Consider the following 111,487-nt stretch of genomic DNA (forward strand, 5'->3'; position numbering starts at 1 on the left):
TCCATCTGCAGGATCAGGCCCTAATAGCCCCTCCTGTTTGCTCTCAGTGGTAATCAAAGTAAGGAGGGAACTCACAAAATGAATCAATTTTTCTTCAGTTGTTTTGCTTGGGTTTTTTTTTTCCTCCTTAGGAAATTAACACTGTGCTTTCAAAGGGAAAAAACACCACCACCACACCACCCTGGGAATGCCCCTGAGTGGGGATATAAATGTGAATTCTGCAGCTTCTCTGCTGCCGATGACAATGACACTTGTATGTATGTGGATGTCTATCTATTTATCTAGTGCATGTATTTTTTCCAAGGGAGTCTATGTCTCTGGCCCTTGAGTGACGAGTGCCTAATTTTTCCAGGCTGAATCTTGACTGTCTCCAAACTTAACTATTTTGACACTAGAGAAAACTGGTTGTTTCCCCTTAGAAGGTAGAACTGCATTATTGCCAGAAGTACATCTCACCCACATGACTGGCCTTCAATGCTAATCCCAGTTGATGGTAGGGAGGGGCTGTCCTGGGAGGCAGCCATGTGGTTAACATTGTGCACAGTGTATTTTTTTCTCCTCTTCTCTCCTTTTCTTTTCAGACATGCAAAATTGTTCCATACAGCCATAGATGTGTCTCCCTGCTGCACTGCCTCTGTCTTTTCTCTTCCAGAAACTCAAGGGCCTGAATTAGCAGGCAGAGATATCTAAAATCTGCTATCAAATCTGGATGGAAACTGGAAAGGGGATGAATAGCAGAAGGCAAAAAAGAGCAAAGTTGGTTATTTTTCTGGCACATGGATGCAATTACGCTCAGTGCATTCCAGAGGCGTTCCTTTGAATTCTGTGCAGGTCTGCCTACCATTCCTGGGAGAAAGGAAGAAAAAGGGAGGAAAAGTCTCTCTCTCTCCTGGAGACGGAATGTCTGCACTTTCCATCCTCTTTTTAGGTGAGTGGGGCTTTTTTTATGGAAATTAAACTTACATATGCTTTCTCTGGGCAACAGAAAATGCCACAGGGACCAGCAAAGGAGAAGCTCTTGCAAAGAAAAAAACTTGTAGCAAAGTCTGTTGAGTTCAGAGACTGACTGATTTAATTTTGTTGTTGGAGTTTTTGTTGTTCTTGTTTTAATTATTACCAGGTTTGGAAACGGGAGAATTTTTAAACCTGATTTTGCTTTCATATGTATCGATCAAACCTAGTCATTATAGTGTGAGTTATTTTTATTTTTAAAAGGTGCAGCGGTTTTAAGCCGTGAACTATTTAGCGGTTTGACTGTACTTTACAAAACAAAGGTTAAGAAAGTGTCTTTGTTCCAGGAATGGTGTCAAATTTGTTTAATTTTATTTTGTTTCATCCAGGAATTTTAATTTCAGGTTAAAAAAATAAAAAGAGCTTATTGTTTCCAGTAGACGCTGCAGACAGCTCAGATTAGAAACAGATGTGTTAAAGTGCAAGTGGAAGGGAGGTGGGGGAGAGAGATGGGGAAAGGGAGGAGGAGAGGAAGGTAGAGAAAGGGAGAGAGAAGGCGACAAAGAGGAGAGAGAAGGGGGGGGAGTGAGACAAAGTAATATGGGATGGAGAAAGGAGAGAGGGAGAAGAGAAAGGGGGTGACTGAAGGATGGAAAGGGAGGAGGGATAAAAGAGAAACTGGGGAGAGCAAGGAGTGGATGAGAGGAATTAAAGTATGAGAAGGAGTGAAAAGAAAGAGGGAGGCAGAGGACAGGAAGGGAAGATGAGTGAAAGAATGAATGGAGGAGGAAGGGGTAAGAAAGGCAGACTGGAAGGAGGGATGTTTATTAAAGAGGAGACCTCTGGAGGAAGGGATTTGCAGCCCTGTGGTATTTGAGGGACCTCGCCTGAGTGACAGGCTCCGAAGCAGCTCCTGGTCTCCAGAGGCTCCACAGTGCAATGAGTGAGCCTCTGTCCCCATTCCCCTGCCAGATTTCACTGCAGGCAGATAGCTCTGCGAGAAATCTCGTGTCAGGGCCGGACGTGGGCTGTGATGGCTGGATCCCCGCCAGCAGACTGAGGTTGGGTGTGAGGGCAAGGTCTCCTCCTCTCTGGGGAGCGCGGGGTGCCACAGACTCTGAGGGGCAGGTCAGAGAGCCACCAGAATGGCTTGAGATGGGAAGATGGAGATGCTGGAATGGAAGGTCTTGTCTGCTGAGGCTCATAGGTCTGAAAAACAGAGACTAGGCAGCATTCTAAATAGGGCTCCAAGAGACGCGAGACCGTCAGTAGAGCTGGCTGAGTAATAATCACGACTCGTGCTCCATTCATTTTTCCCTGCTCCATCAGTTGTTACATACATTAATTGCGAACAAAGGTTTTCGTCACTCGAGTGTAAGGTTTCCTCTGCAGGGACGTGGGCTGGAGTGCCAGAGACTGCTGGAGGCAGTTCAGAGACGCTGCAAAGTCTGCAACAGAAGTGCGAGTAGGAGCTTGTCCCCTCTGTGCGTTAGCCTCTGCCCTTCTGTCTCCACCCGCTGAGGGTGTTTGAGAGACTCTGATAGCATGTGGCCTTCCAAAGGCACTGGGGTAAAGACTAACAGCCAGGCTCCTCTTAAAAGGGTCAGTACTGGGTCTGCCACAGAACCACCACCATGTTGGCACTACCTAGCCTAGTTTTATCAGTGGTTAAGGGAGGTAGCGGGGAGGTCAGTGCAGTAGCTGAGAAGGAGGGGGAATTGTGGAGAGCACTGCTTGCCCCAGCCAGTGAGAGTAATTTCCCCCCACTTTAACCACTGAGTCTTATTAAGGTTGCTACACATGTTGGACAGACAGGAAGTCAGAATAAAGCCTTAGCTGCATTTATACTTTGCATTGCTGTAGAAACCCTTATCCAAGAGTCCCAAATAACTCATGATTATTTGCATTCTAATAGTCTCTAGAGGTCCCATGGTGCTAGGTGCTGTATGTATCTATAGTTAGAGCCCTGCATGGATACATTTGCATCTGCATCCGATCCACAAACATGGGCCGTGGATATCCGCAGATTTGCAGGGCTCTACCTATAGAGAAAGATGGTCCTTGCCCTAAAGAGCTTATAGTTTAAATAATCATGAATGAGTTAAGCCTTACCATCCCTTTGTGAATCTTGGAAGTATTGTTACCCCCATTCTGGCAGAGGGGTAAGTTAAGAGACTTCCTCATGATCATAGCAGAGGTGGGAATAGAACCCAGTTCTCCTAGTCCTCTCATCTCAGACACAAAATTGTCTTGCACCTCTTTTGTCCTTTGTCTCTTCTGCCCCTACTGTACCTGCTCTGTAGCTAAATAGAGGAATCCAGCCCCATTCACTAATAATATGCTTCAGAGAAAAATAAGAAGGGACCATGGCTCCTCTTCTTGGGATCCAGACATCAGGGTGAGATATAGGAAGGCTGGAGAGTCTCATTCACTAGCTGAAAGCAATCCACTTGCAACTATGTTTTTGAAGCTCCAACAACCCACTTCTCTTCTCGCTGTTAAAGCAAAGGGAATAGCCTTGGGATAGCATTTGAAAGACACAAGCAAGGTCTGGGAGGAGGGTAGTAGAGGGGAAGTGAAGCACAGTTTGGTTTTCGTTGTTATTAAACATGTCTATGGCACTGCCAAAACATGCTGTGCTTTACGGACAGGATGAGGGATGGTCCCTGCCCCAAAACAGTCTAACGGAGATAAGTTTGGGTAAAGATGGGAGGGGAGTCAATGGTGAGAAACAGGAGCAAATGACTCTTGGAAGAAGGGAGATTTAAAGAAGGGAGGTTGTGCTCTTAAAGTATGAGCAAAAGGCATGAATCAGAGAGTAGGTGGAGGGAACAGAAAAAAGAGAAGTAGAAGGAAAATGTGAAGTGTTTCTAGCTCTGGAGGCATCGGATTCCAATCTCAATCACACTAGAGCTGGTTGAAAGTTTGCTTTCAAATTGTGTTGTCAACAAAAATGGCTTTTGGGTCGTCAAAATGCAAAAGTTTGTGGGAAATGTCCATTTTTGATGACTTTTCTTAAAAACCTGAACACTCATTTTTTTCACCTTTTTGGCAACTAAAAGCTGAAAACAGTCATCCAGTTGAGCAAATATTTTCAATAAAACGAAAATGTTTTGCTTAAATGACTGAATTTTTTGTGCCAAAAGTGAAAAAATTCAGTTTTGAGATTTTTTTTTTCAGTAAAAAGCCTCCTCCCCCCAATTGTAGAAAATTTGAGGCAGACAAAAAATGTTTTTTTGCTAATTTTTCACATGAAAAAATATCATACCAGTTTCACATTGGTATAATTATATTGACTTCAGAAGACTTTGGATTTACAATAGAGTGAATCAAAACAGAATGAGGCCCCTGAATGTACCCATCTGAAGGGAACCTGGTAGAAACATTTCACTAGAGCTGAATGGAAAAATTCTGCCAAAATGAAATTTTAGTAAAAAAAAGACTTTTTGCAAAAATTGTCTTCCATTTTCCAATCAGTTCCGGAACTGTCATCCCATTGAAAAATATCCCCATTCAAAAAAAATTGCTTGTAAAAATATGCATCAGCACATGCAATTTTTAGACTTAACTTATACTAGAGCTAAATTTGACCCCTTTATCTTGGGAAAGGTTTCGTGAATCACAAAGCTAGAAAATATTCCCAGGTACTCCATACTAGAGACATAAGAGATGTTCGCAATCACACTGGCTGTGTCTAGCTTCAGAGATAGATGGGTTCTAGACCCAAAAGAGCATACGCTTTGCTTGACCAGCATATCATTCATCCATCTAGTCTAGCATTCTGCCTCTTGCAGTGACTGAGACATGATGCTTCAGAGAGATGTGAAACCCACCCTAATGTCCTAAGTGCTGCTGCAATGTTGTATGACTTGGCAAGAGTACTTACAAATCAGTAGATAAACTGCCTCATAGATCTGCACAGTGGAGATAACCTCCCTGTCAGAACTACAGCAAATTTATTACATGGAAAATTAATCTGGGGGAAGTATTCATAGCTTCTTTTAATGTGACTGACCAGCTGGAGGCAAAGAAGAGCCAGAGGCGCGCCATGTGACCAGTCTGCTCTCTGCTTGGGTCACAGCCTGAGAGCAACTGCTGTATGTACTATCTTTTGGGGGGACGTTGGGGGTAAGAGAGACAGGATTAAGTTGTAATGAATATAAAGGGAATTCTTTATTTGGCTGCTGGACACCAACAGACCCTGTAGTTCTCTCTAGCTCCCTGATCAACTGATACAGTTAGTGTTGCCTAAAGTTGCCGCACAGGTTCTCCCCAAGACCTGGGGAGCAGTCATGGAAGGCACTACAGGGTGATTACACTACATTAAACATTCTCCATAAACACCCTAAAGCATGAAATGTGATTCATCTTTATCATAATCTTGACTCTGACTTCCCAATATTCACTATCACTTAGCATCTTCAAAGCTCTTTATGAGTGCTAATTAATCCCCACAACGCTCTCAGTAAGTATTGTTATCCCTATTGTACAGCTAGGGAAGCAGCCAGTGGGTAAGTAACTCAACCAAGGTTATGCAGAGAATCCTTGACAAAGAAAAGTTAAAACTAAAGCTGGTCAAGAATTCCCTGCCCTCCCCCACCCCGCTCCCTCCCATGAAAAATAACAGTGAAAATAAAGAGTTTTGTGAAAAAAAACTTATTTTATTTTTTTGTGTTTTTGTTGAAAACCCCTAAACCGTAATGGGTGTTTGGTTTGTTTTCTGCAACCAATCCCCCAAATATCTCCATTTAATATCAGTTTTTGATGAAAATTTGAAAAAAAAATGGACAAAACCTCCTAGAAATATTTTGGGGAAGAAAAAAATCTAGTTAACACTCAGGAACTCCTGGCAGGAGCACAGGGCTGGGACATATTAGATCACACTTCAGTCTCTAGAGGCAACGTATGCCACAAACTGACTGTGTGTAATAAAGAGGAGTTTTTCTTGCGTCTGGTCTAATTTCATTGCACTGTGTTGAGCTCTGTCCACTGAATCTCTGATATCAAGGAGGTATTTCAGTGTTGTCCCAAGGGTCCACGGTTAGTGAATCAAACTCCAAGACTCCTATAGTCTCACTGTATGGGAAAAGGTTATGGTGAAAATCCCTCTAGTGCCAGCTGGCATGAGCACAGCTGTCCCAGAATGGAGTGATCAGGTCTGACAGAGGATGTGCAGTTTCTTATATACTCACCAGAGTTCCAGGATGCATCTTCTGGCATAAAATGGAGGCTTTTCTGATGCATTTAGGAACTGCAAGCCTGATAACACTAAAGCAGATCAGGGGTCTGTCATAAAGGCTATTCATCCTGCTCCTAGTGGGGGAAGTTGTTGGTTTTAATTGGCACAGGAAAGAGTTGTACATTAATTAACAGAGAGGGAAGGGGAGTGGGTATTAAGAAACCCCCAAACTCTGAGCTGGCTCTGTCATCTCCTTTTCTCAGCTACATACTGTGCCAGATGCTCAGATGGTGTAGCATAGCTCCTTTGACTTCAGCGAAACGATGCTAGCATACACCAGCTCTGAATCTGGCTCATTACCTCCAAACTAAACTTAATCAGGATGGGGAATAGTTTTGGTCTGTGCTTTAGATCTCTCCGTCCCACGCATTGCTAATGCTCCCATCATTGTAATATATGTGCGCTACATGGCAGGGTCACCAGTTCTTCTTAACAAATAAACTTTCCGGTTTCTCTTATTTGCTGACATATTTTTCTTTCTTTAGAATCAAAGTCAGTGATCTTTGCATGTTTGATAAATTAGGATTTGTTCGATATTCAACAGCACAGGCCTGAACCTACACCAGTTAGAAGATCTCATAAACTAGGCTAGGTCAGAATTTGGACGGGAGATCTGCGAAGGAAAGCCGAGTGCTAGAGAAAGTGGTGTCGGAGATAGTACTGAACCAGCAGGGTGGTCTGGCATGCTGTGGTCCTGGGGACACCATCTTTCAGAGAGAACATAAAACTACAGTTGTCATATGTATTGTTAAAGATGCCATAGAACTTCTCACAAGGCTATAGTGTTGTTATTGTCAAATTCCAGTTGATACTTGCATTTTTCCTACCTACAATTTTTCCCAGAAATTTCAACAGGATAAAATATTCTATATGTCTCCTATATTGTTATGCTGATGTGTTTCACTCCAGCCTGCTCCTGCATTATGTGGTGGGGAAGTTATGCATCTTATATCTGTATACGTATTGTAAAATGCTTTGGGACCCTTCTGGATGAAAGGTGCTATAGAAATGTAAGATCAACAAAGAAAATCATGTGATCTTAAATAGACCTTACTGCTGGACCCTCATTAAAAAGTTTTTTGTTTGTTTGTTTTACTATTCATCTCCCAGTTCATAAGTTAACTGACTAAAATCTTTTGGTAATGTCTTGGTGCCATGAATATTCCATTTATTGAGTTCCTTTGAAAAGTTATAATTGGTAAGCATTAGCATTATTGACTCACTCTTTCCTCGTGCATCCCCATCTGTCGTCTTTATCTACCTGTTGTCTCTTGTCTTGTACTTAGATGGTAATCTCTTTGAAGCAGGGGCTATCCTTTTATTCTGTGTTCAATGCCTAGTGCAATGGGATGCTGGTCCATGATGGGAGCTGCTAAGCACTAGTACAATATAATAGTAAGAATGAATCTGAAGTAGCCACAGATATACATTTATGTCACGGGAAAGAACCTAAAGGAAACAAGCAAACATATACCAACTCATAGAATTGTTCCATCCACCAATGACGTGCATTTACATCTAGGGTGAGGCATGGAAGCTATTTAACAGTACACAGCGGTGCGTGTGAACATTAGGAAAGTAAGTGAAGAAAAGCATCCTATCCATTTGAAACTGCTGGGGCAATTCAAAGTGGCTGATGTAATTAAAAACAACGAGGAGTCCTTGTGGCACTTTAGAGACTAACACATTTATTTGGGCATAAGCTTTCGTGGGCTAAAACCCACTTCATCAGATGCATGGAGTGGAAAATACAATAGCAGGTATAAATACACAGCACGTGAAAGGATGGGAGTTGCCTTACCAAGTGGGAGGTCAGTCTAACGAGACAATTCAATTAACAGTAGGATACCAAGGGAGGAAAAATCACTTTTGTAATGGTAATAAGAGTGGCCCATTACAAACAGTTGACAAGAAGGTGTGAGTAACAGTGGGGGGAAATTAGGTTTAAGTTTTGTAATGACCAACCACTCCCAGTTTTTATTCAGGTCTAATCTGATGGTGTCCAGTTTACAATCAATTCCAATTCTGCAGTTTCACGTTGGAGTCTGTTTTTGAAGTTTTTTTGTTGAAGAATTGCCACTTTTAGTTCTGTGTCAAAATCTGGTTAGACATCCGTGTTAACACTCCTTGTGAAAGGCACCACAGGACCTTTTATAACTGGTCAGAAATAGAGTAGAACTGGTCCAAAAGTCTCCATTTATATATATTTTACAGAAAATGGCCTTTGTATTCTAAATGAAAATTTTTGTTTCACATGAAATTTTTCAGATTTTCAACAAAAAGAAATATTTAAAAAAATTCTTTCACCCTTTCTCTCGCTCTCTCTCTCCCCCCTTCCCCCATTTTGCCACTGGAAAAGGAGGAAAAACTGAAATGCCAAATTATTTTTACTAGAGGTAAAAAATCACAGGAAACTAAAAGGAAAAGAAAACTTTTCTAAATTGTCCATGGGAAAATAGCTGGCATTTTTCCATCACCCCCTCACAGACCCTTGCTTTTATGTCTCCTTCGTGTAATCTGTCATCTGTTTGTGGGGTGTTGGCGCTGTTTAGAAAGAAGCCTTGTGAAATTGCAGCACCGCTTCCCAGAAATGTCCAATCTTGCACAACTGACTCCTAAGAAGGAGAGCTCTTTCTGTTTATCATCATGATTGCAACAAATACCTCTGCTTCCCACATGGCAAATACAGGGGTTTTACAAGGAGGACAGATAAACTGGGAATTGGGGGATTATTTGAATCTTCAGGAATTGTCTGGGGAAGAAAGAATGTAAACAAGCACGCTGATAAAACTTTCAGTGTGTGTGGAAGGGACAAGATGTTAAAGTTAACTGGGATTATGCATGAGTAAGGACTGCAGGATTGGCCCCAATGTATTTATTGCATGATGGTGCACGTTTTGTGTGTGTGTGTGTGTGTGTGTGTGTGTGTGTGCTCATGTCATGCTCAGGTTCTGTCTCTGTGGTTGATCCCCAGAGGAAAAGTGCCTGTTACAGCACTGGCAGGGACGTTGTAGTTCAAGCTGCAGCAGTTAATGCTTTTAGTTCTGGAGGTCTGTGATTCAATCCATAGTGTGTCAGCCAAGATGCTGGCCAGGGCTATATCCTGTGCACGCAAGCAGGAATGACTGATGATGCGTGTGTGAACTTATGCACATGTGACTGCGTGTGTATTATGTGTGCGACTCCCTGTGTGTTTCGAGTGTGCTGGCACGTGTGTTACGAAGCACAGGCGTTCCGGCTGCAGTGTAAACTTGGCGCCCGTCCTGTCTCAAAGATGAATGGGTCTTTTTCAGACAGGTTCTTCGTCTGTTTTTAGAAAATGGTTAGTTTCCAAAAGTGTCTCAGCAAAGAGGCTTGGGTGAAGTCAGGTCATTAAGAGTATGTCTGCACTGCAGTTAAACACCCGCGGCTGGCCCGTGCCAGCTGACTCTGGCTTGCGGGACTCGGGCTGCAAAACTGCGGTTTAATTGTTCAGGCTCAGTCGGGCTTACAGGGTTAGGGCTCTGGGACCCTCCCCGCACACGGTTATGAATAGATACTCGGAAGACTCAAAGGGAGAGGAATCAGGAAAGGTAACATCATGAATAATGGCAAAGTGTATAAAGTGAATAAATTGAAAGTGTCCCCTAAGGGCTTCTTGCCAGCAATGGGAACGGGAATTAGTAGAAAAAAGTTGAACACAGTGTATTATTCCTCTCATTTACCCTGGCTATCATCTTCTCCCTTTTATACCTCCCCTCCCCAACAGTACAGGCTGGAATGGTAGCTGTGTCAGAGCAGAGCTCTAGTGGTAAGAGCACAAGACTCCAAGACAGGAGTTTTAATGCTGGTTTGGATGCTGACTCTTCCTGGGAAAGCCACCTATTATTTGTATTATTGTAACACCTAAGAGCCCCAGTCATGGACCAGGATCCCATTGTGCCAGGTGCTGTACAAACACTGAACAAAAAAATGGTTCCTGCCCCCAATAGCTTACAATTTAAGTATAAAACAAGAAATAACAGATGGATTCAGACAGACAGATGGAGGGGAAGACAAGTAAACAATGAGACAGTATTGGTGAGCATAACAGGAAGTGGTCTCAGAATGCTAGCAGCCTAACCCTTCTCAAGGTTTTGTAGGCACTTAGCCTCACTGTGTCTCAGTTTCCAATATGTAAAAAGGGGTCAGTTCTCCCTTACATATGGGTTAATGTTTGGAAAATATATTGCAGATGGTAAATATGATGACTGGACAGGGGTATGAAACAAGTTATCTTCTGAAAGCCTCATCTGCACCTTCCTCCTTTCCAGGAAAGGGCTGGGTTGTTTCTGGAAGGCAAATGTTCTTCTAGCTCATCACCTCTCTTAAAGGGCAAGGGCTTCACTTGTTTATGCCAGAATCCCTCTCCTGCAAGGATCATTGCACATTAATGGGTGCATTTCCAGCCTGACTTCCTTTCTCTCAGATGTAGATTGTCCCCCCTTTTTTGTGTGTGTGTGCCTACAAAATTAATTTGGGGCACAAATCACAGTGTGTGTGGTTACAGCTGATTTGTCCCCGCAACTGACTAGGAAGAGAGGCAGGAACTCAGATCTGTGCTTGCAGCTTAATTGTCTGTGGAAAAAGGTCACTGCAAATTTTGTGGGCAGGCAAGCTGCATCTGCAGAGGGAGGCTGCCCTCCTGAAAATGAAAGGTGTGCACAGTTAAAAGAGAATAATGAGGAGGAGGAGGAGAGGACGGATTTTGTTCGAACAGCAGTGCCACGCGACTGCTACTTTCCACTCCTATAGATCTTTCATAATAAGGAACTAAGAGACCTTTTACAAGCGTACAAGCTAATTAATGTCGCCTCACAATTCTCTGGGGGATGAAGAAGTGTTATTAGCCCTATTTTAGAGAGGGCTAAGGTGAGGCACAAACCATTGCCCAAGACCACACAGTGACTGAGCAGCACAGCTGAGAATGTAGAACCCAAGAGTCCTGACTCCCAATTTTCTGCTTCAACCACTGCTGTGTTCTGTTCTAATACTTCCTGGAATATACCCAGCTGCACATAGCTGAATCAGTAAAGGCCACCAAATAAATGCATGGGGATCATTACAATAGGCAGAAAAGCTTTTCATACTGATGTGAATTAACTCTTATCTGGAGGGATGACTTCAAAGGGGAAGAGGAGAAGTCTGATTTGGCCCTTGCTTCCTGCTAAAATTGCTCAACAATTAGTATAAAAGATGACGGTGGGGTTTATAACATGGACACGTTGCCACTAGATACTGTTCTGACTACATGAATGACACAATATAGTTTTATTAAGAGAATCCCCCCAAGAAAATTAATTTGGGGCTCCATATGTTTGTTCCCTTTATTGTTTTGCTCCACATTTGGGCAGGGACTGTCTAAACAATCCATGTAGAGTACTTATAATACTCCCTTTACTGTTGTATCTGAGCACCTCACAGTCTTCCTGTATTTACCCTCACAACCCTCCTGTGAGGTAGGGGTGTGCTATTATTCCCATTTTATAGTTGGGGAACTGAGGCACAGAGAGATTGTGGCTACACTGTGAGCCAGGGATGTGATTCCCATATGTGGACATACTTTTGCTGAGCTGGTGTGCTAAAAATAGTAGTGTAACTATAACCGTAGCACTGTACTAGCTACCTCAAGTACAAACCCACCTGAACCCTGTGGGTATATACTGGGAGCTGTTAGCCTGCATCACTACAGTGACAATACTATTTTAGCATGTTAGCTTGATGACAGCTCGCACAAATATGTCCACAGGAGTTGGGAATCACACCTGTGGGTATGTTTCTGTAGCAGCTGGGAGGGTGTTCCCCAGCATAGATCGACAGACATGCTAGTGGACTATAGGAAGTCTGTGGTCAAACAGGGACTTGAAGCGGATGCTTTAACCACTGAAACATCCTTCTTCTTTGTGTCAATCTGTAGTAAGGGGGAAAGACTGAGGCCCTTATTTTAAAAAAAAAATGTACACCAGGAGAGATGGGTTCAGTTCCCAGCCCTCCTACAGACCTTGACCAATTCACATAGTGTCTCTGTTCCTCATCCGCTTGTGCACTGTACTCTTTTCTTGACTATTAAGGCTGTGCCTTCGTTGGGGCCGGAACACTCTTTTTTACAATGTGTCTGTACAACATGCAGTACAATCGGGCCCCAATCTTGGTTGGGTCCTTCAGTACTCAGAATATTTATGAGATATGTGCTGGCTGGATCTCACAGCTCAGCCTGTTGAGGGCGCGCGCACACACACACACACACACACACACACACACACACACAGCTTTTTTTATTTTCTTTTTCCATTTCAGAAAAAAAAAATCACAGGGTTTTCAACCTTGAAGGCAAATCACTTTGTGACTTCATTGTTTAAATTTAGGTTTTGTTTTGCGGGGGGGATCATTAGACTTCAAGCAAAAGCCTCATAGCCCAGGGACTGTCACTTCTGATTACTTCCAGTGACACTTCCAATTATTTCCAATCACAATTCCAGCGACAAGGGGGAAACAGAGCCAGATTCTCCAACATCAGGCTTTCTGAACAAAGGACCATTTATCAGACCACTGCAGAAAGGGAAGTACCGGGCCAGATTCTGAGTTCAGTTACATCAGAGTATATCCAGTGGGATTGGAGTCAAAGCCATTGCATCTTTGAATAACAGAAGAACACTGGGAACCAAGAGTTCTGTTCCTGATTCTGGCTCTGATATGCTTGGGTAACACGAGGCAAGTCATTTTCCCTGTCTGTGCCTCAGTTTCCCCAGATGTAAAAGGGGGATAGAATGCACTCCAGAGAGGCTGCACAAAGCTTAATGGACATTGAAGTGCTTTAAAGACCTTATATGAAAGGGGCTGTGGAAATGCATAAATATTATTTAGAAGAGAGTGAAGGGAGGGAGACTGTGCTGGGAACAGGAGACCAATGTCTCTGCTGGGGAAACGCCATCGAGCTTAATGGAAATATGCCAGCAGAAAATTTGGCCCAATTGTAATTCAGGAGACACTTGCCATTGTATCATTTAATAAGCCTCCCCAATAACGGACGGCTAGAGAAAGAAAGGGGAATGACTGGTGCATGTGTAAGTGATTATAATTCCTTGCGCCTTGCAGCCTTGAAACAGAAGGCAGACTCTGCTCTCCCCAGTGGCAGTGGCAGGCAACGATGCACCCCAAATGTGTCCCAGTTCAACTCATTAAATTGTGGATAGCACAAGTAACGGGTTCAGTGGCCAAAGACCATGTGGTCAGAGTGGAAGGAGCCACTACTAATCGGGGCCTGCCTAGGGGAGATTAGAAGGATGTTTTACTTCAGCTTCGTAATGCAACTGTCTTATCATTTTCTGACCTGTAATGTCAGATGATGACAATGCAGCATTGGGTCAATGATGCGTTTAGGCACCTCTGGATTTAAAGGGCCAGATTATCCACTTCCCTCCTGTGATTCCACTGCTATTCCCAACATACACCAGTTCAAGTGAGAGCAGAATCAAAGTCCAAATGATAAAACCCCTTCTTCAACTTCAGTGCATTAGATCTTTGCATAACATAAAACTGTTTTCACTTTCCTGACTTGACGGACATGTTAATTAATTGTGACTTCAGAGTACCACAGGCCAAATCCCAGCAGAACTTCGTCTCCAAGGTGGGGGATCAACAATGAAGCAGGCTGTATTCCTGCTGCCTAGGTGTTTGGACCAGCTCTGTGTCAAGATGAGACCTGCCACTAGAGCTGGTAAAAAGTTCCTGTTTGTTTTAGAATGTTAGTAATAGCACCAGTGCCTTGGCCAAAGTCCAGTTCTGCTTATTACTTGCCACTAACTTAAATTCCTATCACAGATGGATGTGGCACGCCTCACTTTGTTTTCCGTCCTAGACTGCTGTGCGCTGTGAAGCAGCCATTGTTTTCCACCCCAGAAGAAGGTGAAGTGATTTCAGTATCTGTGTCTATCTGATCAAATCTATTCTTCTGTAAAGTACCCTGGAATGGAAGGTGCTATATATAAATGTAAGATATAATTATTTGGCACATTGAGCACAAGCAGTGGAGTGCATAGATATTTTTGTCATCAAAGTTCAGAAATTCACTTTCAGATCAGTGGCTTTGGCATTATTATTGGTCCAAGGCCCTCAAAATCTAGCCAGACATCAGCACTGAAGTCTTGGCGTTTTTTTTTCCCCCCTCGGCTTTCTCAGCTTCTGTGCCTGCTGGAACAAGTCTAGCTTTCATTACAGGTGCACATCACTGGTGTTGCTTTGAGGCACTGCTCTCCTGAGAGCCCAGCATTAATAGCCTATAACTTTCAGCATTTCATATGAAGAATTAACAGCTTTACTGAACACATCCTTTCTGGCTGGACATCTATACGGAACCGACTACTCCTGTTCCAGTATGGACTGAGCCTTGTGCAAAACCCATCCCTACTTTGGTTGTTCGAAACTCTTGTTTGGAAACACAACGTGGATTTTCCCAAGACATTGTGGTGAGCAATTTCACATAATTCTGCATTCGGTGCAGCCCGCAATTTTCCATATTTCTTTCCCAAAGTGGAATTTTAGGGAAGTGGGTGGATTTTCTGATGGTTAAAGCAGTAGGGCTGGGAGTTGGGGTGTCTGGATTCTGTTTCTGGTTCTGCTACTTACTGTGTGACAAGAAATTTAGGCCTCAATTTTTAAAAGTGCCCACTAATTTTGAGTGCCTCTATTTTCAGGTGGCCATCGTGAGTCATCTAGGGCCAGCACCTCTGAAAATGAAGACCGAGGGGCTGATCCAAAGCCCACTGAACTCAACGGAGAGATTTCCACTGACTTCAGTGGGCTTTAGATCAGGCCCTAGCTGTCTCAGTTAGTGGACATTATTGAAAGTGTTGGCTTCAGCCTCTGTATGCCTCAGGTTCCCACCTGTGAAATGAGAATAATATGCATTTATCCGGGTGAAGCTTAAATCATGGTTTTAAAAATGCTTTGAGATCACCATAGAAAAGGTGCTGCAGAAATGCAGGGTATTATTGTGTCAAAGTAAATGAACGGAAAGCCACAGAAGAAGTGATAATACTGCAGCTGTTAGTTATTTCAGATTCACAATGACCTCGTGCGAGAAAGGTTGAGGACTCTGAGGTCACTTGCTTTGGAACTAATGATCCTGTAATGCACAGTAGTACTTCCTCTAATTACTTATTTTTTTCCTATTTAGTAACGCCCTGGGCATGTTGCTTCCATTGCAGGATTGCGGTGAATGCACACCCATTAGTAAGCAAAGCCATCTAAAGGGAGTGGAGGCTTCGCTTTCTTTCTCTAGTGACTTCAAGTTCTTCCCAGCATCATCGTTGGATTTCCCCGCTCCCCATTTTGTGAGTGACAAGGGGGGGAAAAAGCAGCAAGCAAAATCTCAATAGAAAAAACTGGTGGATTGTGGCACCAGATGGAAATACATGGAAGTATTATTTAGACTGCAAGCTCTTTCGGACAGGGGCCATCTTTTTGTTCTGTGTTTGGACAACGCCTAGAACAATGGGATCCTGCTCCGTGACTGGGCTCCTAGGTGCTACAGTAACACAAATAATAATAATACTCTAATAGTAATTAATATCAAGTACAGAGTATGGGGGCTGCATGCGTTGTGCACTTATAAGTTAGGAACAGGAGAAGGTCTCAAGCCTAGCCTTGTGAGTACTCACCTCTCATCACCTTGACAGATAAAATGGGAACTAAAAGATGTGCGGAGCCCACATATGATGGCGTTAATGGCACAAGGACATGTTCGGATACCCTGCTGATGGTCATTGTAACAGGGTGGCTTACTCAGGGGCTGGAGAGCCTGGAGTTAATCCGGACCTGAATACAGGATGAGCCATGAATCGAATCAGAGGACCCCAAGATAAAAAGAGCAGAAAGCTGCAGAGATGGGGGAAGCCTAGGAGACTGTGGCTATATTTGCAGAGGGTCTAGGGAGCCAGAAGGCTCTTGCAGGGTCAGCAGGAGGAAAGCTGAAGAAGAAGAGAGTGGGGGAGAGTTCTTCAGGCAGCCAGGCATGGCAGAGACCCCTGCCCAAACCGGGGAGGGGTTGTAAAGGCCTGTTGGGATGAGGAATATGTGACATTTTGGGTTAATTAAACCAGAGTCACTGAATTGGGCTTGGGGCCTAGATGGTCTCTATGCACAGGAGCACTCAATAAATTGGAACCCAAGAGGGGACTGTTTGAACTATTGTTGAACTGAGTGAGTTCTTAAAAGGGCCCTCAAGGGGGGAGGGAACAGAGGCAAAGTACTGCTGAGGCATGTTTGGACACAAGGGAGTGCTTGAGGGACAGTCAGTGGCCGCGCTGCTACAGTCACCGTTGTAAATGACTGGACAGACAGACAGAAGGCTGTAAGGGCCTTATAGGAAAATCAGTAAGGCCTTAAGGCTATAGGTCAAAGTTCTGATTTTTGAAGGTGCTGAGGACACTCAGCTCCCATGAACGTCAATGAAAGAGGTTTGTTCTGGTTGGAACAAAAAAGATATCCCTAATGGTAAACTAATTTTTAAGTGTACTTTTTTGCTAAAGCTCCTAATTTCTGGCCAGTTCCAGACCCTGCAAAGAGCTCTTTCACACTGCTGGCTCTCAGCAGATAAAGCCATCTCAAGAAACCTAATTGTAACCCACTTTGATGTGCGTCCGTCTCTGCGGAGCCCCCCGGTACTTCCTGGGTACCCCCTGGGTACCCACAGTCATAGGAGTTCCGAAACTGGCTTGCAGCCAGAATTCAGCAGGTCTCCATGGGGTAGCACAAAGACATTGAGGGGACAGGGAGATGGATTTTCAGGCTGGCAGTGATCACTGGATCTGATGGCCTGTATATCAGAGGCCACAGAATTTCACTCAGCTACCCCATATTGTGCCTAATAACTGGTGTCAGATTAAAGCATATATTCCAGAACACAGAAAATCCACCATTTGGTAGTTTAGTCTTAGAGCTTGGCTACACTGGTGCTTTACAGCGCTGCAGCTTTCTCGCTCAGGAGTGTGAAAAAACACATCCCTGAGCACAGCAAGTTACAGCGCTGTAAAGCACCAGTGTAAACAGTGCTCCCAGCGCTGTAAACTAATCCCCTCGTGGAGGTGGAGTACTTTGAAGTTTCGAGTGTAGCCATGGCCTTAGTGATTGATCACTCTCATTGTTAAAAAAAAAAAAGTGCCTTATTTCTAATTTGAGTTTGTCTGGGTTCCACTTTCCACTTCCAGCTGATTGGGTCTTGTTCTCACTTTCTCTACTAGGCTGAAGATCCCTTGAGTACCTGGAATTTTCTTCCTGTGAAGGTACTTATACACCCTAATCAAGTTACCTCTCAGTCTTTCTGATAATAAACTAATCAGATCTCTTTAAGCTTTCCCCCTTCCTTCCTTTGTTTGCAGGGGTGGTTTTGCTAAAGCAGAGGGATTGCTGGAGCATGGAGCTCTGCTGAATTTCTGCTGCCAAGCCTCATACAATAAGGTGAACTTCACAATTGGCCAAGATTTTCAGAAGCAGCTAGTGATTCCGGGTACACAACTTGATATAATTTAAATGGGTTTGATTTCTGGAAGGCTGGTGCTCAGTGCTTTTGGAAAATCAGGCCCTTTAACATGTCTTAAGTTGAGGCCCTGAAGATCGAGCCCCCGCCCCCAAAAAGCTTGTCACGTTTTTGAAAACGTTCTCCTTCAAATGCATGCTCACTCTGATCTCCGCAACCCCACAGAGCAAAAACAGTACAGCTTTTTCAATGGAATTCAAGTAAATTTCAGCTGGATTCTTATTCTTCTCTCTCTCTCTCTGCTTGGATATACTTCTCTCTCTAAAGGCTCCGATAGGAGGGAAACATGAGTGGGGAGAGGAGCTGATAACATTCGTGCATGTGGAAGGATTTATTTAACTGGCCTGTTAAATAAATTACTCAAGATGCCAATATCATCTGTCTCCCCTATTAGAGCTCCTTCCTAGAGCAACTAAAGGCAATGGACTGTTCCCAGCCCTTTTTGACTTTTCCATAGCTGAAGCAACCACAGAACAGTTGCCCTGAGATGGACCCTCTGTAAGGGTCTGGCTGTGCTGCAGTGACCCAGGACATGCATTGCAGCATGTATAAGCATACCCAAGTTACATTGTGATCAAACTAGCTGACTAGCAATAGCAGCCTTGGCAGGATGTCTGCACGGGCTAGCCACCCCAGAACAATCCCACCTGGGACCTTGGTATGTACCCGGGTGGCTAGCCCATGCCACTGTGACTATCCTGCTATTTTTAGCAAGCTAGCTTGATCCAAGCTAGCTCAAGTTTGCCTATCCATGTTGTCCTGATTTCTGTCTCTGGAAACAGGTTGAATGATAAAAATCCACACACCCACCTTATCACAAAGTACCTAGTGAGGTGTACGGTGAAGACTATCTTAAGCGAGCAGCAGAAATTAGTGGGTCATCACAGTGGGTTGTACTGGACACCCAAAAGGAAGCTTTAACATAGACCCTTAGGAGCAGAGGATGCCGGTGCGGGGTGGTTTTTATTTTTTAGTGACAGTCTCGCTGCGTTTCCCAGGCAGGGGGATCCTTTGAATTCAAACTTGTTTAGCACTGTCCAATGGCAGTCACCTGTGTGAGCTCCCTGCCTGTTTCTGACAAAGAGAAGCTCTTATTGGGCTACGTTTTCCCTTCGGTTGAACTACTGCAACTCCACTGAAGTTAACCAGGTTTTGCTGACATAACAGAGAGGTGACCTGCTGTCTGTGGAAGATGAAAATGGGTGCTTACGAAAGGGCTGTGAATCACTGCGCTTCTGCCTCCAGTCCTTCCTTAGCTGCACCATGTGATGAGGTTCATCACCATCATGGCATGATATGCCCCCTCTAATAGCCTGCTGCTGCTTAAAAAAAGGTTGGGGCTTATGGTCTTGGGAACAGATGCTCAAAGGTATTTAGGTGCCTACAGGTGCAGAGAGATGCCTAGTGGGGTTTTCAAAAGCATCTAAGCAGGTTAGATGCTTAACTCCTGTTGATTTGCTTCTAGTCGTTTGTGTTTAAGGCCCTGTGACTAATCCCTGCTCTTGCTAGTGTATAGTACCTTGCTTGAGCCTTCAATGGAAGACTGGAGAGCTGAGAACAGAAAACTCATTCAGCTAGTGTGAGATTCCCATTGGGTTTCCCCACATCGAGTGCTGGAGAAAACAGAACACTGTCTGCTCCTCTCTTCCTAAGAGCCCATGTCTAATGCCTAGGGCTGGGGGTGATATGGGTCCCACTATGAACACTGATAGATGAAACTTTGCACCGAACACAAGACTGTAAAAGCTACGCTTACTTTAAACCTTGTTTTCATTAAGAGGCCCCACTTGCCAAGAGTAGCCTCTTTGGGGTAAGGACTGTTCTTTTGTTTGGTGTCTGTACAGAGCCTAATGGGGTCCTGGTCCTTGACTAGAGCTCCTAGGTGCTGCCACATGACAAATAAATAATAATAACAACCTCCATCATCTTTTCAGCCATACACCTTATGCATTACAAAACCTTTGCATGCCCACTCCCTCTCCCACCCAGCCCAATCAATCCTCTGTCACTTCCTATTCTCCAGCCATATGTACCGTAAAACTTGGTCTACATGGACAAGCAGTGGCTTATTGAATAGCTGCTGGCTTCCTTCATTGTGATAAGACATGCTTCGGGCATGCCAAGGCTCTCTTCACTCAGCATGCATGTCTCCTCTTGCGGTTTTGGCTGCATTAGGCCTCCTGGTTGAGTCCAGAATATTCATTGCAGATGTTTGCCTCTCTGGACTCCAGCAGTATCATGTCAGTGGGATGGAAAATCTCTCCCCAACTGAAAGCACCTGGTGTGTTGAGCCTCTGGAGTATTAACATCCAGCTTTTGGGAACATAAGGAATTAATGTACTTCTTTTGCTGAGAGTGGAGTTTGGCTGTTGTAAAAGAGCCACCAGTTTCCCTTGCTAGTTGCTGGCGTACAGATGTCTTTTGGTTTAATGGATGATCTGGCAAAGAGGAAGAACCACTGTCAGGGATCTTTATAAAATGGCAAATACGTCCTTTCAGGGTCTCTGCATGGGACAGATATGGAATTGAGCCCACCCCAGATCAGTTCCTGAGTGGAGGGGTTGGGCATGAGGTGTAGACAGAAAATTATGCCTCACTGCAGTTCCCTGAATGGAGGGTTTGTGTTGTCATTGCATGTGACACAGGTATGTTCCTGTCAGTGTTCTCTGAAAGGCATGACTTCAGGGTCACTTCTGGTCACCCCTGGGTGCTACTGTAATGTAAACATGAATTAAATCATAAGTATCTTTGCTTTCCCAGTGCCTGAGAGAGACGGGGATGTGGAATCTAACTTGCTTAGGCTCAGCCAGGATAAGGTGGAAAGAGGTTAATTGTGTTGGTTTATTGTAAAGATTTATTTTACATGTTGCTTGTTGAGCACTAGCTGTGGGCTCAGTGCTGTACAGATAACAGACAAAGTCCTTGTGTCCCACAAGGGGCTCACAATCTAAGTTAGACAGATATTTATAGTCCAGACAATCTCCTACATGAATCAAATGCACTGGAACACTGAGAATAACTGACACAGACTCATAGACTTTAAGGTCAGAAGGAACCATTATGATCTTCTAGTCTTACTCCCTGCACAACGCAGGCCACAGAATCTCACCCACCTACTCCTGTAACAAACCCCTCACCTATGTCTGAGCTATTGAAGTCCTCAACTTGTGGTTTAAAGACTTCAAAGTGCAGAGAATCCTCCAGCAAGTGACCTGTGCCCCACGCTGCAGAGGAAGGCGAAAAACCCACAGGGCCTCTGCCAATCTGCCCTGGAGGAAAATTCCTTCCCGACCCCAAATATGGCGATCAGTTAAACCCTGAGCATGTGGGCAAGACTCACCAGCCAGACACCCAGGAAAGAATTCTCTGTAGTAACTCAGATCCCATCCTAGCTAGTGTCCCATCACAGGCCATATTTACCGCTAATAGTCAAAGATCAATTAATTGCCCAAATTAGGCTATCCCATCATACCATCCTTCCATAAACTTATCAAGCTCAGTCTTGAAGCCAGATATGTCTTTTGCCTCCACTGCTCCCCTTGGAAGGCTGTTCCAGAACTTCACTCCCTGGAAATGATGCTAAGAAACTGGGGTTAATGTCTCATAGAATGGTACAGGCCTGCAACTGTAACGTCTCTTGGAGCTGTACATGAGTGTTTTACCCATATGGTTTACACTCTGCAGGTCATGTTGGATCCATTACTGCCCCTGGACCTGATTTTTCAGAGATGCTGAGTGCTGGCAGCTCCCATTGACTTCAACTGGAGTGGCTGGTGCTGAGCACGTCTGAAAACCAGGCCCCTTGGATCTTAGGAGATTTTGGTGGCACGCACAGACTCATTTCACCTGCCACTGGCCCTGAGGCTCTGCTTGTTCCTCTTTCATGTGAACCTCTTCGTAATGATCTGTGCTTTTGCAACCTCCCAACAATGCGCTCTACTTGAAAAGCGCTGAACTAGTACAGTATGCAATGACTCACCTCTTGACAATAGCGTTCCACATTCTACGCTGGCTTCCAGTTTGCTTCTGAGAGAAGCTGAAGATGTTGATTATTATGATGTAATATTTATATTGCATTAATAATAATGCCTAGCTTTTATATAGAGCTTTAGATCTCAAAGGGGATGTCTATGCTGCAATAAAACACCTGCAGCAGGGCTATAGAACTGCATTGTCACCATCCAGGCTCGGGGACCCTATGAGGAGGGACTGGCTCAAAGTCCAGGCTCCAATCTGAACCCAGACATCCAGACTGCAATTTTATAGCCCTGTAGCCTAACTGACCCAGGTCAGCTGCAGATGTTTTTATTGCAGTGTAGACATACCCAAAGTGCTTTACGAAGGAGGTCACTATCATTATGTCCATTTTACAAATGAGGAAACTGAGGCAGAGGGCAAGAAGTGATTTGCCCTAGGTCACCCAACATGCCGGTAGCAGGAATTGAGCCCAGGTTTCCTGCAGTCTGGTCTGTTCCTCCATCCACTAGGCCACACTGCATTTAATATAGCCCCTCTCTAAGGAAGGCAGAATGACCCAGTGGGTAGCACCCTGGACTGAAGGGCAGGAGGCTTGGGTTGCATTCCCAGCTGTATTCTCGCTGACCTTGGTCAAGACACTTCACCTCCCTGTGCCCCAGCCCCATTTGTAAAATCTTCATGATGATCCTGAATCTCCTTTACAAAGCATGTTGAGCTCCAAGCGGGAGACATGCTACATAAGATCTAATTGCTGCTGTTATTATTTATGGCTATAACAAGTTTTTAGATAAATAATTTAAAAGTGCAGACTCAATAAATGAAACAATCAATCGGAGCATGAATTACTCCCACTTGCTGGAAGCCCCTGCGAGGGCAGGCCCAGAACGGATCAGTGCCATAAGAGGAAAGGAATCTATTAGCTGCACATTCCTGATCTTGAGGGACGAGCCCTCCTCATTGCTTTAAATCACTCTGGGTTTTATTCTTCTGTGTCAGCACTGTCAGTGCCTATAATCCTCAAGCAAAAGAGGCCATCCTAACCGACCAAGAGGGGGCTTAAAGTGAGGAATCCCTTTAAGCAAGGATGTGGCAAGCAGACTGATAACATAAAGGAAAGAGAAAATACCCTGAGCTGAGATGCATAATAGTAGGGCCTGATCCTGGGGGCAAATGCTATGAGGTCTCAGCTCCAAATGAAGACAACGCCTCTCCGGATCGGGCCTTAATTTCTCTCCCTGTCTAAACTACCTTCACTATTATAATTAGAAACTAAAAACAAACCCATGCATGATTCCTCTGCTGCAGGAGGCTCATGTGGTCCTGAAATGGGCCATGCTTACTGACCATCCATGTGTTATACCCACTGTAATTGAGCAGGTAATTATTATACATGCCTGGTAAACACACACCATTGGTAATGTTCATGTTGTGCACACAGGAAGGATCCATGCAGCAGATAAATGTTACTTCTGCATTCATTATAAATAGCTGCCATGGTTCATGTTCCTCTCTATGTGCATTATAAATCGACAAAGCAGGTAAAATGTATTATGCAAGCAAAGTTTGTTAGGTATGCATTAGAAATTGAGGCATTTGAGAAACAGTGCAGGTTTCAGAACTCCATGCTGTTTGCAGTCACAATACACACCCAAAGGTGTTAACTGCCTGCTTCATTGTAAGTGGCTTATGCTTAACAGTCTGTCCCACCTTGCATTTAGTTGTGTCAGTGACACTCTGGCTACCTTTTTCAGCTCTGAAGAACAGGTCTGTGTAGCTCGAAAGCTTGTCTCTTCCACCAAGAGAAGTTGGTCCAATAAAAGTTATTACGCTACCCTTCACCCACCTTGTCTCTCTAGGCTGCATGGTGGCAGGCAGTGTGGTTTAGACGATAGGGCACTGCCCTGGGATTTAGGAGACTTGTATTCAAGTCCTGACTCTGCCACTGGTTTGCTGGATGACCCTGGGCAAGTCATTTTCTCTCTACCTCAGTTTCCCATGCTGTAAAACAGTTATAATGATACTGACCTCCTTTCTAAAGCACTGGTAGCTCCATGGATGAAAAGAGCTAGATATTGTTATTATAATATATTAGAGAAGGCAGAATTGTCTAGCTATTAGAACGAGAGGTGGAGTGTGTGTCAGAAACCAAGGGCTCCACTCTTAGCTCCTTTTGTGGTTATGTGACCTTGGGCAAATCATTCATTCTCTCTATGCCTCAATTTCTCCATCTGTCAAATGGGAATAATTTACTCAACTTTGTCAAGTACTTTGAGGCCCTCAGATGAAAAGTGCTGTATAAATGCAAAGTACTGCATTCGTTGCTACTGTTTAATGTCCTTTCCAAAGAACTTGCAGTTCTTGCCTATCATTCTAATGTATAATACACCCATCAGCCTAGTAACTAGGCACATAATGTGTTCTGTTGATGGAGCCTGAGTATTGCTTCATTATTTAATAGGAAAAAAATTAATTCTCCAGGAGTTGCAAAGCTGTTTACTTCACTCTTCTGCAAATTTTGCAAGAAACGTACACTCAGCTGTCCTTCCTAAAGGAAAAAAAAAACCCTCCAAATCCCAGAATCTTGTCTTCTTGGTGCAAAATAAACAGAATCCAGATGTTTTATTCTGGGAGGAAAATGTTGTTTTGAATGTAACAGCCTAAATAGAACAACCCTGAAAAAAACCCATCAACAACCCACCCACCAACCCACACAAAAACTGGCAGTTTCTAGCTTAGAGAAAAATAGAAGTGTCCTGGTGTCATGTCAGGTTAAGAGAACGGATGGGAGAAGGGGAATTGGTTTCATCACTAACTAAACAGGGCATCTCAAGCAAGATTTATAATCATGCCAACTCCTATAATTGTCCCAAGTGAGTCTTATGAAACAATCAGCTTTTCCACAATTGTGCCCTGTATGTGGAGTTTCACAATCCATCGTATATTTGTTAACAGAAAATGACAAATATGCTTTTTTAGCCTCCCTGCCTTTCTGGCACATAGACCAATACCACCCACATTCACCCATGCTCTAGACTCATCTCTACAAGTGCTGTCACGACTGCCTCATGCCCTGTCTGACCAATGGCTTGGAATGCCAAGAGCAGCCCATAATTAACAAGCATTTCACCCCCTCTCTTAGAATAAATTTAGTCAGTGAGTCAGTGTTTGTTTCATGGAAACAAGTGTTTGTTTCATGGAAATAGGAAGTTAGGAATTGGCAGACCAGATCAGATTGATAGTCCACTATTCTGCCTCTGACAGTAGCCAGCACCCGATGAAGATGTGATAAACCCCATCAGAGGAAAGAACGGGGAACCCCATCATGACTTTCCCATTGGGAATATCTCCTCCCAGCCCCAGGGGGTCATGGTTGCGTTATGACCTAAAGCAGGAGGCTTGTGCCTTCTTTTTAAAAAAAAATTTCTATCCGGTGTAATTTTGGAATTTGAGCTCTATAAATGTGTAATCCCTTTCTGAATCCTGCTAAGCTCAAAATCTTTGATCTGCCATCCTGGAGCCAAACAGTCCATTTCCTTTGCATGTTCCTGAGTTGGTGGGGGTCTTTTGTCTTGCCTTGCCCATGCTGCTAAAATTCCAGTGGCCTACCATCAGCAACCCTTTTCCCATGAGTGAAGAGCTGTTAACGCAGGGCCTATTACAGACACGGAACTCTCTCTGCATCTGGTTAGGAATCAGTCTTGCAAGAAGGGATTGTTGGGAGTTCCTCAGCTCAAAGAATTATGGACCTATTTCTAAGGGTACCTCCACAGGCGATTAACAAACCCGCAGCTTTGGGTCTCGGAGCCAGGGTCAGCTGATGCAGGCTTGGGCTGTGGAGCTATAAAATTGCAGTGTAGGCTTTCGGGCTTGGGTTGGAGCCCGAGCTCTGCGACTCTGTGTGACAGGAAGATCTCAGAGTCCAGGTTGAGTCTGAGCCTGAACGTGAGCAGTACAATACCCACAAGCCCCCAGTCAGCTGACTTAGGCCAGCCCTAGCCACGCTGCGGGTCTTTTATCACAGTGTAGCCATAACCTAAGGGACCTCTTTCAGGTGTACAGTGGAAGAGCTTTGGGTATGCTGTGTGGAGAGATGTCACAGAGTGGGGGACTCAATACCCCAATGTACACTAGAGAGGTGATTTCAAACTCACCATGGAAGGGAAAAATGTGGCACATATCAGTGTCAACGTATGAATCTGTATAACAATATGTAACGTGCCAATTTTGCATGATTTCAATGAAAGACAAGTTTTGTAACCAGCACCTGAATACTATGTGATGGGCACACAAGAAAGGTGTCACTAGATGGCTGGGTATGTAAGTCAGTTGAACCTTGGCAAGCCTTCCGGATTTTTGGATGGATGGATATATGTGCTAGAGAAGACGGATGCAGGAGTTAGGCAGAAAGCCTGATGAACCTGTGGAGGAACTTAGTCTGGGTTTCGACTTTGTGTTGAGTTTCATATGGCCTCAGGTTTCACTGGGATGGTTTGGTCTCCTGAATCTCTCTGAAGCCCAGTGATCATCTTGTTCTGCCTGACTCATGATGGCAAAACACACATAAACAAGCCGAGTGTGGTAAATGGTGTTTTGTTTTGGAGCTTGTGCCTGAAGAGAGTCTGGGTCAGAGTAAAGGTCCCTCCATTAAACCACTGGCGCAGGCTGCTTTTCGGCTTGTTTAAACAATGCAGCTGAGCGGAGTTTAGCTTGGGGAAGGAATGCAAACTGTTTGGGATTGGGAGGCGACTCTGGGCTATGCTAGCTGTCAGATGTATACAGAAGCTTCATCAGAATGTGCTGTCTCACGTCTCTTGGCAGCTCTCTATAGTTTACCTGATTACCATTTATAGTAAATGTTTTTTAATAAGCACAGATGTGTCCAGGCCTGCACAGATGCAAGGAAGACATGACAGAGACTTTCCCAGATTGCAAGGTGCTGTGCAACGACTTGATTTATTAAAAGGAGGGTGAGAATTAAAAATAACTCACCCAGTTATATAAACTCCCCTCAGTTTTGAATGAGTCTCAGATCTTGATATCGACTGACAGCTAGTCTTAGTCCAGGGTAAAGCTCTCCCCTTGTGTGTGGAGTGCAAGTTCAGGACAATCCCTGCCACCAGCGTAGGAAGCAACAGGCGTTTAGTAGGGTATAATGTGCAAAGACATGAATTGTCCTTGATTTGGGTCATTGTGAGAAAAATAAGTTCAAATACTACAGTAAAAGTTTTTAAATCATCTGGGGTAATTAGATGTCTGATGTCAGAGTCTCTAACGGGCCACAAGTACTCCTGTTCTTTTTGATGTCAGAGAGTTTTTAATCTAGCAGACAAAGTCACAACAACATCCCATGGCTAGAAGTTCAACACTGACAAATTCAAACTGGAAATCAAGTTTCTAACATTTAACAGTGAGGGTAATTAACCATTGAAACATTTCATCGGGGTGGTGGTGGATTCTCCATCACTTGAAATCCCTACATCAAAAATGGATGAATTACTAAAAGTGACACTTTCGTTCAACCACAAGTTATTGGACTTGCTGCAAGAATCACTGGTGATATTCTATGGCCTGTGTGATGTGGTGATCAGACTATAATCAAAATGGTCCATTCCGGCCTTAAAATCTATGAATTTTATTACCTTTCATTTGTTGTCTTTATTTTATTGATTGGGGCCCAGATTCAGCAAGACACTTACGCACATATGTAATATTAAGTGTGAGTACTCACACTGATGTTGGTACTATTCACAGGTTTAACTGATTTTAAGCTCATTACTGAATCAGAAACATAGTTCTATGGAGGTACATAGTGCTTTACAGTAACTAATCAATGCTCAAATGGAGATAGATGTTCTTTACAAACCTAAGAAAAACATAGATTGTTATTCAGTGTTTTAACTCAACTCATCTCTAATGGCTTCTCTGAGTGGGTGTTTGTGTGTGGAGTCCAGACTCACCCTTTTCCAGGGGTTTGGATATATTTAAAAAAGAAAAGAAACAAAGTTCCTCCTTCAAGACCACTCAGCCCACACCCTAGATCTTCTCTCGATAGACCCACTCCCATCTCCATTATATCCAGGTGGGGTAATGTACTACAGGCCTCAATGGGTCAGCAGAACCTACTTACCCCTTTCCCAGCATGACCACCAGCACCTGCTAACGGAGTGTTCTAGGAAAACACTGCCAGCCTATTACAGTATCTTTTGTCCTTTCCTCATTCCCCTTAAGAAGGGTCTGACCTTAACTGTTTGATTTTTAAAAAGCAACAAAGAGTCCTGTGGCACCTTATAGACTAACAGACGTATTGGAGCATAAGCTTTCGTGGGTGGCTTTTTACAGATCCAGACTAACACGGCTACGCCTCTGATGTTTGATTTTTGTTACTGTGTAGCTTTACTTTTGTACAGTAAAATTTGCAAATATTTCATATCTCTTTTCCTGTGTGCATGCTTGTTTTCTATGGGCCATATCCAAAGTCCTTACTCAGGACCATATGCCGAGAGGTGCTGAACTCTCTTAAATCCCACTGACCTCCCCTAGAGTTGTAGATGCTCAGCACTTCCTAAGGATTTGGTCTAAATTTAGCTGCCCATGCTTCATGATGGCTCCTCCAATGAATAAATATTCAATAATAAAACAGCACAAGTCCATTTGAAATGTAAAAGGGGCAGGAATACAGAATTAGCATTGCCAGGAAGAGAACTGAATTTCACATGGGACAATCCTTGTTTCACTTATCACCAACAAACAAAACAAAGCAAGCAGCAAAGAAAACATAACGCAACAAAAGCCACAGTCTCTCCATAGTTTGCAGTCAGCAAACTGCTCTGTTTATTTACATAGTGATGTATCCTTTGTGACTTTTTCTACCACTAGACTAATCTTGCCCTTCCAGACTGTTGATTCATCAGGTCTGGTGCCCTGCAACCGGCAGTGGCTAATTCCTGATGCCGCTCTCTCTCTCTCTTCTTTCTATCTCTCTTTCTATTTTTTCTCATTTTCTGTCTGTTTTTTTTCCTTTTTTTCTTTCTCTCAAATTTTTCTTTCTTTCTTTCTTCCTTTCTTTCCACCACAGTGCACCTAGTCATCTAAGCAATGTTCTACATTGGTGCAGAGGGAGTAAATGGTTCCTTCCTAATCCCTGTAGTGATCTGCTTAAGCCTTAGCCTGCATAATTATGAATGTTGCTCATAAAATTATCCAGGCCTTTTAAAATTCCACCTACACTGGCCCTGACCCCCTCTGGCAGTCTATTCCACAGGCCACAGCCACACTGCAAGCTAAGTAGTTCCCTTTGTTTGTTCTAAATTTAAGGGCCATTTAATTTTCAGTGTCTCCTTGTTCTCCTGTTTTGATCCATTATGTCCCTGTCATATTCCTGTCTATTTCTTGCTTTCTTTTCCACATGATAGTTGATAGTGCAACATAGTTAAAGTTCAGGGCACTATAGTTCAGAGGAAATAAGAAAGGACACAACTCGTGTCAAACCTTTCCTGAGGGTTGGAAAAATTTGAATGATTATTTTTTATTCTTTATTTTTAGGGATCTCATGGGGTTTGAGGTTTTGTGAGCCTCTCACACTATTTTTAAAATTTGCAAAATAGGCTGGACTAGTTCCTGAATCGCTTTTTCCTAACCTTTAAACCCATTATTTTTATTTTTCTAGGCTCAGTCAATTGCTTTAAAATAGTCACGATTTTCTGGCTGTAGAGTGACCAGTCTAAAGCCATAGGGATAGAAGAGCCTGGTTTTCCCCCACTCCCAATTTAGACTGGCATAAGCAAGTGCCATACACACATACATGTAATAGGCTCTAACAAACCTGTGGCTGCCTAAAAGTTCACGGTTGTTGCTATGCTGCACATCAAATGCAACTAGAAAGCTCATTGCAACAGCAGAGTTAAAAGTCAAGTCCTCCTGCTCCAAAGGCCACAGGCCTCTACTTGAGCTAAAGGACACTCTCAATTAACCATTAGCCCTATAGGGTCTAAGACAGGCAGGAGAGCATATTCTGTTCTGTACAGGGAAGTGATGCACATACACACTAATTAGTCCATTAAAATACTGCATTTATATTTTCATTAGATTTTTTTCCCCTCTCTCTCCATCTCTGGTCCTTTCCCTCCCTCTCTGTGTATTTGTTTTGCAGTCTATGCATTCTTTGCTCCATTTCTCCCTTTTTATTTTATTGTCTTTTTCAGTCTGCTCCTTTCCAGTCTCTGCCAAGTGGAATGAAAACCCAATAACATTTGAGTTCAAGTCTAGTTTGCAAACCCACAATATTCAGGTGGATTCAAAATGATGTGAAATGATTTTGCACCTCCCTGATTACTTTATATTTTTGCAATAACCTTTCACTGGTCAGCTCCTTAACAGCTCCCTCTACCATGTGCCCCACCCGTTTTTTCTACTGCATCTGTCTCCTAATACTCCAATATCCAGTGGACACTAAATCACGTGCCCAGTACCTGATAATTCCCCCAATTTGAGAATCATCTCACCACTACTAGTTAGTATTGCTCAGCTAGCTACTAAAGGAGGGATAGCTCAGTGGTTTGAGTATTGGCCTGCTAAACCCAGCATTGTGAGTTCAATCCTTAAGAGGGCCATTTAGGGATCTGGGGCAAAATCAGTACTTGGTCTTGCTAGTGAAGGCAGGGGGCTGGACTTGATGACCTTTCAGGGTCCCTTCCAGTTCTAGGAGATAGGATATCTCCATTAATTTTTTTATTTTTTATATTCTGCTTCACTACCAACACTGAAGCTTCCAATTGGGTTATACCTTCTTAACTGTATTGATTAACAGTTATCTAATATTTTGCCATGTTGTCTAGCCACATTTATTTCAAATTTCTAATAAAAAGAATGAGAGGGATGAAGAAGCCATTGGGATGTAAGCATTTGCTTAAAGTTAGGCATGGACTCTAATGCTCTGCTAAGGAACCTGATTTTTAGTGATGCGTCAATTTTGTGTCCAGTATTGGGAATGCAAAATATTGCGCATAATTGCATTAATTGAAAAGTCTAACTCCCCACTCTGTGAGTATAGTTACATAGAGTTCTCTAATGGTACATCTCCACTACAAAAAAAAATTCAGGGCACCGAACCTTAGGGTACGTCCGGATCGGCGGGTAGCAATCGATCTATCGGGGATCGATATATCGCGTCTCGTCTAGATGCGATATATCGATCCCCGAACGCGCTCCCGTCGACTCCGGAACTCCACCAGGGCGAGCGGCGGTAGCGGAGTCGACGGGGGAGCTGCGGCCGTCGATCCCGCGCTGTGAGGACGGGAGGCAAGTCGAAATAAGATACGTCAACTTCAGCTACGCTATTCCCATAGCTGAAGTTGCGTATCTTACATCGACGACCTCCCCCCCACCCAGTGTAGACCAGGCCTTAGAACCTGACTCAACTGACTTTGGTTCGGACTACAGGGCTAAAAATAGCAATGTAGACATTCCCACTTGGGCTGGAGCTCGGTTTCAGAGACCCTCCCCCGGCACTGGGTTTCTGAGCCCATGGTCCAGCCTGAGCTGGAATGTCTACACTAGTATTTTTGGCCCTGCAGCCCTAGCCCCACAAGCCCAATCCAACTGACCCGGGCTCTAAGACGTGGCACCACGGATTTATTGCACTGTGCAGTTGCAAGTGCTGTACAGCTCTGATCCTGTTCTAATTTAAGACAGTGGCAAAACTCCCTTTGACTTCAGTAGCGCAGGATCTGATCCTAATTGTGCCATTTGGAAGCAGTTTTTGACAACGAAGAAAAACAAATCTTGCCATAATTCTTCCTTGTGCTCTCCTGTCTGTCTCCACCTGTTGTCTCTTGGCTTAGACTTAGATTGTAAGCTCCTTGGGGCATGGACAAGCTTTTTTCTTTTGTTTGTACAGCACCTAGCACAATGGGGTCCTGGGCAATACCACAATATATAGAATAATTACTAATATTGAGACACAGCTCTGTATTTAGCAGATAAACCATGTTCCAGCAGACAGTAACAAGACGTGGAAACATAGTTCACTAAGGAGTGATCTGACCCTAAACGCAATATCCTCAGATACAGTGCTTTCATCCTCCACAGAAACGCTCTTTGAAACACAGCCAAATTCACCGTGTCAGGAGCCTTAGGACAGCAGAGAGGCATCAGGCCATTGTTTCTGTATCACTTTTATTTTTTTCTTTTAACCTAAAAGTTCTGAGGGGGGAGTTTATTACCAGCTACGAAACGTGGCTGCATCAGTGAATGAGAAGCAGTGACATTAAAAGTAATTGACATTAAAATGTTGTGACATTAAAATTAATCATGTTTGATGGATGTTAGAGACTGAATCCACAAGGCTCCAGGGTTCACATTTTAGCAAGTTCTAACATTCATTCCTACCCTCTTCTGCCTCTGTTATGTATTCCCTCCCCCCCACCCCCCGGTCTCTAAGACCATCTGTGGGGAGGGGCTGGAGAAGGGTGAGTGCTATTTCAGGATGTAGGATGCCTTTCCACTTGGAATTGCAGCCAGGGCTTGGGCTAGATTGCTGGGTTACCTCTGCTGAGTGCATTTACGCTTTGTCTACACTGGCAAGTGAAATACAAAACCTTTGTCCTTCAGAGGTGTTAAAAAAACACCCCCTGAAAGACAAATGTTTTGTCGCTGACAAGCGCTAGTGTGAGCGCTCTTCTGCCGACAACGCTAACGCTGCTCCTTGGGGGTGATAGTTTTTTGTTGGCCAGAGAGCTCTTTCCTGCCGACAAACAGTGGCTACACTGCGCACTTTTTAGCGGCACGGCTGTAGCAGCACAGCCGTATCGCTAAAAGCTGCATGGTGTAGACATAGCCTTAGCCTGAGACGTGTTGGGGGAATCTGCTCACTGCTTCAAAGGGAACGTCATAGGCTCTTCTCATAATGCCTTTGACTGGGTACAAGACACATGTCCCATAAGTCAGAAGGGTTAAAATAATCAGTTTGCTCTACCCTCCTACTCATGAGCTGCCAGGTACTTACCTTTTCATTTTCAAAGCGTTACATAGGATTTAGCCACTCCTATTGATTTACATGGAGGATTGCTTTCAGAAGGTTCAGACAAAGGAAATGGGAGTCAGGATTCCTGAGTTTTATTCCTGGCTCTGACGCCGATTGACTAGGTAACCTTGAGCACGTCACTTAACTTCTCAAGTGTCCCTATCTGTAAATAAGGATACTAGCTCACACAGAGGCTGAGGACAAGTATATTTTTAATGTACTTGTAAAATATCATCATCACTCAGTTTTGAGATTTAATTAACTGGTGCCTGTAAAGAGCCTTGAAATCCTCAGCTAAACTATGTATAACACAGGTGCCAAATAATGTTAACTTCTTAATTGCTGCCTGGTTTGCCAGGGTTTTGGAAAACAAACGCACCTCCCGCACTGCTTTATGTGAGTGGAACGCCCTTACTGAAGCACCTGACTCTTCAAAACACACTGCCAAGCTGTGCCTGTGATACGCTAATTAAGGCTCCATAAACTCTAATCACTTCCACTGACTTTAATGGGAAGCGTGGAGCTAAATTGGGAGTAACGCTGAAAGTTTTCAGAGTTTCTGTTGAAACTGGATGTTTTAGTATAGGGGGCCTAGCCTCAGGTAGCCATTCTGGCTCCAGACCAAGAGGGAGATGTTCAGTGAGGTCGATTAACATAGCTTGGTCAACGGAGCTACACTGATTTATACCCACTAATAACCTGGCCTCATGTCATTAAAGATGAAAGCTAGTTCCCATCTAACAGCTCTTTGGTTGTTGAAATGGGCGTGCTGATCTCAGTCCAGTTCCAGGTGGAGTGGCGTCTGCATTGAGAAACCATCATTTCAGGTGGGACTAATTGGTTCCATGGGCCGTAGTCTCAGCAAGATTATAGATTAAATGGATCATAGAGACACCAAGAGAGAGTTCTTGCAGGACAGGGCTGATGGGAGGCAGTGTAGGTGAATTTGCCATGCCACTGCCTGTGCTCTGCCTGTTGTGTGCAGAAGCAGCCGTGCAAAATTCTTCTCTTTCTGTGGGAGTAGCTTTCTTCCCTATTTTGACAGGCTAGGAAAAATATTAGTGTGTTGTTGCCCTCATCATCCTGGTAAGGTCGGCCGTAAGCAGAGTGTATATCCGGGCTGCTTAGCTTTTGTAACAATTGTGCAAGGTTGAGCCAGGGACATCACATCAGTCTTCAGGGCTGTTAACACCGCACGAGCACAGAGTGCAAAAGAAACTGGCACCGTTTCCACCAACGGGCCTGGAGCTTCTCTAACAGCTGGAGGGGACCGAGCACAACGTGACACCTGCACTTCAGAGCCAAGTCATTTAACAGCAGCTAGGAGTACAGGGAATGTCAGGAGCGGCTTTTGGCAGGCCACCATGCACGCTGTTTCCTTTGCCGAACGAGAGCCAGGTGGGAATGACGGCAGCTGGCTCCTCCTAGTTTGGAGCCAGCCCTGAGGAGATGCTGCCTCTGAAAGGGGAGCAGGAGAGAGAGGCAGCATTTTCTGGTTTTGCATGTAACGTTTTCCCACTTCCTTTTTTGGCAACACGAGGTTCCGTGTGGCCTCAGAAAAAACGAAATGATGCACTGGGCAAGAAGCCAGCCACCTTCTCACAGCCTCTGCTCCAGGCTGGCTTCACTTCCTGGCCTGTTTGCAAACCATAAGAAGAAGCACCGCGCTGAGCTGTGCTGTTTCTCTTACTGTGGGCAGCATGGGCTGTGTGGGGTGCATCTCTTGTTTATTGAAAGAGCTGGACAATGGGCACATGGCCTTTCACAATGGCCTGTTCCCCAGCACGGGGCAATTATTTGCTTTAGAAGTTCCCTCAGCCTCTCTGGAAGCCATGCTGATATAACTGCATTTTCACAGACAAGCCCAGAGACCACCCTGCATGGTTATTTCAGCTGGTTAGAGGAAGCCCTGTCTAGCAGTTATAGCACAGGGATGACCACTCTCTTCTGCTTTTGCAGGTGACCAGGAACTCCCACTGAAGTCAATGTATTTTGCAGAGAGAGAATTAGACCCCAGGACTTTTGTGTTCTATTCCCAGCTCTAATATTGACTCACTGTGACTGTGGGCAAATCCCACCATGTCTCTGGGCCTTCTTCATCCTGAGTGTAAGGGCACACAGGAGTTAAACTATGGATGAATTTGGCCCCACCCTCTGCAAGCTGGAAATAATTATACTTAACCAGCTTCATCGGGAGCTCATTTAACTAATGGCTGTTAAAAGCACATTGAGACCTCGGGATGGAAGGATCTAGGGAAGTGCCACGTTTTTCTCTTTTGAATGGTGAAACATGTACAAGTTTTACAGCAGAGGCACTGTATGGGGGAGGGTAATTTTAAGACAGCTTGAGCTGAGCAAGCCAGTTGAGTGGTTGTTCCTTTTCCTTATGCAACATGAGACTCTAGTTGGTTGGATGCCACTGGACAGATGTTGCTTCCTTAAATCCCTAGGCTAGGCCAATGACGAGAAGAATAAATAGGGCAGAAAAACTTTATTTTCTATTAACATTTTAAAGTTTTCAAAATGAAGCTCAATACAAAGAAACTTTCTCCTGGTTTACACTTCTCTGGTGCTGCTTATTCAGAGATCTCAAAGCACCTCCCAACACCCATGGGGTAGATAATTTCTGATTATGCACATTTTGTGGGTGGATAAACTGAGGCATGGAGCAGTTAAAGTCCAGAGTTTTGCTCCTTAATTTGAAACACCTAGGTTCTGGTGTCCAGCAGTGCTGAGCACCCACAACTCAGGGCTGGTCTACACTGGCAATGCTAAAGCACTGCCGCGGTAGCGCTTTAACGTGACATGTGTAGTCACGGCAGAGTGCTGGGAGAGAGCTCTCCCAGTGCTCTAAAAAAACACATCCACAAGGGCGTAGCTCCCAGCGCTGGGGCACTGTTTACACTGGCACTTTACAGCGCTGCAACTTGCTGCGCTCAGGGGGTTGTTTTTTCACACCCCTGAGTGGGAAAGTTGCAGCGCTGTAAAGTATCAATGTAGACAAGCCCTCAGACTGAAATCAATGGAGAAGATGTGAGTGCATAGGATCTCCGGGGAAAAAAAGCCCAAGGTGTCTCAATTTAGGCAGTCAAAATTAGTGCGTTTGGAAAAATTTCTATCCAACCTTGTTTTGACTGAAAATTATTTTTTCAACTAAACAAAAACCTTTGCAGAAAAATGTCTGCTTCCTTTGAAAATATTCAATTTTTCATCGGAAAACAAAAGCATGAAAAACCAAGTTTCTTTTGGTTTTCAGCCAAAAATGTTTTAGGTTTTGGCAATTTTGGACAAAAACTTGTTAGGGTTTCCATAGGAAGTCGTCATTTTCCACTGAAAGTTTCAACAATTATGAAAAATGTCTTTGTTTTCATTTTTTTTAATTGACCAACTCTAGTGGCCACTTCTCTAAACATATGGGCCTAAATGACAGCCAACACCACATAGTGTATGTGGCAGAGCAAAAAATCTAACCAAAGAGTTCCAACGCCAAACCTATGCTCCATCTTCCTAGAGAGACGTTGAATAAGACAAAAATGTTCTGCAAATATTTGTTTTATTTTAAATAAAATTTGCTGCGAGCGGGCTACTGCCCCATTTGCGTCACTTCCTATGAACATTCCAGACACGGGGGTTTTTTCTCTGGCATCTTGAAAGTGAATTTCAATGTCACCTACATGAATGTGAGTGGCAAATTAAATTTAAATGCACATGCACGTTTGCTTGCTAGCTCATCCAATCAGGAAACAACACCAGATGATTCCTCTGACCAATCGAAACTAAGCTCTTTTTTTGGATTTTTCATAATGACACACAGTAAAAAAATCAAAAAGCTGTTTAGTCAATACTAGAATAATGAATGAATTGGAGGAAACGGTGACCTGCTCACAGATATTCAGTCAGCAGCAAAAGAGGTTAAATTCATCAGATAAATTATTTGCTCCGCTCTTCACTAGACCACACATGCTGAAATAGCTGAGGTTTACTTTAGTGTAAATGTATCTGACAGATGGCTGCCAGACATTACAATGGACCCAATCACTTAAAAGAGTCTCCCTGTCTAGAAGCTGAGTGTGCATTTTTCATGTCACTGCAGCTGAGCCTCCAGAATCAAGCTGTGGGACCCTGGTAGTCTCAAGGAAAGTAACTGTACCAGGTGAGGGAATGTCCCAGTGATAGGAGAGATGCAGAACTTCTTGCCAGATGTTATTGCCATGAAGAAAGATGAGAGACATGCTGGGGGGCGTTAAAGGGAGTGGAAATCAAGAGGCTGGCGTTCTAGTCTCAGCTCTGTCCCTGACTCACTGTGTGACCTAACGCAAGGCATTGTTTTGCAATGAGAAAGAGCCATTGATGGAGGCAAAATCACACTACGGGACCAATTCTGGACCTCATCACTTATATGCTGCTCTGTTGGGGCTGGCAAGGAGCCACAGAGGGTTGGAGGAGAATTCTCTTGATTCAGGAGCAGCATAGGGTCAATGTAAGCAATCCCAGCAAAGGGGGCATGCCCGGACAGGGAACAAATCATAGATCCAAGACAGCGTGCTTATCCTGCTGAGTGCTGCTGGTATTCTGGGCTGTAGCAAAGCCCATAGGCAGCACTGGGGAGCCTGCTGTAAGTGAGAGCAGCCCCCAGTGGGTCCAGTAACTTACGCAAGAGCCTGTTTTGACCTCCACTGCAGCCCAGAATCCGGATGATGGAAAGATGACGGAAAGCCACCTTTGCCCCCCGGCCTCTCCTCCTGTTGAGTCGCCCCTTATGTGCTGTGTCTCTGAGAGGGTGCAGCACAGAATCTGCCCCTTGCTCTAATCATGGTATTTCAGTTCCTTTGTGCTCGGCGTATTGCAGGGAGACATGAACGTGAACTTGGCCCAGAATAACTCCCCTAGGAGCCGTGGTTCCTTGAAGCAAAACCACGCCAAGAAATAGACAAATATTGAGGCCCTGGAGTTTTCCTGCATACGAAAGCCACTTGGATTTATTTACATTCACCCGGGGCCAGAACACATAGCCCTTGTGTTAAATTACCCTCCAGGTCAAACCCTGGCAGGAGACTTTCAGCCATTCCCTGCAGGCCCATGTTTCCCTCCCTATGTGATAAGAGCTGAGCTTAAACTGTGCTCCTTGGGGATTTCAGGAATGCATTTTCAAACAGAGCTTTTCATTGCTCTGTAATCCCAGTGCAGCCCAGGTCAGTGTCACAGTGACAGATGAGGGAGATATTGAGTGACAGGGGTTCACAGCCTGTGAAGAGTCTAATGCCCGGGGATGGGGGTGTCTGGTGGTTGTCTCTGCATTTTGAGGGGTGTTGTTCAGTGGAATATCTGAAAACTTGTATCCTCTGGAAAATGGTCTCTTCTTGGTTTGGAGCTGTGCAGGGTTGCAAAGAGCTCCTTCTGTGAAGAGCTGGGTATCTCTCTCCTACATTACTGAACCAAGGCAAAGGGCTCAGATGCAAGTTGCTTAAGAAAAGATGTTTTTATGGGTGGTTAATAACACTTTTCACCCAAAGGTCTCTGAGCTCTTGCCAACCATTAATTATTTAAGCCTTACGCCCTCTCCCCTTGACACCGGTAAGTATTATCATCTGCTTTACAGCTGGGGAAAGTGTGGCACAGACTTGCTGAAAGTCCATCCTTTGGGCCAAGTCCAGAAGTCTTTCATTCATAGCAGGGGTCTCAAACTCAATTTACCCTAGGGCCAGTGCCAGTCCTCAAATCCTCCCAGCGGGCCAATCATGTCACTGAAGATGGTGTTCAGAAAAGAAAATGTTTAAATTGTATTTTTTATTTAGAATTTCTTAGAAATAATAAAACTGTCATACAACTTTATACAATTCTTCGCCTGCCAGAGAGTTTTTAGTGTTTGCCAGACACCCGGCAACGCTTCAGTGCTGTCAGTTTCTTGATGTTTGGCCTCAGTGACTGAGCAGTTGAAACCTTCCGGATTGCAGCAAGGTGTGCGTCAGATAGTTGTGTTCGGTACTTTGACTTGTTTATATTAATTGTGGGGAAAAAGTGACTCTGCCCACTGACTAGTGATGGTATCCCTGTCCCTCTCCCCCAGCCAATGGGAGCTGTGGGGGGCGGTGCCTGCAGCAGACATTGTCGGCAGCGTGGCTGCATGGGTCTCTCCTCTGTGGGCCGCAGTGGGCAGGTTCTCGGGCTGCAAATGGCCCGCGGGCTGGGCCTTTGAGATCCCTGAGTCATAGATTAGAAGTCCAGAAGGGACCACTATGAGCATCTTGTTTGACCTCCTACATAACGCATGCAAGTCTTATAGTTAGGAGAATGCAAACCGTTCCAACAGTAGATTAGACAGGAATTGAACTTGCTGCTACAAACCGTTCCTCTTTTCACTGATCCATGAAGCTCTTCTTTAGGGCCAGATCCCTCCCTGCAAGCAGGGGCTAATCAGGAGAGCACTCTGAGGCTCCCCCTCGCAAAGTTTCTCTCTGACTATTCTGCAGGGTTGGTCCCTCCCCCTCTGAACAGGTTACAGATCTGCCTCCAAACCACATGAATGATGAATCCGCAGGGATCTGAATCTGCATGGAGGCACTTGCTCTGTTATCTCCTTGCTCAGGACATTCCCTGGGAGTTCCAGTGAATGTGAGCTACTAGGGTGCTAGAATTGTGAGCCAGTGAGCTGTCCCCAAGAGCAGAAGAACAACGTAAAGGTAAAGTATAAAGACACTTCTCCCCAACTTCTTAGGTCCTGCACCAAGTACTGTTCAACTGGACCCAATGACCAGGGTACTTAGAGCAACCAGTAGTGGGTTTAGGATATGTCAGAGAAAGTGCAGATTAAATACGAGTTAAATGTTCAATGATAAATCCAGCAGATGCAAAAAGCAGGATAACAAATACAAATGTGTACAATAATTCATCACACAGAGCCTAATTAATAATGATCATCATTCTTCTCTCTGTTTTAGAATGGGGAGAATCCCATATTTCATTACATCTCCTAGACCAGTGTTCTCCCTTGCACAGCCACATCATTTTCTCATACCTCCCACTTGTGCCAGTAGCTGAAGCCACTCTTGATGCAAACAGCTCGTGATGTGAGGGAGTTGGTTGGTCATGTTGCCGTAGGGGCTTCCCAGGGTCTGGATGAGGACAAGGGAAAAGTTCAATGACACTTTTATTTAAGTTGAAGTCTATGTTGTGGTCATTGAGGGGAAGGTGAGAATTCAGAGTCTCTGTGGCAGAGGTTAGCTGGACATGAACAAGGGTTACCCATTCCTCCTAGGCTTAGCTGTATATACTCCACCTGACCTTTACAGTATGTTCCTTGATAACATGCCTGACCTTTTCAAATCTAATTAGCAAATACGCTCAATTGTTGCCCAAATGCCATATTTGTCTTTTTCCTCCTCTGTTCCGCATGTTGGAAACTCTGCTTGCTCACCAGAGCTCAATGATGTACCGTAGCTCTCAGTCAGAGCGTCCTTACTCTAAGGACACTGATCCCCAGATACAAAGGGCTCTACCTCTTTCTTCAGCCATACCTACAGTAGCCCTGACTGTGAAACTGGGACACGTGCCTAACAGAACTGCATTCCTCTTTTGCGCAAAGGTCACCGGCATATTTGGCAGGCATGGCACTCGTAAGTTCCCATCCGGGGCTTCCCTCAGCAATGGCCTTAGGCTCGTGAAGCCTTTGCTGTTGAACAGTGCCCTGTGCACTTAAGAACATGCCAAACAAACAAATGCTTCAAAGGATGGTTTAAGAACCCCGCAGCATAGGCAGACGTGGCACAATCTGTCCCCCACATAGGTCTCTAATAGTCAGAAGAGGCTTAAGCCCTGAATCACAAGGTTTAATATTCCTTCCAAAATGTGCTGCCATTTTGATAATTCTGGATATTCCTGGTATCCATACAAATATCCAGTCTTTGTTAAGTTCCCCTCACCGTCATCCTCACAACACCGCTGTTAGATACAGAAGTGCTGTTACCCCCTACTACATAGATGAAGAGCCAAGCCCAAGGTCCCATAGTCTGTGGCAACTCTGGGGTCCTGAATCCCAGGTTAGCATGCCAATTACTGCACCGTTCTTCCTTTCAACGATGATGGCATAAGGTCTGTGAATGAACCATTGTGTCTTGGATCTGGGCATTTAGACCTCACAGAAGGCCACAATGAGCTACTCAGGATGGAGAAGAAGATGCAGTTTCTGCCCTGAGGAGCTTACAATGGAAAGAGGTAGCAACAGAAAGCAAGATGGGAGCCATAGAGGAAGGTTCTATTTACTGTTGTTGTTTTATCAGTTGTGTGTGTGACCGGGTGGACATGTTAATTGTGGGAGATGAATCGGAGGATGGTTTTTTGTTTTTTTGCTGAGGCAGTTTAACCTTTGTGAGCTTCACAGAAAAAGTCTGTTTTAGTCTCCAAGAAAACAAACCCCAAACCAAGAACCAGTCTCCTAACCTTTTGGTTGAACAGGTGGGTGGGTTAACTAAGTACTACACCATGTGCTTGAAATTATAACTTGACCCTCCTTCCCTGTCGCAATGGGATAGGGGAAGTTTTTGTTACAGAATATTCAGTTAATACTGTGCACGGTAAATAGAGGAAAAGGTAGGGTAATGAACTACATAGTTTCTGTCTGTGGCACTATTGTCCTCTGCTGGATAGAATCAGAACTGCTTTAGTATATGACAGCTCCCCATACTGCTAGTATATAATGCAGATTCCTCTTTCACTCAAATGGTGCTTTTGGAGAAAGAGTTTGAGTTTTTAACCCTTCCACCATCAGGATGTTCAAAGCAGAGCTGCTTTGAAAATGGGGGAAAGATTTGATGAAAAATTCAAAATTTCAAAGATGTTTCTATTCCACAGGGTTTGAAATGGATCCATTTTCATTTTTTAAAAAAATTTCAAGATATTTTTAACTAATTGTTATTGAAATTGTTTTCAAACCATTTTCTTTACCAAAACCCCCAGTTTTGAGTAAGAAAATATGTTATTTGGTAAATAACAAAAGCAATTAAAAATGATTTGATAAACATAGTTAAAAAGGTCATGGAATATTTCACTAAAACAGAAAATTTCAATGATGTCAACTTTTTTTGTGAAAAGTTTTTGTTTTTGAAGGCCATTTTTCAATGAAAAAATGTTTAGTGCAAAAAACTGTTAACATTATTTAGTTCCAACTAAGTGTGGTGTGCAGCACTGGGGTAACAAGTCCTAAGTGGTTATAGATTTGTTACAGTATTCATCTTGCATATTCAAGGAAACAATTTAGTAGTTTATATTCAGTGCAGGTGCAGCAGTCTATTCAATACCTTTAGTCCATTAGCATAGGGAGGAAGATTAGGATGTTTAAAAATAGGGATTAGAATAGGGTGACCAGATGACAATTCTAACATTTGGGGCTTTTTCTTATATAGGTGCCTAGTACCCCACTCCGTGTCCCAATTTTTCACACTTGCTATCTGGTTACCCTAGATTAGAATTACATTGCTCCGGTTCTAAAACAGTAGTTGATAACACATATTGCAGAAAACTTTCCTTGGCCCAAATGTGATCACATTTCCTGGCACACTTACTGTCAGATCCTCAGCTGGCATAAACTGGCATAGTTCCACTGAAGACAAGGCAGCGACATTCATTTGTATCGGCCGAGGATTTGACCCTCAAATCATAAATTTCAGTCTTGTTGGGGATGGAATCCTTTCCAGACCATTGCTGTGTGTGTGCGCGCGCGTGTATGTGTGTGTGTGATATGTACTGTACCTGTTCTTTCATGGCAGTCATTTCAAACTAAGAATATATCTAATCAGTAGCAAACCAGTGTGAAAACCATTTGGTCAAGTCTGGCATTATTATATTTTTCATTTATTTAGCACTTAGCAATATATTCTTCTTGTATTCTCTGATCCTGAATTTTCAGTCCCTTTATGAACTTCAAAGGTAATGGTAGCTATTGTGCCATGTTGCTACATGTCAGTTAAAACAGCTGCTGTGTTCTGCCTCAGAGGTAGCTTCCCTTCCATGGTGGGAAAAGTCCTTCCAAACAGTGTATGCCTTTCTCCTCTGAGTAGCTTTTTTGAAGTCAGTGGGATTGCTTGCATGAGCAAAGTGTGCAGGATTTGACCTTCAGTGCATAAATCTGATTGTAAAGAGCCTTGGGATCCTTCTGGACACAGTGCCTTTTACAGAAATGCGAGCTGAGTGTTTTTTCAGTGTAACACAAACTAGCATTCAGTACCTCGATGAGCCAGGGGGACAGCAAAGATGCCTGCTTTCCAATATCCACATGCCCGCTTATCTGTCAATATATAAAGTGGGATTTACATTCCAATACACTCCTTGCTTTGCTTGGGCGGATATGTGACTCATGGAGTGTGATACATGGAGCTCCCCTCTTGTCTTTTGGAAGACAGCGCTATGCATATAGAATTGTTTAATTCCTCATGGTAGTGGAAAAACATGGGAAAGGATGAAAGGAGCAGATAGTAGTCTCATTTCCAACCCAAATTCCTAAGGGATTGCTTGCAGCTGGCATTGTGCTAGGCCAAACCCTGAGAGGGATGTGGAGAATGGCATAAAATAATACTAATAAGTTTACTCACGGCTTGATCCTCCTCTTACTTATAGTCGTGTAAATCAGGAGAAACTCCACTGAAGACAGTGGAATGACATTACTGTAAAACAAGAAGAGAATCAGACCCTTAGCATTTACATTCCATCTTCCAAAAGCTTTGCAAGCATAAACTAATTAATTGATTCTCACTCTTTCCCTGTGTGGTGGGAGAGTATTATTAGGCCCATTTTAAAGGTGAGGAAACTGAGACAGAGCAGGTTAGGTGATTGATGCAAGGCTACAGAGGGAATCTAGTCCAATCTCAGATTAGATTTTAGTAGTTCCTGGTACCCAGTCCTGCGCTTGGCCACAAGCCCACACCTCTCATTCAAAAAACGATCCCTTGGAGCCACACAGAATTTAATGTATCTTTTTCACAAGACTAACGGGGAGGTTCTGCTGTTTGTTTCCTGCCCTAGAGTAAACTGTGGCTGCATGTTTGAGAGTGGGTGGGAATATGAAAAGTGACAGAGTGCTAATACATTAGGCATTCATTTTGCATCATATTAGCAAAGCTTGTACTGGATAAGTGAAATGTCATACCCTGTTAACACACAATTATGGGAATATAACTGAGCATTTCACTAAGGTAACATGAAAATGGTTAACAGGGATGAAGCTTGTACCTTGGAAGTGCATTAGTCTTCACTGTGGATTATTGCTGCAGCAATAAAGAGATGCCATAAAGCACTCACAGTTTACTTTGGAATAGCTTTTCTTTGTCTTTAAAAAATGAAATCCACCCTCCTGTGAAGACAAACAGCAGAGGAAATGGAGCCATAGGCCAGCATTTTTTGGAGAACTTTTGTCTTGCTTTGGAGCCTAAAACAACAACAAAAAATTGGCTTGATAGGGGTTTGTTCAGAAGCAACTCTTTTATTACCCTCCCAAATGTAACTTTCCAGTCTTTCTTTGCCCTGAATTTTCAGAACTGAACATCTCAGTTGAGCCCCCACATTCCATCTTTGGGCCCTCCAGTTGACAAGGAAAGTACAGACTTGGGCCACTCCATGGCCCTTTGAGGAGGGTACCATCCGTTCGTATTTACCCGGACATGTCCGGCTTTTGCGTCTCTAAATAGCCGTCCGGGAGGAATTGGTAACAAGGTTAAAATGTCTGGGGTTTTTTTCTCCCGCGCCTCCCTCCCTCCCTTCCATGCAGAGTGTGGCTGCTGATTGGGCGGCTGGGCCAATTGGCCCACTCCCACTGGCCTCCAGCAGCCAGAGCCCTCCCCTGCTCCCTCCTCCCTCTGTCTGCAGCCCACCGGGCAGCGTGTTTTGCAAACACATGGAGCCAGACTGGTAAGGGGAGTCCGGTGGGGGGGGGGAGGCAGTCAGGGACTGTTGGATGGGTCCCTAGCCTCCACCTGTCACCCCCTCTCCGCGCATCCCACCCCCCGTGTGTCCCCCTCCCTGCCTGCCTCTCCCTTGTCTGCTTCTACTGCCAGAGCCAGCAGCAACTAATGCCCCCATCCACTAATGGGAAGACAGGTTGCCCTTACCCTGCCCTTCCACCCTGTCTTTGGGACAGAGACTGTCTTCCGTGTTATGTTTGTAGACCCCTCAGCACAATGGGGTTCCAGTTCTGGTTGAGCTTCTGAGCACTACTGTTCTAGAAAACACCATAATAATATGTTCCTTGGAGCCTTTGTAGAACATTGCATCATTCCTTGGACTACTTTTTTTTTTTTTTTTTAAATAAATGACTAGAACTATTTAGTATGGAAAAAAGAGTAACAGAGGATCTGGTAGTGGTATATATGGTAAAAAATAGTATAGAGAGTGTTTGCCCACTCCATATTGTAGGAACAAGAGGCACCTGATGGAATTAAAAGTAAATGTAGAATTGTTAACCCATGGAACTTGCTGCTGCAGGATCTCATTGAAGTAAATACTGTACATCAGTACTAATAATAGTAATATAACAAAAGGATTAGACCCTTATGGAAATAAAGATAGCATCTGCAGTAATTTTAACCAGGAAAATATTAAAAGAGCTATTAACCCTTATGCTTTCAGGGCATAATCGGATCACTAATCAGGAAATGTCATCCTTAACCCCCATTCATAGCATTGCATATTGATTGGTGTATTTTAAACGTGGAGGAGATTCTATTTGATTCTATTCTAAATAGGTTTTTATACTTCCCTCACCACCATAGCATCTAAGCACCTTCCAGTTGTGCATCAAGCAATGATACTAATATCTGTCGCGTGTGCTTCATTTTCTCCCTCATCCTCTCCCCGGGGGGAGAACTGTGTGTGCCATGAAGTGTTTGGTTTTGGTAATTTGTTTGTTTTAATTAATTTACAGTTAGGAAGAAGCTACTGCACTAGATGGACCGTTGATCTGTTCTGGTTATGGCAGCTCCTATGTCTCCCATCTTTAGAGGAAACATCAGATGCTATAAACTGTTCATATCAGATTACCTGCCTTTTTCTCATGTGTTACTCTCCATGATTTCCACTTGACTGGGCTGTCTATCCATTTCTAGCCAATCCACCCAGTCAGAGGCCTGTGTTTAGAAGGACTAAAACAGCAATAAGAGCTTCATGCAAAACTCACGTGTTCTCTTCCCCATTGAAAAGTAGTAATAAAAACCGGAATCAAAGCAGATATATTTAACTAAAATAATAATAGTTTTGGTGATATTGGTTCATAGAGGAAAGCAAAATGCCATCACCTTCTTATCCCCTAATGGTATTATGTATATTTCTGAAATGGCTTCTGAATGATCCGGTAAAGATATCCATTAGTGCAGTGATAATGCCCTGGAGTTCACAATCCCACTGAATTCAGCCAGGGGCTAAGAGGCCCATGCTGTGGGAACCTTTTGCAAGATGAAGACCTGAGTATGCATCTGCTTTCCGACTTAGACAAGTACCCTGCACAAATGCACAGTCTAGCCCTACAAGAGACAAGAGAAGCTGCACAGGAGCAGTGCAAAGAGGCTGTAGCACCGCTGGGTGTATTTGCGTATGCGCAGGGCCACCCAGAGGATTCAGGGGGCCTGGGGCAAAGCAATTTCGGGGGGCCCTTCCATAAAAAAAAAATTACAATACTATAGAATACTATATTCTTGTGGGGGCCCCTGTGGGGCCCGGGGCAAATAGCCCCACTTGCCCCCCCCTCTGGGCGGCCCTGCATATGCGGACCAGGCCCTCCCCTGACATCTTCATTCCTCCCATCGTATAATGCCGCTCTCTGGCTCTTGTCACAGAGCGCCTGAGGAATGGTTCCTCTGAAACATATTTGGATGAGCCAGAACAAGGGAGGCCAACTCCCTCCCCACCAACTCCCACAGCTGGTGGTGTTTCTTTTGGTAGGAGTCTGCATAGCACCAGCCAGATTTTAGCCCACCTGCCCTCCCCCCCAGTCTCTGTTAGCTTTTAAAAATGAATGTTTTCCTTCATTAAACTGTATTTTTCTGTTCTGCTGGGGCCTGATTAACTCCTCGGCAGCTTTGATTCCAAAAGCCTCACATCATCACTTGGAAACACTGCAACACGCATGTTCCTTCAGTTTTATTTCATTGCTGTGCAGGAATCCTGTTCTCAAACCTCAGTCCCAAGCACATGTGATTTCAATCAGAGAGAGGACCTCTGCAGTGTTGCGTTTGTATGGGTGGGATCTGCTGACCTTTGTGTTTTGACACAGCTCTGCCGTCCCTGCGGGAGCTGACTTCAAGCTCACATTTTTCATTCGCGACGCTTTCGTCTCGCAACCAAATTCTTGAAATCAGAGAGAGGCAGAGTGGGGCAGGCGGCAGGCAGCATGCACTGACGGCTGGATCTTGCTCACTCGGCGTGTTCAAGCTCTTGGGAGAAGGTGACCCCTGACCCATATCCCTCTGCTGGCCAAGGAATACAAAAAGCAGATGTCCCACAACATAGTCTTGGCTGAACTAATTACCCTTAGGAGACTTCCATCCACCCCCAGCTCCTCCTCCACTTGCGGAAAAGAATGTCAAATAGCCGTCTCTGTGTAAAAGGACACCATTTTACATTTCTTTGGACTTCAAATGCTGTGGAGGGTAGCGAAGTGTTAAGACTGGAATCATGAATGGCAATGGGAAACATAACATAAAAGGAGGGGATAGGGTCTAATGGTTAATGTCAGGGCTACACAGAGGTTTTTAGGGGCCCTGGGCAAAATTTGAAACTGAGGGCCCCTTACCCTTCCAAAAAATTGTCACTGAGGGGATCTCAGGGTGGGGGCGAGCTGGAGAGCAACCACCACACCCCCACCACACCCACCTCTGGGCGTTGCAACCTGGGTGTGGGGTTGCAGTGCCACTCAGGTTTGGCTTGTCCATCTCCTGCCTGAAGGGGGGGCTGCCGAGTCAAATTTCAGTGAGTGGCACTGCAACCCCGCCTACCAGGTTGCAACTTTACTCCATTTGGGAGCCCTCTCAAATGAGGGTGCAAGGTAAACTGTCTCTTTGGCCTCCCTATTTCTTTCCCCCGCTCCCCTGGGCAGCCTTGGTTAGCACACAGGACTGGGAATCATGAGTCCTGGCTTCTACTCATTGCTCTGGAACCAGTCAATTTAACCTCCCAGTGCCTCATTTTACCCAAATGTAAAATTGGGATGATGATATCTATCCCACGCGGGTGTTGACACAATGTACCTTTGCAAAGTGCTAACCTATTGTTTTTAATTGCACAATATTTGTACTAAGAAATGACTGGTCTTGCAGCATAGATATTAATTGCAATGCCCAGTGGGTGGAATAGTTGGATCATAGCTCTATAATGAAACAGTTCTCCTTGGCCTTTGCATCCTTATTGTATCATCCATGAAGTCACAGACAGTCCCCTTGGTAATCTGATCTATTTTGTCACCTAGGCAAGCTTGCTTGGGCAATAGAGAGTCACTTGCACCAAAAATCAAAACTACTCCCAGTCCCAAAGGACCAGTCACTTACAATGGGTCTGTTGCGCCTTAGATCTTACACCAAAGACAACAATTGTAGCCAATCCTCTAATAAACTATCTAACCATGTATTAACTAGGAAAGGGAAATGAGAGAGTTATTCACAAGGTTAAAGCAGGTAACATACACACACAAATGAGTTACAGCCTTAAGTTTCAAAAGGCAATAGAAGCTTCTATAATAAGCAAGCTCTATATGTCTCCTGGGGCTAACCCAGGCTAAACACTGGAATCTCTTGCTTATGGTTAGAAAACCTTGCCCTTGCCCAGCTTAAAGAAGCAGTTCTTCCTTGTTAAGGCATTTTTATTCCTTTCCCCATTCTGCTTCCAGCTGCAAACTTAGCTGATGGGAGGAATTCACTTGCACGCCTCCTCTTCAAAGGGAGTGAGGGGGTGAGCAATCAACAAATTGTTTTGTCATCTGGTGTTGATGGGCCTTCTCTGCTGGGCAAAGCCTAACACCTTTTGTTGGAAGCCAGCATCTCACACTAATTCATGTCCCTTTGTCTGGTGATTTACATAGTTACAGTCTTAAAAAGCAAACACTTAAATACTATCTTCCTGGGATACAGATGTTATATGTGAGATTAATGCATGCACCAATTTACGAACATTCAATAAAGACTAATCACTAAGCATATTTTTATAATTCTAATACCTATTTTAACAACACTAACACACACAAGCCAGAAAAAAGAAGAACAGGAGTACTTGTGGCACCTTAGAGACTAACAAATTTATTAGAGCATAAGCTTTCGTGGACTACAGCCCACTTCCACGAAAGCTTATGCTCTAATAAATTTGTTAGTCTCTGAGGCCTTGTCTACACTACGAGAGTAGTTCGATTTTACTTAAATCGAATTTTTGGAATCGATATTGCAAAGTCGAACGTGTGTGTCCACACTAAGGACAGTAATTCGACTTTGTGAGTCCACACTAACGGGGAAAGCGTCGACATTGGAAGTGGTGCACTGTGGTCAGCTATCCCACAGTTCCCGGAGTCCCCGCTGCCCATTGGAATTCTGGGTGGAGCCGCAAATGCCTTCTGGGTAAAAAAAAGGTGTCCAGGGTGCTTTTGGGTAACTGTCGTCATCCGTCCATCACTCCCGCCCTCCCTCCCTGAAAGCGCCGGCGGGAAATCAGTTCGCGCACTTTTCTAGTCAGTGACAGCGCGGACGCCACAGCACTGCGAGCATGGAGCCTGCTGCAACCATCACTGCAGTTGTGGCCGCTCTCAACGCCTCGCAACTTATCATACACCTTTCCCTGAGGCAGATGCAGAAAAGTCAGGCGAGGAGGCTACGTCAACGCGGTGATGGCCTGAAGTCTGAGAGTAGCACAGACCTCTCAGAAAGCAGGGGACCCAGCGCCGAGAACATCACGGTGGCAATGGGTCATGTTGATGCCGTCGAAAGGAGATTCTGGGCACGGGAAACAAGCACTGAGTGGTGGGACCGCATAGTGCTGCAGGTCTGGGATGAATCCCAGTGGCTGCGAAACTTTCGCATGCGGAAGGGAACTTTCCTGGAACTTTGTGAGTTGCTGTCCCCTGCCCTGAAGCGCAATGACACCCGGATGCGAGCAGCCCTGACTGTCCAGAAGCGAGTGGCCATAGCCCTGTGGAAGCTTGCAACGCCAGACAGCTACCGGTCAGTCGCGAACCAGTTTGGGGTGGGCAAATCTACCGTGGGGGTTGTTGTGATGCAAGTAGCCAAGGCAATCGTTGATGTACTGCTGCCAAAGGTAGTGACCCTGGGAAACGTGGAGGCGATCATAGATGGCTTCGCAGCGATGGGATTCCCAAACTGCGGTGGGGCCATAGATGGAACTCACATCCCTATCCTGGCACCGGAACACCAGGCCAGCCAGTACATTAACAGAAAGGGCTACTTTTCCATGGTGCTGCAAGCACTGGTGGACCACAGGGGACGTTTTACCAACATCTACGTGGGATGGCCGGGCAAGGTTCATGACGCTCGTGTTTTCAGGAACTCTGGTCTGTTTAGACGGCTGCAGCAAGGTATTTACTTCCCGGACCACAAAATAACTCTTGGGGATGTGGAGATGCCTATAGTCATCCTCGGGGACCCAGCCTACCCGCTAATGCCCTGGCTCATGAAGCCCTATACTGGCGCCCTGGACACTGAAAAAGAACTCTTCAACTACCGGCTGAGCAAGTGCAGAATGGTGGTGGAGTGTGCTTTTGGCCGTCTCAAGGGGAGATGGAGAAGCTTACTGACTCGCTGTGATCTCAGCGAAACCAATATCCCCATTGTTATTGCAGCTTGCTGTGTGCTCCACAATCTCTGTGAGAGCAAGGGGGAGACCTTTATGGCGGGGTGGGAGGTTGAGGAAAATAGCCTGGCTGCTGATTACTCACAGCCAGACAGCCGGGCGATTAGAAGAGACCAGCGGGAAGCGCTGTGCATCCGGGAGGCTTTGAAAGCAAAGTTCCTGAGTGAGCAGGGTAACCTGTGACTTTAAAGTTTGTGTATTGAGAAGCTAAACCTGCCCCCATTTCTTTGCCCAGTTAATGTTGACTATCCTATCCAGTTACATACCCCCTTCACCCCACTTCCAACACACATTTCAAAATAAAAATAGTTCTACTTTGTTAAAGCACACCGTTTTCTTTAATACTGTATTCGCGGGAATTTTTTAAAACTGGGACGCAGACTGTGGTGCGGAGCGGGTGTACTGTAGTGGCGCGAATGCAGCTTCTAAACTCAAGGATTGACAGGCTCCGCTGCGGTGGGATGGTTGTTTCAACGGAGCCTGTCACCCCTCCTGATAGGGACTGTGTGTATGGGGGGGTCTATGTGACTTTGTGGCAGGGGGAGGACGGTTACAGATCCCCTGCTGTGTGGCTCTGTGATCCTGCCTAAGGACCGCCGCTTAAGATCTGTAACTGCCCTCCCCTGCCACAAAGTCACAGAGCAACCCACCCCCCACCACATAACATGAAAACAACCTCCCAGACTAACCAGGGTAACTAGTCACTGCATCACTGCACTATGTATGTGCCCTGCTGCTGTGCCTGCCCCCGACTATATACCCTGCCAAAGGTGACTGTCCTGTCGAATTACCAACCCCCTATCCCCCCCTCCTGCAAAAGAACATGATGGAAACAGTAGTTAACAGAAACGTATTTTTTATTATCAACCAAACATGGAACTGGGAAAGTGAAACTTGGACGGGGGCTTGTGTCAGGCGGGAAGGAAAGAACTTGTCAAATTTTGGGGAATGAGAGCCTTCTGCTGCTCGAGCTCTCTGCAGGGGTGGAGTGAGAGTTAGCAGGGACTCTGCCGCCTCTCCTTCTGTGCACTTTGGGTGAGGGGAGTATGGGACTTGGTGGCGGGGGAGGGCGGTTAGAGATGGACTGCAGCGGGGCTCTGTCCTCCTGCCTCCGTTCCTGCAGAACATCCACAAGGCGCCGGAGCGTGTCCGTTTGCTCCCTCATTAGTCCAAGCAGGGTTTGAGTCGCCTGCTGGTCTTCCTGACGCCACCTCTCCTCCCGATCCATGTTGGCTTGGTGCATTCGGGTCAAGTTCTCCCGCCACTGGGTCTGCTGTGCTGCCTGGGCTCTGGAGCAGGCTATAAGCTCCGAGAACATGTCCTCCCGTGTCCTCTTCTTCTTATGCCTAATCCGCGCTAGCCTCTGGGAGTGTGATGACAGGCTAGGTTGTGAGACAGTCGCAGATGGGGCTGTGGGAATGGGAAAAAGGGAGTGAATTCCTCAGAAAGATAAATGTAGTTGTGAACAAAGAACATAGTCTTTCTCTGTTAACAAGACCATGCACAGCACCTCTCACATGCGCACTCAGCACAAGGTCGAATTCTCGGCCTTCGCATTCAGTGCCTGGGGTCTTCTACAGCACATTTGAGAAGCCTCTCAGGAGAACGGAATTTCTGTTGCAGGCAGACATGGTAAGCCGTAGACTTGTGGCAGCTTAAAACTTTAATATTAGCAATGGCCTCATTTCACATTGAAATCAATGTCAGTCCCTGCTGCCAGCAATTCGGCAAGCAGGAAGTCTGCTCCTGTCCCACACCCTCGCGGCTGTCCCCGGGAACGATCCCTTTCGGCTGCCCCTCTCCCGCCTCCACCGCGTGGCTGCAAACCAGCGGTTACAGTTCTGTAAAGGAACGGCAAAGCAGTCCCAACACTAACATTCCCCTACCTCATTCAAAGCAGGTCATCATGAGCGACATCACCCTCATGAGGATCTCTGACAGCGAGAAAGAGAGAATGCTCCGGGAAAGCCTGCAAAGACCAGGGCCGTATGCCGCCATGCTGTGCAGAGCAATGATTCCAGAGTACTTGATAGTCTCGTGGCGTGGCAACGTGTCCTACTACGGAGGACCCAATAAGGCCGCTCTCCCCAAGAACCTAATGCAGCGGATTTCCAATTACCTCCAGGAGAGCTTCCTCGAGATGTCACAGGAGGATTTCTGCTCCATCCCCGGACATATAGACCGCATTTTACTGTAGCTGCTGTAGCAGTGACTAACCAGTAGAGCGGCTTGGGCAGGACAATCATGCAAAACCGGACATTGCTAGATTTTTTTTCAATAGTTGCACTGCCCATGACTGAACCGTTAAGCTAATCAAACTAATCATGAGAAACCCATTTTTTAAATTGTTAATATTCCTGTTCTGTTACAAATAAATGTTTAGATTTTTACAACACTTACTGGCTGATCCTTCCCCAGATTCTGTGTCCGGGGTAACGGCTGGGGAGGGTTGGTAGGGGATCTCTGTAAGGGTGATGAAGAGATCCTGGCTGTCGGGGAAATCAGCGTTGTGAGCGCTGTCGACTGCCTCGTCCTCCTCATCTCCTTCCTCATCTTCCCCGTCCGCTAACATGTCCGAGGATCCAGCCGTGGACACTATCCCATCCTCAGAGTCCACGGTCACTGGTGGGGTAGTGGTGGCGGCCGCACCGAGGATGGAATGCAGTGCCTCGTAGAAACGGGATGTCTGGGGATGGGATCCGGAGCGTCCGTTTGCCTCTTTGGTCTTCTGGTAGCCTTGTCTCAGCTCCTTGATTTTCACGCGGCACTGCGTTACATCCCGGCTGTATCCTCTCTCTGCCATGTCTTTAGAGATCTTCTCGTAGATCTTTGCATTCCGTCTTTTGGATCGCAGCTCGGAAAGCACGGACTCATCGCCCCACACACCGATGAGATCCAAGACTTCCCGATCAGTCCATGCTGGGGCCCTCTTTCTATTCTGAGATTGCACGGCCATCACTGCTGGAGAGCTCTGCATCGTTGCCAGTGCTGCTGAGCTCGCCACGATGTCCAGACAGGAAATGAGATTCAAACTGGCCAGACAGGAAAAGGAATTCAAATTCAAATTTTCCCGGGGCTTTTCCTGTGTGGCAGTTCAGAGCATCCGAGCTCGTACTGCTGTCCAGAGCGTCAACAGAGTGGTGCACTGTGGGATAGCTCCCGGAGCTATTAGCGTCGATTTCCATCCACACCTAGCCTAATTCGACATGGCCATGTCGAATTTAGCGCTACTCCCCTCGTCGGGGAGGAGTACAGAAGTCGAATTAAAGAGACCTCTATGTCGAACTAAATACCTTCGCGGTGTGGACGGGTGCAGGGTTAATTCGATGTAACGGCGCTAACTTCGACATAAACGCCTAGTGTAGACCAGGCCTAAGGTGCCACAAGTACTCCTGTTCTTCTTTTTGCGGATACAGACTAACACGGCTGCTACTCTGACACAAGCCAGATTAATTCCAGCTACGTGTTTGTCAGTATCCAAGTGAGGCATGGGGATCTTGTGCCAGCATCACAGTTGGATTTAAGCATGTGCTTAAGTGCCTTGCTACTCTCCCAAATCATCCAACCAAGTTGATACCTGCCTGATACTAGCACAAGCTGCCTTTGTTTAGCTTCAGTCACAGGGAAATTGCAGGTTACCTGTCCACTTCGCAGACTAACATCGACCTTCTGGAAGAGACTTAGCAACCTACCCCACAGATAAAGCCAAAATAAGGGATAACAAGTGTAGTTGAAGAACCTGCTTGTAAATTAAACAAAAAGGCCTCAAAATGACTTAAAGTTTTCAAAACCAATTTTAAGAATTCATTTTTCAAATGATCATGGATGGGATATTTTGGACCAGATTCTCAGTGTGTCACTAAGTGTTCCCCATATCCAGAAGCCTCTAAAATTTCTCTGGGCCATTCATTCTCTCTCCAGTAGTCCATAAATGATTGAAGCAAAACTTATTTTTTTAAATGTGTATTTTATATTTAATATTAGTCCCTGGTTCAACCTCTCCTCTGAAGCTAATAAAAGATTTAGGTCCAGAAGCGCTTTAGCTTTTAGTATTAGAATTTTCCTATAAATAGAAATGTTGACAAAATATGTTAGTTTCTAATCCCATTCTGTGTGTATGTGTGCATTTGTGCTGTGTGTTCATGCGTGATTATCTGATGTGTTCCTGCTTGTGTGTTGAATGTGTGCATGCATTTATATATGTGTGCACCTGTTCCAGATGTGTAAGTAAATGTGGTTTTGCATGTGTATCTTGTACCTCTGTATGAAAGAATGCATGAAAGTGTATGCTGGCACATGTACATGGTATGTGCATTTAAGTACATCCATGTATGTATGTGTATATATATCTTTGGTGAAGGAGTTATGGGCTTTCTCACATTGAGTAGTACCTTACTCCTTGAGTAATCCCACTGATTTCAGTGCACATTGCAGAGGGGAGGGAATGGTACTCTGAGACACCTGACTTTCTGAAAATCATCCCCCTTTAAAGTGTCTCAAGTTGAGTACCAAAAATTGAGGCACTCAAAATCACTTTGAAATTCGTAGAATCGAAGGGACTACTTCAGGAGGGAGCATGACTAAGGGTTGCAGAATCTGGCCCCGTATATTTTAAAAAACACGTTGCTAAAAAGAACTGAAACTTTGTTATTACACTGTCCACCATGTACCATTTAGGTGTGTGAGCTTTTGCGTTGCTTAAAACATTTCTGTAGTTTTAATACAAATGTTAGACTGGGATGAAAGAGCAAGCCTCTCTCTTTTGTCTGCAGGGCCGGTGTGGGTGACCAAATCCATTGTCTTTTAGCACAAAGATAAATGTTTAAATATTAAAACTGTTTCACCAAAGTGTTCTGTTATATGATGTGCTGAGTGACACATCAGCTAGCCTGAAGGCTAAAGAGGATGCTCATTTTTAAGGCCTACATGCCCAGATGTGAGCCAAAGCTTATGCAACCTAGGAATTACTGTACAGGATCAGTCATGGGCCTTGCTCGGAATAAAGCTCCCATTGTTGTCCGTGGGAGTTTGCTTGACTAAGGAGTGAGTAAAGGTTTTAAAAATCTGAACACTATCGTAATTTTGAAATATAGCATGACGCTCAGGATCCATGGAGGACTGTGAGTCAGTGCGGGTTTTGCTGGAGTGAGGAGTCCAGGATCAGACTTCACGTAGCCACTCTGTTAGTAGATGAAACTTAAAGAACTGACCTTTGGGGAAATCATCTGTTATATCCCTCTAGTAGAGTGCATAACGTCTTATTTGGGTGGATTCTGCCCTCTTGTGGCTGGAAGGTTTCCTAGGGATGGGTGGAAAGATGCTATAGCCCATTGTGCACAAATATTATGGCTCTACTATGCACAGAATCAGCTGCATGGTACTATATCTGTTGCTTTTGCAAACCAGCAAATGTCTATCCCTACCAGCCTATAGATAACCACACAAACAGTTATGGATGATTTTGCTTCCTTAGGCAATCGCTCATAAGCAGAGCCAGCTGATTTTTTATACCCATTAAGTGTTTTTGTTTTTTAATTCCTCTGTTTATAAGATTAGGAGCAAACTCTGAGTTTTCTGGAGTGTTTCTTGATATTTGCTCTCTCCCATGCCCTCTCTCCCAGCCCCAAACCAGAGAGGATGGAATGCTGTTGGACAATGTGGTATCCCAATGATCTCGCCTAGATATTCCTGGCCAGGGCTTTGAGACACCCGAAGAAGATGCTGCCTCCCTAGGAAATCCAACCCAGGTTATACATGAAGCCCAGTTTGATGGCAAAGAAAGGACTTGGGGAGTTTAGTCAATGCTGTGTGTGAACACTCCCTGCAGTGGAAGATCAATTAAGCTCATTAATTAATCACCTAGTGCAGTGGCTCTCAACCTTTCCAGACTACTGTGCCCCTTTCAGGAATCTTGATTTGTCTTGCGTACCCCCAAGTTTCACCTCACTTAAAAACTACTTGCTTACAAAATTAAAAAAAAAAAATACAAAATACAAAAGTGTCAGAGCACACTATTACGGAAAAATTGCTGACTTTCTCATTATTACTATATAATTATAAAATAAATCAACTGGAATATAAATATTGTACTTACATTTTAGTGTATAGTATATAGAGCAGTATAAACAAGTCATTGTATGAAATTTTAGTTTGTACTGACTTCGCTAGTGCTTTTTATGTAGCCTAATGTAAAAAGGCAAATAGCTAGATGAGTTGATGCACCCCCTGGAAAGCCCTCTGTGTACCCCCAGGAGTTCACGTAACCCTGGTTGAGAACCACTGACCTAGTCAGTGCCAGTGGCTTAACTGACAGAGTATCCAGCAATTTAGGCCATAATAGAAAACAAGCATTTATCTTTAGAAAGAATAACTAATTGTGCTTGGGATATGAAAAAAAACTGATCCCAATTGTGGTTACTAGAAGCTTTGGCATCAGTGAACCAGCTATAAATTGAATTAGCTTTCCCTTTAGAGAAACCAGCCAACGTGGCTGAGTGGGGCCTCCTCCCGGGCCTGTTGATTCCTGTAGAGAGCAGGGTGGGGGAGATTAATTTGCAGAAGGAATCCACCCATTTTAAACTCTGTGGCAGTAAAGGCTGAAGGAGTGCCAGGGTATAAAGGAGGGCGGAGTAGGTGCTGGCTGGGTGCCGCCTTCAGCGTGGCTGTGAATGACTGATGTGATAATTTGTCACAGATGCTTTTGGCCATGTAAGAAAATTTTATTTGTAAGGAAAACAGGGTGGGGAACTGTAAAATGCATATAAGGTGTGTGTGCATGCAACTGGGCATACAAATCCTGATTCTTACCCAGGGAGCAGAGATTTTATAGGCTATGCATGCTGTTAATTCAGAACACACATTAAACCATTCAGCCCCTGTTTTCCCATGTCATTATTGTATCACTGTTACATTGCACAGATATCCTGAGCAGTGCCTTTAATCCAAGCACGTGACAAATATCAGTTAAGCAACACGGATAGATAAACTGAGGCACAGGGAGTGAAGGTCAAACAGCAATTCAGGAGCAGAGCTGGGAACAGGACCGAGGTATCCTGGCTCCAGCATGCATGCTTCTGAGGATAAAGTTTGTCCCAAAGGGAGGGAGAGAGCAAGCAAGAGAAGCCCAGGGAAGTGTCATTCTTGTTGTGTCTCTCTTATCCTTACACAAATGTAAAGGAGAGGTTAAAGGTGGAGAAAACCTTTCAGCCTTTCTGAATGTAAAAATTCTGAGGCAGAGTCATAGCGTGGTGAACAGGGCCACCAAGCGCGGGTTCGGGCCCCGGTGAAAAAAAATTTTCAGGCCCCCCCAGCAAGGGCAGACCGGCTAAACAGGGCCGACGAGGGCGGGGGAAGCCGGGCCCCGGGCCCCCTTCCAGACCACCGGGCCCCAGTAATTAGTACTGGCTTCCCCCCCATCTCGTTGGCCCTGGTGGTGAATACAGGTCCCGCAGTGTTGCCAACTCTTGCGATTTTCTTCAGTCTCACAACATTTGTTTTTTTTCTTAAAGCCCCTGCTCATGGAATCAAGAAATGACAGGAGCTTTCCTTTAATAATAATAAATAATAATTAATAAAAAACTTACCAGTCCTCATGTTTGCAGACGAAAGTTTGAAAACATGATCTGACTGCACTCTGAAGTCTCCATACCCAAAAAGAAGCCCACATTTATTTTATTTGTTACAAATCTAATTATTTTTAAGGCAATCTCACAATTTTAGGATAGGGTGATCAGATGTCCCAATGTTATACGGACAGTCCTGATATTGTGGGGCTTTGTCTTATATAGGTGCCTATTATCACCCACCCACCCACCTCCTGTCCTGTTTTTTCACACTTGTGATCTTGTCACCCTGTTTTAGGAACCTGACCCATCATTTTTGAATGTTGAGTTTGGCAATACTGTGTTCATGTCTGTCTGCTTTAAGTGCCTTTAAACATGTGGCTATTTCACAGCAGCAATGATGCCTGTCCCTTGGGAACAAGATGAAAGACTAAGACACCATGAAGCTTGAATGTTTGCCTTCAGATAGGTGGTGATCCCACACGTAACAGCACATCTTTTGCCATGCCCGAATTTTACTTTGAAAAACATGTTCAAACGAATCTCAAAACTCCCTGTGAAAACTCAGTCAAAACTGCCATTTTCCACTTGATTTCATGGCTGAACCAGAGATGACCCTGAGGCAAATGCTCAGAATTTTCCCAGTATCCCAGAACTCTGGAGCCATTTGAATCAAGATCCAAATTAGCATCTCGGGGCTAATTTCTAATCAAAGCCGTGAGATGGGCATGGTTCAGTGCAAAGCCATACTGTAGCCCAGATCTGTTTGGACCAGAGCCTGATTTAGGAACCGTTCCATGAAACTGGGCTTAATTTTGAGTTTGTAAGGAAGCCCCAAAACAGATGAGCTTTGCAATGACTCACAGAGCCCTAATATTAACACAGTGCATGTAAATGTAATGCTTTGCCTGGTATCACCCAGTCTTCCTTTTTCTTGATGTCAGATGCATGTAAGGATCTGATTCCCTCTAGTGGTCCAAGTTAGGATTTTTTTTGTAATGGTAAACTGTTCGGGACAATCAGGGTTCAGGGCCAGTTCGCTAACCTAATTATGCCATGCCTGCTTTACGGAAGATCAGACTTTTATTTCCCGAGCTTGACCTCTTACTTTCACTGCTGCAATAACACTGAACTCATCCTCTGGGGTTAGGGAGAGTCTCCCATTACATCACTCATCAGGGACCAGTCTGGCTGCCAGAAGTGGCATTAATGTAAAGGCTGGAAGGCTACACACTGAAATGCAAGCTTTTGGGTCATGGAAGTGTAAAAGAAGAAGGAAGTAAAGAAGGAGGCACTCTCAAGCCCGAGGGGGTGCACAGAGGACTGTGGTGTGCTCCAGAGGATGGAGCTCGGCTGTTCTCAGTGGTGGCAGATGACAGAACAAGAAGCAATGGTCTGAAGTTGCAGTGGGGGAGGTCTAGGTTGGATATTAGGAAACACAATTTCACTAGAAGAGTGGTGAAGCACTGGAATGGGTTAACTAGGGAGGTGGTGGAATCTCCATCCTTAGGGGTTTGACAAAGCCCTGGCTGGGATGATTTAGTTGGTGTTGGTCCAGCTTTGAGCAGGGGGTTGGACTAGATAACCTCCTGAGGTCTCTTCCAACCCTAATATTCTGTGATTCTATGTGGGGAACAAGCTTCATGTGAATTTAGCATTGACAGCTCAGTGGAGACCAAAGTAATCTGTTCTTTGTGCTCAGACAACCTGATGTCAATTTACGTGACACTTTTAATCAGATACAAAGTGTACAGTAAGCGAAAGTACTGCATTTTCTTTGCTACTATGAAGCAAAGAGTTCCCAAAATCAGCCCCAGCTGAACCTGTTAGTTCATAGATATTTCCTTCCTCTTGGTCACTGACCACCGGTTTGTGTCTTTCAGCTTCCTGTTCAGTTTGGATGTCAGGGGCTCAAACGGAGTTTAAGAGGGTGGCTGAGGAAAACGTCACTCTGCCCTGTCACCACCGTCTGGGCCTCCTGGAGCCAAGAAGCCTGGATATTGAGTGGCTGCTGCATGATTCCAAAGCCGACCAAAAAGTGGTAGGTCTCCGTTCAGCCACAATTAGCATCCACCAAGAAGAAGCCATGTTTCCTTGTTGCATTGAGGGGGAGAACTTATTCATGTAGGTTGATATCAACACTAGCCTCTGAACTGGCAATCCTCCGAGTGGAAATGGGCACACAAGAGGAAATGAAGAATGAATCTCTCATCTGCCAGTAGCTGCTCGGCTACTCGTAGCCTCTCATTGGAAAAAGAAAAAAACAGTCCAACACAGAGAAATGGTTCAAAAACATATAGGAAGCTGTGCTTATGGAAAAATTAACACACCAATTACATACCCACCAAAATGGACAGAGGACAGATAGAGACATAGAAAAGTGGTTACCTTTTATTCAGTACTCAGATAAAGTATATTCACCTGCAGATAAAGCCAGCACCCCTCTCCAATTGTTTTAAATACTAACATAGACATGCCTGGTCAGTTAAATATGTGTATATTGAGATTTCACTCAGCTTAATAAAATCACTAGAAACGACATAGGTGTTGTAATTATGCTCACTCTGGAATAGGGTAAATCATGTTAAACTGAAAGATCTGATGACTCTATTCTTGAATAATGTTTCGGTAAACAAAAGCTAACTGTTATAATGATTGTCTTGTTTCTGATATTGACATGGCAAGGATTTGTAAATTTATTAAAATTTCCCAAATAAAAAATAGTTTAAAAATAAATTAAAATGGGGATGGTAATATTTCCCTATTTCATAGAGGATAAATATGTTAAAACTGTAATGCACTCCCATACTCCTGTAATGGGGGGGTGTATAAGTACCTACAGTAAATGGATGGAAGTGTAGTGCTGTTTGCACCAGTGAAAAGGGTAAGCAGCACCAATGTAAATCACACTACACCAGTATAAACTATGTCTACACTAGGGGTTTGTACCAGTGCAGCTAGACTGGTGATTGAAATCCCAGCATAGACAAGGGTTTTCTAAACTGAACCATGGCAGAGTTTTTAGAGGGATTAAACTGTGGGTACAGGAAGAAAGCTCAGTGCAACCGTAACTGAATAACTACCAACATCTCCATAATTACTAATAACCAAAGTAATTGCCAAATAGAAATCCTATTTTGCAAGCTGACCTGGTTTCAAGTATGTGATTCGTTTGTTTGGTTGAGCTGTACAGTACAGTGACTGGTCCAACTGACTGATCGATGGCTAACTCTGCCTTTTAGGTTATCACCTACTCTGGAGGCAACGTGTATAATGACCTGAATGAGGGGCAAAAAGGTCGTGTTTCCTTCACCTCCAATTTCCTAGCTGGAGACGCCTCCTTACGCATTGTATCTCTGCAGCCAAGTGATGCGGGGCAGTACACGTGTAAAGTTAAAAATGCCGGGCAGTACGAGTGGTATCGCATTACCCTGTTTGTTCTAGGTAAGGTCGTTTTGTTTTTTTCAAAAGAAAACCCACTAGACTCAATTCCTTGAGGCAGATTTTGCTTCAGCACAGTACCGATGCACCTGAATTGCTCCCAGTATCTCACAATCAGGTTTCACATTCAAGCTTCACATTTGCCTTTGCGCTTTCCAGTGAAGGGCAGAGACTGGAAGAGGCCTAAAGTGCTGTTTGGAAGTTACCACAGCCAACTGAAGGATAGCATAAAACATTCTGTCTGAATTGTATCTCTGATTTGATCACAAAAGCTTGCCATTGTGGCTGAGTTGGTGATGACCCCATACAGAGTTTGAGCAGCGAACTGGAACTGGCCAGATGTCTGATGGGAACAAGATGCTGGAGTTGGCATTGTTTCCTCCCTGACTGAAGGCTTTCAGTTTGGGTTTTTGCTTAGTATACAGTTAATAAAATAAATAAATAATAGGGATGCAGGGCCCCCAGCAGATAGTGGGGAAAAGGACGGATGGACAGACGGAAGGAAGGAATCAGTGAAGTAGAAGAGGGTGGACCACAGGGCATTCAAGGAATGAAGAGCACTTAAAGCAGAATGTGATACAGGGGTTTGTAGTGTACTGAGCTGCTTCGTGATGAGATTATGGGCATTAAGCCAAGGCACCTTACCTTCCTTGCTCTGCTAGGCATTCATATGGGTGGCAGACAGTATCTAATTCCCAAAGGGGACAAGGATGGTGCTTTGGCCTCCTTTACCCTAGGGCAAATCCCAAGGAGGGAACTGGCACCAATGGCATGTCATGTTGCTTCTGTGCCCATAGGAGACAAATTCATTCCCTGTCCTCAGGCTGTGGTGAGAGTCATTGCTCTAAAGGGGTCAGAAGTAACGCCAATAAACAAGCAGCAGCGATATTCTGTGACACCCCCCCAGAATGGCTAATTTGGAAAGGCAGCTTTCAGAAGCTGCTAGAAACAGTATCCTCTTGCCCTCTGGCTATGAGCAGCCATAGAAAGTGTTGCTACTTGATATCCAGGTGGCAGGTTCTGCCCTATTTCCTTGGGGAATGCTCAGCTCTTATTAAACTCAGTGGTTATTGTTGTTGGAGGTGAGGTTTCTAGCTTGCTTCCAGGGATGAAATCCTGGACCCATTGAAGTCAGTGGCAAAGCTCCCATTGACTTCAAAAACGCCAGGATTTCACACCAGATTCTGAGGGTACATCTACACTACAGAGGGGAGTCGATTTAAGATACGCAAATTCAGCTACGTGAATAGCGTAGCTGAATTCGACGTATCGCAGCCGACTTACCCCGCTGTGAGGACGGCGGTAAAATCGACTTCTGCGGCTTTCTGTCGACGGCGCTTACTCCCACCTCCGCTGGTGGAGTAAGAACGTCGATTCGGGGATCGATTGTCGCGTCCCAACCGGACGCGATAAATCGATCCCCGAGAGGTCGATTTCTACCCGCCGATTCAGGTGGGTAGTGTAGACCTAGCCTTAGTTAACTATTGATCCAAACTCCCAACCTGTTTCTTCCAGAGAAACCTTCCAAGCCCAAATGCTGGGTGGAAGGCGAGCTTTTTGAAGGAAAGGAACTCTCCTTGCAGTGCAATTCTGCCTCCGGCACAGCACCCATCAAGTACCAGTGGCAGCGCATAAGTGACAAGGAAGGAAAAATCGGGCACTTGCCACCCACGGCACGAGTCAGTAAGTCATCCCAGGGCCCGTCCTAGTTCTCATGGTGTTTCAACAAACGGAAGAGCCATCCCTAAGGGAAAAAAAAGAGGCCTACCCTCTATTCCTCCCTACTCCCAGCTCTGTCACTGGATGATGGTGTAACATTGGGCAAATCACTGAATTGCTCTCAGCATATTTCCCTGTCATTACAATAGAGGCTATTAAGTAGATGTGGTGCAGTATTGACTAAGAACTGCAATCATGAGTCAGGGCTCCATTGCGCTAGACCCTGGAGGTACCCATAACAACAGGACCGTCCCTGCCCCGAGGAGTTTACAACCTAAGTATTCAACTTTATTATTTGTTGAATGTCAACAATATGATCAATGATAATAATACTTCTCAGGGGTGTTCTGAGGCCTAATCCATTGCTTTTAATGTGGGTTGAGATCTTTGTACGATAGGTAGTATAGAAATGCTAATTATTTATTGTTAGCATTATTTATTTGTTTTAACATAACAGATAGAAACCCCACCCCAAGATTGGAGCCGCATTGTATAAACATAGTGAGAAACAGTCTCTGCCCCAATGAGCCGGCAACTTAAATAGGTAAGACAAACAAAGTGTTGGAGGGGAAAGAGAGAGACAGATAGGTCAAGCAACTTGCCCAAGGTTACCCAGAAAGTCAGTGGCAGGGCTGGAAATAGAATACAGCTCTTCTCTGTCCAAGTTCAGTGCTCTATCCACTGGACAACATTTCTTCTAATTTTTATTACTCATTTATTCATTTTGCTTGTTTTTTGTTTTCATTTCAGACATTTCTAACCCTGGGCAAGTTCTAATGAAGAATCTCACACAGATGGTTACAGGGTTATACCAATGCACTGCTTCCAATGACGCTGGCCAAGAGACCTGTGTTGTGCAGGTGACAGTGCAGTGTGAGTATCAGAGGGTAGCGAGTATCCAGGGTGCTTTAACAATGGCAATACCTCCAAAGAGTCTCCTGTGCTGATAAAAGCTCTGTTTCTGCGCAGGAGAAATGCACACCTTTGGTTTAACCTGAATACGTGCAATCTCTGAAGTAACTCTTCCTTACTCATTACTGACTTTATGGGTTTGCATAACATTTACTGGTATAACCTAGGGTTGTACAAAAATATTTCAGGTGCAGTCACTTGGTTTCCTTTGCCTCTGAGAAGGAAAGACTGGCAGAGCACTGGGAATAATGCTGAATTGCTGAGCTTCCAAAGCATTCAGGTGTACTGTACAGCTGTACAGAAGTACATGTACTTATAGATTTACTGGCTGTATAATAGAGGACTATTAACTATAACATCCCAATCCAGAATTAAGCATCTGTCCCAATTAAGAGAGGAAGCTCTCTAAACACAGCCTGAAAAGACTTACTGTGAAACGGAATAACATGCTGATTAAAAATGACATTTGCCGCATTTCATTTCTAATCCATGTTTGACAATTTCTGCATAAAGACCAGAGATTAGGATGTCAGACCTGGTTAACCACCTCAGCTGGAGTCGTGTGTGCACCTGGAACAGGGGTGGGATACCAGGCTATGGCTAGCACACTGCATTGCATGTCCCAAGATCTATGTTTAGAAATCAATCAATCCATAGAACACATTTTTCCTGGGTTTTCAAAACTCGGTGGGTCCAATTCACACGTGAGATCAGCGGCGAGGTTGGAGCTAGAACACCACTGGGATATACAAAAGGGGCCTGGTGTGAGCGTTCTCTGTGTTTTGCAATTTATCTCCATCCCAGTCTGAAATTGCCTGAATCTGATGATGTTGCGAAGATCATCTTTTTCCCCACACATTTGAAAATAGTGTGTATGTGTGGAGGGGGGTCGCCGAGGGAAAAAGAGGTGACTTGTAAGGTGATGGATTGTTCAAAGGAGAGAGGGGTTTGAGTTTTCAAGTTGTCTGGCTTACTGGTGTTGGTTATCAAATTGTACTACTGCACCTAGGGTGTTTTTTAAGACAAGTCAAGGATGCCCAGGGCATAGGGATAGGTGCCATTTTTAGCATTTCTATAAATCTAAGGGCTTTTCTATACAATAAATTTTCAATGGCTTAATTTAAGGTGTGATTTTTTTAAACCAATCTAGTTATATCAGTAAAAACCCGTGTGGACACACTGCAGTTTAAGAGTGGCGTATTTCGGTGTAGCTTAAACCTATACCTAATCAATGGCCTGGTCTACACTATTAGTTTAGGTCGAATTTAGCAGCGTTAAATCGAATTAACCCTGTACCCATCCACACAACGAAGCCATTTACTTCGACATAAAGGTCTCTTAAAATCTATTTCTGTACTCCTCCCCGACGAGGGGAGTAGCGCCGAAATCGAAATTCTCATTTCGAATTAGGGTTAGTGTGGCCGCAATTCGACGGTATTGGCCTCCGGGAGCTATCCCACAGTGCACCATTGTGACCACTCTGGACAGCAATCTGAACTCGGATGCACTGGCCAGGTAGACAGGAAAAGCCCTGCAAACTTCTGAATTTCATTTCCTGTTTGCCCAGCGTGGAGAGCACAGGTGACCACGCAGAGCTCATCAGCACAGGTAGCCATGCAGTCCGAGAATCAAAAAAGAGCACCAGCATGGACCGTACAGGAGGTACTGGATCTGATCGCTATATGGGGAGAGGATTCCGTGCTAGCATTAGGGTGACCAGATGTCCCGATTTTATAGGGACAGTCCCGATTTTTGGCTCTTTTTCTTATATAGGCTCCTATTACCCCCCACCCCCATCCCGATTTTTCACACTTGCTGTCTGGTCACCCTAGCAGAACTACATTCCAAAAGACGAAATGCCAAAAGATTTGAAAAAATCTCCAAGGGCATGATGGAGAGAGGCCACAATAGGGACTCACTACAGTGCCGCGTGAAAGTTAAGGAGCTCAGACAAGCCTACCAGAAAACCAAAGAAGAAAATGGAAGGTCCGGGTCAGAGCCATAGACATGCCGCTTCTACGCTGAGCTGCATGCAGTTCTAGGGGGGGCCGCCACCACTACCCCAGCTCTGACCGTGGATTCCGAGGAGGGGATAATCTCAGCCATGCCTGAGGATTCTGTGGACGGGGAAGATGAGGAGGAGGAGGAGGACGAGCTTGCAGAGAGCACACAGCACTCCGTTTTCCCCAACAGCCAGGATCTTTGTCTCAGCCTGCCTGAAGTACCCTCCCAAGGCAGTATCCCAGACAATGAGGCCATGGAAGGGACCTCTGGTGAGTGTACCTTTGTAAATATAAAACATGGTTTAAAAGCAAGCATTTTTTAATGATTAATTTGCCCTGAGGACTTGGGATGCATTCGCGGCTAGTACTGCTACTGGAAAAGTCTGTTAACGTGTCTGGGGATGGAGCAGAAATCCTCCAGGGACATCTCCATGGAGCTCTCTTGGAGGTACTCCAAAAGCCTTGCCACAAGGTTCTGGGCAGTGCAGCCTTATTCCGTCCTCCATGGTAGGACACTTGACCACGCCATGCTAGTAGCAAGTAATCTGGTATCATTGCATGACAAAGCCTGGCAGCGTATGGTCCCGGTGTTTGCTGGCGTTCAAACAACATCCATTCTTTATCTCGCTGTGTTATCCTCAGGAGAGTGATATCGTTCATGGTAACCTGGTTGAAATATGGGAATTTAATTAAGGGGACAGAAGTGGCCATTCCTACTGGGCTGTTTGCCTGTGGCTGAAAAGAAATCCATCCCTGCAGTTAGCCAAGTGGGGGGGCGGGGATAAAGCGATCATCCCAGAGAATTGGATGGGGGTGGGGGAGTTAGTTTGGTTTCTGCTGCTGCACGTTAACAGGAAAACCGCAGCACTCAACGGGCTTTGCTTGGTATGTGGGAAAGGAAGGCGCAGAAGCCGAAAGACAATGGCTTACCATGGCCGCATGCAAGCCGAATTCTGTTGCCGGACCTGCGTCTGTGATCTCTAACACCAAAACCGCAGGCGTTCAATATTAAGATGCAAAATGCGACCTTGTACCGAAATCACATGTGCTATGTAATGGGAATAGTGTTGTTTACTGTGAAAGAGTATAAGCATTGTTCTGTAAAATGTATCTTTTTAAATACTTCTCTCCCTTTTTTCCCTCCCTCCCGCAGCTGTAAATTTTTCAAGCCTCCCTCCTCCGCCCCGAAGGCTATCTCAGATAAGGCGGCGAAAAAAACAGACACGAGACGAAATGTTCTCTGAAATCATGGAATCGACCTGCAACGAAAGAGCTCATCTGAATGAGTGGAAGGACACGGTATCAAAGTACAGGAAAAATGCCAGTGAACGTGAGGACAGGAGGGACCAACGTGAGGACAGAAGGGACCAACGTGAGGAGAGGAGAGATGCTTGAGATGAGAGGTGGCGGGATGCAACGCTGGGGCTGCTGTGTGAGCAAACGGACATGCTCCGGTGTCTGATGGAGCTTCAGGAATGGCAGCAGGATCAGAGTGCCACTGCAGCCTCTGTGTACCTGCCCTCCCCTCTCACCATGTTCCATAGCCTCCTCACCCAGACGTGTAAGAACCTGGGGGGGAGAGGCTCCATGTACCTTCCCACTCCACCCCAGTGGACAGCCCAAGCAAAAGGCTGTCATTCTTTTGAACTTTTTTAGTGGCCTTTTCCTTCCCTCCTATCCTCCTCCCACACCCCACCCGGGCTACCTTGTCAGTTCTCTCCCTCTTATTATAATCAATTAATAAAGAATACATGATTTTTAAATGATAGTGACTTTATTTCCTTTGAAAGCAAGCTGCGATCGAAGGGGGAGGGTGGGTTGCCTACAGAGAATGAGTCAATAAAGGGGGCGGGTTTTCATCAAGGAGAAACAAACAGAACTTTCTCACCGTAGCCTGGCCAGTCATGAAACTGGTTTTCAAAGCTTCTCTGCTGCGCAGCGCTTCCTGGTGTGCTCTTCTAATCGCCCTGGTGTCTGGCTGTGCATAATCAGCGGCCAAGTGATTTGCCTCAGCCTTCCACCCCGCCATAAAGGTCTCCCCCTTACTCTCACAGAGATTGTGGAGCACACAGCAAGCAGCAATAACAATGGGAATATTGGTTTGGCTGTGGTCTGAGCAAGTCAGTAAAGTGCGCCAGTGACCCTTTAAATGTCCAAATGCACATTCTACCACCATTCTGCACTTGCTCAGCCTGTAGTTGAACAGCTCCTGACTACTGTCCAGGCTGCCTGTGTATGGCTTCATGAGCCATGGCATTAAGGGGTAGGCTGGGTCCCCAAGGATAACTATAGGCATTTCAACATCCCCAACGGTTATTTTCTGGTCTGGGAAGTAAATCCCTTGCTGCAGCCGTTGAAACAGATTAGTGTTCCTGAAGACGCGAGCATCATGAACCCTTCCCGGCATCCCACATTGATGTTGGTGAAATGTCCCTTGTGATCCACCAGTGCTTGCAGCACCATTGAAAAGTACCCCTTGCAGTTTATGTACTGGCTGCCCTGGTGCTCTGGTGCCAAGATAGGGATATGGGTTCCATCTATCGCCCCACCACAGTTAGGGAATCCCATTGAAGCAAAGGCATCCACTATGACCTGCACATTTCCCAGAGTCACTGCCTTTGGTAGCAGCAGCTCAGTGATTGCTTTGGCGACTTGCATGACAGCAGCCCCCACAGTAGATTTGCCCACTCCAATTGATTCCCGACTGACCGGTAGCTGTCTGACGTTGCAAGCTTCCACAGGGCTATCGCCACTCGCTTCTCAACTGTGAGGGCTGCTCTCATCTTGGTATTCTGGTGCTTCAGGGCAGGGGAAAGCAGATCACAAAGTTCCATGAAAGTGCCCTTACGCATGCGAAAGTTTCGCAGCCACTGGGAATCGTCCCACACTTGCAACACTATGCGGTCCCACCAGTCTGTGCTTGTTTCCCGGGCCCAGAATCGGCATTCCACAGCCAGAACCTGCCCCATTAACAACATGATCTCCAAAGCGCCGGGGCCCGCGGTTTGATAGAATTCCATGTCCATGTCCTCATCACTCTTGCCGCCGCGCTGCCGTCGCCCCCTCCTCCCCGCCTGGTTTTTCAGGTCCTGGTTCAGCATAAACTGCACAATAATGCGCGAGGTGTTTACAATGTTCATGACTGCTGTCTTGAGCTGAGCGGGCTCCATGCTTGCCATGGTATGGCGTCTGCAGTGTTCACCCAGGAAAAAAGGCACAAAACGGTTGTCTGCCGTTGCTTTCATGGAGGGAGGGGGAGGATGTACCCAGAACCATCCGCAACAATGTTTTTTGCCCCATCAGGCATTGGGATCTCAACCCAGAATTCCAATGGGCGGGCGAGACTGCGGGAACTATGAGATAGCTATGGGATAGCTACCCACAGTGCAACGCTCGCCTCGGTACATGGACGCATACCGCCGAATTAATGTGCTTAGTGTGGCCGCATGCACTCGACTTTATACAATCGGTTGCCAAAAATCTAATTCTGTAAATTCGGAGTAATCCCGTAGTGTAGACATACCCAATTTCAAATAATCCAAATTTAAACCTAGTTTAACTGAAAAAAGAGTGTCCACACAGCCTTTTGCATCAATTTAACTAAACCAGTTTAAAATCTCACTTGGTTAAACCAGCAAACTCTGTGTGTAGGCAAGAGTAAAGGAACAGGTATAAGCTAAACTAAAATAAGCCACTCTTAAATAAGAATGACCACACAAGGATTTGCACTGACTCAACTGAATTGGTTTAAAAACCACTGTAAGTTAACTTGGTACAACTCTTGCATGCAGGCAAGGCCTAAATAATTGGATTAATGAAATAAATTCTGTCCTGACTCACATCCCGTAATGCTTACACATTGATTGTTTGATGTAATTAGATATTAGGAAAAACTTTCTAACTAGGATAGTTAAGTACTGGAACAGGCTTTCAAGGAAGTTGTGCAATTCCCATCACTGGAGGATTTTAAGAACAGATTAGACAAACACCTGTCAGAGACGGTCTAGGTTTACTTGGTCCTGCCTCAGCATAAGGGGGCTGGACTAGATGACCTCTTGAGACCCTTTCCAGCCCTACATTTCTATTTCTCTGATTCCGTGAAATCCCAGTGATGTAAGAGAATGGGGTATGGGGTGGAGTCTGGCTTTGTGACTGTGGAGAATCTATTAACATGCACATTTGCTTTCTGGGATAACAGATGCACGAAGTGTTGGCATGGTCGCCGGAGCAGTGTGTGGGGTGGTGGTGGGAATCTCCCTGGTCTTCCTGAGCGTGTGGCTGACAATAAGGAGGAAAGAAAAGAAGAGGTATGAAGAAGAGGAGGCCCCAAATGAAATCAGGTAATTCTCCTCTGCCTGCACCCTCTTTAGGCTCAGACATACCCAGCATGATCTAAGTTAACAGACGGTTTCATTTTCTGTTAAGTAACAAGCTAAGATCTCTATGAACCTTCTGTTAAGAAGCTTGACTTTACGCCCACCAGCATGTAAATAGTCATTAAGAAGCTTCTAGACCACTTTGTGGAGATCTTGCAGTGAAAATAAAATACAGAGATATAAAATGCTGTGTTCCAAGGGCAGATCTAAGATAAAATACAACCCACTCACTCTCTGACTCATTCACTCACACAGTTTCCACCCCTCCCTAAGCCTTTATTTATCCCTTTTCTAAACTGAATTCAGATGAAACTTCCTTTAAATTCTTAACTGTTTGAATGGTTTATTTTCAACTCCAGTTCCTGTCTGTAGGACAGGGATGTTCTTGCAGTCTCTCTGGCTGTGATGAACAGCCTTCCTTGCTTCTGGCTTTAGCACCAAGTGAAAGAATTCTCCCAGCATGAAAGTGGAGAGTGAAGTTCTACCCAGTGCTGATGTAACACCGATGTTGATACAGGTTTGATGTACTCATTGTGAGTGTAGGCCAGTAGAGGTTAGTCCCTACCAGAACTTGTCCAAAGTTCTCAGTAGAGAAATTCCTGGAAAAGGAAATCTCCGGAAATGCATTTCAGCAAGCTGTGCCCTTGGAGAACACCTAATTTTCTTTCACCCTTAATTCTGTTTATTAAGGAGTGCTTGCCTTCACTTGACATCCATTTAACAGTAGGCAGGGGTCTTTATAATCTATTCAGCAGTGGATCTCTCTGCCCTTTGACAGATCAGGACAGCTATTAAAATGCCTGTATGATGGAAGTAAGCTGCTTACTTTGCTAAGCCCCAGCCTACAGACTGATTCCTGGCCTGTTTTCTCTGCTTCAACCCCTCGCTTTCCATTTCCCTTCCACCTTTTGTTTCAGTCCCAGCTTCCGGCTCTTGCTAAATCATCTTTTTACCCATCGCTCTCCACTCTGCTTCATCTTCTTCCTTTTTTACATGCCTGACTGTGCACCCCTTACACCAGTAGCATTTACTAGCACTGCACGACTGGCCCCATTGGGCTCTGCTCACATCAGTAAGTACTTATTTATGTTGAGTGAGGATTGCAGAATCAGGCCATCAGTATCTGAACTCTTTGCACATAACCTCTGCACTCATTCCAGAGATCTCAAAGCCCTTTACAGATAAAATTAAGTGATAAAACCTTGTGAGGTATGAGTTGTTAAATGCATTTTACAACTAGGTCAGCTGATAAACTGAGAGTTTACGGTACCTGCCACAGAGTCACACAGCAAGTCAGATGTCAAATGGAATTGAATTCAGGAGTCCCTGCACCCTGCTCAAACCACTAGGCTATTTATCTCTTTTACAAATGATACAGACTCTTAAGAAGTCTCTCCTGATCTTAGTGGCAACTCAATCTGGTATAATCTGTGGGCGTGACTATTCCTGTTCTCATGGTATTTTAATTCTGCCATCTCTCGTGTTTGGTTGTAGAGAAGATGCAGAGGCTCCAAAAGCCCATCTAGTCAAACCCGGCTCCTCTTCCTCTGGCTCCAGAAGCTCACGTTCAGGCTCCTCCTCAACCAGATCGACAGCCAACAGTGCCTCTCGCAGCCAACGGACTTTGTCCACGGAAGCCACCCCTCATATAACTCCTCCGCAGTACAGCCGGGTGGAGACAGAGGGAAGGGAAATTGATCCAAAGAAAGTTAACCATGCCACCCTGGTGAAAATGGGAGCCACCCCAGTCATGCTGCCTGCTCAGAGCCGGGCCTTCCAGACCGTTTGACTGCCCACCTGCTATTCTGAGACTCCAGCCATCCAGAACTACTGTACACGCCACCAGCCATATAAGAATAATTAGATTAGCTTATCTTCCTGGGTAGTTTTTTTTTTTTTAACCACTTCTGATTATTCACTCCACAAGAAGCCCTCAACTTCATCTCTTTCTGCATATTCCTACACTGCGGTTCAGACACTGATTTTTTTTTAAAAGAGTTCTGAAGTTGAAGAAAAAAGTGGGCTTTATTTTGTAGTTAATATTAAAAAAGGGAATGTTGGGTACTCTGAATATATAGCTGAAAATCTGGACAGCTGAGCACTGTGAAAATTAAGTGTAATGTTCTGGGGCCTGGAAACAAATCTCAGGATTTTTTAAAAAGGGATCATCAGAGGCACAAGACGTAAAATATTCCGGTGGGGTTTTGAAAAAAATCTTTTGTACAGGTTTTTGAGAAATTGATAAATGAGCCATTCTCTTGTCCTCCGAGGCAGTATCTTAGGTGAGGATAGTCCTCTGATCACCTTCAAAGCGAATTGTCAGCTGCTTCATATTTTTGTATTACGCCTTTTAGCAAAATAACTGTAGGAGGCAAAAACTCAAACCAAATGGCAAATGATAACTCAAATCACTATTGAGAAGCAGCAGTATTGTAACAGATAGAAGTAACCTTTGTGCTGAAGAAAGGACCTTCATTGTTAGGGGGTGCAGGTACAGTAATTGCAAGAGGAAACTGAAGACTGAGTGAATATCGACATGGTCCCATTGTAAAGGAGCCTGATCCTGCTCTTATTAACACCAATATAAAACAGCAGAAGGTACTATAAAAGGTAAAATCAGCCTATGTGAGATCATAATCAGGCCCTGAATCCCAAATAAAGGAAGTCCCTTGTGAGGTGAGGGCTAGTGATTGAATAGCATAAGAAGCCCTGGAGGATGAACTTGGAGTGTGTCCTTCTTGGTACCAGAGATGATGATGCACAAGTCTGGGATGAGCAGTATTGCAGAAGCCTTGTGAACAGTCTCGCAGCTGAATGAACAATGTGGTGGAATTGTCTCGCATACTTCCAAGTAAGGGCTGAGGTGCATTGGTGGAGCATGCTGTGAGGCAAGCACACAGGGAATAGACAACCAATTTAAAACTAATTTGAAATCAAAAGCTTTTGTTAAGCAATACTTAATTCACCTGTGGAACTCAATGTCACATGATATTACTGAGGTAAGAAAATAGCATGACTCCAAAAAGTATTAGACATTTACAAGAAACATACAATTTTATATTAGATAGGGTAAACATTTATAGGGAATATAAACCCTCATTCTTCAACTTGTAAACTTTAGGGATAAACTTCCCCTGCGGGCAGATTATTCCATAATTGCCCAGCATGGTATTTATTGCATCTTCTTCTGAAGCACTTGGTACTGGCCACTGTCAGGCACAGGACACTGGACCAGATGGACCATTGGTCTGATCCTGCAAATCCTATGTCCCTGTATTCCTAAATTCAGGACTTAATAATTATGGTAACTGAGTTTTACTCTTACCAGTGGGAGAGGATTTTCTCCATCTCATGGAAGAAGTCCATCGGAAATGTACTGGTACTGTACAGAGAACTGAGCAAGTATGAATCTGTAATTCTTTAATTTGAGGGATTAAAGTTAACTTCCTTTTCTGACAGAGGCAAAGTATTTTAGACTCTTTGATGGAGACTTTAGAAAATAATGGCTTGTGATGTCCCCCAGAGGCACCAAAACATGATCAAACACAAACCTCTGAATGTTTCTTCTATCAGGAGATAGAGTTCCATAGCCATTTGGGGGAATCCATGAGGAATTTTAGATGGCCTGTATTCTTGGAGAACTTCACTTTCTAATAACAGTAACCAACCCCCTTAATCTTCATAAACAAAAATATTCACTTCCCTCCCTTATCAAAACTACAATATTACCACTCTCAGAGGTGCAACATATCAGCATTGTTGTGCAAGGGGAACAGTCTGGAGTCACACATCTAATCTTGAAAGATCATTGCAAAAGACCCAAATTATATCATCTTTTGGTTAGATCTTCTGCTTTCATGCCGCAGTGCATGGTGTTGGCCATGATATGTTTTACTTATGATCTTTTCAATACTAGCCAACATGCAAAGACGTTTCTCATTGACCTACCCCTTCATAAACAGGTGGTTGAAATTAGGGGGTTGTCTACTGGTGAGGTTGCACCATTTAACTAAGCACATGCTTTAAAATCAATGCAGTTAAACCTGTGCAAAAGACTTAACCAACATTACACCTAGTTTGTATTGATTTAGCTCAAGTTGATTAGGAGCAGGTTGAAGCTAAACTGAAATAAGCCAGTCTTAAACCAAAATGAGTGTTTATTCAGGAGTTTGCACCAGTTTAACTAACGGCTTGTCTACACTTTAATTCTTCCATCAACCTAGTGCAGTCTACACGGAGATTTAGGTTGGCTTAACTACGCTGCTATGGGGTGTGGATTTTTCACACCCCTGAGCGACATAGTTATGCCGACCTAATCGTCTCATGTAGACCAGGCCGAAGTTGGTTAAAAAAATGATTTAAGTTAAACCAGTGCAACCTGTGTATGTAGTGGGGGAAGTGGGACTTTTTAAGTAGTGCATAGCTTTTGTGTTGGCCCTCTGCACAGAGATGAATCTCACCAGTTGTTGTTTAATGATGACAGAAGGCTACAATTTTACCCAGCATACCCTCAGTAAATTCTAAGTCATTGCTGGGAACATGTATTTCAAATAAGTAAGTAGTGTACTAACTTCCTAATTACAGAAATCTATAACTGAGCACCCAGAGGCTTATTACCAGAGCATGGAAGTTAAGGATTCGAAAAACTGAGTTGGCTGAGCTGATCTAGATACAAGATACTGTATATTCTTTTTGAGCCTTTACTTGATACTCTAGATTCCCAGCTAAACTTGCCATTCTTTTCTTGAAACTGGCAAAGTACAAGCCATGAAACTGCTGTTCAGACAGGTTACCAATGATCTTACAGGTCTAAATGAAGTCAACACTGAACTTCATTGCTAAATATGAAACCAAAAAGAAAAAAGCTAACTAAACAAAGGGAATGTGAGGAAGAGATTATTTCAAAGAATCATAAACATTTCATTTTCAAAGGGACATTTTCTGAGTTCATCATGGCACAATCAGGAGTTTTTGAAGGGAAACAATTCAGTTAACCCATAAGCCAAACTTTTTGTAAAATATTGTATTTAAAGCATTTACTGTTAGGATGTATACCAATTATTGCTATGATGTGATTGCTTACATTCTTATGTAGTTTTATTTTGTTTCTCAGTGGCTAAACTGAGTTTACTTCTCTCTTCTAGTACCTGCTATAATTGGTGTACTTGTCCTGTGTCTGAGCAACACAGAGGAAAACAAATATTTATTATAGATTCCTTTGAATCAACAATTTAATAAAACTGTTTGGGTTTTTTTGGTTTTGGTTTGTTTTTTAATAAAGATGCTGCACTTAAAAAGTCTGCGGTTGAATTAAACTAATAAAAAATGCTCTACTTTCTGAGCTTTATTATACTATACACAATCAAGCAAGACACCAAGCAAAAGCCCTGCATTGGTAAAAGAGTGTCTTGAAACTAATAATTATTCTGTACTTATAGTGTTTGGTGCTTTAGAAATCCTGAGGAAATCACAGTTCCTGCCCCTGACCTTACAGTCTGAATTAAACACGGTACATAAATAGGGAGTGAAATCCTGGCCCCATTGAAATCAATACGAATTTTGCCATTGATTTCAATGGAGGTAGGATTTCGCCGATGATATTTAGGTTGAGGGTGTAAATTTCAAACTAATAAGATATTGTGAGTAGGGACAGAGGACAAATACTGCTCACAATAAAGACAACCACAGAAATTCACCCTTACACCCGAACCGTCACATTTCAGTGGTATCTATTAAACTGTATGCGGGATGACAATAAAACCCTTAAAAACAAACTGATTTCCATTGCAAAGATTCTGGCTTTTCCTGCTTGCTTGGATGTTTTATGCAAAGGTATGCAGTTGGCATACTCTTAACCACATTGCACAGGGTGTGACATTTTTCACAGCCCTGAGTGACATAGCTAGGATAATCTAACTTTTAGGTGTGGACCAAGCCTTAGATCTTACAGAACTGCAAATGATAACATTAAATGCAACAAAGACAATCCATTGCCATCAGTGAAGAGCCTCACAAAACTCTAGACGCTAACAAAATTATGATATTTGGCCAAATCATGAGGTCCTTATTCAAGGCAAAATTCTGCACCGTGTACTGGAGGGGTTGCAATGTGGCTGGAGGTCTTGGGAGGAATGCCAGGCTCCTAGAGTGTGTACCCCAGAGAGGGTGCAGTATGCTCCCTGCTCCACACCCAACCAGCTCTGTGGAGGTGAAGGACCCTGGCTCACTTTGCCTCTCCTCACCTTTTCAGTCAGCTGAGTGAGGGGAGGGTGTCGGAGCTAGTATGGAGCAGAAAAAATGCTATTAAACAGAATTCTAACCCTGCCCTTGTGAACAGGGGTGGAAAGCAGTTTGAACCCTCTCTCACTGCATATCCATGCAGGGACTGGAGAGAATCTGTCTCTCTAGTTCCTACTCAGGCAGACTCTCATTGACTTTATTATGGGGATTTTTACTTCATTTAAAGAATCTAAACAATTCACAGTAACACTGAGCTTGCCTGACCCTAATTGGTTTATGATATTATGACACTCCGGGTTGCAATCCAGACCTGTGAGGGGCTGCATCACCCTTGCCCTGCAACCTGGGATGCCTCACAATGCTTTGCTGCTGTAGCTTCCACTTGTGCCACTCACAAACAGCCTGCCAGCATGCAGGTCACACCCTGAGTGTCTGTGTATAGCCACAACCCTAATCCAACACCTCTGATCCCAGAAGCTTGTCAGCGAACACCAGCCACACTCTGGCTTCCAGCAGCTTTGGTTACTATTTGCAGGGTGACCCCAACAAACTCCCAGTATCGAATTTCCCCCCCAAAATGTGAACTCTGCACTGTCTGGCCCTCTCCTGGACAGTTCAGATATTTTAGGGGTCCGTTGCCCCCGCTAAAGGGATCAATATCCAATAGTCTGCTACTTTAAATAGAGTTACCACACAGCCCAGCTTAACCGCAACACTGGATTAGTTTTGATTAAAGAATAAAGCAAGTTTATTTAACTATAAAGAGAGAGGTTTTAAGTGAGTGCACATATGAGCATTAAAGTGAGAAATGGAGAAATAAAGATAAAATGCTTCCTAGTACTAAATTGTAACAAACTAAATTTGGTTCAAGGTGAATTCCCTCACCATATGCCCAAATTCTCAGGCCAGGATCGGCGTCCAAAGGCTGTTTCTTTTGTCTTCTTAGGTGAAAGAAAGAGAGAGATATGAATAGAGAGAGATACCTTGAGGTGTTTTTGCCCCTCACTTTTATAGTCCAGTCCCCTTTGAAATGCATTTTCTTGAGGGTTACCCATTTATTCCCGCTGTGAGGACAGAGATGAGGAATCTCGTGGTGAAAGAGCTTTCATGCTGTTTGCTATGATGCAGATCTGTTTGTTCCTGTCCCCTTTGTCTTTGAGAACTTGTTTACCCACACTTGTCTGGTAAACAAATTTCAGATCTAATGTCAGCTTATGTTTATAACTTTGCACATATATAACGTAGCTATACACAGTTAATCATATTATTGACCAGTGAGTTATTAGTTTTCAAATGATACCTCACAAGGCATATTTTGTACAACAATTATTTTACAATGGTGTGTAGGGTGTGAATATAGGGGTGCATTCAGTCACAGATATCTGACCATCTTTTAGCCTCAGGTGGTATGACTGTTTAGGGTTTTTGATGGGCCACATGCTTGTTTTGTATCAAAGGTTCCTAAAGAAGCATATTTTAGGCGAACAAATACAGTTTTCCACAAATGTCCTTCCTTCCTAGCTGCTATTTTAAACGCACCCTCTTTGCTGGAACACTTCTGCTGCAACAACTCATTTTGAATGGCATGTGGCCGTGGATTACTATATATATTTCCACTCAGATAAATAATGTGGAGATTGTTGCATTGTTATCCCTTGGTTTATTTCAGTACATTAGCACTGATTATGGGCAAGAGAAGCTTGCAAAGGATTAAAAAGTGGGATTGAAAAGATCCCATTGAGGCCAGATTTTCCTCAATGGAGAAAACTCTGCATCACCCTAAAGCAACCCCTTCTGAGAAATACACCTCTACCCCGATATAACGCGACCCGATATAACATGAATTCGGATATAACGTGGTAAAGCAGTGCTCGGGGGGGGGGGGCGGGCTGCGCACTCCAGCGGATCAAAGCAAGTTCGATATAACATAGTTTCACCTATAACGCGGTAAGATTTTTTGGCTTCCGAGGACAGCGTTATATCGAGTTAGAGGTATATAGGGCCAGTTTTCCTCTGACAGGTGAATTGATCTGATGCAGGGAATTAGGGCGTGAAGGGAAATTGGAGGATCTTCACCTGCTCCCCCACCAAAGGATAAAAAGGAAGGCTGCAGGTTGACCCTCATTGCTAGAAAAGTTTATTATATTGTGAGATGTTCCCTGAAGTAAACAACTAAGTACGTTTTTTAAAAGGCATTAGCCGATGTATTATAAATAAGAACAGCATTTGCAGTTGCCAGGATAAAAATTACAAGTGCTGTCAATTGTTTCAGGACATAAAATGATCACCAGCTGGTTTAAGAAACAATTGCCATTCTCCTCCGTGGTACTGTATTGCACTATGTTGTGGAGGTTTTTATGCCTTCTTCTGAATCATGTAGCATTGGCCACTGTTGGTGATAGAATGCCTGATAGGCCCACTGACCTATTTTGCTATGGAAAATCCTATGGTATATTAGATAGTGAAGTACATTATGGAGAGGAACAGGATTACACCTTTCACCAAAGCATCCAGAATTGGCCACTGTCTGAGGCAGAATATCAGACAAAATAGACCTGGTGTGGTATACTCTAATGTTCTATAATAGAAGATTGAATAAGTAGACACATTTGTTTTGCCTCCCTCTGAAGCATTCAGCAATGCACACTATTGGAGACAGCATAGCAGACAAAATGGACTATTCATCTAATCCAACACATGGTAGCAGTAATAATGATAGTTAGATTATCTACAGTGCTTTTCATTAGATTGCAGAGTGCTTTACAAAAGAGGTCAATATCGTTTCCCCCATTTTACAGATTGGGAAACTGAGGCATGAGATGCAGTGACTTGCCCGAGGTCACCTGGTAGGCCCGTTGCAGAGCATGAAAGAGAAACCAGGTCTCCTGAGCCCCAGTCTAGTGATCTAACCACTGGACAACACTGCCTCCCGTATAGTCTGGTATTACACAGTGAGATGCAAACAGTGCATGCTCTCCATTAAAATATCATACATTCGCCATTGTTGAAAATCAACCCATGCTACTTAGACAACTGATTTATCCCTTTATGGAGAAGCCTATGGTCTGATATTGCACAGTGGGATACATAAGAATTAAACAGCTGTGTCCTGGCCACTGGTGAAGACAGGATACTAGGTTAGATGAGTCAAGGCTGATCTGCCGTGTCAATACTTCTAGTCTGGCATAGTGGGTCCAGCATGTGATGGAAAGGTGGGGTGGATTACACTTTTCTGTGAAGCAGTGTTACTCAATCTCTTCATGTTAGCAACCCCTTATTCAACGTGAAATTGTTTTGTGACTATTCCCCAAACATTTACTATTGAAAAGTAAAATAAACAAAACAAAAACAAACCAATGGTAATATATCTAATCTGAGCCTATACTTGTTTTCAAAGGTTGACAGGGAACACTTGACCTTGAAGAGTAGGGATGAGCAGGCAGTGGGTGAGATTTTTTTTGCGTTTAATAATTAATAATACATAGCTCTTATATACTAGTTTTCGTCAGCAGAGCTCAATATGCTTTACGAAGGAGCAACATTACCCCTATTTTAGGGATGGGGAAACTGCAGCACTGAACAGTGATGTGACTTGGCCAACACCAGAACTAGCACCTAGGGCTCCCCAATTCCAGCCCAGTGCCTTGTCCACTAGGCCACATTACCCCACCCCATATGTGGTACTGCTTTGGATTGTAACGGGGGATGCCTAAATGTAAGGGATGTTTGGCCCGTCTCTCCCACAAGACGTGGCTATGCCAACCTATGCCCTGGTGTAGACAGGTCTCCGTGATGGAAGAATTATTCCGAGCTGCCTGCCTCTGGTGGGTCAAGGTATGCTGGAACCATTTTTATAGTGGGATAATGTGCTGTGAGCCATTGAACCAAACAGTAAATCTTGTATATAATCCTATGGGTGAGGATGGATTACTACAGCGACTGAAGGACCCCTCTGGCCGCCACGTCTACACCACAGCCACTGCACCATAGGCAGGGAATGAGTACTGGGGGGGAGAGGACAGACAGCCATGCACGGGGGGGGGCAGGGAGAGGTGCATCATGGGACAGATAGAGGCCCCCAGGGGCTCCTGGGTGTGGCTGCTGTGCGAGTGTGTGGGAGGGGACTGCGGGGTCGTGGCTTCTCCTGTGGCCCCCAGCCTGGGGCTGTGCGCCCCTGATTGTGCCCCCTTTGGGCTCCCTGCCCCCCCGCCCGTATCTACAGCTGAGCCGCCATTTTGTTTCCCTTCCCCCGCTCTCCTTCCGCGCGCGCGGCTACCGCCTATGCAACGAGCTCTGTTAATTCCGCGATCGGATTGGTCTCTGCCTTCCCTCCCTCCCCACCCTCACTTCCCAAATATGCAAATATAGCCACGCTGTAATACGATTGGTTAAATTACCGGCCTTCCTTCCGCCTTCGCCCCACCAGCCGGCGTCAAGTCCCCTTTATGCAAATACAGCGGCAGCCTGGAGCTCTGATTGGATCCCGCCCTTCCTCCGCTCCACCCCGTCCGGCGACTGGCCCCTTCCCCAGCCGGGCACGGGCAGGAAGGTTCGAGAACGCCGGCCGGCAGGCCCGCCTCCTTCCTGTGTGCGTCACTGAGGGGGCGTGCTCCGCTCGCCGCGATTGGCTCCTGAGGGGGGGAGGCGCGGCAGGATTGGCCGGCTGGCGGGGAAGGGGCGCGTCAGTTCTGGAAGGTTCTGATGGGGGTATATAAAGTGTGTGGGGGGCCGGCAGCCGGTCTCATTCAGCACTGCAGCGCCAGCATCCCCGTTTCCCCGCACCCTGAGCCCGCCTCGCGCTGAACAGGTACGAATGGGGCCTGGTCTCGCGGCCACCCGGGAATGGGTGGGGAGGAGGAAGGGAACGACCTCAGCCAGGCTCTTGGAGCGGCGGGACCCGTAGCCCGGCCGGGCTCTCGGCGGGGGCGGGGGGGGGGGGAGATCGCGGCCTCGTTTCCACCCGGTTCGTTGCTTTCAGGGTGGGGGGAGGGAAGTGGGGCACGAAGCTTCCCCTCAGCCGGTTGGCGCTCGCGGCCTAGGACCCCCGGGGGGGGGGCCGCTCCCCGTGCCCGGCTCCCTGTGCCCGGCTAGCGGCGGGGAGTGAACTAGGCAGCGCCGCTCGGCTCATGGGGGTAGGCGGCAGGTTGCCTGCGGCTTCCGGCCGGCGTCAGCCTCTTCCCGGCCCACGTGCCCAGCGCCGCGCCCCGCCGGTTCCGGGAGGGGGGGAGAACTGTCCATGTGGCACCGCCCCAGCGGCTGGTTCCGCAGGGGCTGGCGAGAGCGCAGGCGCTCGAGTGCCCGGCCTGCCTGCCACGTGGTGCGGCGGGGCATGCTGGGGCGTGTAGTCCGAGGGGCTGGCCCGCACGTGGGCTGCGTGCAGCGATGCGTGCTGGGGTCTTTCAGATCCTCCACCCCACCCCGCCTCCGCCCGGCTGCGTTTCCCCGTGGCCTGGCCGCGTGGCTCGGAGAAGGCTGCTGTGGGGCAGTAGGGAGATTTCGCTTCCCCAGCAGGCAACGTGCGCCACCTTCACCCACGTGGCCGGAATGAGCAGCGCCCCCCCCCCCCCCGCATTGCCACTGCAGAGCGGGATTAAATGGCAGCCACGTTTTTCCGGCCCGTCGCCTTGTTTGGGACCGATAGCTCAAATTGCAATACGTAATACGGGATTCTGTACCCTAGTCATGGACTGTGGTTTTGTCCACTCGGCTAAAAGGCCATGTGATCTTAAGGTTGAGCTGTAAATGTAGACTTCATGAGACAATTTAGTAGCTAAATGAAAGGGAGTTTATCTCTTCAGGTAAGCTGGGGGTTTTTTTGTGTGGGTTTTTTCTCCCACTCTGAGGCCACATGGTATTGTGTGCACCTTTTGTTCTAGTAGCTAATCTGTGAGTCTCCACTCCAGATTAATTATTGATACTTAGCAGGTAAGTGAATAGAAATATGAGCTACTAAGAAGTTTAAATCTTGCTACTGTTGCTAATTTCCTTTTTTTCTAAAAGGAAAATTGGTTCTGTTAATTTTTGTCTTATACCTGTTTTTAGGAGTTTTTGTTAAACATGGGCTAACAAACTGTTTGAACAAACTTCTCATTTACAGGCAAAATGTCTAAGGGACCAGCAGTTGGAATTGATCTTGGCACCACATATTCCTGTGTTGGTGTCTTCCAGCATGGCAAGGTGGAAATCATTGCCAATGATCAGGGTAACAGGACCACGCCGAGTTACGTTGCCTTCACAGATACAGAGAGGCTGATTGGCGATGCTGCAAAGAACCAAGTTGCAATGAATCCTACTAACACAGTCTTTGGTAAGAAAAGACATGAGACTTTAAAATGGGGACTAGAACATTAAACTGAATACAGTTGCTGTATTGTTCTTGGTTAGTATAAACTGTATAGCTCTTCAGCTTGTTAGGTGGTATAGCCTCATGCCAAATTGGGCTCTCTAATTTGAATGTAGATGGAAGAAGCTAGAGACCTCACATCTCCATTGTTTCAATGTTAGCATCGTTTTAAGCGGCAATGCCTGTTTGCTTTCAATGAACAAATTCTGGGCATGGGGGGTGGGGGGAGCATTTGTTCCTTAACAGCACATTCTCTCTTTTGGATTGGTGCTCAAATTGGCATGGGTATAAGCTATTTAGATTCCAGTTCCATTCATAGTCCTAAATGATCCCAGTTAATTATATTAAGCTTATTGTGTTTCAGCTTTCATTGAGTTCAACTGTTCCATTTTAATTAGTATACCGGTTAAGGCTTTAAATTAGTTGTTTTTCAACCTGTAATCTGCAGACTGTCCAATATCTTCTGGGGGGGTCTGCACATCCTACAGTTGACAACTACTGCTCTAAATCATGCAATCTCCATTTACCCCTAAAGCAGAGACTTTTGCCCTTGTCCTGATACTAGTAGATAGGAGGGCTTAAATCTGCTCATACCAGGAATCCGTCTCGATAATTCCACTAACCAAAAGGGCTAGATATTCAGAGAGGGGAGTTATTGTGGGAGTTGCCTTGTTTGAATTAACACTTCAGTTATGTCCTGTGTTTAATCTTAGCATGTTTTTGTAGAATGATGAATTGGAAAGTAGAAAGTGAATTAGAATTATTACTCACAAGAGCTAATTCTTTTCAGATGCAAAGCGGCTGATTGGTCGTAGATTTGATGATGCTGTTGTCCAGTCTGACATGAAACATTGGCCTTTCACTGTGGTGAATGATGCTGGCAGGCCAAAAGTTCAGGTTGAGTACAAAGGAGAGACCAAAAGCTTCTACCCAGAGGAAATATCTTCCATGGTATTGACCAAGATGAAGGAGATTGCAGAAGCATACCTTGGGAAGGTGAGACTTGAGAATTAAGAGTAGCTCAGCTCTCCTAGAATTTAAGGCGTTAATAGTCTCAAACCTAGCTTGATCTTGATTTTGTGTTCATGTACCATGTAGATGAAGGTCTCGGCTGACTTTTTTTTTTCTCCTGCCCATAGACTGTTACTAATGCTGTGGTCACAGTACCAGCCTACTTCAATGACTCCCAGCGCCAGGCCACAAAAGATGCTGGAACCATTGCAGGTCTCAATGTGCTCCGGATCATCAATGAACCGACAGCTGCTGCTATTGCTTATGGTTTGGACAAGAAGGTGAGCAAGCTGTAATGTAGTGTAGCTAAACAGCATAGTAGATTGTTCCTAGTCAGCTCAGTACTAGTGAAATGCAACACCTCCATAACAGAAAACACTCTCTATTCCTTCTAGGTTGGAGCTGAAAGGAATGTCCTTATCTTTGACCTTGGTGGTGGCACTTTTGATGTTTCGATCCTCACTATTGAGGATGGCATCTTTGAAGTAAAGTCAACTGCAGGTGATACCCACTTGGGTGGGGAGGACTTTGATAACCGTATGGTCAACCATTTCATTGCTGAATTCAAGCGTAAGCACAAGAAGGACATTACTGAGAACAAGAGAGCAGTTCGCCGTCTCCGCACGGCTTGTGAACGTGCAAAGCGTACCCTCTCCTCTAGCACTCAGGCCAGTATTGAGATTGACTCTCTCTATGAGGGCATTGATTTTTACACCTCAATTACCAGAGCTCGTTTTGAAGAGTTAAATGCTGATTTGTTCCGTGGCACTCTGGATCCCGTGGAGAAGGCCCTGCGGGATGCCAAACTAGACAAATCACAGATCCATGATATTGTACTGGTTGGTGGGTCTACCCGAATCCCCAAGATTCAGAAACTGCTGCAGGATTTCTTCAATGGCAAAGAGCTGAATAAGAGCATCAATCCTGATGAAGCTGTGGCTTATGGTGCAGGTAACTAATTCCCCCAATAACTTTTTCGGCTTGTAATGCTGGGTTTTTGACCATACATATGGGTGTATGTGAAGTCTGCAAAAGACTAACACAACACTCAAGCTATGGCTAGTAAGCGGTTGTCTCCCAAGCTTACACTTAAACGTTGGTGACCTTTGATTACAATAGCATCAATGACAAATCACTTATGCACAGTATTCACTATAGTATATTTCTTAAATACAATGGGATAGCATCTTTCCTGTTTACTTGCGTTGATGAATTTGGTTCCAAAGCCATTCGTAGTTTCCACCAGAAGTTGACTGATGATGGCTAAAACCTTCCTTGGATGTCTGAGCGAGTTAAGATGCCTCCATTTTCCAGTGATAATATTTTTTTGCAGTGTCTTGACACAACTTTTTTTTTTTTTTTTTTTTTTAAGCTGTTCAGGCTGCCATCTTGTCTGGGGATAAGTCTGAGAATGTACAAGACCTGCTGCTGTTGGATGTCACGCCTCTATCTCTTGGTATTGAAACAGCTGGAGGTGTCATGACAGTCCTGATCAAGCGAAACACTACAATCCCCACCAAGCAGACTCAAACATTCACCACGTACTCTGACAACCAGCCTGGTGTACTTATTCAGGTATGTATCTGAATTGGAGTAATCGTTCTTCAGATGGTTAAGGGGCTGCTACTCATTGCATTGACTGCCTCTGTACTGCAGCAAAACCAGAGTAACCTTGTCATCAGTTTTAGGTACTGAACCTCTAGTTTAAACTTCCAACTTCTCTTGTAAGTTAGTACTGTACTTATAATGGAAGTTGATCTGCTGATGAGTTAGCAAGTAGTTCAATATCAGTGAGTAGATTATCAAGACATGGTGGGTTTGAAGAATTTCTTCCGTATTTGAGAGTTGATTTTTGTGAAGGAGTAACTTATGGCCGCTATGATGAAAACGTTCCAAAATCATTCGTAGTTTCCACCAGAGGTTGAAAGACCCATGTTGGCTCAAAGTACCTTCCTTGGATGTCTGAGCGACCATAACACATACTTCACTTGAGTTCCTGATCCTTAAGAAAATAAAGTTGAAAACACTAGTTTGCAGTAACACAGATTAAACTTCATATAGCAAAATGTTTACGCTCCTCTTTTGGCCCTTGTTTCTTTCCCCCCGCCCCCCGACACCAGGTCTACGAAGGGGAGAGAGCCATGACAAAAGACAACAACTTGCTGGGCAAGTTTGAGCTGACTGGCATCCCTCCAGCTCCAAGGGGTGTACCTCAGATTGAAGTAACATTTGATATTGATGCCAATGGCATCCTTAATGTGTCTGCTGTGGACAAGAGCACTGGCAAGGAGAACAAGATCACAATTACCAATGACAAAGGTAAGCAGTGCATAGTCCTGGGAGAGGAGGAGGGGAGCAGCGTGTAAGGTGGCTGCAGTAGTTGTAGGATTGCATAATGTCCCCTGAAGTGGGTGGGTGCATATACCAGTGATTCATAGAATGAAAGTCCAATCTTGCTGCTCTAGTGGTACTGGAACCACCAATTCCAGCTCCTTTCCCATGACTACCACCTTCCTGGGCATTAAATTCTGATGCAACATTGGACTGTTCTTTGTTCTACATACTGTACAGTCCCAAAAAAAATGGATTGATAGTTTAAAGCCTAAAAATCTCACTCCATGAGTACAATATTTCTTATAGTAACGTGGCCTACAAACAAATGTCGTCCAACTAACTTACCATATCTTCCAGGTCGCTTAAGCAAGGAAGATATTGAACGCATGGTCCAGGAAGCAGAGAAATACAAAGCAGAAGATGAGAAACAGCGTGATAAGGTGTCTTCCAAGAATTCTCTAGAATCCTATGCTTTCAATATGAAGGCTACTGTTGAAGATGAGAAGCTCCAGGGCAAGATCAGTGATGAGGACAAACAGAAAATCCTGGACAAATGCAATGAAATAATCAACTGGCTGGACAAGAATCAGGTATGTTTAAAATATAGCTCCATGAGGAATTTTATCCAAAAATTGGGATTAAAAGCTCCAACAAAGCTTCATGACTCATTTTAACCTGAAAATGAGCACACAATCAGTGTGCAGCAACAAATGGGCAAGTCTCCTGCCGTTGTAATCTTAACCTAGTGTCTCTTTGTATTGTAATGGCCTACAGAAGGCAGCAGTACCAAAATCCAAGGTGGGTTCCTAGTTTCTATGGGGAGGCTGTGGATTGGGTGGCAGGAGGTAGCTAATGGTCGCTATGATGAAAATGACTCCAAAGCCATTCGTAGTTTCCACCAGAAGTCGAAAGACGTGTGTTGGCTGAAAGTACCTTCCTTGGATGTCTGAGCGACCATAAAATCTTTCTAAAAGACTGCCTTAATGTATTTCTCCTGGTGCTACAAGAGGTCTCCCTCCCATTTAAAGATACCATGTCAGATCAGACTCTAGTTAGCAACTCGGCTAAAAGAATATTTTTCCTTCCTGGGTGTGCTTCTTGCACTGGTAAATAACCAGCAATTCCTTGCCAAAACTGTTCTGACAGTGTCTCTTTGACTTTCCTGTAGGATGTTAACACAGTAGATTACATAAGTCTCAAGGTCTTTAGTAGTGGTTTCTGTTAACCTATAGCTTTCCTTCTGTTAAATTTGTCTGTATTTACACCTAGTTTTAGATTCCAAATTCCTCTTTGTAGCTTGTCAAATGCCTAGCTTAGCATACTACTCTCCCTCACCCATCCTTGTCACCCAGGAAAGCAGAGATTGACTATAATAGTGCAAGCCTCCCCCCTGCATGGGGTTTGCTTTAAGTACACTGTCGGTGCCATCTTAACCCTGACCCAAGGTACATGGGGAAAGTTATAAACAGGTTGGTTCTTGAGCTGGCTTTCCAGGGGCACACTTGCAGCAAGTGTATAAACTGTTCTCTATGTTCCAGACTGCTGAGAAAGAAGAGTTTGAACATCAACAGAAGGAGCTGGAGAAGGTTTGCAACCCCATCATCACCAAGCTGTACCAGAGTGCAGGAGGGATGCCTGGTGGCATGCCTGGTGGATTCCCTGGTGGTGGAGCTGCCCCATCTGGAGGGGCCTCATCTGGGCCAACCATTGAGGAGGTGGATTAAATGCACTGGAAGCAGCATTCCACAGCTGGCTATTTCTTAGAATTGAAGGACTCAAGGCTGGGTGCAGTGGCAGTCTAAAAGAAATTCCATATTTGAGCTGCTGTATAAATTGTTTCTGGGCATTTTAGGCATTCTAAATACTTGAACATGTGCACAGGGACGGGAAGGTGAACACCATTGCACTTTATCAGTTCTGTAAACAAGTGCAAATGCAATTCATGTCCTAAGGAATAAAACTTATTTAATTGGCATCAAAAGGCTCTTGTTCTTGATTCATCCCACTTGCTTTACATTTACTCAATTCTTTTATAAGCTATAAGTTGCTTTTCTTTAATCAATAACTAGAATTGAAAAACAAAGCCACTTGTGTAATCAGACATAAGCAGCAAATTCGTTTAATGCTTGACTGTGGCAAAAACCACAGACTGTTTAAAAGTTAATACAAATTATCAGTGTTCTGGCCCCATAACATTTTTGGTCTGTTTTGACTATGCTTTGAGCATGAGATTCAGCTCTTCGGGTTCTCGGCATCTTAGAAAAAAGGAGTGAAGATGGGACTTCATGCCACTGAGGGTTGGCAGACCTGGATGGTGACTTCAGATATGTAGGCTGATGCAGGAGGAAAATGGCTGTTAATATTTTACTCCACAACAAATTTCTGGAAAGCAAACTGACCAGGCATAGCAGCTGGCTAGAGACTATTCCTCTATTCTGCCAAAAAGCAAGCACTGTTTTGATAACTCAGCAAACTTGTTTGCAGTTATAGGTCAGGCATCTCCTTAACAGGCACCAAAATGACACACAAGGTGTCTTCAGACTCTTTAAGTAATTTTACACACCTCAAAGGGATGCAAATTAGCATGGGCATAAAGTGACAGGTAAGATAGACATTTCAAAGTGAGCAAGTATTACTGTAATAGTAATTTGCCAAACTGCCTGGGGTGGGAGTGTTGCCTTTTCCCTCAGAGGCTATAAAGCAGTCATACCAAACCAAGAAGCCTCTAGGTAGCTATTCCATCAAATGCACACTTGTACACTGCAACTTCACTGAACTCTTAGCCAAAGGTGCCAACTAGTGGTTTCAATTACAGAGGAGGTATCAGCTTTGTGACACTGCATATTTATTAAAGCTGATAGCTTCCCTTAATGCCATTACTAGGCCAAAGGCAAAGCGCAAACTTTATATAAAGATTCCTAATTTCCTATGAAAGGGACTTGCCTTATCCTACCCACTAATTAGGAAAATAAAGGGTTTAGTGAATGTGTCCTGCACTGTGCCAGGAAGCCCATATGAACTCTAAAATGGGGTGAGCACAAGTGCAAACTCCCAGGTAACACTACATTTACCCTACAGTACAAATATCCCTCACTTTGTGGATGCTGAGGTGCAACTACACCCAGAAGAGTGAATTTGTTCATATGGCTCTGGAGCTTCAGTCTAGCAGAGCTTGTCTACAAGGGGATGCTTAGAAGCTTAGGCTGCTTGCTAAAGTTAACATGCATAATTGCATTAAAGCACTGTGTGTAGATGGTGTTGGAATCAAAGTGGCCTGATCTTGCTGAAACTTAAACATGTACAAAGTAGTGCATCTATGCATGGCTTCAGTCAAACTTTTTCCACAGCTAGACTAAATGGGTATGACTAGCTCCCCACAATACAGAATCAAATTAGTTGTCTTCAGGTTGCAGCCACTAAAGGTGAAATAGTGGGGTAGAGACAGCATACTGAAGGATATCGGTCTAAGGCGCCATCTCTACTTAAGACTACAGCAATGCCTTCTGTAGCTGTAATGTGGCTACATATACCGGTAGCAGTCTATCCACCTCCCCAAGAGGTGGAGGGTGGTAGTTAAGGTGATAGACCGTGCTACGGTGAAGGAATAATTCTATGACCGGATTGAGGTTGGCTTAGCTGTGTGGTTCAGGTATGGATTTTTTGCACCCCCCCTGGGTTGTACAACTAGATTGACTTACATTTTTCAGTGCAGACCTGGTCAGAGTAGTTCCTCCAACCAGTTAACAGCATGTGGCACTAAGGGCAGTGATGCCCATTCTTGGTGTCAGCAGATAGGAAATTAGCAAAACTGGGCAGCAAGATCTTTTGCTCAAAGTTCAAACTGGACTGGACCCTCCCCCTTCTAACTTAATCTCTGCAAGTCGTGCTTTGTGAGTGCCCATTGGTGCCCCCTTTCATGGATACTCTTGGGATTTACAAGTCCTTGCTTATTCCTGGTTTTCCATTGATGCTTCTGCCTGGGAGAGGTTTTGTTGCTAAGGATTGAAGTTGCTAGGTCATTAGGCACAGATTTTCTTTCTTTAAAATAACTGTGTAAAGCACCCAACTGCCTTTTTCATAAAGGAGTAAGTGAGACCACAGCAGGGAGGGAAGTGTTTCCATATAGCAGAACAGAAAAATAAATGGCTAAAGGTTGGCTTTGTAGGCTGCCTAGTTTAATAATGGTGCCAACTGGAATTTGAAGTCTAAAATCATTGAGCAGATACTCATCACAGGGTAGAGCAGATTTTACAGCTCTTAGTTGCTGATCTGGGGGCAGGAATCCATTTTCTGGAAGGTCAGTTAAACAAGGTAAGGATTCCTTAAGTTTCAGAGAGAAATTATGTATTGCTCTGAACAAAGGATTTGGAGCTAGGAGTTTGATTCTAATCCCAGTTTTGATACTGACCCTCAGGGGCCTTAGCCAAGTCACTTCAGACCTAACAGGCTAGCTCTTGCCATGGTCAGGGTGTGGGGGGTTTGTTTGTGAAGCATTTAGAAGATGAAAAGTTCTGTACAGGGTTATTGGAAAATGAACCAAAAATGCCAAGGAGCCTCTGAATTGGCCATACTTACAATTCCTCCTGTTCTGAGTTGTGCTAGACCCCAGGGATCAAATAAAAATTATCCCTGTCCTCTACACTTTCAGTTTATCCCTTTCAGGTGCCTCCCACCCTGCTGTCATTGTGAACAGGCTGTTGGTTGAAGGAAGAAAAGTTTGCCTGTCATCCAGTCAAATGGATTCATGTTACTGTCTAGTGAGCTGGTAGGAGTAGAAGGAAAGTAGATGTCTTTTAAGAGCATGTATGGGGGATCTGGGTGTATTATCAGCACTCAGAGGGATATGGAGCCTTTGGCTTAGGTTGAGGGATGTGGGCAGGGCAGCAGGGAAAGCACCTACTTCTGGTGGTGTAACCCATGCTGAGGATTAACACTCTCTCTGGATTTCAAGCAACTGAGAATGAGTTCTCTGCATTTGGTGAGGTGAAGAGCTGGCTGAGTTTCTCAGAAGAATTGACCCTTTTGTCTTTGCCGTAAACCAAGGTGTAGTTTGAAGATACATAACTGCATAGCTTCCTGGGCCTGTTCCAACAGTGTAACTTCCTAGCTGAAATCTGGTCCCCATCTGGCCTATGCTTTCCAGCTTTATTTTAATTTGATCTTCCCCTTAAGCACGACAGTGTGGGCTGAGGCTATGACTATAGGATCCTCTCTGAGGTTGCTTTGTTTTATATGCTATCCATTGAAAGGCAGTAGTTCAGTAATGTTTCCAGCCCTAGACAAGGGACTCTCCTGGGTCACTGAGTCCGGTGGCCCACTGATGTGGGCAACTCACTTGTGGAAAATACAGGTTCTTCAGGTGTTCGGGTGAATCCCCATTCAGGGTATGCCATGTATGCACAGGTCTGGAAACTTTTGGTCCACCAGTGTTTTCTGGGGGCACACATGTACCATCTATGTCCTCACAACATAAGAAAAGATTTTCAGGGCTAAAAGGTAAGGTGTTTTTTATTTTTTTATTTCTGAGAATTACACTGCGGGCATGAGGCAAGCAAAGCTGAATTCTGATTCACTCCTGTGGCTAATACAAAGGGACTGGCTGCACTCCCCTATATGTTCTTGTTCTTAACTACGCTGGGTTATTTGACTTAAATCATTCCAGGGTTGGTTTTGGGATTATTAGTGGTTGATTTGAGTTTCCATCCATAATAGTGGATTTCAATCAGTCATACCGATGATTGAAGAGTTCCTGTTGCATAGGCGTAATTGATTTTTCATTGGGGTCACTCACTAGTAAAGGGTCAGTTTTTGGGTGCTAGGCAAGGGTCGGTATTAGGCACAAGGGGAGGTCCAGGGATGGTATAAATTAAAGAGGGTGGAGTAGTGTCCTGAGTACATGGGCAGATTTCGCGAGTGCTAATTCCAGGTCCGCCACTGACTGCTTGGAAAAGTCATTTTATCTCTTTGTCCCTTGATTTCTCCATCTATAAGATGGGGCAATAACACCTACCCTTTGGAGAGGGTTAAAATACTACATAATGTTTGTTCTGTGCTTTGAACACAGAAAGTACTAATTATTATACCTGAGGGGAGACAGCATGCTCCAGTGACTAGGGCACTGGATGCTGAGTCAGAAAGACCTGGGTTCTATTCCTGGCTCTGCTACTGGCCTGCTGGATGTCCTTGGGCAAATCACTTCTCATCCTCATGCCTCGGTTTCCCCATCTGTAAAACTAGATAATGATAGTGACCTCTTTAGTAAAGCACTTGGAGAGCTAATGAAAAGTGCTATGTAAAAGTTAGGTGAGCTATTATTATTATTGACAGGCTATGACCTTGAGCAAGTCACTTCACGTCTCTGTGCTTTGGTTTCCTTTCCCACCCTTTGTCTACTTAAAAATATAAGTTCTCGGTGGTAGGACTGTCTTTTAGGACAGTGCCTAGCTCAGTGGAGACCCTAACATCATAATACAAATACTAATGTCATATTATTTTCTGCCTGGAGAGTTGTGAAATGAATTATGCTTGGCTATGAAATAAGGCTAAGCAGTAAACCCTGCAAATAATATTAACTTGTAGCATTTAGATAGGAATTAGTAAAGCGGTTAGCCGTAAGGATGCAAGCAGTAAATGCGTCTCTGGCTCAGGACAGACACAGTACTTGTGTTGCCCACCAGGTGTCAGCAGTTGTTAATCTATTAAATTGACTCAATCACTGGTTGTTTTCTCATTTTTAGGAGTGTAGATTAAATCCAGCGGAAATATTTTATTCAGAGAGATATCAGCACAAGGTTTGTAGCATTGCAGGGTTAGGGTAACCAGATGTCCTGATTTTATATGGACAGTCCCGATATTTGGGGCTTTGTCTTATATAGGCACCTGTTGCCATTCACCAGTGTCCTGATTTTTCACACTTGCTATCTGCTCATCCTATGCAGGGTGCACCTCATAGCAAAGCAGATATTTAACTGCATGGGTGCAGATTAAGAGAAGCAGTGCTTCTGTTAATGGGGGACAGTTTTTCAGATTCTCGGTTAGGGCTAACACTGTTTTAGAGAGCAGGGCACATCTGAAGATTTACAAGGCCAGGATACTATCACAGGGTGTGATTTAACTATGATCATTATTAAATATCTCTGTGAAGGTAGCTCCCCGAGATCCCAATCAGGATCAAGGCTCCATTGCACCAGGCACTGTACAAACACAGAATGTCCTTGCCCCATTATACTGTCCTGGCCCCAATGAGTTTACAGGCTACAAATATAAAACCAATAGTAATGAGAGAGGTGCATTTTAAGAGAGATGAGCTATTGGCTGGGTTAGGGGTCACATGAGCACTCAAACTAGAGTTTATACAGCTCTCAAAGACTAAAGTAACAGGTTAAGAATTTCAATCCTCTGTTTTTCTTACAAGGAGAAAAGGACATACTGACAACCAGGCCTGGAGCCTTTGTCCTAAATGGAATAGACTATTTATAGGAGGATGTGGGTGACTAGAGAAGACAGCAGAGGAGAAGTCAGAGACACAGGAGATGCTAAGGAAGAATTACTGTCCTATTTCCATGGTATAGTATTGCACAGTTAGATAAAGCTTGTATAGTGGGGTGATACCCTTCTTTGAAGTATCTCGCATAGACTGTTGTCACAGCCTACCTGACTGGAAGGGCCATTCATCTGTTCCTTGATATCAATTTCTATGTTGTCAATTGGAAATCAGAGCTGTTGGCCAGGTAGATCTCACATGGCCTAATGGTACAGGAAGCTGGGGAAGAAATGCAGAGAGCAGCCAATGAGATAAAACTCTTTGTGCTTCTGGAAGGATCCTGTTTTTCTTGGGAAATGGGATGGTACAAACAAAACCGATAAATAAAAAGCAATATTTTGTTGTTCTGTTTGAGAGTGAGACCAATTGATGAAAAAGGCAAGAGGCCCCACAAGATAAATAGCACACTCAAGTGTTTTCCCCTTGTAACTGACAAATTTATGGCCAAGTGGTTATCACAATTGTTTGATCACTGGCCGTCCATCTTCTAGGACTTGTGAAATAACTATTTTCCCTTGCAAGAACTGGCCAATTATCCCCCATCTCTAACTGCCTTGCAAGGAGAGCATGCCACATAAATCACAAGCTTCAATTACTGCCTGCTTAGAAAGGGCAGGAAGTTAATTCCTTGTTTATTTAAGAGTTAGGATAAACTATCTGGATTTCATCTCTCTGGAAAGCCTTGTAGGGTTTGTCTCTCCTGAAGTCATTAGGCTGCATTAGTTGTATAATAATAGACATCAAACTCTGAACAACGTACAAATCTATGGTGACTCTGTCCCTCTTAGATGCTCCATCCACATTGTCCCCTCTTTACACATGGGGAAGGGAAGCACAAAGAGATTAAGTCTGTGATTTTTGAAGGAGCCTAAGGGAGTTAGACACCCAATTTGGAGACCTAACTCCCTTGGCACCTTTGGAAATTTCAGCCTAACTGACTTGCCCAGGGCTACACAGGGTGTCTGACAGAACCAGGAATTGAACCTTGACTCCTGAGTCTCTTGCCTTCACCACAGTGCCTCTTTGCTCTCTAATAGCTTTAGGCTCTTTAAACACTCCACTCAAACTCATCGAGCATCTCCTGCCAGACAATACCCGAGACAGAGAGAGAGAGAGAAACCTTTGTATGTGCTATTGGACTCCACAGAGTAGTGGTTGGTGGCCCCTAGAAGAAAAGGGATGGCAGTGGGACATGTATTTTGTTGTAAGAAACTATTCATGATAAAATGGTGTCTTTCTGCTGAAAGCAGGGCAAAGGGACAGAAGGAGGGGGAGTTCTTTAATGTTTAGAGCATGGGATTGGGAACCTGAGCACCTGGGTCCTATTCTGTGCTCTGCTCGCAGCTTGATGTTTGATTGTGAGGAAGTCGTTACAGCACCAGGAGTTAGCTGGATTTGACCTTCCCCACGATTCTGGCTTCTGATATTTTGAATCAGACCCTTTTCTATGTAGAACCAGCTTAAATTACGTGCACATACAGAGCCTTGGTTAGGGTGCCAAGCACCCTTCAGATTTCACTCTCATGGATTTGTCTATGGAACTGAACCACCCCTTCTTAGAGGTTTGTCTTACACTAACCCACCCCCTTACAGAACCCAACCTTGTGGGCTCCTGTGCCCATAACCAGCTGTCCCAGAATTCCCTGCACTGGAGAAAAAAACTACTGGCCCTTCCCAACCCACTGCCCAGGTGCTGTTGTAAGGAAAGTGAGGTTCATGCAGTATCTAAACAGCAAAAGTCTCTGTGGCGATTTTAAATGGAAGAAGAAGAGGAAGAAATCCTGGAGAAGGAAAGTATGAAAAAAGAAATGAAGAGCAAGAGGTTTCTGCTTGGCCTATGAAGTAAGTGGCAGCATAATCTGACTATAGTGTATCGGACATGAGCCACAGCTCTGAGCTGAAATCAACACTACTCAGTGTGTTGTTTTAACAGAAGAAATGTAGCCCGATTAGGAGATACAAGCAACCAGTTTCTTGCTATGCCTGAACAAGACGGGGAGCGTTTGCCAGCTCCCCCTGGCTGAGCAGGTATTATGCCAATAGGACAATTGCCTGTGTGATCATTTTGTTCCAGCTAAATCAGTTGGGAGTGTTTGTTTATGGTGTGTGTTGCAACCTGGCTGCAATGCAGTGGCATTGGAGGGTGGAGGAGGCTGGGATTAATGCTAGAACCTTTGCCTTCTAGTTCACCCTGTATACCGTGGCCCAGGTCAATGACTTCTTGGGGGCCTGTGTGAAAATGAGTTGAGCAGTTTCTGTTAAGTTCCTGATTGGCAAATGATAACGGTCACTGTGACCGTCTCGGTGCAGAGGGCAAAGAGACTGAATTTTTCCCCTGTATACCAGCTTTAGTCTTGATTCAGCAGCTGGATTTCCCCCGACAGTCCCCTATGCCCATGTGGAGCAGGAGCCCTAGTGAAGTCATTTTAGCTCTGTATGGGGGCATGGGTCTGCCTGTGTCTATCCTAGTTGCAGTTTCAAGGCCTGGGTGTATCCGGATGACTGGTAGCGTCCTCTAGGGATTGTACTACCGCAGGGCTTTGTTTTAGCTCCCATGGGATAGTCCTGTGTTTTGGGAGCTGAAGGACCAGAGTTGTACTAGCCCTGCCTCTCCGGGTATGTCTGTGTAACCTAGACAGTAACCGTGTCATCTGCAGCGCACTCATTTAATGCACAGTAGTGTCTGCACAGTGCTTTCGTCTGCAGCTTGTGGACTCACTACCCTCTTAGCCTGGCAGCGGTTCCTGCTGATCAGGACTGAGGCACGTGGTGGGGCAGTGTTTTTTTGCTCCTCTTTTGGATCAATAGAGGAGTTCCATTTCCAAGGGTCTTTCGCCAGCACAAAAGGCCTTTAAAAGGAAAAGCAGAACTACTGCAGATTTTCTCAAATGCATCTATATTTTGAAAGACTATTTTTCTTAGACTCTGCAGAGGATAAAACCCTCACTAATCCACTGCATTTCACATAGCACGGTGGACTGTTTGCACTGGGGGCGGGGGGGACAGTTCTTAGAAACAACCACGGAGCAACTAACCGCTGCACCTGGAGCATAAACAAACAAGTCTCTGAATTCTAATTTCTGCTCCTTCAATGTGATTTATTAATAAGGCCTTTAATTGGCAGACAAATGGGTACTCAGCAGCTCTTTATTGCTAAGGATGGGGGTGGGTGGGGGGAACCAGCAACCTCCCTCCAAGCTTTTTCCTATCCTTCTTTCTCCCCTGTCACCATCCCTTCTTCATTGATTTCCCAACAATGCCTAATTCTATTATTCGGAATGATTTCCCACCGGGCGGTAGTTTATTTCTGTCATCAAATCTCTGATGAAATCTTTAGACATGAAATATTTAGCCCAATACCAACAAATCGCATATAGTGTTAACATGTCACAAGCTGCCTGGCGACGGCATTAGGGTGTAATTTGAAAGCGAGTGAAGTGATAATGCCATGCGTACCGCCTTTGTGAGCATGCATTAATGTTTCTTTGCCTGAGCTGGTCATTGACAGCAAATCGACTCGTGCTAATGGCGTCCGGGAGGGTGGTAAAATTGGGGGTGATGCAGAAAATAAAGAATATTGACTGGCCAACTGCAGTGCCTCAGTAGCCTTTAATCTATTATTGCCCTTGATGGGAATGTTTTAATGCGACTTTAGTGTCAATCGCATTTACAGTCACACACTCTGCCTGCTGGGGAGCACTGTGAAAATGGCAGAACTCGGAACATGCTGTTGCTTAGAGCTCATAGTTATTGATTGTTCCGGGGCTCGGGAGTCTGAGTTATAATTATTTCATTAAACCATTTAATGGTGATCAAATATGAACCCATCTATCGCTCCAGTTAGGAAATGGAGTGAGTTTGAGGTTCGTTATTAATCCATGTCGATTTTGCTTTCTTAAATTGTCTGATGCTTCTGAACGGTCGACCTTCCCCTGCCAAGGTTCTCGGTCAGTTTATTATGGGAGAAATGCGCAGAACGATATTTGATTATTGCATGGGATGGGAACAATAGATAACACAGTTCAATTGACGCTGACGTGCGGCAAGGCAAGCTCCTGCTCTAGGAGATTACCCTGAAGTATTACAGAGTGCATCTCGCCCAATTCTCCCCTCCCTTGGGCCATCGTTGCCTTCAGTGGAGTTATTCTCCGGTTTCGCTGGGCTGAGTCAGAGCAGAATCAGTCCCTTTAAATGCCACCGTAATGATGATTTGTGTTGGTGTGAGGCCGAGGAGCCTCAGTGCTAGGTGCTGTGCGAACACAGAACAAACAGATGCTCCCTGCCCCAGAGAGTTCACAGTTCTGCTTGGCCTGCATGCTAGAGTCTACCCGCTTACTCATATTTGATGGTATCGTACTCCATGGCCAGGTCTTTGCTAGGAGCACTTGGCCAGTTCAGCTAAACCCCAGTGTATTATACTAGCAAAGGGCTCCCAGCATGGACTCAGTTTATACTAGCAAAACTGAGCTTTTGCCAGTAGAGCTTATTCCTGTTCCTCTCCCTCTCAAGGTCCTGAGCAAAATAAGCTATACGGGTAAAAACGGAGTCTTGGCGGTATAACTATGTCTACTGTAGGGGCTCTTGCTGGTCCAGCTATGCCAGTCCAGGTTCACACCCCCGATCGACACACCAATGTTAGCAAACGTTTGCAGTCCAGACCTAACCTGTGAGAAGACCCATTGATTTCAATGTGATGTAACAACCTGGGAGAGACCACTAACTCCTTTCCCAAAGAGCGTCTAAATGTTTCATGTCTCAACCACTGCCCACCTAGACCCTGCAGTTTGATCTGGGCAGATCCTTATGTCTGTGTGGAGCCCCATTGGCTTCATGCCATAAGATTCTAGATCCAGGGATCGGATTGCCCGACTGAAGCCTTAGGTTTGGAGGTCATCTCTAGGTGAAGAGATTCATCCAGTCCCTCACCTGTTAAGTATTTAATTTAAACTTGTGGCTTTCTAGAGGGGAGGCAGCTTTGCACAGTGGATATGGACCTGGGCTGGACGCCAGGGAGGCCTAGGTTCTATTCCCAGCTTTGCTTCTGATTCTGCATGCCCTTGGGTGAGATCCTTCATTTCTTCTTCGAGTGCTTGCTCATATCCATTCCATTAGGTGTGCGCGCGCCGCGTGCACGATCATCGGAAGATTTTCTACCCTAGCAACACCGGCGGGTCGGCTGTGGAGCCCCCTAGAGTGGCGCCTTCATGGCGCTGAATATATACCCCAGCCGACCCGGCGCCCCCTCAGTTCCTTCTTACCGCCCCTGACGGTCGTTGGAACTGTGGAGCGCGGCATAGCTGTCCTCCACTCTCCCTAGCTTAGTTAGTTATTCGCAGTTGTAGTTATAGTTATAGTTCTAGTGTTTGTAGTTAAATAGTTAAATAGTTTTAAAGTTGTTATAGTTGTTATAGTAGTCCAGGGGACTAAGGGGGTCGTCTCCCCCTTTCTCCCCCGGCCGCGGGCCCGGGCTCATGCCCAAAGCTCCCGGCTTCAAGCAGTGCGCCTCCTGCGCTAAGCCTATGCCCACGAGCGACCCGCACGACTCCTGTCTGAAGTGCCTGGGAGAGTCCCACCAAACAGATAAGTGCAAGATCTGTAAGGCCTTCAGACCAAGGACCAAGAAAGAGCGGGACTTTCGGCTCCGGCAACTCCTGATGGAGGTGGCACTTAGTCTGGACACTCCCTCTACGAGCCAAGCCACGGCACCTAGCGCCTCGGTGCGCAGTGCCCCAGCAGCACCGGCAATGCCGACCGCGCGGGTGGTGTCGGACAAGCCTCCCCGGCACCGGACCTCGTCGGCACCGCAGCAAGTACCTCGATGCCGGTCATTATCCCCGGGGCATAAAAAAGCCCATAAGACGGGGACCTCCGTGCTGAAGGCGCCGGCTCCCCCAGTGCCGGGGGTAGAGCCGAGTCCGCCGGTGGAGCACCGGAAACAGGTGCCTCCAGCACTGTCGACTCCGGCACCAAGGCCGTTGAGTCCGGTGCAGATAGCGTCTCCACCGAGACCGGCGATAATACAACTCCCGTCGACTCCGGAGACCTTCGTGGCGGCGAGAGACTTGATAGCTCTCACAGAGCCGGCACCGCCTCAACCACTGGCACCGACGGCACCGTTGACTCGCCCGGTCCAGTCAAGGGGGAAACCTGCCCTGATGCGCCCTCCATCGCAAGGGCTGGAACCTCGGCACCGGTCCAGGTCCCGAAGCAGGTCCCCACGCCGCTCGCAGTCCCGGCACCGAATATCACCTCGGCACCGGTCGTACTCGCGGCCAAGATCTTCGTCGCGGCACCGTTCTATGTCTCGGCACCGCTATGATCGTCGGCACCGATCAACGTCGAGACGTAGTTCTCGGCACCGCTACGGTCGACGCTCGACGTCGAGAGGCCGCTCCCGGCACCGGGCATACTCCAGGTCCTCATCGAGGTCCAGATCCGGCTCCCGACACCGACGAGATCATCGGCACCGATCGCGGTCCAGGCACCGTTCGCCGGCACCGCGCAGAGATAGATCATCTCCGGACCGGCACCGTGCGGCACCGCAGCCCACGGGAATAGTCTCGTCTCTCTCGGCACCGCCATGGCCATCAAGATCGGTGTCTCGCTCCTCGGAGGACCTGTCGAGATCGGCATACCCCCCTCAAGGGCAAGCCGAGGAACGGAACTTGGGCCATTGGCAGGAGATGGCAGAGGACCACTCTCATGGCCCATCTCACTGGTCGTTTTGGACCCCGTGGGCATACCACCAGGAGCAAGGGGCTCCAATACCATCGACCTCTCGCTCGGGTCACTCAGTTAGAAGGGTCCCGGAATCCACCATCTCTCGGCCTCCGCCAGGGGGCATGGAGGCTTCCGTGTCCACGCCACCCGACACCATAGATCCAAGTACAGGTGATGCTCCGGCCCAGGAGCAGGGGGATCAGGACCCTCCATTGGATCTAGTACCACCGGAGGCATCTTCCTCTTCCTCTCCGGATGAGGCAGTGGCGGGCACGTCATGTACAGGTCCCCCTCCGATAGATCTTCGGGCTCACCAGGATCTCCTGCGTAGGATGGCCCGTAATATGGACCTGCAGGCGGAGGAGATAGTGGAAGTGCAGGACCCTATCGTTAACATCCTTGGAGCGGATGCCCCATTGAGGGTGGTGTTACCCCTGATCCGCACGATACAAACCAATGCGGATACGATATGGCAAACTCCTGCCTCTATCCCACCCACAGCGAGAGGGGTGGAAAGGAAATACTTTGTCCCGTCTAAGGACTATGGGTACTTGTACACCCACCCCCAACCGTGTTCACTGGTGGTGGCATCAGTGAACGCAAGAGAGCGCCACGGTCAGCAGGCTGCAGCGCCTAAATCAAAGGAGGCTAAGCGGCTCAATTTGTTTGGCCGTAAGGTTTACTCAGCCGGAGGGCTGCAACTTAGAGCGGCGAACCAGCAGGCGCTCCTGAGCCGCTACAACTTTAACTCCTGGAACTCTATGGGGAAGTTTAAGGAGTTGATTCCCCAAGAGTCCAGGGAGGAGTTTGGAGCCATGGTAGAGGAGGGTAAGAAGGTGGCTCGGACCTCCTTGCAAGCCTCCTTGGACATAGCGGACTCGGCTGCGAGGACCATGGCTTCGGGTATCGCTATGCGGAGGATCTCCTGGCTTCAGGTTTCGGGGTTGCCCCCGGAGCTGCAGCAAACCCTACAGGATCTGCCCTTTGAGGGACATGGATTGTTCTCGGACAAGACGGACTCTCGCCTGCAGAGCCTCAAGGACTCGAGAACAATCATGCGCTCCCTGGGGATGCATGTTGCGGGCCCTCAGCGCAGACCATTTAGGCCGCAGCCTCAGCGCTTCTACCCCCCCCCGCCTCGTCAGAGACAGGACTCGACCCAGAGGCGAGGGCGAGGTGGTAGAAGAAGGTGGACAGGCCCTCAACCCGGCCAGAACCAGGGGCCACCTAGACCACCTTCAGGCCCCAGGCAGAACTTTTGAAGGTGCGGTCGAGGACGGCGCCCCAGTCATCCCCAGGATCCAGCCCCCTCCTTCCGGGATCGCCTCTCCCACTTCCACCGTGCTTGGTCCCTTATAACTTCGGACCGCTGGGTCCTCCGCACGGTGGAGAAGGGATACGCTATCCAGTTTTCTTCTATCCCCCCCTCCCGCCCCCCTACCCTGTCCCTCTTCAGGGACCCTTCTCACGAGCAACTTCTTATACAGGAGGTTTCTACGCTCCTGGCCATGGGGGCCATAGAGGAGGTTCCGATAGAGTTAAGGGGCAGGGGATTTTATTCCCGTTACTTCCTGATCCCCAAGTCCAAAGGAGGTCTGCGGCCCATCTTGGACTTGCGCGGACTCAACAAATTCGTAGTAAAGTTGAAGTTCCGCATGGTCTCTGGGGGCCATTATCCCTTCCCTCGATCCTGGAGACTGGTTCGCCGCCCTCGACATGAAAGACGCATACTTTCACATCTCAATTTACCCACCTCACAGACGCTTCCTGCGATTCGTGGTAAACACGGTGCACTACCAATTTGCAGTCCTTCCCTTCGGCCTATCCTCGGCCCCAAGAGTGTTCACGAAATGTATGGCTGTCGTGGCAGCGTACCTTCGTCGGCAGGAGATACAGGTGTTCCCGTACCTAGACGACTGGCTGGTACGCGGTCGCACCAAAGAGCAAGTTCAAGCTCACGTCCACAGAATAGTGCACACATTCAACGAGTTGGGCATCCTACTCAACAAGGACAAATCCACTCTAGAACCTACCCAGAGAATAGATTTCATCGGCACAGTTCTAGACTCCAGACGTGCACAAGCCATCCTGCCAGACAACCGCTTTGGCACCATCATGAGCCTCATTCAAGGGCTACAGGCCTTCCCAACTACCACGGTGAGGTCGTGCCTTACCCTGCTGGGTCACATGGCTTCCTGCACGTACGTAACCAGGCATGCCAGACTTCGGCTTCGCCCACTCCAGACCTGGGTGTCATCAATATACCGTCCACATCGGGACAGCCTGAACATGGTGGTCACGGTCCCGAACTCGGTCCTGACCTCCCTCACCTGGTGGCTAGATCACAATGTGGTCTGCGAAGGGATGCCATTTCACGCCCCACAACCCTCTCTGCATCTGGTCACAGACACTTCATCTCTGGGTTGGGGCGCCCATCTCAACGAACACCATACCCAGGGCCTGTGAACTGCACCCCAGTTAGCCCTGCACATCAATGTTCGGGAACTGATGGCGGTGCGCCTGGCGTGCCAGGCATTTCTCAATCAACTACGTGGCCGTTGTGTGTTAGTTCTCATCGACAACACCACGGCCATGTTTTACATCAACAAGCAAGGAGGAGCACGTTCGTCAATTCTATGCCAAGAGGCCATTCGCCTGTGGGACTTCTGCATCGCCCACTCAATCCATCTCACGGCATCGTTCCTCCCTGGAGTCCAGAACACTCTAGCGGACCGACTCAGCAGGTCCTTCCAGACGCACGAGTGGTCTATCCGTCCGGACGTCATACATTCCATCTTCCAGAAGTGGGGGTTTCCCCAGATAGACCTGTTTGCATCGCGAGACAACAGGAAGTGCCACGTGTTCTGCTCCCTACAAGGTCGAGCTCCGGGCTCCCTCTCGGATGCATTTCTCCTTCCCTGGAAAGACCACCTGTTTTATGCCTTCCCTCCGTTTCCTCTGGTCCACAAGGTACTGCTCAAATTGCGCAGAGACCAGGCACAGGTAATTCTGATCGCTCCAGCGTGGCTGAGACAACATTGGTACACCACACTGTTGGAACTCTCGGTTCAGACACCGATCCCGCTTCCATTATGTCCGGATCTCATCTCTCAGGTCCACGGCCGGCTGCGTCACCCCGACCTGCAATCACTCCACCTTACAGCGTGGCTGCTCCATGGTTCACCCAGGCAGAGCGGCAATGCTCGCACTCTGTCCGACAGATTCTGCTGAGCAGTAGGAAGCCCTCAACACGAGCCACGTATTTGGCCAAGTGGAAGCGGTTCTCCTGTTGGTGCGAACAACGAGCCACGTCCCCGTTACAGGCACCTATTCCTCTCATATTGGAATATCTCCTCTCCCTAAAACAGCAAGGGTTGGCGATATCTTCAGTTAGAGTTCACCTGGCCGCTATATCAGCCTTTCACCCAGGGGAACTCACGTCCTCGGTATTCTCTAACCCGATGGTCGTTAGATTCCTCAAGGGCTTAGACCGGACGTACCCACAACAGCGTCATCCCGTCCCGATGTGGGACCTCAATCTGGTTCTCTCCAAACTCACAGGTCCTCCATTCGAACCACTAGCCACCTGTTCACTTTTGTACCTATCCTGGAAGACAGCCTTCCTCGTAGCCATCACCTCAGCAAGGCGCGTTTCTGAACTCAGGGCGCTTACATCCGAGCCCCCTTATACAGTTTTCCATAAGGATAAAGTGCAGCTTCGTCCACATCCTGCCTTTCTCCCTAAGGTGGTTTCTCCATTTCATATCAACCAGGACATATTTCTTCCGGTTTTTCACCCTAAACCACATGCTACTCGCCAGGATCAACGTTTGCATTCTCTGGACGTACGCAGGGCCCTGGCCTTCTATATTGACCGCACAAAGCACTTTAGAAAGACGACGCAACTCTTCGTTGCAGTGGCCGACCGAATGAAAGGCTCACCGGTCTCCTCACAACGCCTATCCTCCTGGATTACGTCTTGCATTCGGACTTGCTATGACCTGGCAGGTGTCTCAGCACCGCACCTCACCGCTCACTCCACGAGGGCCCAAGCTTCCTCGACTGCTTTCCTGGCACATGTTCCGATCCAGGACATTTGTAGAGCGGCGGTTTGGTCATCAGTCCACACGTTTACAGCTCACTATGCACTAGTGCAGCAGTCCAGGGACGATGCTGCATTCGGATCAGCGGTTTTGCACACAGCAATGTCTCACTCCGACCCCACCACCTAAGTTGGGCTTGGGAGTCACCTAATGGAATGGATATGAGCAAGCACTCGAAGAAGAAAAGATGGTTACTCACCGTTGTAACTGTTGTTCTTCGAGATGTGTTGCTCATATCCATTCCAAACCCGCCCCCCGTCCCCACTGTCGGAGTAGCCGGCAAGAAGGAACTGAGGGGGCGCCGGGTCGGCTGGGGTATATATTCAGCGCCATGAAGGCGCCACTCTAGGGGGCTCCACAGCCGACCCGCCGGTGTTGCTAGGGTAGAAAATCTTCCGACGATCGTGCACGCGGCGCGCACACACCTAATGGAATGGATATGAGCAACACATCTCGAAGAACAACAGTTACAACGGTGAGTAACCGTCTTTTCTCCGTGCCTCAGTTTCTCTATCTGGGAAATGGAGATACTGCTCTTGGCTCACCTTTGTAAAGATAAGCACTTTGGCATCTGTAAATCTCTCATTATAAACCTATCTTTATCAATGTAACACCCTCTCTGACTTGTTAATTTTATATACGTTTATAACAACCCATCCTGGGAGCCACCCATCCTGGAATCTAGATGCTTGAAATAACTGCAGAGATATAAGATATGTGGCATATTACTGTACTTTAGACACACTGGAATTGACTCTTTCCTGCCCTGTAATGTGTGTCCACTTTGTGCCCCCAGGCAAAGTGGGTGTCAGTGGTACTGAATTAGAATGGTAGCATTTTACATCCACTCTGCATAGGTGTAAATGTCTTCACATGGTTCAGGACAACAGGGAATCAAGCCAGAGAACAGCAGAGGAAAGAGAGTCTGTTGGTGAAGGCACCAGAGTCATGAGACCCCAGTTCTTTGCCATGAGCTACCTCTGTAACTCTGGGCATTTTTTTCCCATTGACTAGGCTCAGGCCCTCCCTAATTCCTATGTGCCTCAGTTTCCCCATCTGTAAAATGGGGATAAGGATCCTTCGCTGACCAAGGCTTAATTCTTGGACATTTGAGATCCCCAGATGGAAGGCAAACAGAGAAATGGAAGGTGCTATAAAAGTGCAAAGTATTATTATAAACTACATTCAGGGCCAAACTCTGCAGTCAGTTCCACCTCTGTAAATCCAAAGGAATTCCATTGCACTTGGTGGATTTATATGGGAAGAACAGAGCAAAATCTGGTTCACGGTATTATCAGGTGGCAGACAGGATAAACCATCTCGGAGTGCATTTGTATTCAAGTTTTGTTGAAAACAAAAGTATTCATTTGCGCTTTTACATTAAAAACCCTGGATGTGTTGAACCGTCTATATCTTAATTTTAACAACCTGATTCCTGTTTTCTGTGGGAAGGTAATACAGCTCTGCAGAGTCCTTTATCAGTATTCTCTACTGCCTTCAGACAGCTGCTCATTTTGTGTTGCCTCAACCTGCGCTGACCTCATTTTCTATCACAGAGCAGCAAAGGACTTGGTAAAAATTAGTTATATTAGTGGCTCCTGATACAGCCATCTTATTTGTGATATGACAAATATTTCAGCCATTAGAATCTTTCCATCTCTTATCAGCTTAAATGCACTCACTTATATTCCAAATCACTGCTTAATTTAAAAGCCTATTTGTCTAGATTGTCTCAGGCATGGAAAAAAATGCAGAACACTTACTCTTCAAATAGGGCTGTAGCAGAAGTGGAGTTGTAACTTTGATTGGCTCTCCCCCTCCATAACTTCACACTAAGCAAAGCCCCAGTCTAATCACTTAGTGCACAACACAAGCACATCACTGCTATGCAGGGAGGGTGGGCTGCCGGAGACTTGTCTCTGGACTCCTGGAGTTCTGTCTTTGACAAGATGCTGAGCCTGCTTGTGCCTCAGTTTCCCCGCCTGTACAGTGAGGATGTGATAAATGTATTTACCTATTTTGTGGGAAGGGATAATTAACCGTTGGTTTGTAAAATGCTTTGAGATCATTAGATGAAAGGAACTACAGTGGGGATACCCAAACAAATTAATAACCATCTGTGATTAGGGAGGGAAGGATGATCCAGTGGTTAGGATACCTGGGCTAATTCTCTGCTCTGCTACAGATATCCAGGGTGACATTGGACATCTCACTCAGTCTCTCTGTGCTTCTGTTCCCCATCTGTAAATAGCACTGACCTCCCTACCCGGGGTGTTGAGAAGATAAATACATTACAAATTGTGAGGGGCTCAGCTGCAAAGGTAATGGGAGCTGTGTAAGTACCTTAGGCAGGTGAACAGGGTTGCCTGACAGTGGAGTGGAGACTTTAATACCTGCTAGGCAAGTTACCTTGATTGTAGAGGCTTCTGGCTGGTTTCTTAAGGCCCAGCCAGCTCCATAAGAGGTGGCAACCGCTGTATAATGAGTAAAAGGGATCTGGAGTAGAGCAAAACAAGGAGGCATTGGCTGGGGAGTCGTGGCTCAGCTCCCAGAGGGCAGAACTGAAGTTTTGTGAGCTGGCTTTCAGTTAATCAGGGCTATCTTAGATAAATGCAAAGTGCTACTCACAAAACAGCTCCTAGGCATTTTAAAATATGTCATTGCTTAATCGAGAAGAGAAGGCAGAAGAGATGAGTTGATTTCACGTTCACAGAAGCATTAACTTTTGCTGGTGGCAAAGCACTTCCAAGAAAGCGGGCAGGGAGCAAATTAAGGATCAGATAAATTCAAGGCAAGATTTGTTTTTCTTCCCCCCACCCCTGATGTTTACATGGAAGTTCAAAAGGTGGAGGGAAAAGTGGAACTGCTGGAAAACTGCAAGATAGACAATAAGAACAGGAGTACTTGTGGCACCTTAGAGACTAACAAATTTATTAGAGCATAAGCTTTCGTGGACTACAGCCCACTTCTTCGGATGCATATAGACAATGTCATTGCAATATCCTGGGGATATACCTTTCATAATTCCGGTATAGATAACTGCATATCAGACCAAAATCATGAGATTTTAAAAAATAACACATTTTAGGTTCTTTTTTCATTGCCTTTATTTGAAACTTTAGGTTCATTCAGGAAATGTTTTCAAGCTTTTATCCACAACTGGGAGGGTAGAAACTTCCTCTTCTATGAAAGTTGGGATTTTCACCTAAACACATGGCTCCAGGAGCTGACGCTTTAAAAAAGCATCATCTCTTGCGAGACTCTCAATAACATCACAAGAGCTGGCAATGCAATAGTGCAAAGCAGGTCTTTGAACAGCCAGATTATTTTCCCCTTTGCTCCAAATTGTTTTCATATAATATGAACATTTGTTCACTATTTCCTTTGATTGTGATGCTTGAATACCAGTGTAGTAACAGAACACACCCAGGATAGCTTCCCTTAAGCAAGCATTGGAGTCATGGGACACAATACTAGTAAGAACCCTAACCCCCCAAGTGCTGTTATTATTGATCAAGGAGGAACTGGCCAAGTCACAGAGTTTTATAGAGCATACCAGCATGGAGGTCTGTCTACAGCTGACAGCACTGGGATTACTGAATGCTTATGATTGCACTGGGACCCACATACTTTTAACTGATCCTGTGGTAACTTGTGCCATAATCCAGGTTTGACTATAATCCATTGGCTGCATGTACACAGATAGCATAGTTGCTAGATGAACAGCAAATTTGCGACATGTAGGGGATGGAATTGAAAGCTAAAGCTGTCTGAGTAATGGAAAAATATTCTGATCTGATGATTGACAGAAAGAACTCACTGCATAAATTATCCACACCATCTAATATTCACTCTCCTATGGGTTTGTCTGAATAAGGAAAAAATTAGGCATGAATGAACTATTTGAAGAAAAATATTCTGAAGGTTGCCTGATAAATTAGTTGCAATGAATAATGTACCAGCTCTGCTTCAGGCTTTTGGTTTCAAAAACTCTGGTTCTCTACCACTTTAACTGAAGAAGAATCCCCCCATAGCAGTCACGCGGTATTAGGGCATTTATTCTCCAGCCACTGGTGGGCGGATGTCACTGCAATCTTTGGTGCAGTTCTGATTCCACCAATAGAGGGCAGTGCTGCTTGCCCACTCACAAGCCAATACACTTTACACAGCAACAGAGGGTTTCAAGTCTGAACTACAATCCCTACCGTCACTATAAGCTTTTCTGGAGAATGCAGATGCTGCTCATTGGATCTACATGCAGACCAAGGTGGACTGCAGTCAGAACGTCTTTCTGCCCTCTCCTATGCTCCCCTGAGAGTTTGTCGTTTTCCTCTGACCCTTTTCTCCCATGCTAAAGGGCTGGCTTTCCAATAAGCAGCAGTTGCATGTGATATTCTCCAGTGCTCGTAATGCTGTTTCATTTGGCCACAGGGCGTTCTAGAGAGCAAGGTGGACCTCTACTCCCCACTCCTCCCCGAGCTAGGGTGGAGCATGCTGGCTCTGTAGCACATCAGCTGTCTGCTCTGCAGTAGTAGCCTTGCTCTGACACTGGCTGTTTGGTTGCTGCGCTAATGGACGTGTTTACATTCATGGGCGGTTGTTGTTCAGAACAAGCAAGACAGAGCACTATCAGAGCTGTAGGGTTTTTTGGTCAAATAGCTGAGTTTTAGTTTAACCATTTTGATAAATCCGAAGGGAGGTCATCAGTAACATTTAGGACCTTCTCTTCATCACACCAACAATGTGAAAGGATCGCTCGGAGGGCTAAGCATCAGGTTTGCAATCGTTGTCTTGACCTTATTTTGAAGTAGATAATTTATGCATTTCATTGGGGACCTGGGGTGGTGAGACTTAAAAACAGAGGTTCCGTGTAGTACTTGCAAGAAAGTAGAGCGTCCCGGGTTTCAGTAGAAGACTTTTATTTAGCTGTTGCATCAACAACTTGGTGGAGGAGACCAGACCCAGTGTCTCATAGAACTTCTATTCTCTGGCTCTATCTCTTTCTTGCTTACTTCCTGTTAGATACCTGATGACTCTATGCCATATCCTGTTGCTTTGCATGGAGATAGGGTCTGATTTTCAGAAGTGTTGAGCACCCACCATTCCAACTGAAGTAAGTGGGAACTACAAGTGTTTAGTAACCCTGAAAGTCAGGTCCCGAAGATCCTGTGGATAGGTTTCTTTGTTTGTTTTTAAGACGGGGATTTGCCCTGGAGTCCTTAGCTGGTTGTCCTATGGACCAATTGTCCAGCTGGATGTGGTTGTCCTTCTGCCCCCAGAGAAGGGTGCACCACATGTGTTATTCTTCTGCAAGGAGCTTAGACATGAAAACTGCTATTCTCGTGCACTTGTTGCTTATGGTAGTATCAATTTGGACTCTCTAGTATCTTACTCTAATGTAAATTATCGCTCATTTTCCAATTTATATTAGTAGGTTTCAGCCAAGGTTCTTGGTTCTGACTAAAACATAAACCCTCTATAGAGTATATTGGTAAAAAGATGGTTTTATCTTAACAAATTCTACCCCGTATGAATCTTTTAAAAATATTTCTGTTGGGAATGTGTGTTTCTTGATGGCAAACAGTCATGATGGAATATATTTAATTACTTATGAAGGTACCACAAAACTAGAACAAACTGTAGTTTTTGTTTAGTTTCAACATTCAACTTGCAAGACGCCAGGAGTTCAAATGCTGATGGAAATGTATTGATTTTTCCACCCATATTGAATGCTTAAAAAAAAAAAGCAACCCATGATGCAACTCCCCTGGTTCCAATTAAAATCACCTGTTAACTTAAAAAGGTCCCTTTTTAAAAAGGCTTTAAAAGATTTTCATTTAATTGATTCAATGTAAAATGCCCTTTACAATTACCACTATAAACTAGTTGTTGCCTGCTGAGTAAGACCCAATTTGAGATGTTTATCAAGACTTTGCACTCTTTCCACTCTTCATACTGAGTTCTTAAATTCCTTATTGATAGCTTGCATCTGTCAGCAATGGATATTTTTAGTTTGTTTCAAGAAAGCTTTTAAAAGGTTGTAATGGCTTCATTTTGTTTCTGGGATCACAAGTGATAAATCGTCTTTGAATGGCCTCACATGTGTGGACTGTTGGGTACTCCTTAATTCATAGGACTAAAATTACGTGATTCATCAACTTCCTTTGCTTTCTTTCTCCTTCATTTACCTGTTTTCATGAAGGCAGCCTTGTTTCAATGATGGGGCCAAACTTGTTTGCATTTCTCCTACAATAATCTCATCCAAAACTAACAAACAATGTCATACTGATTTGTTTCCACTCAATGGCTGTCGATTGAGATGGTTGGACACATCTAGGACTGTGCCTTCAAAGGATTAAAATTAAAAGGTTTATGCTTTAACTCATAGGCTATATCTTCACTGACAAAAAAAAAAAAGAGGTGTGTTTTTTACCATGGGATAACTAATGCGCATTAGCTATTCCACTATAAAAACATAGTGGAGACAAAGCACTACTGTGGGGTAAACTAGGCAAGAGCAACTATGAGTGAAGGTATAATGCTGACCTCATTGTGTACATTACAAATGCCATGTCTCCACTTAGGACCTTACCATGCCATGATCATTGCATGATT

At 45.2% G+C, this 111,487-nt stretch overlaps 2 protein-coding genes and 3 non-coding genes across 5 annotated transcripts; all 5 read left to right on the top strand.

Moving 5' to 3' along the window:
• Positions 1-560: 560 nt before the first annotated feature.
• On the top strand, positions 561-75,830 carry CLMP (CXADR like membrane protein). Its single transcript, XM_054005741.1, has 7 exons — positions 561-928; positions 60,011-60,168; positions 61,370-61,571; positions 63,084-63,251; positions 64,038-64,160; positions 70,401-70,542; positions 72,073-75,830. The coding sequence occupies exons 1-7, from the start codon at positions 781-783 to the stop codon at positions 72,365-72,367; spliced, it is 1,236 nt and encodes a 411-aa protein (XP_053861716.1). The 5' UTR covers positions 561-780; the 3' UTR covers positions 72,368-75,830.
• Positions 75,831-81,546: 5,716 nt separating this feature from the next.
• Positions 81,547-88,487, top strand: HSPA8 (heat shock protein family A (Hsp70) member 8). The gene is made up of 9 exons (XM_054004849.1): positions 81,547-81,625; positions 82,916-83,125; positions 83,952-84,157; positions 84,301-84,453; positions 84,568-85,123; positions 85,545-85,747; positions 86,293-86,491; positions 86,864-87,096; positions 88,045-88,487. Exons 2-9 carry the CDS (start codon positions 82,921-82,923, stop codon positions 88,228-88,230), a joined length of 1,941 nt encoding a protein of 646 aa, XP_053860824.1. The 5' UTR covers positions 81,547-81,625; positions 82,916-82,920; the 3' UTR covers positions 88,231-88,487.
• Positions 85,373-85,463, top strand: LOC128824096 (small nucleolar RNA SNORD14). Its single transcript, XR_008442325.1, has one exon. It is a non-coding gene; the product is annotated as a small nucleolar RNA SNORD14 (small nucleolar RNA).
• On the top strand, positions 86,046-86,142 carry LOC128824095 (small nucleolar RNA SNORD14). Its single transcript, XR_008442324.1, has one exon. It is a non-coding gene; the product is annotated as a small nucleolar RNA SNORD14 (small nucleolar RNA).
• On the top strand, positions 87,363-87,460 carry LOC128824093 (small nucleolar RNA SNORD14). The gene has a single exon (XR_008442322.1). It is a non-coding gene; the product is annotated as a small nucleolar RNA SNORD14 (small nucleolar RNA).
• Positions 88,488-111,487: the final 23,000 nt, after the last annotated feature.

Source organism: Malaclemys terrapin, chromosome 15 (genome assembly GCF_027887155.1).
Source record: "Malaclemys terrapin pileata isolate rMalTer1 chromosome 15, rMalTer1.hap1, whole genome shotgun sequence".
Classification (NCBI taxonomy): Eukaryota; Metazoa; Chordata; order Testudines; family Emydidae; genus Malaclemys; species Malaclemys terrapin.

Bases quoted from the DNA above. Each gene is read 5' to 3' on its own strand.
- CLMP (XM_054005741.1), top strand. From the start codon at position 781: ATGCAATTACGCTCAGTGCATTCCAGAGGCGTTCCTTTGAATTCTGTG. The intron at 63,252-64,037 runs GTAAGTCATCCC...TTTTCATTTCAG, and splicing joins GCCACCCACGGCACGAGTCA to ACATTTCTAACCCTGGGCAA. The intron at 64,161-70,400 runs GTGAGTATCAGA...CTGGGATAACAG, and splicing joins TGTGCAGGTGACAGTGCAGT to ATGCACGAAGTGTTGGCATG.
- HSPA8 (XM_054004849.1), top strand. From the start codon at position 82,921: ATGTCTAAGGGACCAGCAGTTGGAATTGATCTTGGCACCACATATTCC. The intron at 84,454-84,567 runs GTGAGCAAGCTG...TATTCCTTCTAG, and splicing joins CTTATGGTTTGGACAAGAAG to GTTGGAGCTGAAAGGAATGT. The intron at 85,748-86,292 runs GTATGTATCTGA...CCCCGACACCAG, and splicing joins AGCCTGGTGTACTTATTCAG to GTCTACGAAGGGGAGAGAGC.